Source organism: Chaetodon auriga, chromosome 7, assembly GCF_051107435.1.
Source record: "Chaetodon auriga isolate fChaAug3 chromosome 7, fChaAug3.hap1, whole genome shotgun sequence".
NCBI classification, from domain to species: Eukaryota; Metazoa; Chordata; class Actinopteri; order Chaetodontiformes; family Chaetodontidae; genus Chaetodon; species Chaetodon auriga.
Window position 1 is genome coordinate 3,057,507 of NC_135080.1, and position 124,073 is coordinate 3,181,579.

General features: G+C 44.5%; 4 protein-coding genes across 9 annotated transcripts; 2 read left to right on the plus strand and 2 right to left on the minus strand.

Moving 5' to 3' along the window:
* Positions 1-5,125: 5,125 nt before the first annotated feature.
* eml2 (EMAP like 2) lies at positions 5,126-27,067 on the minus strand. Of its 3 annotated transcripts, none has more exons than XM_076734849.1 (22): positions 26,775-27,067; positions 20,687-20,917; positions 20,013-20,130; positions 19,585-19,686; positions 12,811-12,839; positions 12,175-12,304; positions 11,793-11,942; positions 10,793-10,862; positions 10,441-10,551; positions 10,262-10,357; positions 10,034-10,168; positions 9,832-9,931; positions 9,487-9,641; positions 9,193-9,318; positions 8,892-9,023; positions 8,659-8,726; positions 8,420-8,508; positions 8,230-8,327; positions 8,031-8,118; positions 7,775-7,870; positions 7,219-7,349; positions 5,126-6,710 (listed from the first exon to the last, which is right to left on the minus strand). In XM_076734849.1, exons 1-22 carry the CDS (start codon positions 26,974-26,976, stop codon positions 6,585-6,587), a joined length of 2,583 nt encoding a protein of 860 aa, XP_076590964.1. In that variant the 5' UTR covers positions 26,977-27,067; the 3' UTR covers positions 5,126-6,584. The 3 variants fall into 3 exon arrangements, with proteins under 3 accessions (XP_076590964.1, XP_076590965.1, XP_076590967.1); XM_076734850.1 differs by lacking the exon at positions 26,775-27,067 and adding an exon at positions 23,371-23,504; XM_076734852.1 differs by lacking the exons at positions 19,585-19,686; positions 20,013-20,130; positions 20,687-20,917; positions 26,775-27,067 and adding an exon at positions 18,296-18,401.
* A 2,677-nt stretch (positions 27,068-29,744) lies between these two features.
* rhbdd1 (rhomboid domain containing 1) lies at positions 29,745-34,247 on the plus strand. Of its 2 annotated transcripts, XM_076734348.1 has the most exons (9): positions 29,745-30,037; positions 30,399-30,477; positions 30,581-30,734; positions 30,832-31,111; positions 31,319-31,451; positions 31,653-31,741; positions 32,042-32,107; positions 32,256-32,399; positions 32,491-34,247. In XM_076734348.1, the coding sequence occupies exons 3-9, from the start codon at positions 30,582-30,584 to the stop codon at positions 32,595-32,597; spliced, it is 972 nt and encodes a 323-aa protein (XP_076590463.1). In that variant the 5' UTR covers positions 29,745-30,037; positions 30,399-30,477; position 30,581; the 3' UTR covers positions 32,598-34,247. The 2 variants fall into 2 exon arrangements, with proteins under 2 accessions (XP_076590463.1, XP_076590464.1); XM_076734349.1 differs by lacking the exons at positions 29,745-30,037; positions 30,399-30,477 and having other exon boundaries at positions 30,485-30,734; positions 32,491-33,473.
* A 3,123-nt stretch (positions 34,248-37,370) lies between these two features.
* galnt17 (polypeptide N-acetylgalactosaminyltransferase 17) lies at positions 37,371-53,150 on the plus strand. Of its 2 annotated transcripts, XM_076735294.1 has the most exons (12): positions 37,371-38,093; positions 38,208-38,565; positions 39,533-39,716; positions 42,256-42,422; positions 46,488-46,662; positions 47,458-47,655; positions 48,276-48,393; positions 48,890-49,075; positions 49,369-49,506; positions 49,907-50,002; positions 51,012-51,173; positions 51,818-53,150. In XM_076735294.1, the coding sequence occupies exons 2-12, from the start codon at positions 38,325-38,327 to the stop codon at positions 51,950-51,952; spliced, it is 1,800 nt and encodes a 599-aa protein (XP_076591409.1). In that variant the 5' UTR covers positions 37,371-38,093; positions 38,208-38,324; the 3' UTR covers positions 51,953-53,150. The 2 variants fall into 2 exon arrangements, with proteins under 2 accessions (XP_076591409.1, XP_076591410.1); XM_076735295.1 differs by lacking the exons at positions 37,371-38,093; positions 38,208-38,565; positions 39,533-39,716; positions 42,256-42,422 and adding an exon at positions 46,261-46,397 and having other exon boundaries at positions 46,462-46,662.
* Positions 53,151-54,760: 1,610 nt separating this feature from the next.
* Positions 54,761-104,894, minus strand: caln1 (calneuron 1). Of its 2 annotated transcripts, none has more exons than XM_076735038.1 (6): positions 104,165-104,894; positions 94,838-94,959; positions 86,668-86,811; positions 82,910-83,022; positions 63,294-63,450; positions 54,761-58,238 (listed from the first exon to the last, which is right to left on the minus strand). In XM_076735038.1, exons 2-6 carry the CDS (start codon positions 94,950-94,952, stop codon positions 58,111-58,113), a joined length of 657 nt encoding a protein of 218 aa, XP_076591153.1. In that variant the 5' UTR covers positions 94,953-94,959; positions 104,165-104,894; the 3' UTR covers positions 54,761-58,110. The 2 variants fall into 2 exon arrangements, with proteins under 2 accessions (XP_076591153.1, XP_076591152.1); XM_076735037.1 differs by lacking the exon at positions 104,165-104,894 and adding an exon at positions 102,472-103,282.
* Positions 104,895-124,073: the final 19,179 nt, after the last annotated feature.

The following is a 124,073-nucleotide window of genomic DNA, read 5'->3' on the forward strand; positions in this document are numbered from 1 at the left end:
AGCTGCGAACAGTTGAACTAGTTTGCCAACACGACAGCTTCTACGCTACAGCCTGACTTCACGTTTTCCCATGCATCCCCAGTGTTCAAGCTCGTACTTTAAGCAGTACAAACAATTATTTGAATTCTGTTTTATTCAGTTTACTTATGCACACCAAGTCCAGGAGAGAAAATGCTCCCTCCACCTGTCTGCAGACCTTGTCTTCCTTTCTCCCCCCATTACTGTGGCTGCTCGAGGCCCGTGTCACTTGAAAATGTCATTTTGGGGCGTTTGCTGAAACAGCTCATTCTTCTTAGGTCTCCATGAAATATATTTATACTATATGGAGGTGAAATTTAAATGATTTTGTTGACAACTTAAGTATCTAAAATGTCCATAAAAAGGTTTGTTTTGATACATTAAAGCACATCTTTTCACACAGTGATGGAGTGTTTTTATGCCTCACAGCTTTAAGAAAGCTCGCCTGCACTTTGATGCATTGTAGTGCAGTTTTTTAAAACTTTTTTAAACTCAGGCTTTCGTTTAATCGCTCTTTGACTCCTCTCTCGCTCATTCTGTGCCTCACGTTGTTATGAAACTGTGTCCGGAATATTAATTGGTGTTTGCATTATTCCAAACACAACATCTTGGCAGATGCTGTGGTGTATTAACGAAACCGCAACACATGCACGGATGATGAACTGTTGTGTGATGCCGAGGTTCAGCGTGTGAGGTGCTAATACACCTCCTTCAAAACACCATGAGAGATTTGGTGCTTGTGATGAAAATTCAACTTACATAGATTTTCCTTAATTCCCTGTATTATAAACACCTGGTAATTTAAATGAAAGCGACAAATAATTTGTGTATCCGCCCAGTGATTGAGACGCCCTCCGACACTGAATGGGTTCTTCCTCTGCACATGTTTTTTTTCAGTGTGTCACAGGGAGATTAGTCCTGAAGTGAAACCTGTAGTTACCATCACAGCATGCGTCCTTTCATTGTTTCAGTCTCAGAGTAAAAAAGTGTGTGTGTGTGTGTGTGTGTGTGTGTGTGTGTGTGTGTGTGTGTGTGCGCCTGCGTGTGTGTGGCAGCCTCAGGGTTGTACATTGTGTGGTTGGGACCCCTGACTGTCAGAATATTCCATACTGTGTTTTTTGATGAAGTGTCTCTGAGAACATCTCGAGCTGTTCTCTGTTCTCACGGCTCATCCCTCCTCAGGAAAAACACAAATCCGCGGCGCTCACATTCAGACATTTGTACATTTTCCCCTGCAGACGAGATGAGGGTGAATAATGCGAGAGCCTCATTGACGCGGTATAAATTCCAAACAGCCTTTTTGGTTGAACAACTGATCATTTTAAAGTGGCAAGAGTGACATTTATTCATCTCACATTTGTGCGGATCAATACTTTTGAAAAGATTGAGATCTTCGGTGTCTGCTGCTTGGTCCACCCATCAGTCCTCTCTCGTCCACAGAGCTGATTTATGCCAAATATACTGTTACTTCACCGGTCCCAGCAGAGAGAAGCTGACAGCAGACTGCATTACTCTCCTCTAACACGTCGCCCTCTCCATCAGCTTGTTGTCTCAGTGAGGAAAACGCCAACCAGAGCAGACTGCTCTATTTCAGAGCAAATCAATAAATTACAGCCCACGTCTTGACTTATTTCCATTAAATCCATTTCACTGTCGAGTCCCCTTCTTCCGTGTTTGCCAGGAAATGGAGCTTCTTCTTTCTCTGGTGCTACAGTAAGCTGCAACCACACAGCCTCCAGCCCTCAGCTACCAACAGCTGCTCCGTGAAAACTCGTGCTGGAGCGATTTGTCAGATAACTGACTTAACTTAACTGACTCTGGTAGTTCACACGGTGGAGCGAGGACCATGTATGAAGGCTGGATCCTTATTGCAGCAGGCTGAGTTTGCATTTAATCATCAAGATGTATTTACTTCAACACCTGATAAAACAAATGTGCTAAAAAGTCTTACCAGTGAACAGTGCAGGTATTAATCTGCTATATTTTATGATCAAAACCAAAATTATATGGCATTACCTTTTTCTTGGTGACGGACATGCAGAGCGTCAGTAGACGCCACTAATTCAGTTTTTCTGAGTCGTCTTCTGGGAAAAAGAGATTGTCAATGTCATGAATTCTGACAAGCTCTCGTCTTTATGTCTTGTCTTTACCCTCAAACAGCGACGTACTCAGTGTTGTATGTGAGCGTCGTGACTGGACGCGATCTTGGAAACAGTTTTAGATGATGTGTTTGTATCCGTGTGTAGCTGTTTGGTATCTGAGGGGAATGTGGACAAACGTTTGTTTGCAATAAATCTCCCATAGACGATATTGTGTATGAAAGCTCAGGACGCTGTGGAATGTGCTGCCGTTGCCACCGCTGAGTTAACTGGTTGTGCTCTAGAAGAAACAAAGATAGTGGAAGTGAAACCGTTAAACTCCTGCGGGGACACAAACCAAACCATAGCGACCTTCTGCACAGATGAATGAACCCTGCCTCCGTGGAAATGCACGCTAGCTTCAGGCACAGAAAGGAGATCTAAGTGTTGATTTGTAATTAATGGTGCCGTTTTAACTGACTATGTGCTTGCTGCTCGCCTGTTGTTTGATGTTTTTCACATCTAAGTGAGCATCTCGGGTACAGTGCTGCTTTGGTTTGAGTCCTTCCTCAAAGCGACCTGCTTGTAAAGGCTTTTTGCAGCCAGCTAAGAGTCTTTCCGTTCTTGTTTGCAGGATTTTCGCCCATTTTTTCCTTTCAAAAGGCTTCTAGTTCTATGAGATTCTTGAGCCATCTTGCTCTTTTGAATTCTATCCACATATTTTAGATGATGCTTCGGTCGGGGGACTGTGAGGGCCACTGCAAAACCTTCAGCGTGTGCCTAATGAGGTGGTCCATTGTGGATTTTTAGGTGTATTTGGTATCATCATCCTGTTGTAGAAGCCTTCGTATTTCAGTCCTTTTTACTGTGATGCTTGATTGCATAATTTGCCGCTCTGCCAGTGAAATGTTTCCAGTGCCACTGGCTCCAACACAAGCCCACAGACTGATGGACCCACCCCCGTGCTTGACAGTTGGAAAGGTGACCGTCACTGTGCACCCTTTCTCCTCCAAACATACCTTCAGTCATTGTGTATTTTAACCTCATCAGTCAACAGAACTTGTTTCCAAAATGCATCAGGCTTGTTTAGATGATCCTTTGCAAACATCTGATGAATTTTGTGGTCCGGACGCAGGAAGGTTTTCTTCTGATGACTCATATTTGTGTAGGTGTGGCTGCACAGCAGAGCTGCACACCACCACTTCAGGGTCTGCTCAATCGTCCTTCTCTCAGGACGCTTCTTGGGCTCCCAGACTTCAGCTTGCTTTGCTATCTCTTTTTTTAGCCTTCTCCTGCTTTGTGGGCATCATTTTATTTTATTTTCAGAGTGTTAGCAGCTGTTTAGAGGAGTCCATGGCGGCTGATTGTTGAGACAAGGTTTGAGGAGACACAGTATTTATGAAGCGGATAAATGGCCACTTGGCCTTTCATATCAATGACTGTGAACAAACCATAGCACTGTCAAGCTAATAATGGTCAGAGACCTTGGTTAAAGTTATCTGAGAGTTCATTTGTATGTTGGTCCTTTCCTTTTTCCTCCCTAAATTTGTTCATAACAAACATAATGCACTGAATAGGGTGTTTAATCTTGAACTTCATGCCTTTTGGAGATCAGTAAACGACCTGGAAATAGTGCTTCAGAGCACTCCTTGAGTAAATATAGGCCTTCTTACTGTCCTTTTCTTTTTGCTATAATTAAATGATAATAATTCATTTAAACAGACAGACAGAGGAGGAAGACCAACAAGATGAGAAGATCCATGCACTGTGCATGACCCATGCCCTTTAAGAGAGAAAACAGAGAAAAACAAGCTACAGCTGACCTCCAAGTGCCAAAACACTAATGATATAGTTATCCTCCATCTCTGAAAAGTTAGTGTCCTTGTCAGAAGCCGCGTCTTTGTCCCCTGTCTCACCCTCGTCCTAAAGGTCAGTGTTTATTGTCTTTAAGTTTAGGGTATCATATGTCTTGGGCTCTGCCTTTGCGCTGTATGGAAAGTCCTTTTGTTTTTGTACTGTTCGTGTTGTCAGTACATCCCATAAAGCTCACAAAAGCTGCTCGGACATATTTGTATTTACTGCAAGTAAAGCTGCTGAATTCTGACTCAAAATACAGAAAGAAATGGAAAAAGTGGAAGTTTGAAATGGACAATATCAGGGAACTAGGATAACCTGAACCCTAACCTAACCTGGAGTTTGTTTTATTACAGCAGATTTTACTGGTTTACCTGTTTTACGTGTCATTTCATACTGTTTTTCTTCCCATCGAGCTGCTGATAATGCGACATGACTCTTGAAATGCACCCAAAAGGTGACACGTTTAAGATCGTGTGCAGGCTGTAGTGGATCAGTCATTCTACAAACCTCCTGACCACCTTTGGCATTCATGTTTCAGTTTATTGTGAGGAGCCCTGGGGTCTCCGGCCCCTCATCCTGACCTGTTGACAGTCAACAGGTCATCGCGACCTAACCTTGCTCACTGCCTGTTGAACATTGGATAAACACTGGAAACTTCCTCTTTGCCTTTGACCTCAATCTCCTCATCTCCTTCTCCCCCCAAAGACAAAATCCTCCTTTTGGACAGCGTAACTACAGTTTGAATATAGAGATTGATAAAGCGAGTTAGTTTGAATTACAGCTCCAAGTGTAACATACATGATATAAAACATGATATAATACAACAGATTATGTTCATCTTTTGATTTATGAGCACTTTTGTTGATTTGTGCAAACCAGAAGCTTTGCTTATTTACGGAAACAGAGAGGAGGCGTCACAGGTGGGGTCTTCACACCAGCCTCCTGCTGCAGGTCACTGAGCAAACCCCACCTGTTTACCATGCACCCACCCAGACTACCCTGAGCGACCTGGGTATTTCAACCAGCAACCTTTGGCCACAAACTGACCATCGCACACGTATTGACTGTCAATAGATCACAGAACTGTCACCACAACATCCTCCCCTCACGCCATCATAAACTGTACCTGTTTTTTTTTGTACCTGCTGTAAAAGAAGAAAAGGAGCCTCCACTGAGTGGTACCTGGGTAAAAACTTTATTAACAAAACAGAAGGCAAAGCACAGCTCAAGCTCACTTCCACAGCACAGCAGCCTACGGTACCCTCTGTCATCGCTAAAAGTGCCACAAGAATAATATCACATCCATCGTTACAGTTAATTCTTAAATAACACAGCCACTCGGATATACTGCATAATACATATATTTACTTTATAGACCTTTGCGACATACACAGCATCTACAGGAGGAGGGCAGCCTCGATCATGCTCATTCTCTTGCACTGTAATGCCATCTAGTGCCCTCTCAGCAGAGTTACAGTAGTAGTAGTAGTACAATCAGGAGCCCAGAAGGGAGGGGGCGAAATGAGAGGCCAAACAGCCACTTTGTACCGTTTAGAGTCTCCAGCGTCAATCTGAACACTTAAAAACAATCCGCACTTTAAGAGCTTGGAAATCAGGAAAAGTGGAAGCTAACAAGGCAATGGGGTTAGAGTCGAGGGGAACACCACCCATTTTAGGGATTGTGACAGTCCTCCTCTGAACGTCTGTTCACTCATCAGTCTTTCTTAAAGCCTGAAGCTGATGGAGGAACACTGACTCAACATCGCATCTTGACGAGGTTACATTCTGTTTTTCTACATCCCTGCTCGACTTTGAGGGTTTATCTGTGACTTCTGGCTTCGGGAATCGGGGCCGCAGAGTTACATTTTACCTGATATTTCTAATAATGTACACTTTACCTCAGCTCAGCATTTTGCCGCTGGTTTAAAGAAACTTAAGTGTATTTTTTCTTCATTTTCAAGAATCCATTGGTTTCCATGCATTCAGTATAATATGAAAATATTTCAGTTACACTGTCACACTTTATTGAAATGAAGGGACGCCAATAGCTGCTTGAGATGGGAGGAAGAAGTCCAACGTTAAACCCTAAAATATAAATCTAACCTTCACTGTAACTACATGCACTCAAAACTGTAACATATGCAGCACAGATTTGTATTTAAGGAAACTTTCAGACACATTTGTCCTTTAAAATAGGTGGAATTCCCGTTAAAGGGGGTTAGATAAATACAGTTTAGGCACAGTTAGTACTAATGCTAAAACCACAGGTTTACTGTGTGGTCACCACCAGCAGCTTCCAGCTGGGTTAGTGTTGCAGTAGTTGGATTTTTTGGGAACGGTTAGGATTCACTTCCTGCATGGCAACAAGTCATTTTCTCTACATTCTATTACAAACAGCAGGACACTAAATAATATGTCATTTATTACAAGGATACTCATCATCTCATCTGACATCGGAGCGTCGGTCAAGTTGTGTTTATGTGTGTGTGGTTTTTTAATTTATTTCCAGTAGGCACGGAGGAGATGCTGCCCCCTGGTGGCAGGAGGATAAAACAGTGAAAAGGTGACGGGGGTCAGAGAGGATGACGGTCCCTGACTGTGGGGATTAGAGAGGAGGATGGCATGCGTTGCCTAGGCGACCACCCACTGCAGGATGCTGGTGTCTTTCCCGCCGGTGGAGATCAGGTGACCGTCATCGTGCAGGAAGGCAACATTGGTCACGTGACTGCTGTGGCCACCGTACTCGTGGCTCGGAGCCTGTAAATGTGAGCAGGGCAGAGGGAGGAAGTGAAACGCAGTAATTATAAGGCATTATCAACTGTAACTTGCTCTTGAGTCACAGAATGTGTGTAAAATGAGTTTCATTCTGAGAGAATTTAAAAACTATCCACAGCTTCGGCGCTAACGGCAGCCAGCTTGTCTCAACGGACAATTAAGTTTACAGCTCCAGTTTAAATGGCTTTGGCTGAAAACTTGAACCTGTAAACCTAAAGCTAAGTGTGTCTGTGAGCACAAAATAAACACCTGGTAAAAACTGTGGACATCATAGGTCTGGTGGTGATCCCACAACGAAAGCCATGTGACTCTTTTCTTTTTCTGCTGAGCTTTCATTATGTTTCAGCGTTCATTAACACTTAATGACAGCGTGAGTGGCTGCTGCGCTCTGAAAGCGTAAACATCTATGCAGAGCAGGGCAAAGTTCAAAAAGCAGACAAGCGGTGAACTGTTGGACAGACACCGATGAGCTGTGTGCAACATGACTGACCCTTGGTTGAGAGCAGGGGAAGGAGAACAAGTGCACTTTGCCAAAGTCATCAGCAGAGGCCAGCAGGGACCCGTCATGTGACCTGCACACAGCGTTGATGTCTGTGCCGTCTGCTCCATCTGGCCAAATTCCTGAGAGACACACACACACACACACACACACACACACACACACACACACACACACACATACAGAACAACAGCGAGAGAGTCAGTCAAAGGTTGAGAGAGCAGTCAAACATTCAGATTCACTTCATGTTCTGTCAGGATGCATCAGCATGAAACGCTGCGCGGTGGTTTGATCAAAGGTCAATCTGGACGTTTCTCCACCAACAGAACTGAAAAGTCAGAATGCAGAAGAGGAGACAAAAAACTGATTTCCAAGCGGCTGTGGGTGGATGCTCTATGCACAGAAAGACGGAGGCGTCTGGTGTGAAATGGTAGAGATGATGCAAACGTCACTGCAGGTCTCCTCAGAATGGGAAAAACCTCCGTTTACACAACTCAAGCAGTAGGAGGCTTTTCTAAAAAACGTGACGTGACTTTCATCAACATACCGAAGGTGTTGAAGCCCAGAGTGCAGGTGGAAGTGGCCCACTCCAGGTTGCGCACTGTGTCCATGTTGGTCACATGTTTACCACTGGATGCCTCCCCTGCAGGAACAAAAACTGGCATCAAGCTCTGTGATGTGTGCAACAAGTCAAACTGTCCCATTTTGTCTTGAAACAGTGAGCCGAGTTTAAATATTTGAGCAGGAATTCATATTTGACTAAATTAAAGAGCATGTGGACAGAGGCGAGAGGGAGGACCTACAGAAGAGGATCTCGTAGTCTCCTGAGTTGGTGACGAGGTACTGGCTGTCTGCTGACCAGTCCAGATGGGTGACGAAGCTGGAGTGGCCCTGGGGAAAAGGGAGAGCATGACAGCTTCATTCCAGATGCTCCATCGAGCTTTCAGACAGCAGAGACATGAACTGTGAAGGAAGGCGGTTGTGTGAGGAATGCATACTCACAGTACATTTCCCCACTCGGCTGTACTTTCGCCCATTCTCCGTCACAGCATAGATGTAAACAAAGTTGTCATGGGAAGCAACAGCCAGGAAGTTACCGTCTGAAGGCACAAGGAGCCCGGAGTCAATACAGTAAGGAAACATTATTCCAGCTGCAGCTGCACTCTGTCAGTGAGGGACAGGTGACGTTTACCTGGAGAGTACTTGACGTTGGAAATGATCTCATTGCCGTCAGTGTGCATAGAAACAAGATCCCGCGTGTCGGTGTCCAGCACCAACCACCTGCAGCACACGCACGTCAGAAATCCATGACAAATGCTTGACACAAGTTCACCGAAGTCAAGATTATGTCTCTTAAATTGATCAGAAACAACAAAACAAGTCAAAGACCGTCTGCATGTTTTCAGCCTATAAATCTAAAGAGAGACCAACCTTCCAGTCATGGTCCCCACAGCCAGAACGGCCCCGCTGGGATGGAAACCGGCAGACCTCCCGGGATCCTGGAGCGCAGGATGGAGCAGAGAAGAAGACGGATTACTTTATTTAATTTATGACTCGCATTATTAACGACTCAATTGCAAAATCTTCTTTGCTAAATCCTAGTCCTGCCTGGCCGGCGCTTCACATCCTGATGTTAAACACTGTTAACGTTCAAGACCAGTCACCTCGATGGTCTTGCTCCAGAGGGGCTGATGGGAGTTGGTGTCCCACAGGTGAACCTGTCTGTCCTGGGAGCAGGTGACGAACTGCTCCATGGAGGGATGGATGTCCAGACCCCACAGCTCATCCGTGTGACCCTGAAACACGTCTTATTTAATACACCTGAGGCTGATGCACGCACGAGGTACAAGGATTATTAGCAACAAAACGATGTGCTCGTCTTAAACCAGAAACATGCATGTATGTGTGTGTGTGTGTGTGTGTGTGTGTGTGTGTGTGTGTGTGTGTGCGTGTGTGTGTGTATACCTGTACAATAGGAGTTAACGTGTTGGGGAAGGCAGCTCTGATGATGGCGTTCTTGGTGGTTCCTATGAAGAGCTCTCCAGGTTTACCTTCAGCCAGAGCCCGAACTGGACCGAAGGACTCGCCCACCTGAACACACACACACACACACACACACACACACACACACACACACACACACACACGCAGCACAGACTGAGAGAAAGCTTGTGTGTTCGTGTTAAAGCATCGCACACACTCCCTAACCCTCCAGGGACTGACGGGATAGAAAGGAACAGGACGCTCCACTTCTCTCACCTCCATCTCGGCCTGTTTTCTGTAGTCGTGGCCCCACAGCACCACCTTGCGGTCCTTCCCTCCTCCAGACACCATGGTGCCATCCTTCAGAACACAAACGGAGAAAATCCCGCCCTCGTGGGCCCCCGACACCTGCTGAGTGATGCGATTACCACCTGTCAATCAGAGCACACAGGAAATCAGACACAAACAGAGGGCAGCCTGTCTCTGATGGATCAAATGAAAACTGTACATTAATGTTGATAATTAAAAATCCTGCAGCATTAACATGTCCACACTTCAGTGAAGCAGTCTCTCAGTGTTTATTTACAGATTTAGGTTTAGATTCACTCCTTTATATTCTACCTTTGGCCCAGACGTAGACGTTTCCACTGGAGTCTCCTGTGATGGCGTCTCCATTCTCAGCAAACGCCACACACAACACGTACTTTGGCTTCTCGTGTTTCTAGAAAGAGAGAGCGATTGTAGGATTTCTGAAATGGCATGCATGCGTGTTTTCTCTGGAGGGTAGTGTGGTGCGTGTTTGAAGCAGTTATCACGGCTGCACCTCAAACAGGCCCTGCTTCTTGGTGAGCGTGTTGCCCTCCATGGTCCAGAAGTTGATGTGAGATTTTCCACAAGTGACGATCAGGTTGGGATCCATGGGATGAAACACAGCAGCCAGCACAGAGTCATTGGAGCACTGCAGAGACAGGAGACACGTGTCTCTACCTGATTCATTCATATACGCCTGTACGAGCAGGACCAGCGGCAGAGGGTCATGGGGTCAGGGTACCTTGACGTCAGCCAGCTGCTTCTCCTTCTGCCAGTTCCAGACCGACAGGATGTGATCGTTGGCATCGTCCACAGCGCAGAGGAAGGTGCCGCCGTTCTGACAGAAGAGCAAAGAGTTCGATCTCCATCAAGCGAAAAGACAAAATCTATCAACTGACCGAAGTCTGAAACTCAGCTTACCGACTTGGAGAAAGCCACGCAGGTGACCGCTCTGTCGAACACTCCCATCCCGATCACATGGAGCGTGTTGAGGCTCACGGAGTCCCAAACGCGAACGTGAGGAGACAGCAGCTGAAGAGACAGGCGACACAAAGAAGCAGTGCGTCCAACAAACTCGCTTCATACGCAGCAGCAAAAATGTGGGATGAGGTAAAAAGAAGAACTGATGGAAGAGTTTAACTGTTGTTTTCTTCCTATTTACAGCCATTAAAACGCAAATGTTGTGCTGTTAGCCTTTTTATACCTGCTTTAAAGTAAGTGTGCAGCAGTCAGTAAAACAGAGAAACTGATGTCAGTGTGGTTTCCACAGTACCTTTCCATCTTTAGAGTTTCCAGCCACTTGGCCCGTCGCAATGGTAACCATGTCCGGATGCACACTCAGGCTAAGAGGAGGAAATATAAATGATGACTTGAGTGAGTCAGACAGCTGATTCAGATCCAAACACAGTGAGAGACACTGAATACCATCTTCAGGATTTGCTCTTAACACAGGTGAAGAAACATTTTACTTAAATCAGACTTTTTGTCATCTTTACATGTACTTCAGTGAATCAAGTAGTCCTGGAGTACCACGTTAGCACAACTTTTACAAAAGTGCTGTGACTTAAAGAATTGAATTTGTAATACTCTGAAGTAATTCTACTTTCTGACCTGGGAATGTCGTTTCTATGATACACACTGTTTTATTGTTGGCCTCTGACAGGAAGTGTTAAATGCGATTTGAGAAACACATTACTGACACGTGGCATCATCGAATAATAGAAAACATAAACTGCTAAATTATGTGATTATTTACTGTGAAACCTAATTACAGTACTTATTGCGATACAAATCATTGTCTTTATTACACTAATTTTGCGTTTCTAAAATAAAAAAAGACATAAAAACCACAGTAATTAACACAGGATGGCAAGAAGCAGACGAGAGCTCAACATAACACTGTGGGAGAGGTGAACATGAATGTCTCCCTGTAGAGATGAGTAGCTTTCCCAGCATGCCTTGGGGGGATTCAGTTTGTTTACATCCCAGTGGCCCCAGTCAAAGAGCTCATTCAGGATGTCAACTACTGCTCATTAAGTAAACAAAAAATCACAGTCAGTCTGAGTCTGAGCAGTTTGACGCTTTGGTCTCCCTCCTCTTTGTCCTGGTGACAATATTTGAGTTTGACTGAATAACAGAAGCTTTGTGCACAAAATCATTTCAGTAGATGTGCACAGTGTGTTTGTGTATTATTCTACATGTGTACTGCAAACAGTACTACAGTCTGATCACAGAGGATACATGCACTAAAGAAAAACCAGCTGCTTTCTCACCATTTGACATCGTCGTTGTGGCCCAGGTAGTGTCTCTGCTGCTGCTCCTCCGTGTTGTACAGCACCACCACCGAGGCGTTGAAGTAGACGATCTCTCCCGTGGGCAGCAGGTAGAGGTTGGAGCGGCAGTCACGCCCGCGGTAGCCGTACCTGGTCAACGCTTAAGTTAAAGGGAACAAGACGAGTGAAGCTGGACAGGACCAGAACTTTTCTTTACTTTAGACGTCCAGAATACAGACACCATGTCTCTGTGTTATGACTCAGTGTCACGTCATGCAGCGTCTTTGTCTCATGTCTTCCCCTCTGGAGGCTTCAGGGGAGATGAAGAGGAGGTGCCTCATGACCGATCATAATTCACTCTTCCACTCACTCTGAAGGATACACCCACTGCAGTTTGAGCTTGCGGTCAGGCAGCGCCGCCTTGTGGTCGAGGTTGTAGCTCTCCCTCTGCTGATCAGGGACGTGCATGGTGACGGGACGACCTCGGAGGAACATCCTCACGTAGCCGTCCTCTGGCGGGAAAGAAAGAAACACAAGTCAAGATGCAATCCTGACAATCTGCAAGACAGTGCACACACACACACACACACACACACACACACACACACACACACACAGAGCAAAGCTAGTCCATCAGAAACCTGCATTCTGTAGAAAAATACAAACGTAACCTGGTGGTTTTTCAGTTCTTTCTTCTGAAAACTTTGCAGCAACGACAAATAATTTCTTTTATGACAGATTCAGATGATTCAGTACTATTAAGCTCTTTACTAATTCTATTAGATGTTCAATATTTCTAAGGAGAAATGTTTAACAGCTCAGAGTGACTAACAAAAATGATTCAAGAGGACTTCAAGGACTCCTGAAAGCTAATTGAGTTTCACACATCAGAGGCTGCTCATCCTCTTTACAGCAAATTAAAGTGTGGCAGTAATGTGAGGGTGAGACATAATAACTAAGCCAGTCTAAGAGCAGACACGGAGATAAAGCATCCGTGGGGAGACAAGACTCCTCTTACCTGCATTGAGGGTACATTCTTTGGATTTGCTGAAACAGAAAAAAAGAAAAATTAATGAAAAGTCTCCTGTGAAGACTGATGCAACATTTGCTCTGATGATTCAGCCTTCAGTCAAATACATGCTCGTGTGTGTGTTCTCCTGAGACTTTGTCCCATAACATCAGGCGTTCCTGAAAGACTCTGAATAAATGATTCTTTTCTCTATAAGGCTGCAACCCTCACTGCTCAATTTCACATGACTGGACAACAGGGATGTCTGTGGAGCAGCTGCAGAGACCCGAGTCAGCAAAAACACACAGGGCATGCATCGCTTAACGAAGACATGGAGGACAGCGCCGTCCTCCTGCAATTCTTCTTTGAGGTGACGGACTCTGGAGGCAGCATTGAAGTCCGTGCTGCTTGGAAATATGTTTTGATTTCAGCTCAGTTACATTAGGCCATGAGTGTTGAGGCCCTTTCCTGCGTTAACATAAAATCTGTAGCCTTTATTTATTCTAGAAAATAGAAAGTTGTGTGTAGTGTGATGTGGGCGCTGTACAGTATGTGATTCATACATAATGAACAGATAGTGGGAAGACGGGGGGGGGGTCAACAGCAAAGTCTCTGACAGCACATTAATGCCTGGGACACCTTCATCACCATGAACAACAACGTTAAGGACACAGCTCTGTTTGCCTTTGATGAACAGAGAAAATGAATAAAAGCCTTCAATATGACTGTGCACAGGCTTAAAAAGAGAAAAGTGTCTTTGATCAAGTCAGCAGACACAAAGTAAACAGGGACCTCTGTGATCTATGCGATCACTCGTTGATGATTATCCGTTAAACACACAGCGAACGCTCAGTCAAACAGCGTGAAAGAGGAAGATCAGAGCGGAGATGAGAGAGATGAAGACGCGCCGTTGTTAGCAAATGTCACAAAGAAAAGCTGAATGATTACTTTAAATTCAGAGTGACGAGTCAGTCACTCTGCCAGAACCCATGAACAGACCTGTCAATCAAAACCTGTCCCCGCCTCGTCAGTGCGCAGCAGCCGAGCTTCTCCTGAATCAGCTGTGTGTCACCAGAAACGCCTGCTGAGCTTTTCGGTGCCTGCTGACCACCCATCCTGACCTATCAGCACGCTGTCAACCAATCAGATGATCAGGATGCTGAAGCACTGCCTCAGGTGACAGGTGGCTATCACCCTGGCAGCAGCAGTAAAAGTGAGGCTTGATTAGATAAGGGGAATTGAGAGCTCGTGTCTTCCTGCTCGGCAACAGTGTTTGACTTTCCTGCACGTCTGCTTCCATTCAGGAAACAGTGAAGCGTTTGGGCTCTTTACATGATGAAAACACAAACTGTGAGATGCAAATTCACACAGCAAACTGTGAAATGTTCAGTGTATACACCCTGGTTCCTGCTTTCTCTGCATCAGGCAAAGACGTGAAGCGAGCGAAGAAGACGGCTGCTGCACAAATGGATGGAAACAAATCACCATTTAAAATATTCAAATAAATCAGCTTTACAAATGTTTTACGAGGAAGGACACACTCGACAGATTTGTTCCATCTCAAATGACACAATGAACACTGAATGGAAGCACAACTTTTCCTATGCCAACAAGGAAACTCAACAGGACACCGTCAGGACCAGGATGAACCACGCGTCTACTTTCCCTGACATTTGTTTAACATGGAGTCACCTGACAAAACGTCTCAGTGTCTCTCTGACGCGTGTAGTTATGAAGGTTTTTTCTTCCACAAATCAACACAGGACACAGAAAGAAAAGAGCATAAAGATCACGACTAACAAAGCATGTGCAGAAGATCAAAAGACGGACTGTAACCAGGCGATTGTCCTGACTGGCGTCTGTTGTGTCTCTGGGCAGCTGGAGGCGACCAAGCAGGCTGTGGGCTCTTTAAAACAACCACATAAAGGCCCATTTGTCTCTTCAGCTGTCCGATTGTGTGTGTGCATGGTCTGCCAGGAAGATGAGGCGTGGTCCGGGTCGAGCCAATGAGAGAACGGGATCGATTCAGAGCCAGTAATTAGTGCAGGGCATGCTGGGTAACTCCTGGCAGCCGGAGAGGGCAAATAAGTGGATCTAAAAGCCGTGCAGAGGCAGTCCCAGGCACCAGGTTTCCAGGGAGAGCGAACAAACACGGCTCTCATCAACATGCAGCACTGAGTGTATTGTTGACCTTTTCTGGCTGCCTGCACTCTGAAAACACAATGAGGTTTTGTAAGAACTAGAGGGGACTAATGAGCATCAGAGACCCTTCAGGGTCCCTCTGGAGAGCTAGCTTAAAACCTTTTTAAGCCTTTTAAGCTCCTCAAAAAGTTTCTAACCTGTTGCATCCTGGCGAGAAAACATCTCTCAGTGTGATCTGGAAAGGCTCAACAGCCATTTGCTGCACTAATGGGCACAGAGATAACTTGGCAGGTGATTAGACAGCCGTCAACCAACAGGCAGAGACAGTAATCAGTGTGCTCTGTTTCTCTGAACATGCTAACATGAACCCGTCCTGCTTCAGGTGTTCAAACCAGAAGAACAAGCAGATGTCACCAAAATTATTCAGCAAAGCAAACTTCTGAGTAAATCTGAGGTAAGAAAGAGGCCAGACAAACAAAAAGGCTGAAAAATGCGTGTTTTAAGTGTTTCCAAGTTTTAGATTTCACGTGTGTTGAATCTACATTAAAAAAATCCAGTGTTACAATAAAAGTTTCTCCAAGATCTTTTCAAGTTTCGACTGTCAGCTTGCGATCATGAGGATTAAAGACCACATTGTAAGTAAGTTACGAAGCTTTTCTGTAATCTTGTGTTAGCTTGTCTGTTTAGCTTGTTGAAACATGATGGTTTCAGTGCTTTATGCTTGTTCTTCCGCCTTATTGCGACAACTGAAAACATTATCTTTTATTAATGTTTGACTTGCTCATCCCTGTTTTATAAGTAGGATGAGGGTGCTTCATGATGATCCATCATGATTCGTGATGGATGTTGTGGGAGATAAGTTTTCATAGTAGCGATGCAGGCAGGGAGAAAATGGACGCTGCGGTCTGATGATGGGTTGCAGCCCCTGAACTGTGGGAGCGGTCAACTGTGAGTCCATTTCCTGGTCCATTATGACTAAAGTACTGCAGCGGTTCAGTTAATGGACACAAACACATCCCATCATCTTCATATCTTAACTCAACTCACAGAGAAAACACGCTGAGAGGCTGAACTTTGTTATATATTCACATCAGTAAGAGAGAGATAATGAACGAAAGAGAGCGAGTGAGGAGAAGGAAGAGATGATTTATTACTGCAGATTTCATCTTTTCCTTTATCAGTATTTGCATGGCTTCAGTCCGACTGAGGGGATCTTGTTTATTCTAGTTGTTTATTTACTGTAGTCAATTATAAACACATAAGCACTCATTCAAATAGAAAATTGAAAGCAACCACATAAGATTTCCATCTGGATCAAAGCTCTCTGCTCCATGAACAGATGGACAGACAGAGTCAGCACGATAGAAATCTTTTCCTTATTCCTCGTGTTTGCATAGATCCACATGTTTGCATACATCCAGATGTTTGCATAGATCCAGTCACCCTTAATGTAACTTTAAATTGACTCAACACTGGATGAAAAGGACGTCGCAGCGATGTTAAACTGCTTTATTGTGGCCAAACCTGGTTTTAGAGGTGCAAAGTGCTTCGATGGTCAGTGTGTGTGCTGCATGTTCGGATCTCTCTTTGACTATGGGGGCGATAACACAAGCAACAACCTGCGTGCTGTTACACAGGAGGGCCAATCAATGTTGTCAGCGGTATTGCATGCTGGGCAGAATCGGGAATCGTAACATCAGTCCCACAGCTGCGTCAGCCTCCTGTCTGTGGTCACAAATCTGCATCTTATAGGCCGCTCTAAAGGTTTAAGACAAGGTAAAACTACAGCATATTGACATATTGAACATACACAGATATCAATATCGGCCCCACCCAGCACCACTTTACAGCAACACGGCAACAATGTCTGATGAGCAGGTAGGTGGAGGAGACGCAACGTCAGCAGTTTAGAGATCTTTGAGGATCTTCTGCTTAGAGGAGAGGTGAAAAGGAGCTCCTCCTTCAACGAGCAATTTGATCAAATGTCTAAAGAATCAACAGGGCGCAGAGTTTGTTAATGTTAGCAGCAGGCGGTAACACATGAGAAGCTCTCACTCACTCACAGCAGTTTTCAGTTGTGGGTAATTTTGTCATCTTCTGAGTGCATTGGAGCCGAGGTATGAGCTTCCCAGCCATCACATCACAGAAACCACAATGGCCTCATGAGCTCCATGACAACCTCACCGCTCACCGCTAGGCACTTGTGGAAAAGACTTGTTTGAGGAGTAAACCTGAACTCCTGCTGCGACGGCGCGTCGCAGACTTTTGACCAAAGAAACAAACAAGGCCATCGAGAGATGCGTCACTGACACAGAACAAAAAACAACCACTGCAATGCAACTGTGCTCGATCCGAGGTAAAGTCTGCGTGCGTGTGTGTGTGTGTGTGTGTGTGTGTGTGTGTGTGAGCAGGTCTGAACTGTAATGGCAGTAGTATGTCGTATTAATGAGGAGCTGCGTCTGCTGTCAGAATCAATCAGAGTTCACTGACAGAATCTGCTGAGCACAGTTCGACTGGTCTGCTGTCTCTTCACATTCACTCATCCCAGATGTGTGTGTGTGTGTGTGTGTGTGTGTGTGTGTGTGTGTGTTTCATAACTGGACAGAAATCTGACACACTTGTTTGTTTCCACCATTATGAGAAGCCTGAAGACAAAAGATCAACTAATGAGACTTAATGGCGCAAAGATTCAGTCGGCATGTGTGACGTCATGAGAGCCGTTAAGTAAGAAATGAACATGCAAAAAGGGAACTTTTCCATTCCTTTGGTCTCCAAGTAACATGACTGAGTGTCTGTTGTGTTTTCATCAGACCGTCCTCTTGCCATTTGATCCACTGACTGGCTCCTGTTACGGATGTATTCACGTTTCTACGCTGCAGCCCCTCCCCGTAGACACCCACAGCCTGCAGAAGGGGAAACTTACTGCAGTAAAAAGTTCGCGTGACAACAAACCTCAAACACAGCCCCTTCAGGATGTTGTGCAGCCAGAACCAATCAACAGACTTTTTTTTTTACTCAAAATAACCAAAAACTGAAGCTGCATTTTTTCAAACCACAGCGTTTCATTGTGCAACCTATAATCCATTTAAGCATTATGCAAACAACAGGAGGGACTAGCTGGGCGTGACACAAACAGCACTTCTTGAATTCATCCAGTTGACTTTAAACTCATCTTTAAAACTGCTGTTCTTCATGAAGTCATGCAAAGACTAAAGCTGCACATTTTCCCTCACAGCATGCACACGCTTCCTTCATTTCTGTGCTGTGAACCAGTAATCCATGAGCTTTATCAGGATATCCTCTCCGCTCGCTCTGCTAATCGCCGACTGTTGACTGTAAAGCAGCTCTTTACCTGGATGATCTCTTCATGGCTGCAGGCTTTCCGTTAGAGTAACAGTGGTGAGCAGTCAGAGCGGTTCCTGTCCTGTCCAACAGCTACAGCGACACACACACTTCCTCCTTCACGCAGCAAACTTTTAGCTCAGCCTGTCATCCAATCAGAGGGCACTTCCTGACTGTGCAGACCCACCCCCTCTGCCCGGTAAACACACCCCCTTTTAACAAGAACTGTTGGAAATATGATCCATCAGCAGAAAGACAGGAGAGAGAGACAAGGAAAGGAAAGGGAAGGAAAGGAAAGGGAAGGAAAGGAAAGGAAAGGAAAGGAAAGGAAAGGAAAGAAGTTTAACTGTTCATGACAGAGAAGAACAAAGCACAAGAACAGAAAAAAAACAGTAGTACTGAGGATGAAAAATGAAGAAAAACTGAAACTAATACTTCAAATAAGGAAATCAACAGATGGATGAAAAGAAAAAAGAACAATGGAAAACGTGTGTGAGACAAACTTCCTCCAGTTTGATTACTGGTGACCCACATGCTGTGACACGTGGACACTTCACCGTCTGCAGGCTCCCAGCTGCAGCGTCGCAAAGCCCGACAGCTCGTTAACGGCAAAACGTAACTCGTGGTGACATCCAGGACTTCCTACAGGCGGACAGGAAGTGCTGACTGTGGAAGTGCCACAGCCACAGACGATGATGAGGCACATCAGATGACACTAACGATGATGATGATGTGCAGAATTCATCCGTCAAACTCTGGATAATTAACATCCTGAATGTGTTTTAAAAACTTCAGAAACTCTCGACCATCAGCAGTGACCACAGCGATGGCTGTAAGTGGCAGTTGTTCCTCCTGTCTTCTCCTGTGCATACTTTCACTCAACATGAAGTATAAAGATGCACAAGTGCAAACTTAAGTGAAGGAAGTACCTGCATATATAAACAAATAAGATGCAAATAGAAGAGATGATCTCATTTATAATGATCTCGCATGAAGTGATAAAAGAAGAAACAAACAGAAGTGAGACATATAGCACTTATGACGAAATTATATTTTGACATCAGAGATATTTTCCAGAAGCTTTAAGCAGCTGGTGGGTTGAGGTTACTTTGGCTTTGACACTAAGGACACCGCAGGCGATGGTGAGGCGAGGGGCGACCTCACCACCAGATGCCTTTAAATCCTACACGCCGGACCTTTAAAGTGGTTTTACTGTCAACAAGCAGCCTCTTCACTGCACACAGTGTGTTCAGACTGACCGCGGTCGGACTCTGTGTCTCAGTCTATAAGGAGGAGTACCTTTTGCCTCCGGAGGAGCTGCTGGAGGAGGTGGTTCGACTCCGACTTTCTGCTCCCATCTCCCTCCTCACCAGGGTGAGACGCTCTGTGGACATACTCTTCCTAAAGGAGAGCAGAGGAAAAACTGAGCTCAGTGCTCTGATGTGTGAAACTTATCTTTTAGTTCAGTCCTGGTTCATTCCCCTGGACGGACGAGGGTCTTATAAATCAAACTAGGGGGACAAATAAGACAAAATTAAGTGTGAAGGAATGTGGGAGGTTGAACAATCTCTATAAAACAGAGACATTATTGCAAATAAATTCATTAAAGTCAGGACATCACGTTGTGTTTCCAAAGATTTTTTCTTCTGTTTTTGTAGCATTTTAAAAAACTGCATCACTCTTTCATCACGTTCACTCTCATTTCTCTTCTTTCATGTTTCGTGTACCTCTTAATAGACTGCAGCACCTCCTTCTTCGGAGAGGAAGGGGAGGAGAGGAGGCGTTTCTGTTGAACGTAGCCGTTACTCAGAGGTCTGGAGGGAAGAGCCTGCAGGAGCTGACGCACTGAAAGGTAATGAATGATCACCAGGCTGAGCAAAAGAGGAAGTGACAAGGTTTCAGAGCCGCTTATCTAAACTAAATCTGACACGGTCTCTTTGGACTGCGTGTGAGGTGATGTTCTCCTCGTACTCTGTGACAGAATGTGCAGTAAAACTTTGATTCCCAGGTGTCTGCCTCACAACATGCAGCACACTAAAAAGGACGCCTCCAACTTTGACTGCATCCGTTCAGGTGATTGTTTCTGAAGCAGCGGAGGGTCATTTCCACTGGTGACAGTGGGGATAAAGTGCAGTGTTGACAGGACAGCAGCTGCAGTTGCACAGTGACTAATTCCCCATTTTGACAAAGATCAAACAACAGTTACTTTGTGAGCTTTCAACAGCCACAGCTCCTATTTGACAGCACGCCAGTGACTAAGACTCACGGGACATGCTGCTCTTGCACGGTCGGAAAATGTTTCAGCTTTGCAGAAATACCAATAATCTGTGAGGACACACCTCGCTAAGGGTGCAGGACCTTCGTTCTCTTGGTTCTCTTTGTCTCGGGCGATCTTTCTTACCTTTGGTAGGTGGTGCTGAAGCTGTGGTGGCCAGAGGTCTCCTCCCGGCAGCGTGGCCACCTCCTGGTTGCGTGCCCAGGCTCTGCTCCTCGCAGTAGCCCAGCCGGCGCAGGGCGTCCGCCAGAGCGGATTTCAGCAGCTGGATCTCATCTTCCTGCAGCTGCAGCCTCTGCTCCAGGTGGGAAACCCGGTCCTCCATGTCCATGTTACTGCTGGCTGACACTGTGTCATCTGGACATGAGGAGAGAGGGTTTAGATTGTAGTTAGCTGGTCCTAAAGCTCACGCTTTAAAGCTTAGCATCAGTGTACGATCCAGCACAACACACAGGCACTCTGACGCCCTCTGAGGTTAAACTCCAGCAGGAGTCCAGAACAACACTGATAAGAGTTCATTAGTTCTTTACTCAAAAAAAAAAAAATATCACATGCTACTTTCAATACTGCCATGAGAAAATACAAAGAGACATCGTGCGTCAGCTGTCAGCGAATTAAAGGAAAGAAAACATAAGAAATGAGTAACTGCTGTCTGGATATATTTCCATTTATTTGGATGTAAACACAAACAGCTGCTTTCGGAGAGTGTCATGGATACTCCTGCTGCTGCTCTGTGAATCAATAGTTTAGAGTTTCTCTTTGTGCGTGCAGGAAACTTGACTGGTTTTAATAATTCAGACCGTGTGTGAGTCAGAGCGTGTGAAGGAAAACAAAAAAAGAGAAAAAAAGAGAGAAAGAGGGACCAACGGAGAAACAAAAGCTTTGTCATCGACCGCTTTGTTTGCATCACCAGTCCTGCAGGGGGCAGTAAAGCAAAGCGAGAAGAAGAATCTGATCTGAGCATGAACGTTTGTTGGGCCGTGAGGATGCACGCAGCATGTTTGGGTGAAAAACACTGTAAACAGGAAAAGTGCAGATTAAATGTCAAATGTCCTTCAGTTCATGCAGATCTGCCCAGAGGATGAATCCCACCCACTTTCCTCTTTCCTCTCATCTTGAACTCTTTCCAGCCTAATCATCCACCATCCTCTCACCCGCCACTGCAACATCAGCGCATGACGATCACGGAAGGCAAACTGCCCAGTGCGGATTATTAATCTGCAGCCCACATGAACAGATTACAACCTGATAGAGTCAAAAACGTTTCTGCTTGGACAGAACATCTCGATTCTTTGTGCATCCTAAAGTCAAAGCTCTGTAAATTAGCATCATTAGCATCACCATCATCATCATCATCTGACTTTGGTGTTTGTCCAATGAGCCATACACAGAAAAAAAAAACAAGAGAAAACAGCCCCAAAATACTGAAATATCACAATGTTAAATGATAACATCTAAAGTCGACTGAGGCTTGAAAGATAAAACATAAATTAGCTCAATCTGACCGAACACTGACTTAAAGAGCAGTAACTCAGCAGACCTGAACCTCCTCGTCCTCATTATCTTTAAAGCAAAGGTCACAATCATCATGTGCGCACAGATCAGACAATTCCTTCATCTAAAGAGGGATTTTACAGGTCAGCTGGAGCCAATACAGCACTCCCAGCATGCATCAGTCCAGGGCTGTAAGCTGAGCCGGGGGACACAGGCAGCACTGTTACCGTTACTGTATCACATCTCGCAGTCAAACGAGACAGGAAGAGGCCGCGGGGAAAGCGAGCTCCACATTTACATACACAGGTCGAGCTCGGGAGACATTTGCATGACGGACAAGCGGCGGATCACCTCAAGCGTGCATTATTGTTTCTCTTCTTACATTTAGCCAACTGTCTGCTAATTTGCGTGATGTAGACGATGTCCACCACCATAAATAAAGGCTGTGCTCTGACCACGGCCTCCGCCTGACTGAAAAATGAGAAAAACACTGATTTGATTGTTCATCGTTTCTGCTTAAACTTGGATTTGGATGCCAGAGTTTGCGTTACTTTAACGGTGGGTGTCCCTTTTTAAAGTAGCTGCCAGCTTCTCGTGCTTTTCATTTGTCTTCACTGGGGTCTAAATGACAGCGTAAATCAATGAAGGAAACATACGATGCATGAAACAGAGTAAGAAGACCTGAGATGTACACCTGTGCTAACGTTCAGCACGTCAGCGATGGAGAGACCAGCAGAGTTCACCTTCATCTCCTCCGCTGTCAGGACACCTGTTTAAAGCACCGCAGAGCCGGCTACTTTTCAGTCTGCCCTTGAATTATCAGACACACACACACACACACACACACACACACACACACACACACACACCATAGCAACGGCTACACCTCAGCAGTATTCCCCTCATATATTCAGCAGACGGCACACACACATTTTTCTTTACAGGCTCACTTCCCTCTCCATCCCAGCGCAGACGGACGAGACGTTAAAGTGTGAAAAAGCAGCTGATGCAGACACATGGCTGCTGACAGGAAGAGGAAATACGACCCCAGAGAGGAAGGAGGGAGGTGGACAAAAGAGAGGGATGGACGGAGAGGAGGAGGAGGAGGAGGAGGAGGAAGCCAATGAGGAGTTGGAGGGAAGACAGATGGAGAGATATGAATGATGAAATGTAGAGGGGGTGGGCTCTGTGTGTGTGTGATGCTGCCGGAGAGATGGACAATGGGAGGTCGGCGGAGGGCAGCAAGAAAACCGAAGGCTGCTGAAATATTCATGGTGCGGTGAAGCGATGGTGAAGGTGGAGCTTGACTCGCCTACCTGCCATCGTGCCACGCTGGGTGCCTGCTCACTCCTCCTGTCAATCAACCAGTGTGTCAGTCCACAGAGGAAACACTCGGGCAGGTTGTCCACTTGCTCACACTCTTCCTCCCCTGGAGGCTTTCTGGACTCCGACTCCCTCCCCTCCCCGCCTGCGACCAGTGCTCGATCTCCCTCTCTCTCTCTCTCTCTCCCTCTCTCTCTCTCTCTCTCATGCACACACACTTTCTCACAAACTCTCGCCGCCCGTCCTACCCTGCTGAACCACTCCCTCCTCCACCTCCGTTTCCTCCTCTCTCCCTCACTTCCTGGACCACTCCCTCCTATCATCCTCTGCGTTCTCCCTTTCTCCCCTCCTCCTCATTCCTCTTCTTCTCCTCCTTCATTTCCATCCCTCCTCCTCCTCCTGTCTCGTTTGCTATAGGCAGAGAGGACAGAGACAGAAGGGGCGGAGCATGGCTCAGGGCCACACACACACACACACACACACACACACACACACACACACACACACAATGCACCAGCATCAGCATCTGTACAGCCAGGCACCACCAGGAAGAGATGCTGCAGAGCCGGACTCCAGGATGAATTACACACACAATCACACACACACACACACACACACACACACACACACAGGTGATGCAGCACATGTGACCGACATGCTCTTAATATACAACTACAGACAAGTGAAACTCAAAATGCACAAACAGGCCAAAAAAGGACCAAAAACAAAACCTCATTAAACCCAATGGGAAACTATTTCAGTACTCTAAAGTTCTGTAACATATAAAAACTCGTCAACATCCTCTTTAAAAGATAAAAAATGTTCCTCATGTTGGAGATACAAGATTTTCCCCAGATGTAGGCCGAGCACTCGAGCACCGTCAGCCATCAGCTGAGTGACGTGTTTCCCTGTGAGTCCAGTAAATCACGGGTCTGTGCAGCGGGACAATGCGCTGTGATTGACAGCTCCTGTTGTGGTAACACACTCCCTCAGCCATCAGTCATTTCACTCAGTCTGCAGCTGAAGAACGCGCTGCACTCAGAACACATCTCCTCACACTGTAAACCTGATGCACACTCCACAGCTGCGCTATATGTTCAAAGACGGGAAACAAGCTGAATCACAGAATCAGGTTTCAACCCTCTTTGTCCAAATTAAATTCTGGTTGTGAGCACTGGTGAGACGTTTCTCCTCGCCCTGCTGGAGACTAAATTTAATCTGCACAGAGAAAACAGCAGCTGAGGCTGTCAGAGCTCCTGCAGACAGTGAGGAGAGCAGCTCACTGTGGTTTCATGTGGGGTGAAACCTGCAGTTACCCCTGACTGCCACCTGGGGGCGCTGGTGTGTGTTTGTACAGAGCAGATTCAAGGACCTGTACTTCATACTGTTGAACCTCTTTTCCTCACATGTCTCAGTGCTGATGTTATGGGTAATGGTGACTTTTGATGCAGGCTACCTGTTGGGGAAAGGTTTGTTTTACTCTGCCTGGATGTCCCAGATGGGTGGAGTTTACCTCAGCAGGATAAAGCCATGACAGTGCATGACACAGAATATCTGCACTCTACAAACCATAAAGGCAGAAAGTGTTTGGCTGAAGATGAGACCAGCTGGCCGAGGAGGAGGCAGATCGGGTGAACAGAGGACCGCTGGCTGCCACCGGAGGACAGATGGCCGAGGAGGAACGACGGACCGACGCGACAAAAAGAAGTTGGGTGGCTGAGGCTCACTCGGCAGATGCTGCACTGCTCAGCAGATCAACATGGCGGATGAGACCGCTGCTCCGCTCTACCTGCCTCTCACCTGCTGCCACATCACGTTTCCTTCGCGCCGTTCTCAGGTTTGGATCACACGGCTCTATTTTCAGCATCAGCCTCAGCGCCTCTCGTGGAAAACGGGTTTGTATCATAATTAAGGAGGTTTGTTTGTCTGCAGGATCAGAGAAAAACTGGCCAAAAGAGCGAACTGCTGGCCTTCACAGAGGTCTGTGCTCCCGGATTTAAAGCTGCTCAGCTGTCACGCTTTTAGGTCTCTTAGCAATAGCAGCAATTCTCATTCCAAAATGGCTAAACTAACCCTAACCCCTGCATAAATGCCGTCATAGTGGTTCATTATGAACACGGGCTGCATGAGAAGCCTTCAGCGTTGGGGGGGACGGTGGTCATTTGGAGCAGGAAGAGCGAGAGAGAGTTTGACCTCTGACCTCTGAGTGGAGGAAGAACCTTTTTCCTTCCCCTTAGGGCATCAATAAATATCTGGAAATGTCAGCAAACACGAACAGGCTCATTTTCCCAAACATGTGACGACCTTTGCTGAGAGGTTCAGTCCAAAGCTGAGCCTAAACTCAACCCGTACAGATCTGAGAGTCATCATTCATGTTTTTATTTCGCCCTTTCGATCTGCTGTGATTTAACTGAAACCTTCATCTCCTGGACCACAGCACCCAGCAGATGGTACGAATGACACCTGCTATGTACATCTTGAACATCGCAGCTCTGATCGGACTCCCATGACCCCTTGCTGTCTCTGCACCTGCCACTCAATATGGCTGTCTGTCAAGTTTAACGGGGACTCTCCTCTCGGACAACAACATCAGCTAACGTGCATCTAACACCGAAAAACCTCCGCATGAACACATCAGACACAACCTGCAGCGTCTCCTCACGCATGAGGAGGCCTTGCAGCAGCAGCAGCAGCAGCAGCAGCAGCAGCAGGATATTTGCATGATATTTGTAAAGCAGGATGTGACAGACACAGAGAAGCAACGCTACTGAACCAAATGATCATTGGAGATAATCGTGTATTCAAATCCAGAAAAAGGATCGTGTTCAACAAAAAGTGGCTCTCATTGGTGGTGACAACTCAGCGTTTGAGGCCACGAGGCCACTGTGTTTTCTGGCTGTGGACTGAGGGGAAGGTGACGCTGGTGGGTGTCTCTGTCAGCTTTATATGTTTGACTCTGAACCTAAACTATGAGCAGAAACACTGAGGGAGAGCTTCACAACTTATTTCTGCAATAACACCAATGAAAGAGGTGGAAAACAGTGTGAATGCAGAAGGTGGATTTCTGTCGCCTTTTCACATGAAAAGCATGAAAAATGTGAAAATAAAGCACAAAAACAAGTAAATAAATGAAGGCAGACAAAATGAAACGAGCACAGCAGGAATATCTGAGACGGTAAAATGAAAGTAATGATGCTCATGAAGCGTCTAATCAGGCTAATTAGTGCTCTCACTGGACGTTTTTCACGCGGATAAACAGCTGGATGGTGTTTTTCTCCAGTCTGTGCCATTGTCAACACGTTTTGGGTTAATTTGTGCATTTTCAGCGACGCGTTTCAGTTTCAGTCTGACTGAAGATGAGTTTGCTGTTGATGAGCTGGATGAAGAGGAGGCTCACCGTTGTTGCAGTACTGTAGCAGCAGGTTGGTGCTGTCATACAGGCTCCCACACGAAGCGATCCTCTCCGACATCCTTCCCTCTTCTCTCAGTCCTTCTTCCCTTCCAGCTCTTCCTCCTCTCAGTCGGGTCCTTTGTCCTCCTTTCACCCCTCTCCGTCTCTTCTTCACGCCGTCACCCCTTCCTGTCTCCCCCACATTCATAGACAGACAAACACACACACACCTGTACCTGCTCTGCTCCCCCTCTGCTCTCCCGCTCCTGCCTCACCGCCAGCGTCAAGCCGCACAGTGCGTGGCGAACTTCCTTTCCGCTGTCTGCTTTCAAAATAAGAGTCACATCGAATTTTCATTAAAGTATCTGTATGACACGTTTTGCTATTACATTGAGAACTAACGCTTCACACTACAGAAGATAGAAACCGCGCTTACATTTTAAAGGCGACCGTTTGTTTCTGCTTTCAGCTCAGTTCTTTCCACTGGGCTGATTTTAAGGATGTCAAAGTAACAGCCTCACACTCTGCTGTAGCCCTCATTAAGTTCATCTCTCTCCATCACTCGTAGTTTTTGACTCTGTTAAATTTCAAATCTTTCTGAACTGTCCAGGATTTCAGATTTCAGATATTTAACTTGTTACTGACGTGACAGACCTACGCTTTTATTTTGAAGAGAGAATCATCCGTTTTCCGGTAAGAATCTCTTTGACTGTCGTCGAGCTGACAAAACATCCTCGCCTACCGCTGTTGCTATAGGAACAGCCTCTCCACCAGCGCCGGCTCATGATCATTGGAGGCGGGAGAGACGGAGAAGAGCATAAATGTCCAAACTGCAGCTTTCATGTTTGTAAAGCTGGAACTTCTGGAGTCGACTGGTTCACGTCGGACTGGAGCTCAAGTTTCTGAAGAGAGAAAGGTGATCCCGGTGTCAGGTGTGTTCCTCAATAATTCATTGGGAAACGGTGTGCTACACCTGGCGCACGTGTTCAGAATTGATGCCAAAGACTGTTTAGGTTTAAGTCCGCCAGGTGAAGAAAGCAAAAACATAAATGAGTTCTTCACCTTCTGTTGAACGTCAACCTTTAAATTCAAAGGCGGAGAGGGGTCACAGGTACGTAGATCAATTTATAATCTTCTTTAAAAAATTAATTTCTCATTGTTACTGCCACTTAGATTTATTTTTAAGTTTTGACAGGAAGTTGTAGCATGTTGTCATGTCCGACTTGACATTTAACCTTCATGTAGTTCCTGAATGAAACACGAAAACATCTCTGGACAATTAAACTGATATCAAAACAACACTTAATTAAAATGACTTTTACTGAAGTTAAATTTACTGTTTTTACTCGTAATAATCACACTGATATGACTTTTTTTTCCCACTGGTATGACTTCTGCATATTGACAAAAATAAGCTTTGTACTGACAAGGCTGTGTGGATTAATCCAGTGCTGCAAGTCCTCACTGTGACCACTGGAGGGCAGCAGAGTCACGTTCCTGAATGAAAACAATTCATACGGTCAAGATTGTTTCATCATGGTGACTTTGGTTTATTTAAAACGTGGTTTCTGGAAGTATTACCATTATTCTATCATGTCTAACTTGACTTGATTTTATGTGCGTCCTCACTGTGACCGCTGGGGGGCAGTAAACATCTAAACAGCATCAAAATACACAGTAAAGACTGATCTCTCCACAAGAAAGCTGCCACCAAAACAACCCTTCATTAAATTCAGATTTTAACATATTAGACTAAGAATACTAATAATGAAAACGACAACGACGATTAATTCTATTATTATACAACGACACTATGATTTATTAAATATTATATTGTCATTTATTATATGATTTTAATGTGGAGAATGTGGCGCTGGTGTCCACTAGATAACAATTCCAGTGGTAATTTATAATTACAGCTTCGATTAATTCTTCTAAGATTGTTTCAACATGATAACTTATTTTTATTTAGAAAGTTGTTGCCGGAAGTATTACTATTATTTCGTCGTGTCTAACTTGGCGGCTCTTGAGTTTATGTACTTCCTCACTGTGGCCACTGGAGGGCAGTAAATATTAAACATTCACAAACTCTACAGCGTCAAAACGTACGAGAGAATGATTTCTAGACAAAAAGGCTTCTGTTAAAGCAACTCTTCATTAAAACGGCTTCTACTAAGTATGAGCTACTGTCACTATTTTAAGAATTACACTGATATGACTACAATATATCGATTTGAATACGCATTACTGCATTAATGCTGTTGATTCCTATAGTACTGCAACTCCCCACTGTGGCCACTGGAGGGCAGCAAAGAGTCAAGTACACAAGAGTACACAACTTAACCATCGGTTCATACACAATACTTCACTAATACTAACATATGAGTTGATGACGACGAGAAAACAATTTAAATTGTAATTTCATGATGGTTGTTAATAAATGTAAGATTGTTTCAACATGGTAACATCGATTTATTTATTCAGGTCTACCCTGACACATCACAATAAACATAATTATACGAGCACTTCCGGTTAAAAAAAAAAACAACTTTCAAAATAAAACAGGTTTATTATATATTTTTCATAGTGTGTGCACGTAGTGTATGTATGTGTGTGAGTTGGTGAAATGCTATATTTGCTTGTTTTCTTCTTCTGTATTTGGGTTGAAAATAATAAAAATCAAAAATTCATTAAAAGAGACAGGCTTTTATGTATGGAAATGGGAAAAACCTCACAAAAGTAGCATTCATAACAAGGTAAAGCGGGATCAATATTGTGTGATAATAGTACTAAAACTCTTAACTCTGGTACTGCAGTAGGACAGAGTATAATTCACACTGTAGGGAATCATCCAACCGGTCTTTGCGAACAGTGTCTGAGTCAAAGTAGACAAACTGGGCACTGTGGGGGGGTGCTAGTCCCGAAGATGATAAAGCTTACGAAGAAGAAGATCCACAATGCGCATGCGCCCCCTACGTAGTTTGTTATCATCACGTGATAGCTGACTCGACGCTACCAGCGGACGCCAAGTAGTCACTAGAAAATGCGAGAAGTGATGAAACATCCAGAAATACAGGTGTACGTGTGTGTACAAGTAGAAGTACATGTTCGATTGGACTGTGAGCGTTAAGTGATTTGAAGCGGAGTCGATGAACAAACCGCTTGAAACTCTCTGCTAACGTGCATGTTAGCATTAGCATTAGCCGAAGCGTCACCGAACGAGGAAGTGGGCTGAAACGTTAAACTTCTGGCAACCGACTGAACTGAACGTGAGTTTAATTAAAATTTGGTCGTGTTTTACAGATCAACGTCAATATCTGAACAACAGAAACACAGACTGATGTGAGCTAAAGAAATTGTGATTTTACTTATTTGTACGCACGCGGACTAAACCAAAGGATTTGGCTCTACTTGTTGCTTCATTTTACATCCCTGAAAACTCGTTTCAGTGCTGTTGCGGCTTGAAATTAACACTGAAATACGGCCAAGCTCACACACGTTTTCCTTTCATATGAAGTCTTTAGAAAGAACCCAAAACTTCAATAGTTTTCATTGATATTTATGGTGTATGATGGATGTGTTTTTCCTTTTTAAATGGACTCACGCTTTGATTTGTTTCCTCCATCACAGTTAGTTTTCAACCTCGACCTGTGAGCGCTCAGAGATCTGTGAGGCTTCTCCCATCGCGCAGAGGACACATCAGCTGCAGGTCTCATTTCACCGCCTTCCCTCGTTCCTTCCACTGCTAGTTCAGTGAAGCCGAAAAGACTGAAAAATAATCTTCCGGTTGTCTCTACTCGGCCTGTTTTCAGCATGCGGACCCGGCAGAGGGGATCCCATCTGGGCTTGCTGCTCCTGGCCTCCCAGCTGTTCCAGGTGGGTCTGGACAATGTCCCCCCTGTCACGCTGGCTGTCCTGGGACTCAACGTGTACCTTTACCTGTTTCCAATCGCTCCACTGATGCAGGTAATGCATGAACACAGTGCTGATAAAAGGGTCAGAGTTTAATATTTGGTCATATTGTTAGTGTTAACATGAATACTCCCATCTGTCCAACCCTCAGGCCTGTGTGAGTGTCCAGCAGGCGTACGGGTATAAAGACTGGCGCCGCCTTCTGCTGTCTCCAGTGCACCATGTGGATGATTGGCACCTCTACTTCAACATGGCGTCCTTCCTCTGGAAAGGCATCAGGCTGGAGAGCCGTCTGGGTGGAGCCTGGTTCCTCTACCTGCTGTCAGTCTTCTCTGTGCTCACCGGATTGGTGTATCTGGTGCTGGAGGCGGGGTTAACGGAGCTCACCCAGGACCAGTCCTACAGCATGTCCTGCGCTGTCGGCTTCTCAGGTACAGACTGATGTAGGAAACTCCCAAAGCCTGTGCAGTATGACTGGGGCCAAGACTTTTTATGTAATTCTACCAGGACAGCGTTAAAAATCGCAGTATATCAACTCATAGTTCTCCTCATACCTCATGACCTCTGGTAATTTTAACTCTAACCCCACCGCGGTGACGTTTCCTAACCCACCTGTTCATTAATCTTTGTCGTCACAGGTGTCCTGTTCGCTCTGAAGGTGCTCAATAACCATTACCACCCTGGAGGTGTGACCTATGTGATGGGCTTACCTGTGTCTAATCGCTATGCTAGCTGGGCAGAGCTAGTGCTAATCCACATAACGTCACCTGGGTGAGATACCAACCAGAAATCTGAATAACAAATTCACCAGGCAGACTCATGTGATGTTTTATGGATAGAACTGATGAGCCTGGTGCTGAGCACACGCTTCAACATGGCTGACAGTAACATGTCCTGTTACCACATGCTGTCTGATGCTTTGAATCAAAGTGTTTCATTAGTTAGGACTTAACCTGTTCTCTGCCTCTTCAGGACCTCTTTCGTTGGTCACCTGTCAGGTATCCTGGTGGGTCTGCTCTACACTGCTGGACCACTGAAGGACATTATGAAGCAATGTGCAGGTCTGAATTTATCTGCATGTGTGTTGCTTTTGTGACATGATAAATGTTCATTGTATGGTTTTAAAAAGTCTAAAGATAAATGTTTCCCTGATGAAATATTTTCCCTGAAGCCTAAAAAAGTCACATTTGCATCTAGTTGTGGTTTAGATGTGATTCAGCTCATGCACTGGCCTCATGGCAGCAGCAAAGACACAGGTGTGCTAAGTGACGTGACGTAAATCAACTACAACTCCAACTCTGAAGTTCTCCTTCTATAAATCAAAGTGCACATAAACAACACTCTGTACATACCTTCTCCAGGGCTTGTGACCTCAAACGGATATCACTCCCGGCCCGGTGCTTATTTCAACTCCTCGGGCTTTTCAGGTACCAGAGTTTTCCACAGTTTTTTCATATTCAGCATTTCCAGAACGTTCACAGGATTCATTGACAATAAGCAGAACATTGAATACACCGACCTTAAGCTGTGACTGTCTCTTAAATTTAAATACTTATACTGTGTGTGTGTCTGCAGGCTACAGTGGCACGCATGGACAATACCCAGGATATCATCAGCAAGCACCACATTACACAGCAAATCCTACAGCAGCCTACACAGGTGGACTGACAGAGGAAGAGCAGATCCAGGCAGCCATTCGAAACAGCCTGAATGATCGAGGTAACGAGGATCCTAAACAATTAACAGTCACTCTCCATAAGAGTCTGCTGAAGTTTAACGTGGGAAAGTGTAATAATGTTCTGTTTTATAGGACAAAGCAACCAGAGAGGAGCCCCTCCTCCGTATGGTTTCCACTTCTCTGAGGAAGCGAGGGCTGAGGACGTCAGGCAGAGGAGGCTGAGGAGGTTTGACAACTGAACTCCGACAAAGAAGAAGAAGAAGATTTAGGTGAAAAGACAGACGAGGGATTCCCTCCCGAAGCCTCGACCAGCTCTGCTTCCACAGGCTGAGGACGAGCGCTGTGAAGGACGAGGTCTAAGCACACAGTCTGACACGTTCAACAGCTCTTTCACTGTGAGCTCCTTCACGCCAGCGGCACGTTAAGTGGAACGCCGCTTCAACGTTACCTACATGCTGAAGTTGTCTTCAGATTTGCAGCTTCCTGTTGGAGAGTTAAGAGGAAGGCTGAGAGGTATCTGTAATTTCTCTCTGATAGCTTTCTGCTGTTACACCCTTTAAAGTTGTGAACAGGTTTTAGAGGTCATATTAGCTTTAAAGCTGTTTAAAACCTAATTATATATTTCAGAAACTTGACGTGTCTACTCTGATGCAGTGTCGGTACATACAGTTGCTTTGATCCACTCTGTATCTTATGTGGTCTGGATGGAGAAACAGCTGTGAGATCAGCCTTTTTTCTCTTCTCCCAAATAGAATAAAGACCTTTTCACATTTTAAATTGGTTTTTAAACTAAAAGCTAAGCTAATGAAGTGGTCATGACTTACTGCTGTTAGCACACTTCAAAAGGCTTCAGGCAGAAACGAAGCTGGAAGTTACATTTTGAATTTTGATTCATCAATCCATGAAGTATTTTCAAAGTGGGTTCAGCCAACGATGCAGCTGTTATCATGTGACCAGAGCACAAAACTCTGCAGTCCCAAATACTCATATATAACCAAAAGGCCTCTGCCACAGGTGATGAATGTTACATGAAAACGTCGCACATCTGGTTTCAGGAAGGCTCAGTTTGCTCATACACCTGTAATAAAAGCTCTTTGGAGCACAGAGTCTCGTTCATGTGCCTGTTTTTGAGTCGGTACCATCCAGTGGTCGACACATTGAGCAGCGAACACGTGGCTGAATTTCATCACGTATTGTTAATGACATTAATTACAACCAAACATGTAACGAGGAGTTTTACTTTCCTCGTCAGGAAAAGCTTTAAGTTGTTCGTAACCTCCTGTTTTATCAACCTTAACGTCAGAAACTTTCCAAAAAGTCCCCACGCAACGGTGACACGGACTGAAACGTCAAAGAAGGACGTCGCTGCCTGTGATTCCCCTAAAGCCCCGCGGCATGATGGGAAGTAGGACATCTTAAATTAGAGCCGAGAAACCCGCCGAGCCGTCACCCCACGCGGCTCTGAAACCATGCTGCGGTGGATTCGTCCCCGTCCCTGTCGGGCCTTCTCACGCGGGACGGCGGGGTGGAAAGGCTGAGCGTTAACGATCCAGACGCGGAGTCACAGCAGGTGGACGCAGGACTGCGCTGACGTCGGATGGATGTGACGGTTTGCGTGGTTTGATTGTGCATTCTGCCGAGGGGAGCGTGGGAGCTGAGCGGAGCGCAGGACGCTGGCAGAACATGAGTGGGGGAGGATGAGGAGTGATGGAGGAGATGACAGGATGAGGACAGGACCGACACACACCGGACAGCAGATGCTGCTGTTGCGGTTTGTGTGTGTGTGTGTGTGTGTGGCATGAGTGCGCAGCTTGGGCGTTTCTTGGCATGATGGTGTTTTCGTGTCTCTCTCTGTCTTCACTTGTCAGTAAAGTTTTTATCTGAGTTTGTCATCTGGCATTGCGTCTCGTCTGTAAACCGATCCGACTGATTGGCTCTGTGAGGAGTCCCACCTGCTGCGGCGCTGTCACTGAGCGTTACACACAGAGCTGAGAGAAACTCTGCTGCACGCGTCGGGAGCTGAGTTCGTTTGACCGCGTACGGTGGCGAGGAGGCTTCGCGATAAGTCACTCCTCAGCCAGAAGATTCTGGTTCAAGCCTCAGACAGGCCTCAGATCTGCTCATGTGCTCTTGAGCAAGTCTTCATAGTGTATCCAAAGCTGCTGTCTTCTCTTCTGTACAGTCATCTCTCATCGTGTTTGTTAACACATGACTAACTAAACAGTTTGCCTCTTGATAAAACATGTAGTCTGTGATTGATTACTGGTGGTTACAAAAATATGTCGCCATGGCAGAAAAAGACAGCTGGAGGTCTACAGAGCGCTGCTCAGTGAGCCACAGTGTGTTAGAGTCAGAGATGTTCATGTCACGACGTTTGACCTTGAAGCCTCTGGTAACCAAACACACTGTCTATTTCAGACGGGGACATCCGGTAAAGGTGCGCTGAAAGCGTGGTGACTGACCTAAAGTGCCCCTTGGCTCTCAGGCCGAGCTTAGCAGAGGCACGCCACCCCGCCGCCATGTGCTGCATACCCACTCTGATCCCCCGGAAAAAACCAGCCTCCGCTCAATCCCACATGAAGGTCAATTTGTCTTTGCATCTGCCAAAGCCAGCTGAGATCACAATAGACTCCCACAGGAACAATAAGTGTACCATTGCATAAATGAAGCGAGCTTTTGGAAAAGACGGAGCCAGAGTTTGGATCACATCTTCTCCCCACAGTGCACTGATTAACTTAGTCAGACTCAAATCCCGCTCAGCAACTCATAAAGTCTCGTGGAGAATGGCATTAACTTGTGCAGAGGTGCTAAGCCCAGGGCTAATTTTTAGAACAGTTTATCGCTGCTGTGCCAGAGTTACATCCTGCCCATGATGACTAAAGAAACTTGCCACACTATTTATAGGATAATCTCATGAAATCCCCCCATCACTCCCAACCAACCCTCACCCTCCCATTTACACAGTAATTATCCTGCTGACTTTGTTCTCCCCTGCCCCATAGTGGAACTTAATGGGACTTCCTGTCTCGCTGTCAAAGGCCTCGCGAACCCACGTGGACGTCTTCAGCTTCTCCTTGATTGCAGCTCGGCTCTAATCAGAGCGACCAAACTCACTTCAACAGTGATGAAGGAGTAAGCCGCCCCGTCTCGAGGGGGTCAACAGGAAAACGAGGGAGACGTCGGCTGAACGCGCAGCTTTGAGACGAGGTCTAATGAGAAATTAGCTGTTTCAAAATGCTGCGAGCAGTTCAACCTGCCTGCTTCGCTCGTGAACTGCCCGCCACTTCAGCAGCTGCTCCACAGCCACTGGAGGGGTCGGCCGAGCGCTCGAGACTCTCACGTTCGCCCCGTCGACAGATATCAAGTCAAATCTGCTCTCACACGTCTTTTTTTACCCGCCTGTCTTCTGTGCTGCTGTCATGCAATCTCTCCCTCTTACATTTCCCCCCTTTTGTTCTCTCCTGCGTCTCAGCGTGTCTCTCGCTACTGCTTGAGGAATTTTCCTTCCTTTGAATTCTGATTCCTCCCCAGCGTCTGCGCTCTCCTCCCGCCTTCTCCAAAACTCTCTTTTCCCCTTTTCTCTCGGTGTCTCTGCCTCCTTTTGTGCGCCTCACTGATGCTCTCCTCCTCTCCCTTGATGTTTCTTTCGGTTTCTTGATTCGTCTCACACAATCGAGCGCTGGTTTTGATCTTACTATACCTCTTCCCCTCAGTCTTTCTCTTGCACACACACTCTCAGACTGTCTCTTTCCTCCTGGGTTGCCTGCAGATCAGAGTTGGCATGTCTCTCTGTAAGCTGCAGAGTTATTGAGCTCCTTGATTCATTCCAGCTATCTGGGTGACCCATTTCTGCACAAACTCACACATTTTAATACAGTGAAATAAAGCACTGGTTCAACAGTATACCTATACTACCAACATGTGACTCTTTCCCGGCTGTAGATCTTTAAATGTCGCCTTTATACTTTAAAGAGGCCCACTATGGAGGAGTAGGTCTCCATATTGAAAACACACATTGAACCAAATAAAGCTTCACTAAATATGTGCTGACACACACGCACAGCCACCTGAACCACCGCCCCCAAAATATAAAGTATAGGTTAGTATCTGCTGATGAAATGGTCTTAGAGGGCCGTGGAGTTGTTGTACACGCAGGCTGTGAATGAAAAAGCTGCTGTTTATGGGCGCTTTGCTTCACAGTGATGACATGCTTCTTTGAAAGTCTTCAGATGTAACAGGGAGTTTTTTCTTCTAACTGGGTCACAGTTTAAATTCACAGAACAGAGGACGCAGCAGTGGAAAATCCCAAGCTCATGCACTCAATTAATACACAGAAGCCCAGTTTGAAGGCATACTGACCATTGTTTGCAGCTTCAGGGTGAGAGTCTGAACTTTTAGTCATCTGATATCCTAGTTTGGTGTGTTTCTGCATGAAAAACGTTTAATGAGCTCATAAACGTTGTTCCTCGCGTTAAGTGAAAGCAGCCAGCCGTACACAGTACAGCATTAGTCGAGCACCACCTGCAGTTACGACATTAAAACGCTGCTTACACCTTAATGCATCAATTATTTAACGCTTCACTTCTTCACAATGTCTGCTTTTACTTTGATACTCAAGTGCAGTTTGCTGTTAATGGGACTATTTGCGTGCTGTGCGAAAATATAATTAAGCAGTGGGTACTTTTACTTGTTCGAGAGTATTTTTAGGACAAAGACAAAACACAGGTTGTCGTACTCGATGAGGTTTGTCCTCGTGAGGAGGAGCACAACTGACACGGTGTAACATGCTGCAGAGTTAGGGTAGGATACAGACTAAACTTTATCCCTCTGTGCTCGTGGTGACTGAAATAACACTGAAATCAACTAGAAGAAAAAATTTCGCCTGAAAGGGACAAAAAAAATCCACCCTGAAGACCCCTCGTGGACCCAAGAACCCCCCTGTGGGAACCCCTGAGAAATATTTGAATATTCTCCTAATTGCAGCTAATTGGGTGGCAGCGAACAGACACCCCACCCACCACCTCTGACCCGCTGCGAAGCAGAGCGTCACCGGATCCACTCCACGTTTTTCCCTGCGCCCTTATTAAGCGCTGTGTATGTTATAAGGAGAATTAGAGGAAATAACAAGGCACAACAAACAAGAAGGGCGTGTATACTAACAGGAAGACGTCGGTATGTGCGGGCTGGATGAGGGAAATGTGACAGAAAACGAGAAATCAGGACGCATTTCTTTGCTGCTGCTGCTGCTGCGTTCCCGGATCATCTGTGCCTTCAGCGGAGGATGCTGCGGCTCTTGAACCGCCGCTGTCGGCTCACCGTCCGCGCAGTCTCCTCTGTGGCATCTCACTGAGAATATTAGGCCTGAAACGGGTGGAAGACGATGCGCGAACAGGCTTTCTGGGAGCGGAAAGGCTGACTGAACAGCTGGAAGGTTTTCCCTGAGTTGTCTCCTGCACGGATTTTCCTGCGCGCAGCCCTCTCAGTCGCATCGCTGCCGACTTCTGTTAGACGCAAAGGAGGAAAAAAAAACGGACCTGATCATCTCCTCACTGTTAAATTATTTAGGAGTATTTGTTCCTCAAGATCAACATATGCCGGTGTCTTTGTCTAACATCCTCCGTGCATGATCTCTAAGCCGGGCTGAAGTGGCGGTGACACGGATGAAAGCCGATGGCCAGGCGCCCCAAATTTCCTCAGAAGGGGGATGCAACCTAAAATAACCCCGGTGTCAAATGGTAAGAACAGATTTCTGAGCAGAAATCAGTGCAATGGCTAAAACTGCAGCAACGTTTCTGTTGGTCTTTGCCGATTTAACCTGAATTCTCATCACTGCTGAATTATCCCTGCAGCTTTCCGCACATCGCGAGCCGAGGGAGCCCTGAATCTGTGACACCTACGGCTTCTCCGGAGACTGTCCCCCCTCCTGTCCCCCCACCATTCGGAGCGCGGACACGGGCGACTTTTTAATGGCTTTTGTGTTCAGAAGATGGAGGGTTTTACTGGTGCTGAACGTGCTGGCTGTTGCTGGGTTCATGACTTTCTGGGCCAAGTGCAACACGCGCAGCGTCCAAGCCGCCGGCCCGGAGGCTCCGGCTGACGGGAAGAGGCCCCGGGGCAACGGGACGGCGCAGGGGCCCAGCATCAGCCACGAGGTGCTGCTGAAGAGGCTGAGCTCGCTGGAGGACGTGGTGTACAGGCAGCTAAACGGTGAGGAGCAGTGTGACACTGAAACTGAAATAACACGTCAACCTGATTTCCCTCAAGGAATCTGCAGAGGAGGGACAAGTCTGACTTCATCCTGGAGCCCTGACTTGAAAATGTGACAGCTCTGAGTGTGAGGTGTCTTAATATTATCTAAAGTCTGCAGTGCGAACCACACAGAGCTCATTTCCGGGCCCCTCAAACACCTCAATCAGCTAAAAACAACGTGTGATAACTTCTAAATCCACCTCACAGACCTGTGAGGAAATATCACCAACTGTTACATAAATTTAACAGTTTCTGCAGCTTGGCACCAAAGATCAATGAAATGCTAATTAATTTGCAGTAAAATGTTGAATCAGTGTAAAATCTGGCTTTAAATGGATGAAGTTATCCTACATTAATGAGAAAAGAGCATTAGAGCTTGAACTCTTCCAGTTCACTAAAGTTATCTTTAAGTTGAAAGTCGTGATGCTCAGGCTTGTTTTCTCATCATGCATTGTGCTTCATTAAACCCTGAGGGGGTGATGTCTTTCAGGGAGGTCAGAGGAGGGAGGTTCAGCAGCATGTTTACCCACACAGAGGCTTGAACACAGCTTATCACTGTGAGGGACAGTCACTCTAATCACTGTGCCACCCACAAATACACAGTCACAGCGAGGAGACTCTTATTCTGTCCCTAATTTGAACCGTGAAAGCCTTGAAGTTTGCAGCGTGGAAATCGAAATGTTTTTGACTTTTAGCACTAAACACAGTGTTTCATGCTTTTCCAGAGGAACTGCTGACCTCAGCGGGAATCCTTGGAACAGGCCTACCCTTCAGCACTTGTCATAATGTGAATTCAGCTCAGATGTTCGCCTGTTTTCACTGTCTGCTGCCACCAGAGTAACCACAGAGTCACTGAGAGGAGAGCGACTCGGCCGGACTGAAGGGTCCTGACATGTAGTCTTGTGATCTTGTTTGCCCCACGCAGGTCTGTCCAAATCTCTGGGTCTGATTGAGGGCTTCGGGGGTCGGGGTAAAGGCGGCCTCCCCGCCACGCTGTCGCCAGCGGAGGAGAGCGACGCTAAATACCTGAGGGAGAAATACGGCTACAATGCCTACCTCAGCGACAGGATCTCTCTGGATCGGACCATACCGGACCACCGGCCCGGCAAGTGAGTGGATGAACTTAAAATTTCACTTTCGAGTTTGGTTCACAACAATTACACATAACTAATTTCTCATGAACCTCGAGTGGTTTCTAACATGTTTTGGTTTTGGGATGAGATCTGTCTGAGATCTCTGCCTCCAGCCAGCAGAATGGAGATGAACAGAATGTTGTTTGTAGTCCTGTAAAATCACATTCACAGTCCTCTTATCGTGACACGGCGTTCCCGGCTCCGTGGTTAACGCGCTGAACACGCCGTGAACACTATCCACTGGAACTACTTTCTACCAAAAAAAAGTAGTCCTAATGAAAACCGTTCAGTGTGTTCTGTAAAACTGGGCTGCTGGTTATGGAAAGACATGTTGCTGGTGAATTATTTAAATGGAGGGTAGCCATAGTTCAGGCAGAGCGCTGAAGTCCCACTTGCATTAGCTGATTGGCGTCGGCTGGTCCATTCATGCTTCACAGTAACTGGATCATTCACAGCTATGTGGCAATCAGTGGACGAGTCACATCCAATCGCATTTAGGCAGGTGTACAACACGGCCAACTTGACACTTCCCGCTGTGCAAAGGCAGCCCCCCCCACCACCACCACCTCAACCCCTCCTTATGTGCCATCTTTTAGGTATTGCTGTCACTTTTCCCAGCACACATGCGTTTGTTTGGAGGATCTTCATCTGTGCCTCTCGCTCATATTTGAGGATGTTGCAATGGCTGGCTAGTGTTCTGCAGGCGTGGACACCCAGTTCCAACTGCACACACACACACACACACACACACACACACACACACACACACACACACAGAGGCAGCCCTTGGATGCACACTTTGAATTGTGCGTCATATGATTGATATGCAGATCCTTGTGTACGTCCATGAGTGTGTGTGTGTGCATATCACCTTGTCCTCCTCCACATAGCTCTGTGCAGGGTGTTGTATCTGCACGCCCGGTGCAGGTTTTCTCTATAAACGCTCCTTTAAATAGCGTCTCTGGCCCACATTGCTGGTTAAGTGAGTAACTCTCCTTCCATTTGAAAGTCAGGGATGATGAGAAAGCTCTCGACCCTTCATGGCCACCAGCTGCATACGTGTGTGCGTTGGGGTGGTGGAGCGGAGGCATCAGAATCCAGTGCTCTCATTTGTCACACGGGGGGTCTTTTATGTTGCCGGGATCAAAGTGGCATGTGAAGCGTGTTGGGGTGTGATATCTTCAGGCTTAGCAGCAGCATGTGAGCTGGAGTCTGAGGACTCTCCTGTGTTTGGCTGAAGGTCTCTTCACACAGCAGAGCCGGAGGTGGTGGTGAAAGGAGAGAGAGGGATGGAGAGAAACAAAGATCAAATACAGTACAAAGAAGAAATGTTGTTTTTTTTGGATGTATTTTAGAATCTGCTCACCGTCTTTTCAGGGATATTACATTTATTTGTCCAAACCTGCTTTTCCCAACATGTTACATGTGTAGCAGTCACGGCCGGCTGATACATACAGACAACAGATTTTAGCTTATCACAGATATATCAGTATGGGCGTATATACCGGCTGGTAAGTAACAAGAAATTACAGCACAGAAATGCCAGAAGAGGAGCTGTGAGCTGACTCTTACAGTCACATTCAGATTAGTCAATGGAGCTGTACTTGTAATGTGACACGTTCACACTCTCACACTTGTAATCGCTCATGCTGCTGTCTTCTATCTGCTACATGCTGCTTTTACTGGTTTCGCTGATTTGCACCATCCCTGCCTCCTCCTGTTCTTACCTCTTATTACCATAATTGGCATGGCATCCCCTGCCTGGTGCATTATGCACATATATTCTCTGTATCAGTGTGATATGTATCAGCTGCTTTCTTCTCTGCAGAGCCCGGGGGCCCGCATACAGCGCCTTCTCTGAAACTGTATGTTCTTTTGTTCAAAAAGAAATGGTGTCTCTGAATTAAATATATTCCTGACATTCATATATTCCATCATCACATAATATTAACAATTAAAGCCTTTTTCTTGTGAAACGTTCATTGTTAATTCACCAACAACCATGCTGGCATCTGTTTTTTTAGGGTTTCCTGCCAAAAATGCTAAAAAGAAAACCAACCAACTGTCATCTGACCGCATGAATTTTCATGAAAACTCTGGATTTATTGTAGAGTTTTTTGTAATCTGAAGTGTAATTTAGGTAGGAAGTAATAGAAGACATGTCAAGCAGGCGTTTCCTGTCCCGCTCTCACTGAGCTCGGAGCCTCGCCCGGCCTCTTTCCTCCTCATTAGAACTCTTAAAACAAAACAGCAGTGGAAAACAAAAACAGGCCTCCTATCTGCAGCAGACACACTGTGAAAGGCCAGTCTGGTTGGTTGAACAGGAAGTGGCACGTCATTTGCCTTTCAGCCTCATCGAACAAGATGTCAGCAGCTCCATGGAGGCAGTTTGGTCTTTTACAGCCATAATGGAGGACGAGCGGAGCGTGCAGCGCGCAGAGTGCGGGCCTCACAGGCAGCCGTGGAAAGGTTTCGTTTTACAGATGGTGTGGTGTGTTTGCATGTCTCTGTGCAGATGCAGAAAGGTCAGCTACCCGAGAGACCTCCCCCAGATCTCCCTCATCTTCATCTTCGTCAACGAGGCTCTGTCAGTGATCCTGCGCTCGGTCCACTCCGCTGTCAATCACACCCCGGCGCACTTGCTCAAAGAAATCATCCTGGTGGATGACAACAGCGATGACGGTCAGTAGAAATGGAAGATTTCCTTTCCCAAATCCCACATGAGGAAAGTGGCAATGCCTTCTACTTGTTCGGACTTGTATCTCTCGTATCTTAAGTGAAATACAATATTTGCCTGTAGAGGCTGAACAAGCAGAGGGTGAAAGAAAGCTCCCAGCAGGCCTCTCACTTTGATTCACGGCCTGCTCTCTCCTCCCAATAATGGGAGGAGACCCAAAAGTCAAGTAATGATTCAGTATCCTTGTAATTAGTGGTAATTTGTGCCATCAAATACTCAGAAAGGGACTAGACTTAGAGAAATAAAGCGTTTTGATTAGCTGATAGACTGCATCCCAGGCAGGTTTTCATCACTTCTGCCAGGGATGTTGCGTTTTTGATCCTGTTTTTTGTCATTTGATTCAGGCGATTTTGTGGAGGAGATGCTGTGTGTAAATTGAAGTTATGAGTAAACTGAATGATATTGCAGCATTTCAGGAAAAGATTTGTTTTGACTTCGGTGTGACAACTTTGTGGCTGCTAATCTCCCGAGGCTGATTCACTGGGATGAAAGGGCTGGAAGCGGCACACAGATTGCACCAATTCTTACGCCGATTGTCTCATTTCTCTACAAGGCTGTCAGAATAACGTGAGAGACGCTATAATTACATAAAAAATCTATATGCCCTCAAAGGGGGAGATGGAAGAGTTTGCAGAGATTCTGCTCTCCTGTCAAAATGAAGGTTGGAAACAGCGAGTCGGCTCCGTCCTGTGGTAACAAAATGCATCTACTAACACCTCCGAATCTCATTTGTTGTCTTGTTTGTGTAACGTGTGCAAAAACCCAAGCGTAAAAGCAACAATTTGCCGTTTTAGAGGGTTTCTGTGCAGGTCGTTGCTTGGCCCTGAGCAGTTTCGGGCACAGATATGAGCTGATGATGGGATGGGATGGTTATGGTTCCCAGCTGTACTGCAGGAAAGGATCTAAACATTATCAGCACCACAGGAAACCTTTGCATGTATGTTACTCATCAGCATGCTGATACGTGGCTCTCTGAAGTGCTGTTATGTGGGATAAAGGCATCAAACTTGTAGCACGGCTTTGCTGGCCTGACAAGGTGACGAGCATCTCCTTCACAAAAGCCGTCGTCATTGCTTTTGAGGAGCAGCATTTCCTGAGGTGACTGATGGTGTCGAATTTTTGCGGGGCAGACAAGCAGATAGAGGCGGAGCGCCACAATTGGATGTCACGGGAGAGATGTCCCCGTCTTATTTATTGGGCAGCGCTGCCAAGCTGGGTTTTGTGAGATGAAGGGACAGAAAGAAAGACGAGGGGAGGAGATGGAGATGAAACCAGGCAGAGCGAAAATGAGAGGGGAGGTGCGGGAAGGAGAAAGAGCGAGGGGTGTTAGAGAGAAATTAGCGAAGACGGGATGAAACTAAAAGAAGGAGAGAAAAGGTTGAGGAGTGAAGAGGGATGAAGGGTTAGGCATGAGAGAAAAAGAGGGAGAAGGAAGAAGAGAGACACGGCAATGAAGAGGCATCAGAGAATGAAAGGAGAGGCTGAAAGAGCAACCAGGCTATTAGAGAAAGTGGCAGGAAGAGAGACGGGGAGAGAAAGAGAGATATAGAGGCTCTAAGATAAACGAGGTCGGAGAGAGAGGGAGAGAGAGAGAGAGAGAGAGAGAGAGAGAGAGAGAGAGAGAGAGGGAGAGAGGGGGGGGGGAGAGAGAGAGAGAGAGGAGAGAGAGGGAGAGAGAGAGAGAGAGAGAGGAGAGAGAGCAATCAGACAGAACGGAAAACAAAGACAAATAACGAGGAAACGAGAGAGAGATGAGATAGTCGAGGCGTCAGAGGATGAGGCTGGTGTCATTCCATTTCTCTCATTTTCAGCAAATCTCATGAAAAGACCAAAACCAACAGTCGACACAGTCTGACTCCCCGCCTCGTGTTTCACTCCGAGCCCACCGGTCTCTGCCGGAGACACAGACCTTTATTACATACACGTGTCACAAATGTATGTTTAGAAAAAAGAAAAAGTGAAATCATTTCCTGTAAGAGCCTTTTCTGCTAATTGTATTTGACTAATTTCAGCCGTGGTTAAGCGTTCAGGTTCCTTACGACTGTTATTCCTGCTGGTAAAACCTATAAGATGTTATACCCACTGTGTTATTTGCTGAGCTCTGGCAACTTAGCAAAAAAAAAAAAAGATGTGATATGGAAAGAAAGGAGCGCTCAGACGAGCAGACAGATATTTTTATTGGAAGAGAAAACAGAGTCGAACAGTAAAAGCATTCCCCTGCTGTAAACATCCATCACGCTGCCGGCGTGGTTCTGCTCGTCCTGTGCAATGAGCGATTATTAACAACATTACAGGTGCGCTTGCTCCAAGTTTTACCTTTGAATCAAGTTCTTTGATTTATCTGCTTTAACAACCTGAGCGCAGTTCTATCAACGAGACCTCGCTGGAACGAACCAGAATTTGCCTTTAAAACACATTTGGTGTTGTAGTGATTGTTTGTGACTGCAGGATGGTGACTGACTCAAACTGTTCATTGTAATAAAGGATCACACGGAGGAACGACGACTACGGCTCACAGCGAGACGCACAAAGAAAATACTTGATGCAGGATCAATTCTCTGTTGGTCTTTTCACGGGATTTGACAATAATAAGAAAAATATCGCCAGGCTCATCCTTCAGAAGAGTGTTTGAGGAGCGTGGTGGAGGGGAGGGGTGGAACAAAAGGGGGGAGAGACAGTTGAACCCCATCACCGCCCGTCACTCCCCTCCCACCTGGAACTGTTGGTTATCCACCGCAGAGGGGACGACATGGCAGACAAACGCCACTCACCACTGTCACTGCCTGCACGAGTCACCCGGCCTCACGGTGTACACACCCGAGGGTGTATGAGTGGTGTGTGTGTGTGTGTGTGTGTGCGTGTGTGTGTGTGTGTGTGTGCGTGTGTGTGTGTGTGTGTGTGTGTGAGAGAGAGAGAGAAAACACAGCATGGGAAATGAGTTTGTGATCAAGAGTGTGTGTTATTGAGACAGAAATAAAAAGAGGCAGAGAAAGAGATGGAAAACAGAGAGCATGAGAAATGTGGTTTTGTTAAGGGAATTTTTAAGTGTGTGTGTGTGTGTGTGTGTGTGTGTATGTGTATGAGTATGAGTGAGTGTGATGCAGAGGAAGAAGGGTTTCGAGTGTTTGGGTCTGGCGGGGGTGGGGGGGGGCTCACGAGTTGATTGAGAGATGAAAGGTGGAGCAGTGGGTGACGCTCGGGAAGCCGCAGCCTGTGTTTGGTGTGTGTGGCGTCTGTCGGGGCCCCGCAGGGACCCGAGAGAACAGATTTATGTCATCTCTGTGTTTCTGCGTGCGCCTCATTTGTGTGTTTTTCTTCCCATAAGAGCTGATCAATGCGTACTGCGGTGGAGCTTCTCGTCTGGTTGTTGGTTGTTCGTCCGTGTCAGGCCTGGCCGATGTGGCGTCACACAGCTGATCTGTGTCAGGCCCGGACGAGCGCTCTGCATCTCTGAGCTGATGCAACGGTTTACTGTGCAGCAACGATGATCAAAATGTGTTCGCAGCTTCTGAACGGGAGCTTAAGGATGGTCCTCTCTGGACTCTCTGCTGTTACACTACTGGTTAAATGCAGCTGACTAGAAATGAATGTGCCACTTTTCTTCATTGATTAAGTTTATTAAATGATGCGCTGAAAAAACATTTTATGAAGTATTTTCCCTTTATTAACTCATTCCTTTATTAGTAATTTTAAAACTTTATTGCCATGGTTTTATAATACCATGATTTAGATGTAAATTTAACCACTTTGTGGAGCTGTAGTTGACTTGTGCAGCCTCGTGCATCCTGCATCCATTTGGAGCATCGATTGTGTGCGTCCTCAGAAATCAATATACATGTATGTTTTGCATTTTTGCTCTTGTTTACATCGTGGTCTGAGTTGTCTGCCGTGGCCTCCAGTGGTCTCCTCCAGTCACACGTGTAGTTCATAAACAAACGTGTGAACACGCCGGTTGTCCACCTGAATGCTCAGTTAAAAAGCGAGTTTCTCTGCGGCCTTTCTGACTGCAGAGCAGCTGAAAGGACCGCTGGAGGAGTACGTGAACAAGCGCTACCCCGGCCTGGTGAAGATCGTCAGGAACCAGAAGAGAGAGGGGCTGATCCGAGCCAGGATCGAGGGCTGGAAGGTGGCCACCGCCGAGGTGACGGGGTTCTTTGACGCCCACGTGGAGTTCACCCCATCCTGGTGAGTAAATCTGGCATCTGTATGGAAAAACTGTACTCCAGAGGTTGAGTAGATGTCAGTGATGTCTGGAATGAAAAATCCTTTTACGATCTCCTTTTGTCTTTTCAGGGAGAATGAACTTCACATTTATGATTATTGGAACTCAGTATTCCAAACCAAGGACCCATTGAATTAGGACGACGGCTGTGACAATAACAGACTTTGTGTATCACTTTTAGAACCGAGTGTTTTACAGAAAAGGAGAGGACAAAGTACAGGTGGAGCAGAGGCACTATAAAAGGAACTCACACAAAGCAATTTCACACCTGAGAAGTTTTAAGATGAAGAGAGGAGAAGGGTCGAGCCTGTAAAATCAGGATTAAAAGATACCGCAGGACAACCAGCTCGTCAAATAACAAACAAGACATAAAGCAAGCAATGAAACAGGACATTGCTCAGAAGCCTGTTCATGGAAGTGCATTTCAAGTAATCATTTAAAAGGTGAAACTGATTTGGCCGAGACGTAAACACTCGACTCTGACACCTTTTTGTAGGTCCCCTATTCGTTTTCCAGCTCGGTGTGTACTTTAGAGTATGTACACAACCCAGTTCACTCAGCATAAATAGACGCATGGCCTCCAGAGCTGCACTGAGCAGAATCAAATAGAATTCGTAATAAAGATGGTACAACTTGAGGGACTTTATAACTGACTGAAGTGGGTGAGAGTGGAGATCTTAAGAGAAGCTCTGCGCCGCCTGTCTTTTGGTTCGTGTCTGGAAAGCGTGTTCACGTCTGTGTGTTTTCTCTCCTGTCAGGGCCGAGCCGGTTCTGGCCAGAATAAAAGAGGACCACAAGAGGATTATTCTGCCCTCCATCGATAACATCAAGCACGACACGTTCGAGGTGGAGCGTTACGAGAACTCGGGCCACGGCTACAACTGGGAGCTGTGGTGCATGTACATCAACCCGCCCAAACAGTGGTGGGACGAGGGCGACATATCTGCTCCCATCAGGTGAGCCAACTTCACCTGAACACACACTTAGATGAAGCCACGCACAAACAGCAAAATGCAACATCGGCTGTTTGCTAAAAAGGACAAACGAGGATCTCACAGTTCCAAGGATGCAGATTCATTTGTGCATTCGCACATTTGAATTCAGGCTTTATCCGTTTGCATGTTTGTGTTCTCACATATAATTATTAAGGAGATCCTCTTGGGATGAGTGAGGAAGAAACGATGAGAAGACAACAAATAAGCTGCTGATCGAGTGCCAGACGTCCTCAAAGTCATTAAAAAGAAGCGCAGTGTGAAGAAATGTGCTGCAAATTAGATTTTTCTAATCTGATTTTCATCCATTTTTTTGAAATTCAAAATAAATGCTGATAAATTACTTTTGAGATTTTTAAAAATAGAAAAAGAATGAAATTGTGCAGATTCTCATATTGATTATATATTTCCATATTATCTGCGTGCACACAGACAGACAGACAGACAGACAGACAGACAGACAGACAGACAGACAGACAGACAGACAGAGGGTCTGACTTACATCTACAAAGCCACAGACGCCACATGCGCATGTGCAAGTGTTCAGTGTCACTTGATGTCATGTTGTGCGTTCCTCCTTGCAGGACTCCCGCTATGATTGGCTGCTCCTTCGTGGCCAACCGCGACTACTTCGGCGAACTCGGCCTGCTCGACTCAGGCATGGATGTCTACGGAGGAGAGAACATCGAACTGGGCATCAGGGTTTGTGTGTCACCCAGTTCCCTTTCATTCCCGCTCCCTCTTTACCCCTGTAGGTTTAAGTGGAGCAGTGGCCACCGTAGCGTGGCGCTGCTGATAAATGAGGCCCCATTAGGAGTCCTGGAGGACCAGTCCTGTGTGTGCAGCTCGCAGCAGGGCAATGGAGATAAATAGGTCACATGGAGCGGGAAGGTTAGGCAGTGTGTCGCTGTATGTCTTGAGAGATTGGAGTCAGTTGTTGTTCTGCAGGGTTATTCCAGGTTTTTGACTGAAAAGCAAAAGAAAAATATCGACATTTTCCAAACCTCTCTGTGTCGATACATGATGAGCCTTTTAAAACACTTCTTACTGTCGGATTAGTGACTTTCAGCCGGATTTAATCAATTATTTGATATGAACAGTGACTCTGATGACTCTGTAATGTGAAAGAAATCACCTGTAGTGTCCATTATCAGCTTATATCCAGTATATCTGGTTCTTTAACACCGCCTCCCTGCAGGTGTGGCTATGTGGAGGCAGCATGGAGGTGCTGCCTTGTTCCAGGGTGGCTCACATCGCACGGATGAAGAAACCCTACCACAGTAACATCGCTTTCCACACACGGCGTAACGCTCTGCGTGTGGCTGAGGTCTGGATGGATGAGTACAAGTCCAACGTCTACCTGGCCTGGAACATCCCCATGGAGGTGAGGCGGGCTTCCTGTCGGGGGGACGTTGCTGGTCTTGTTTTATAGAATAGCCTTTGACATGCTAACTGCTGCGCTCTTATTTTGCTTATTGCACATGAATGTTTGGTGCTGTTGATGGAGATACTGTATAAAGAGCAAACCTTTATTAACTGAAAACAAGTTGAATCATTGTTGTGCTAGTAAAACAGACAATGCACCAAAATGTCCTTTTGACATTTCGACTATTAACGCAGAAAAAAATGCTTCTGTAAAGCAAAGACTTCCCATAATGTCTCCTCGTGCTCTTGCAGAACCACGGTATTGATTACGGAGACGTCTCTCAGAGGGTTGCGCTGAGGAAGAGTCTGCAGTGTAAAAGCTTTGAGTGGTACCTCGACAATGTTTACCCAGAGATGAGGAGGTACAACAACACGCTGTTCTACGGCGAGGTGAGTCAGCAGTCAAACTGACATTAAGGAGAAAGAGACCGGAGAGAGAAGCTCGCACGTCTAAGGTCTGCTGCACTTGCACAAAGGGATAAACCCCTGAAAACAGATGGAGTGAGAGATAGGAAAGAAAATAAATCCTGAGGGGTTTGAAAAGATATCTAAAGCCCAAACAAAAAGACAGCTACAAAGAACCCGCAGAGCACGAAGCTACACGCTGTCGGAGCTGTGCTATGGAAAACACTGTGTAGTAAATGTCAAATCTGCGTTCGGATGCAGGTCTTTATCTCACACACACTGACGCGTGCTGTGAGAGGTTTTGAGAATACTTAAATACTGTTTGGGAATATTTGGACTTTGTGTGAAATTGTGTGTAATTTTCAAAAATGCTTTTTGATTTCAGATTCGTAATTCCAAAGTGAGCCACCTGTGCATGGATCAGGGCATGAAGGAGAACCACACAGCCACCCTGCACCCCTGCCACGGGTGGGGTCCTCAGGTACCCAGAATGCATCTCTCTCACACCCAAAACTCATTAGTGTCTTTCACCAGTGACGTGATGTACAGATGTGTTTCTCGCTCAGGCTCAGCTGAAATCCTCTTCGGAGAGAGTTCTGCTGTCAGGATAAAATGTTTCTGTGCTGCACTTTTTGCACCGAGTCAGCCGGTGTCAGTTCTTCAGCCCTTCAGCACTCAGGGCGTCTCTTTTTAGCTCACAGTGGTAAACAGGTGCTTCAGGGAACACAGGTCTTGGTTCCAGTAATAAAATGTTAAAAGCTAGCAGAGCTAAAAATAACTTCAGTTCTGGTAGCGAGTGCAACTCGATGTCTCTCTTCAAAGAATCATCCGTCTGAGGAAACGGTTCAGTTTTATTAGTGCAGCAGTTTCTCCCTTTATGCAGGTAACGTGTTAAGAAGCAGCACTGACCTCTAGGGACTGCAAGTGGGATTTTTAGGATTTTTAAGCTCAAAATATACCTACAACACCTGGCTTACGCATTGCACACACGGCACACTTTCAAGTCCTCTGCACGTGCTTTAACATGTCTGTGAGAGTGCAGCAGCAGAGCCCTCAGGGGGGGCCGTGCAGAGAGAGACTCATCAAACTGGGCTGCCTTGACATTTGAAGACTGGACTGAAGCCTCATTAGAGCTGGAGAATGAGCTGTTTAACGCTAACAAGATAATTGCTGTTTTAGCTTAGTTCAGATTCAGAGATCCAGTACAAAAGCAGACACTCAGATGTCAGAAAAAGAAACAGTTTGAGGGGCTGAAATCTGATTATTTACAAGCAAGCTTTCACTTTCTGCGCAAGGAGAATTCTCACCAGTTTCCAGACGACACAACAGTTTGATGTGAGCAAACTAACCTCCTGAACCTCAGGGGGTTTGGACCTTGTTGAAGCAGTGCTGTGACTGACACTTTCAGCCTCTCACACTGGGAAACTTGGACACGATGCGGCACGTTTCTGATCCTGTTGCACGTGTGCCGGCTGTGCGTCTTCCCTCAGTTGGGACGTTACACCAAAGAGGGGCAGCTGTTCCTGGGCCCTCTGGGCAGCACCGGGGAGGACACTCGCTGCGTGGTGGATGATCAGATCAGCAGCTTTCCTCAGCTCCTCAACTGTGACAAGGTGACCAACGTGAGGCAGAAGACGTGGCACTTCTCTCAGGTTAGAAGTGAAAGAAAACTCCTTCAGTTAAGTCATTCATTTTGTGTTTGTTCATAAGAACAAATTTCACTGTTTTTTAGTGCTAAGTAACGTAAGCCTGATGTGAACATTGTAGAAAAGCAGAGGTGAGAATGAGTGTGTTACTGGTGGTTTGAGATATGATTAAATCTTTACATTGTGAGGCTGTTTTAAGTGAATTTGGAAAAAATGCCCCCAAAATATGCTTGAGAAAATAGCTCAGGGTCGTCTGTATCTGGCACTGTTAAACACTAATTTGTCATCTGTTTGTGGTGTAATTACCCTGAACTAATGAGCCTGTTTTTGAGGAGACACTCTCCGCTTGTCTGGCATTTATTTTCTCAATCTTTAAGTTTTTTTTTTTTTTAATTTTAAAAGCTAAAGAGTCAAACCTTTTAAAACTGGAAGGAGAGAGCTCACACAGAGAACACGTGGATCCTGTGTCAGCAGGAAAAGCAGTGGATAGCATTTTATTTTCCTTCGGGGTTCCTGAATTCGTTTTTCCAAATTGAAACACTAATTGATACCTGAGAGGATGAAATGAGAAACATCTGTCCACATCGGGCCCGGCTCTTTCTGCATCCTGTCACAGTCACGTGGACGCTGTCTCTCCTCCTGCCCCGCAGAATGAGTCCATCATAAATCGAGCCACGGGACGCTGTCTAGAGGTCGTGCCGGCTAACGTTTACTTCGGCCACCTGCTGGTCCTGCAGCCCTGCTCCGGGCAGAGGTGGGCCATCAAGAACACCATGAAGCAGTAGTCGACGGGCCAATTTCACCGGGACCAATGACACCAGAGGCCATTTTTCAAGAGCTCTCATCGGACCTCGGCGTGGCCGAGGGCGACCGATGAGGCGGAGGCTCCTCGTCTTCTCAAGAAAAGACCGAGATGGTTTGAAAGAGCGAACATCTCAGTGATACAAGTTTTTTTTACAAACTGGACATTTAAAATGATGCAAGTTTAGCATGAAGACTGTTTTTTTTCTCCATCTGAGTTTGACAAACTTTCGATGTAACGTTGCCATAAATCTTGTATGTGCCACTTCTCTATGGTGTGTTTAGGTGTGAGGGTGGAGATTCAATCAGCCAAAACTGTGTTCTGTCTTATGTGGGGAAAAATACGGTTTCAATCTTCATCCTCAAAAGTTTCTGCATTACTTAATTCTATACCATGTTAGGTCTTTTAAGATGAGCAAAAGAGTAAAATACCTGGAATAACATTTTCAGTAATTTGCACTGATCAGAATACGTTGGTAGTTTGTAACAGGCTTCATCAGAGGTTCGACATTTTATCTGAAGACCTGAAAATGAAGGCGTGCCAACCTTAACAGGCAGAAAGTGAAGTAAACATTAATGCGCAAAAGTGAGTTTTATTTTCCTCTCAGAAGCCTGAACCCTGTAAATATTAATCATTTGAAGAAAAAGGCATTAACAATAAATATTACTTGGTGTATTGGAGCCTATTTTTTTTGCAGTTATTGTAAATCATCTCAAAAATCTCATTGTCGAGGGCTGCTGGGCTAAATCATGGTTCTACATGTTGTGGATGCATTTGTCTTTTTTACTGTTATTTTTACTCAGAGCATTCGGTAGCACCAAATGCAGTAGCCTACATCTTGTAGCATGATTGTAAGTACTGTATGCACACGGGGACGAAGTTTAGTTGAGCTGAGCCGATATATTCTGTCACCTGCTGAGTGCCATGACCACCGCAGACGGCCAAAACGAACAGGCTGCGGCCTGAAGCACTTTTCTGGACGCAGAGACGGAAGTGCAGTCTCTGAGAGGAAGATTGAATCAGTAATGGGAAAGTGTACAAGTGCGTCAGTTGTGGAGATGCTGGAGGCCTTCAGGGCTGGTATTGTTAATGTACTGTATATGATGTCATATATTCAATTAATTCAATGTTATCAGTTCTTGCTCCCAAGATCGTCTTCCAATAAACAACTGGTTTCCTGATTTTTGTATGGTTGCTGTTTCTGAGGAGAGAATTTCACTTTTCAATCATTTGAGTTTTATGCACTTTATTCAATCAAATTGTCCTCATGCTGTTATTTTGCTCCAAATGTTTTCTCGTACTGTGAGACTTGCCCTTTAAATCATCTCTAAAAATAGTCTACTTCAAAAGAGATTTCACCCTCCGCTCCCAGCTGCACGTCGTCTGCTGCAACTGTGAACACCAGCTTGGCTTATGAGTAGTTTAATCACACATCCTTTAAAAAAAAGTGGTACACCAAAATATTACACATCATCTGAGGCAGCGAGGTGACCCGACATTTAATGCCCTGTCCTATAAATGAGGAGTTATGGATTCAGTCCTGAAGCGGCCGTGTGTCCTCTGAAAGGTGTCCTTGAACCAGACGCTGAGGTCCACTGCTCACTCTCACTAAGCCGCTGTGGATGAAGCATCAGCTCAACGCTTAAGATGTAAATGAAACAGGAGGAGTCTGCTGGGAGCACAAGGGCCTGTTTCTAGCAGAGAGCCGGAGAGGAGTGGTGTGGCTCTGGAGGACAGAGCCTGCATGATAACACAACACTGAATGCTGATCAGACTTTTAAACAACAGGCCTGCTGCTCTCCTAGCATTGAGATTAATATATGTTGGTTAAAATCCGTCTAAATGTCAGTCAGCAGTTACTGGAAATAACACCAAGGCCAGTCAGATGAGCTCAACGCAGTCTCGTTATATTACTCAGGTACTGTCTGAGCTGAATCCTGACGGGGCAGAAATGGTCTACTTTGTGGATTTTAAAGTGGAAAAAGGGATAAAACTGCCAATTAAAATAATTTGATAACTTCTCTCAACCTCAGTTTTGTTATATAAACGTCACTGTGAGTGAAATCATTTCAATGGACAGTCAGCTGTAGTGTATAGTGCATAGTTTTGAATATACAGAAAACCTCTGGTCTTGTCTAGAAGCATGTCTGAATCTGGTTTAATCACAGGACAATTACGTGCTATCACGTCATCATCTGTACCGTACGGCGCTGTGTTTGGGCACCTGAGCGTCCCTGCAGCAGACCGCTCAGCCTGCATGTGTGTGCACGAGGAGTGCAGTCATCTGTGCAAAACACGGACATCATCATTAGACAGAAGCTTCACAACACAAAGTATATTAATAAAAAACACGTGACAGCTCACCTTAACTAACAGACAGCTGGACTGTCTGACGTCATATTATGATAAAACTTTGGTTTCAAAGTGAAACGTCCGCCTTCAGGAAGGTGATCGGTAAACAGTTTGTTTTTAAAAGAGTCTGTTTTTATGTATGTTTTACAGCGCTGAGGTTTGTTTATAGCTTATGTCTGATTCAGAGGTTCACTGTATCAGCAGCTCCATCATCTCAGTGCTGAGGCCCTCTTGTGGTCAATGTGTTTATTACTGAGGTCATTGGTAGTGATGGTGTTGTGCTGGACTACATTATACTGAGAGTTAACTTTCACCTCAATAATAAACGTATTTATACATTTTTGTCACCAAAAACTGCTCCAGTAATAAAATGAGAATAATAAGTGGCTTTATGTTCGTGCCTTGATAATGAGTGCAGTGTACAATAAAACATAGAGCAGCGTTTAAAAAACACAGTTTTATTGCCTCAATGCTTAATTCTTTAACTTTTGTACAGATTTCCGTATTTACAATTCCATAATTATTATGCCTCTAATAAATAGTACAACTGAAAGTCTTTCTCTAGTCTACATGTTTAAATATTGCACATGCAAAGTATGTATAGTGTGTGCTTGTCTAATAGGTACGCTGTCTGATTAGCCATGTACAAAGTTACAGAACAGAAACACGTGGGATCTGACCACCATGCTACCGAGAGACACGACGCGGGTCCCCTCTAAAATAAGACTCTACTTCAGCAACCGAGACATGCAGCTTCTCGGCAGGGACGGAGACGGTTTGATTACAGCCAGACGGCACCGACAGCAGCTGTAGCTCAGATCCAATCCCCGCCCTCGCCCCCAAAAATAAAGGAATTAAAAAAAAAAAAATCAAATTTAAAAGACAAAGTTCTTCTCAAAGAACGAATAAATGATAAAACACTTTTCCAGCTAACCACTACATGGCAGCAGTGACTCGCTGTCAGTTTGGTGGGACGTTTCCACCAATACTGCAAGACGGACAGATTAAGAAAAAAAAAAATAATAATAATAATAATCACTGTGACTTTTTCCCGATTAAAAAAAAAAAACTCCACCAGTGACCTACAAGGTTTTGTAGACTGCTTTTACACAAAGTCCTCCAAAATGAACATTGGTGAATCATCTGTGAGTGAAACCTTTCACTGGTTCAAAACTTTTTCTGCCACAGGCGAGAAATCTATTCCTAAAAATACACTGCGTTTAAATATGTTCATATACAAGTGCTGCTCTACCTGCAGTGTCGGTAGACCAAAGTCAACCTATACATTGTACACAAAAATCCTCATTTTTTAACGTGTGAGATCAACAGTTGGCAGACATGGTGAACATGATGCTCTGAGAGTCCCGCCTGGCATCACGTTCCCGCGGTGAAAAAGACACGAACACACCGCGATGGGGGAACAGCGTGGACGACGTGATCTCGCTTCACCTCTAGATGGTGTTCTTGTACATAACTACAGCCCATCTCGTCCTTGTAGTGGAATGGATGACAGGTACGGAGCAAAAACAAGAACAGGAACAAAACAAACCCTACACGATCGACACATTTCTGCCAAACACGGCCAGTTTGATCTGTTTCCACGAGGGAGGAGGGGAAAGCAAGCTTCTACACCGTGTGGTCTGGTTGACTTCTGCAGAGTTCTATGGCTTTGGCAGGAAGGTCGAGAGGAAGCAGAAAAGGCCTTCACCGCCTGCGTCTGACCAGTTCGTGATCCGCTGATCCCTGCGCCTCCGTGCCCGAGAGAGCAGAGTGCACCGACAGCCATGCGCACACAGAGACACTGCACACCTTCGACAGACGCGTGAGACACCAGACGTGGGATACAGTATTTACAGAAGACACTGATTTGATCGCATGCACTTGATAATATGGGTGTTTCTGACCCCCCCGCTGGGTCCGCGTGTGGAGATGAGAGTCGGTGCAGGAGTTCAGAGCTGTCAGGACATGTTTTTAGATGAGTCAGAGCTGAGAGAAGGCCTACATCCCCAGGTTTTCACAGCATTGTTCAAAATGACCTAAAATGATTTGATTTCTCTGTCTGTGGTTTGTTCGTCTACCACACGAAAGGATGCGTTTCAAAATTAAAATAATAAGCATGTCAGTCACGCACCCACTGGCTTCTTGACATTTTTGCAAAAGCGACTTCAGGAATAAAGTCACTTAATAATTTAAGCTCGACAACCAAAAAACAGAAAACCTAATAAAAGATTTTGGCGCCATCTTAAAACTGTGAGAGTCAAACATGGAAGGATGAAAATCCACTTTCACAATTAAACATTAAACAAATTCAGAACTAATCAAAACTCATATATTAACGTCATGTAAAAGGAAGCAAATCCGAGACAGAGATCACAAACAAAAACTTGAATTTTAGAACTTTTTGAGCGCAACAGCTTAAAAACTTAAAGGGATTCAAATTTTCACAGCACTAATTTATTTGTTAACTTAATTCGTGGTGACTTAAAGGACCTAAACTAGGCGGAGCAGAGGTTACATACCCTCTGCTCACAGGCCGAGTCTCTTCATGAGGGAGTGGCCAAAACCAGATGACGTGCTGTCATGCGTATTTCCAACTAGCGCTGAGTTTGAGAGCAAAAATGTTCAAGTATTTAAAACATCACTGTAAGATGTCAGAGTCAGTCCCTCAGGTTTAAAGAGCAAAAGCTTCGTTTAGCAGCGGCACCGACAGACACGCAGGTAGAAATCAGCCAGGACGAACTCGAGCTTTGTCAGCTGGAAAACCTCCATTTGGCGCTCTCCTCCTCCACATTAACGCACGGCTGGATGTGACGCGATTGTTCAAACTCTTTTGGGAAATGTACGAAAACGTACCAACTGAAGCAGAAGTAGACGAGTCAGACTGAGAGGAAAGCGGGCGGTGGGATTAAATCACCTCACAGAATCACTCCTGGAACAGATGATAGTCGTTGAAAGGGTGGATTGTTTCCCTTTAACAGGACACAGAAACCTCCTGTTTGCACTCTGAACACTGCTCAACCAGCAGCGTCCAAAAGCAAACGTTCAGAGCTTCTGCATTCACCCATTAATACGACAAGGCCAGAACACAAGCCTGGAGTTACCATTGAACATCTGACTCACTTGACTGCTCGGTGTTGTAGGGCTGATGAACTGATGCCAGCACCTCATACCAGCCTACAGATGCAGCAGTTAAAAATAGAGAGTTGGAGAGCTGAAGTATCGTAGCACCATGAGAGCTCCAGGAGCTGAGGCCTGACACGTACAGATCCTTCTGCTTGAGTGGTGACGAGTTCTGCCACCATCCTACCAGGAACTATATATAAGAGGGCAACTGTTCCCCTTCCTCTCCTTCCCTCTCGGGCCCAGACTGCAGCCCTGGTAGCTCATCAGACTCCTGGTTGGTGACAGATCTGCAGACACGCACGTCACATCTCGCCTGCTGGAGAAGCGAGCAGCTCTGAACTCGTGCACTCGATGTGGTTTTTTTTCACATTTTTTTTTTTTTTATTGCATCAGGGAAACAGACACAGCAGAGTTTTATGTGTAATGTCAGCCCTTGAGTGTCCCTGTCAGAGTAAAGGGGGAGGAGTCCTGCATGACTCCTCATGCTGGCTTCACGGTTTCGTTGGACGTCGGGCGGAGAGGCGCCACTCCTTCGATTAAGATTAATTTCAAAAATGGATCTCGTTGATGTTTGTTTTCAGTGTTCTCTTCCTGTCAGTATGATATGACCTCACCCACTGGCATGCACATGCAGGCTGGCTTGTTCCCCGCTCACAGTGGGCGCCGCTACTCCATGCCATTCCTCAACATCTGATTGGCCGCGATGAGCATGACGCTGATGATGAATGCCATAGCGAAGGCGCAGATGAGGCTCTTCCTCACGCACGTCTGGCGGTTCTTCTTTGAAGGGTGAACTGAGGAGACAAACATAAAGAAGAAAAACTTCTTCAAGGGCCAGTTTTAAAGACGATAACACTCCTGTGCCTGACGTGTCTTTGAATTTATCACTTTCCGCACCCAGAGGAGGAATATATCGAAGACAAACAGAGAGCGCACTCAACACAAACACATCTGGAGTGTTTTTTACACCGTTTACTCCTGTAGGTCACAGTCAACTGCTCTCCCCAGGGGAGAATAATGCCTTTCAAGCTTAAATTGCACAAAATAACTGCAGTGAGATGCCTAAAATGCAAGTCTTGCTCTTCTGTCACAAGATCTGCTTTGTGTTTGTTTGGAGAATGAATTTAACTTAAACCAAGAGCAGAAAAGCAGTTTGAGTCATTAGAAGATAGCAAAATAAACTGAGGACCTAGATCTGGTCCTTCGTCTGGACCGAAGCTCATTCTCATCTAGTCTTCAGACATATTAAAAGCAGAGAAAGGAAAATTCAGCAGTGCTCATCACATACAGCTAAAGTTACACAGTCTGGAATCCAAATCTTTAAACCCGACAAGACGAAAAGCTGCCAAACCATCGCACAGTAAACAAGTTCACAATTGTCCGTCCAGGCCTGACTGGGCCATGAACTGCACAAACGCACTGAAAAGTGAAATTTTCCACCGTGGTCGGGACTAAAGGAAATAAACTTGAGGTGTGATCTCACGTTGGTGTTTCCAGGCAGAATTAACAGCTCTGTCCTGGATCCCAGCTGAACGCAGCAGAGAGGGACACTGAGGTGAGCGCCCGACTTTACAGCAACAGCCCAACCTCAGAATGAAAGGCCCAGCTGGAGTACGGGCATGTTTTAACTATGAAATAAATCACACATCAGCACAGATTTAGATTTTTGAATCTACTCGAATGCTAACGTGAGGAGTTTTACTCTCAACCTGTGAAAACAGCTGTATGTCTGTCGTCTGGAGGCGGGAGCTTTAAAGGAAATGGATCTAATTAAAGACACCAATTAGCTCCATTACAGGAAATATAGGCTTGAACCTGTTTGAAGCTTGAATGATATTAGCGTAGATAAAGAGTAGCATGTAGCTAAAACTAAAACTGCAGCCTAATACAACTTCCCTGTAAAAACAGGTAAGTTTTAATGTTCAGTTTGTGCTGATGTAGAACTGCATTGTGTTTATCAATGAGGTTAGACTTCATGTTAGAAAAGTGTCACTGAATAAAAATGGTTCCTGCACGACACAATTCTTCACTATACCTCGTTTAAAGACAACAGATATGAGAGCACAAGCAAACGACAGCATGCAGAACTCCAGGACTTTATATAGAAATCCAAGCTGACGTACACATTCACACAACAGCAGTCTAGCCTCTCTGTGAGATCATTTTCTGGTTCAATCAACCTCCGGCGCCAACCGGTAACTCAGCAGCTCTTCCTCCCTGCAGCGGCTCGACGGACTGCGAGTTGCTGAGATGATTTTACCGAGCCACGGTAATTAGGGGAGCAGGGCCAATGACCCACAGCCACATGGCTCACGCACTCACTGGCTCTATTTTTAACTCTCAATTCAAGAAGGACTGAAGTCATCAAAAATGCTTCTCGACTGCTGTTCCAAAGAAAATGCAATGTGGAAAGTAGGACAGAGATGGCTGCATCTTTCTCCGCTTAGGCGTCATTAGTCGGCGATCTCCACGTGAAAAGTACTATCCCACACTCTCACATCATATAAAACATGACGTGAAGTGATTGTTAACCAAACAGATTATCTAAGAATGACATTTCAGCCAATTACCCAATGTTACATAACTCAATACTGAATGAACGTTGAGCTTTGGACACAAGCCACAGCCGACAAAGATTTTTTTAAAAACCTGAATTTAACAGGAAATTTAAGCAGCAAAAATCTGTTTTTCAGAAACGCTCACACTCACAGTTGCAGTCCACAGTCTCACCTGCTGAAACAGCAAAGGAGATGAAGACGCAGGTAAAAAGGTTTCACTTTCAGGCCACAGAAATCTCCCCGAACTGTAATTCAAACTGCTGCAAAGTGTCTTACTCTCTTCACAGACACCAACAATCATCTGTCGAAATCCTATGAGACAAACTGTTAGAAAATATCTTTCAAGTGTCTTGAATGAAGAAAAAACAGGCCTTGAAGGCTGAATGTGAGGACTGAGCCGCTAAACTTTTTTTTTTTTTTTTTCAAGCATCTATCTATAGTTGAATAAGTCAGGGTGAGTCGAGGGTGTCGATGGAAAGACCATGTGTTCAGCTGCTGGCAGACTGTGACGATGGGAGTCGAGCTGCGGTCTAGACATTAGTTCTCAGTTCAGTTGCCTGATCTTGCTGTCAGCCTCATAAAACACCTCCTCAGCCGCCCAAAGCAACTACACCACTGCCAAATATCCACAAAGGGTTTTCTTCAGTGGACCACTGTGGTCATGAAGGTAATGAAGTGAACGCTGGTTTCCAGGCTGCTGAATTATGGCTGTCCACATTCACTCTGCGAAATTATACCAAAACCCTAAGTAGGATGTCTGGTGTAAAGGTGCAGGGTTCATTTGTTGATCATTCTACGGCACGGTCCCTTTTCATGCTGCTCAAAATACAAAAAGATTGTTGATTTTTTTCCACCTGCAAAATCGGGAATTTTGAGTTTCAAATTATCCAGCGCTCTCCAGTTGAAACTGGAAATGCTAAATGTGTGCTAGCACTCCAGATGATTTAGCTATGATAGGAACAACAACGGCTATATTCTATTTTATATTTAGGTATCTCAAACATGCACAACATGAAGGCATTGCTAAGATGGGGGCCCTCACACCTGTACGGCAGCTGTGACATTCATGGATCAAAGTTGATTTCCACGCCTGCGTCTGGCTGCCAGGCGCTCCCCCGACAGCTGCTCCTCCAACATGTTTCTCTGCGCTTTACGCCATCGGTGCATTTGTTCAGCAATGAATCAGCGCCTGGTGAACGTCCGTGGATCGGCGGTTACATTCTTTATTCTGTTGTTTTTCAGCTTCACATCATATTGATTCCAGAGTGAGGTGAAGCCAGAGGGAAATCAAGAGCCTTTTATGCTACCTCATATATCAGCAAGCTGAAGCAATAAGTACCGGGGTAGCATGATGAATTGCACTCAGCACGAATCGCACTGTGGCACAGTGTATTGATTTATCCATGACAGAGCACATTTTGGTGTCCCCGTGTGGCAGGTGGTGCTCATGGACCTTGGGGCTCGTAGGTATGATTGCTCCGTGTGATCCAGTGGTGGTCGGTCTTCATCATAAACCCAGAAGGCGCATCATGTTGCCATTACTCCACAGCAGTTTCAGGACCCCGATAAAGAGCTGGTGCAGTGTGTGTCCATCCTCACTGACACCGGGCTCAGCCAAGTAAATTCTGCCGAGGACAGGTCAGATTCACAGACAGGTGGCGTCTGGTAAAGAGGCGCATGAAGGGATATTTGGCTTGTGACCATCAATGTAGCCCACTGAGGAAGTTTACACAACCTTGACTGAAGAAAGCACGAAAATGAAAAAAGTCATTCATACAGCGTTGTAAATGTTGAAAGCACTTCTGGTGAGGACAGTCTCATTGCATGACAAGGCAGGCTGCTCCACCATGCTGCCTTCAGGATATGAGGGAACTGGAAACTTTCAGACTCCCACATCCCAGATTCACGTGATTGGCACGGGGACAAAACAGACATCAGTGCATTTTTTATGATAATGTGTGCTTTCAAAAAAACACATTTCATCAGTCGAGGTACGCCCATAAAATCAATAACGGCACATAAAAAAACATCAGTTTGACATTTCTACTGACACATTAGCATTAGTCAGCTCTCAAAATGTCACAAAATGGCCAGAAGGTAAAACTTCAAACGTAAATCTCAATACTGATCTGATTTGACTTTGGATTGCAAAGACACTGAAGATTTCCAATCATGGCAGGAAAATACAGCTGGAAGCAGCAGAAGGAGCTCAATGGGTCAAAATTACAGATTCATGATGGCTGGACAAACAAGCTGTGGTCATTTTCCTGCTAAGCCCCATCCCTTGTGAAATGATCTGATCGATGGCGGCCAGTCATATAAAAACAAAAAAAGAAAAATAGTGGAAAATCTATCATTGTGCACTTTTATGGTCCTGGAGGTTTTTTTCATAGGACACATTGAGCTGGACTTGTGTGTCGACTGTCGTCAATTGTACTGTGGGTCACAGTCTTTCCAACAGGGCCACCGTTTGGCCAACTGGGCTCAAATTTCTTGGGAAGCACTTGCAGATCATTTTCAGTTACTGGACCAAGTTCTGTGTTTCCAGCTCACAGAAGGAAAGGTTGTGCCCCTTCAGGGCTTTGAACCCTACCAAGGTTAAGACTGACCAGTGGGATGAGCATGGATGTGTTAGGAAGATGCATTAAAGTGATAATGTTAACTTGAATGCAGATTCTTGGTGCTGAACAGCCAAACAGATGCCTGTTAGCACAGTGTCCTGCACATATGTTGGTACACAGAACTGCATTTTGAGTACTGTGGCACGCTATACGTTACATTTTCTGTTCTCCTGTAAATGTTTTATCTAAGTCCAACAGCTTTCAGTCTTGTTCTCTGATCAGAACTTCTTGCTATCAAGCCCCCAAAAAGGCTGACTCACTGAGTCTGAATCCAAAGCAGGTGTATGAAAATAAACATGCTTTAAAAAGGATGAAATAGAGTTTGTTTGAAAGAAACGATTACATTTCCATTTTTATAGCAAGACAGTGACAAAGTCCTAGAATAGCCTCTGCTGCTCTCCATAAATCTTGGATGGCTAGTTTTGCAGAGCGAGGTCATGCATATTTTATCCTCGCCACTTCTGAACTGGTGACCAGCTGACGCTGGTCCTCACCACCAGTCCCAAATCAATAAATCAGCAGGTGTGCTGTGACTCTGCTGGCTGTACATCTCAAACTCTTCCTGACAGCATGGATCACTTTCTCTCTCACTACACACCCAACACAGACTGCATGTCTAACACACAGACACACGCCTGTGCATGAAGTTAGCTCAAGGACTTTTGCTCACCTCCCTCAAACTCTGTCTGGCAGTTCCCAGAGTTTTCCTTCAGGCTCTCCTCTTCGTTGGTGATGATGTTCTCGATGTCCTTCATGGTCAGGTGGTCGCGGAAGGCGTAGAACAGGATGTGTTTCAGCTCCTCCAGGGTGATCCTCTGCATGTCGAACTGCAGGAGGAGAGAGATGAGAAGATATTTTCAAAAACACACCGTTTTCCTTTCACATGAATAAACTATTGTGCGGTATTCCTGGCAGGACACCGTATCAACTGAACAGGTACTAACTCATGTGCACTCGGGACACAACTCCTCTACAAGCTTCAATAAAACATATATAAAAACTCCATCGCACAGTCACACTAAGCTATGCAGCACAACAATCTCTGAGTTTTCACTGCCAACAACCCATAATAAATAATTTACATTGTAAACACAGACAAAGGCTCAACTGCATAAATCATCATGCATGTTCTGGTAAGTCTTCATCTCCACACACATCCCAGCAGCTCTTACACATGTCGCTCTCAAGCATTCACTTTAATCAGAGTGGCATTGATGCCTTGATTAAATTGAATGCACTGAAGTCATAACATGAAAGTGATTGATTTCATGTTCAGTATGAGCATTTACACAATTCACGTCTCTCTCACATGCACACACACACACACACATGCACACAGACACACAAACTGCTTTTGTTTCAGATGTTCAGAGAAGATGAGGACCCCGCAGGCCACTTATACCCCCTGTCTGAAAACACCGCCTCACCTAACGCTTGAGAGCCGTAATGAAAACAGTGATTTCATTTTCTCTGTATTAGCCTGCTTAAAAGCAGCAACACACTTAGTCAAACAGGAAAAAAAGGTGTCAGTGGCAGGAAATGAGTGAACGTCGCCGACTGAAAATGTATTAAATACCATCACAAAGTCCAGAAGCAGTTAAAAGGACTGAGCTCCTCTGAATCACTCCGAATGTTGGCATCAACATGCCCCGTCATATTTACTGACTCAATGAACAACTCATCTCATCAGGCTATTGGCAAAACACTGTTTGCTGTGCACACCTGATGATTAGCTTATTATTTTCCTTCCATAATGTTTTATAGTGATAAAAAAAAAGAATTGGCAAATGGGGAAATGTTCCTCTCTCCCTTTTTTTAAAGCTGCTGGCATGACAGAAGCCTTTTATTTATTTATTTATTTTTGGCAGACTGAGTGTGAGGGAAATGTGGACCAACAGGGCATCGTCTCAGGTGTCTGCCTCCTGATTGGCTTGATATGCTTTGGAGACACATGAACAGGTAATTTGAGGTGTTCCAATCTATCCCTGAACTACCCTCATTAAAGCAGCAGAGTGGCTGCACTCTCCTGTGCTCCCACAGTCTTAAGTACCTGTTTCAGTCCTCGCCTTCCACTCAGTGCATGCTGGGATGGACACTACCCCCCGCAAGCCTGAACAGGGTATAGTGTGCAGAGGATGGATGTGCACGTTGACGTCTCACAGCCCTCGTGAAATGTACAAATACAGCTATATGAAAATGGGAGCATGCTGACCCTAAATCTCAAATTTCAATCACTCTAATGGCCTGATACCAATTTAAGGACTGCAGCCTGGTGTCACAGACAAGCAATCCTGTTACAAATAAAGTGGAAGGGGTTTTTCTTCCTTCCTCGACCTTGTGTTTTCCAGCCTGGACTGAACCGCAGGATAAAGTCTCTTCCACATTTTGCAGTAATGTTAGTCAATCTAATCTGTGAGATCAAATCAATCGTTCAATGCTGCTTTAGAAAAAAATGACAGGCCAAACTCAGAGAACTCTAACTTTTGAAATATGTTTTTTTTTTTCTCTCCAGGGTTTAAAAGCAGAAATACTTCCGCTCAGATCCAATAAAGCAGCCCCAGAGTGAATTTACACAGACTGAAATGAATTTGAGAGACAAGTTGCTGATAGTCTGACTCACAGGAAGCAGGCTGGTGGAATAAGCCTGCAACTGGCCGGCTATTTCAGTCAGCGCTCTCCTCCCCTTCTCCTCTCTGTGTGTTACTATTATGCAAGGGCACCATTGCTGCATCCTGGGCTTAGTGCCGCCTAAGATGATTGTGAACAAGCCAGAGCATTTTTTCCCTAAAACCTGAATTTTAATGGGTTCAGCCAGACCTTTCTCCAGCAGTGGCACAGCACAAAAACAGCGTGGAGATAGTTCGTGCTATGCAAGACTAAACCGGTGATTACAACCCCGATTACAAAGGTAATAAAAACAGTGACAATTTGACATATAATCAATTGAAAAACAGTACAAAGACAATACATTTAATGTATGGAGCGACTTCGTGAAAACACGATTGTTTAAAGGATGTAAGGAAATCATTTTTGCCTATGAAAAACTTACAGAAAAACACATCTTTCAATCCATTCTGATCTCGATTTGCAAATACCAGAGTATATTTGCAGCAGTCAGCAATATTTTGATGATTGATGCTCATCAAAAGAGAGGGAGGGATAACGTTTTCTGGACTTCCTGGCAAGCCTACTGCGCAGATAATCACATAAATCTCTGCATAAATCACACTTGGACATACAGTAAATCACACTTAGCATCAGTGCCATTTGTTATCTCTACACCTCAGAGTGAGCTAACGAACACTCACACCAATCAGACTTCAGATGTTAATCAGCTTCCATAAAGATTCATTATCAAAGCTAATTAAAAGTTGGGGGTCAACATTTCAAACTGTGTGTGTTGGCTCATTAATCACAGGACAAAGTAAATGTAAATGTTGGCAGGACGAAAGTATAATAAAAGCTACATATTAATAGAGTAATAAATCACATATGCTTTAGCGAAATGTAAATTAAGAGACGAAGAAATGATTATTTCATTCATCATGTTGGCTGCATGAATGTGCGTATATGGAAACATTCAATGGGAAGTCGCAAAGTGCATCAGATTGGATTGAGTGTTTGGCTTTGGCTAGAAAAAATGCTTCTGCTGTAGGTTAGAGGAAGGAAAAGTCAAATAACATATGAATCATAACTCAATTCTGAAATACTAACACTGCAAGAAGTACTTCTACTGCTGCTTCGCTTCAACCTACAAATAGCGCCACTGTTGCTCATTAATCTATTCACAGTGAATTAAATTACACAAATGTATTTTCTTTCTTTGGTAAACATGTGAAACTAAATGCTCCAACTGATACAAAACAACCAAATATATGTAGCTTTTTCAGAATATTACTACAGTAAGGGAAAAATGTGCAGTGCTGTATCAAGGTCGAGGTTTCAAACAGCTGTAATATAAATTAATCAGCCATAACATTGGTCGTGCATGACCGACTCCACTAATGCACACAAGTCTTAAATAATTCAGCAACTGTGATGAATGTTGATCGATGGTTGAACATTGTAGATCAGTTTATGCAAACCTTTTTGAAAACACTGCAAGTTTATATCACAAGATGTCTAATAGCCACAGACTCAGTATTCAAGCGAATGAGTTGATGCTAACGAGCTGTGGCACACTCCTTCCAATCATACTCTCTAACGTCTGTGTGAGTATAATTGTCCATATCTATCTTATATCATCCACCACGTGCAGAAACATGAAACAGATGTTTTCTTTTTTTTGCTTCCCGAACAGATGAGACGTCCCACAGACGAGGAGCCTGTTCATTCTTCCTCCCGTCTCTCTGTGGGGAGCAGAGACAGAATGAAACGCTACCTCGTCCTGAACAGACAGACCCACCTGGAACATTCCTGCAACATCTGCCACTGAAGTTACACCCGATTCCTGTGTCACTTCTCCCCGAGAGAGACGGGTCGGCGGCCTAATTGTGTTTACTCGACCTTCGTGCAACCTTGCTGATCCTAATGACGCCATCGCTGGCGGACATCAAGAGAGTGGCGGCGCTTCATTTGCCAGGGAAAAGAGAGACGAGCCGCAGGATAGATTCATTCACTCTGCACTCCAGCGGCAGATAAGAAAAAGCCATTTTATTTTCTCTTTCCACATCCCATGACTTGCTGAGACGACATTCAAATTCAAGCATGAAGTGACCTTTATCAGAGAGTATGAGGGAAGAAAGGGGGTCTGTGGACCTGAAGTGACTCCTACAGAAAAAGATGTTCAGTGGGACGCCCGGTGCTTCGTGACCTACAGTTTTATGTGGCATCCCATGCACAGAGAGGAAACCTTCAGTTCTCCGCATCACGATCTTCACAGAAGTTCATTCTGAAGTGTAATCACATGCCTCGGGCACAGGACTTTTAATGGAGGCTCTGAAAATAGTTGGAAATATCACACACTGTTCAGACCTGCTGTGGCTGAAGCTCATAAGCAGCCCTGCAGTGAAACGACAGATTCAGTGATGGAGATCTGTGCAGTTACTGAAGTCTCTCCTCTCTGAAGTGACTGAAAATAATCTGTGTTAATAAAGTTTCCACAACATCAATAAGACACGTAAGACTCCAACTCTAATCTGTGATATCTGAGACGCCACTGGTCTGCTTGTTCAATGGATGCTGGGACTGAATTCTAAAGAGCTGCCATTTGTTTCTTGCAGTCAGTGAATCGGTAAACAAACACGATGGGCTGGATCCTGTACATATCTATCTTAATATGAGTGGTCGGCATCATCAGCGTGGGACAGAAGTGGGTCGTTTTTTAGACTGTTAAGTATTTCTTCTGATTAACAGGAAAAATACCTGTGAAAACAAATCTCTACAAACGGATCTGGGTGGTAACTGCTGCGTTGTTATACTGCATTCAGTGCTTTGTTGGGCTCTGTGTCTGCAGATTGTGGGAGCCTTTGATACAGGATAAATTTCCATGAGACCAGATTATAGAAGTATTATCTTACGTTATCAGCTAAAATAATCTCTTCATATGGGTATCAGCAGAATTCAATAAAATCCTAATTACCATAAGCATAATCAGCCTGAGTCCAAGGAGGTGCACTGAGGATGATTTTCTCGCCCTGGCGGGTAAACTGTCCTTGGATGAAACCATGAACCTCTGCGATTTTGCTCAATCGATTGCACGCCTATTCTTCACACCGCAAAGTGGATTTGGGGATGAGGAAGGGGAGTCACCCTAAAGACAACTGTTCCTCTCTACCCTCGTAAATGAGGTGTGTTCAGCTGCTCTCACACACAGGCGGTGAGAAGGTGCCAAGAGCCAGCATCCATCCATCTGCTGAGTTCAGCCCTCTGCAGTACGGCCAAATTATACAGCCACAGATAACGCTCGGCACACACTGTAGAATCCAATTACATGCGTTTGCTAATCTAAATTTTAACACAATGAGCTGGCAAGTGTTTTGGTTTTAAATGGCAGATATGTTAATGCATTTGAAACATGCTGCAGCTGCTCCCCCAAATTCATCTGAATGCACAAACAGCTGCAGATTTTCATGACCTCTGCTCTTTTCAACAAGCCCTTAATACTATCTTTGTTGAATATGTTGCTCTTTAAATCTGTCACTTCTCCCACTGTCACTGTCACTTCTGGAAAAGTGTGAAGTGGTGTTTAGCAGGAATCTGACTGCACCTCACTTTCTATCACTGTTTGTCTTTTCTTATTTTTTTGTGAGGCGTCCTGACAGCAACTCAAACTGATAATATAATCTGTAGATATTGTTGCTGTGTAAGAAAACACAGCCCTGAAGCAGAAGTGTGACACAGACAGAAATCTGACATTCAGAAGTAAATAAAGGTTTGCAAATTAACAGCACAAACTTACAATGACCAAAGACTCCCGGCAAGACCTCTGAAGCTGCTCAAATTCTGTGAGATAAGTTGGTTTTCTACCATAAAAACCTGTTAAGTGTCCACAAGGCTGCACAGTGTTTTGACAAAAAAATCACCCTGACAATACAGAGATGAGATTTAGATGTAAACCATACACCTGTATACACAGATATGCCTTTACAATGCATACGAATGCAATTACATCGCCAGACCGCCAACAAAATGCATGACAGGAAGAAAAGTTTGAAAAAAAAAACAAAAAAATACAAGCAAGCTGATTTGTCACCCTGGAGAGGATGACAGTTTTCTTCCCGCCAAACAAAATTGCATCCTCTTGCACTTCCAGAAGTTGCAGCTGTCAATTTAATGATTTCAACATTTGCTTTTTTGTGCAGAGCTTGCTTGCATCACCACGCAGTCAGAAGTGGGGGGGGGGGGGGGAGTTCAATCCACCTACTGAATGTTTGTACATGAACTCAGATGGGACGTCCTACTCATCTTCACTGACGGGGACAATGAAAGTTAACAAGTGGAGGTTTTGACAGCGATGAGCCTTTAAGCGCTGACCCCATCGCCTGCTGTATGTCAGACCACTAACAAGCTCTGAGCCATCACTTCTCAGGACTCGCTAACCTTTCTATTGCACACGGCTGGTGATATTTATTGCTGGGACATTTATTATTTACAAAGCAGTTTATACACGCTCCTGCATTATTCACAACACAGTGTCTGAATGTGCTCCAGAGTTTTCCCATGACAACACTTCTCAGGCTGAAGAATATACGTGTTCTCCAACTCTTACATTCGCAGCTCAGCTTTTTGCCTGGTCAACACTTCTCACACTTAAATCTTATTTTCACATAATGGCTTCCTGAGCGCCTTCTTTTTGCAGCCTTAATGTATTCCACGCAGCTGAAAGCAGAGACTTTTGTCGACACAGTGTAAAGATTTGTTCCTCCTCGTCTGTGATGACAGTGTATCAGCAACAGGATTTCACAGTGAACGTCATTAGGTTGTTAATATTAATCTGCATCAATGTCAACAAATTCCAGCGCATTTATTGTTCTTTTTAAAGGATTAATTATTTCATAACTGACAATTATATGAGTGCAGATCACACTGTAAATGTACAGAGTAATGCATTCAAACAGGCTTTTCACAGGACATGCCACAGGTAATGAGGCCAGACTTAGTATATTCATTATCTCCTCCCCTATTCTTGCTTAATGCCTGAATCCAACACGCACACAGTCCTTTCCTTGTTAAAATGAATGCTCAGCATCTTTATTAATCTCTGCCTATCCACCCCTCTGAAAGGCCCAGAGCCTTCAGGAGAAATGTATGTCTCCATTAGCACTACGGTACCCAGCCGTCAAAGAGCAGAAGATTAATTGAGAAAAAGAAAACATAATATGGGCCATGAGAGTCAAAACAGGTGGAAAAATGAAATGGGGCTCATATGTCAAACCAGTCACCAGCGTTGGAAGTGACAGAAACATGGGCCTCATGGAGCACTGATGAAAATGGACTTGCACTTTGATTCTTATGGACGACACGTTTACACATTCGGGCCCTGAGGACATTAGCCAGACCTGTGTTGGGGTCGGGCCCAGTGAACACTTTAACGTAGCTGAAGCCCTGTGATCAACAAATGCCAGACGCAAACAACTTATCATGCAGTCACACACAACTTCATCTGAAGCACTTTTATAGCTTCAGCAGACAACAGAACACTCTGATCAAAGAGGCTCAGATGAATGCTCACATCAGGTATTTAACAGTCTGTGAATCCCTCATGGAAATCTATTTGAATCTCAGCACAGAGGGTATTAGTCTCTCTTGAAGATGTTCACTCACTTAGCATTCACTTTTCATTTGCTGCAAGCACAATGACACAATGTCAGCGCTGGCAGCAAATGAAAACAACAGCAGACTTTAAACAAAGAAGGGGAACTGCCTAAGACCAGTGAGCAAGCTATCAATAGCCAATTACTGCTGATATGATTAATCAAGGAGAAATTACTCCCATTAACCTCTGGAGAAGAGCAGGCTGGAGGAGCTGCCTGAGGGTCACGGCCCTCATTAGTGGGATCCAGTATATCTATATGCCCTGCTTCATGTAATTCACTGCCTCTGCTGAAGAAGAAGGAGGAACAGAAGAGGCAGAAGGAAAGAAAGATAACGAATAGAAGAATGAGCCGAAGACAGAACAAACACAGTGGGTTCAAGAGGTGGAGGGAAAAACATGGGAGACCAATTTAATTCCAAGTACAATTTTTCTTAGGGGTTTAACATTCGATTGCAGCCTGATCCAAACCTGAAAATATTCAGCACACGGTTTAATTAAGCCCAAAGGGTAGCAGCAGCACTTGACAACAGGACCCACACTCAAGCCTGGAACTGATTATGTAGCATATTTCTTATCTTAAAGCGGTCGAAAGAGCACCAGTGGGCTCGCAGAGCAGGATCGAGGCGTTCAACACCAGGCTCGAAAAGTAAGCTTATTCACCCTCATTTATCCCTGTGTCCTCTTACACATCACCGGAGAGATGAGACCAAGCAAAGGCCTGAAAAACAGCACCCAGCACGAGACGCTCACCTGCTCACTCACGTATCTGAAATTAAAATCATTTTCACAGAAACGTCACAGCTCTGTTTTAGTGTGTGGAGGACTGTATCACTGAGGATTCAAAGCCAGAGCTCAGCTTGTTAAAAAAACAAACAAACCTGAACTCCCACCATCTCAGGAAACAAACTTAAAATCATGAGCAAAAGGCCAAAATCTTTTGAGGCCATACATCCATATTCACCCTGTATCCTTCCTGTCAGCAGCCCTGATGAGACTTTCGGGTACAGCATAGAGAAAAAAAAGGTTCAGCACACCAAACTACGCTGTGAAATGATGAACACGGAGAAACGGACCTGTCCTTTCAGTTGCATTAAGCTGACAAATGATTGTCTCCATTCGTCTAAATGGGATTCTACACTGTGATTAGTTAGCGGATAAAAATGAAGAAGCACCCCGCTCGGAAAGAGACATTTATTTTGATTGACAGATGCATCATTAAAATTCTGGGCACTCCGGTGCACAAATGAACATGCAAGTATGTGGATTTTAAGCTAAGCGACTATGCAGAAAATGCAGTAATGTGTTGGTGACACTTCTCGGTGCTGCGGTCTGCATGAGAACGAGCTGTAATGAAGTGAATCACTGAGGTAGCCAAGCTGACTCACATGTAATTAAAGTTACATGGGACATAAGGAGGAGGGGTCGGGACGCAAACGCCACAAACCATATGCGGGAAAAGGCTCTTCGAAATCACGCAGAGAGGCTTCATACGATGCAGAGAGCAGCAGAAAGGAAGACGCAAAGTCAGATGTGCTTTTGCTTCTGAGGAGGTCTGAGATGTGTGCTTCAAACAGCACCATTCATGTCCTCTCAGCGCTGGGAGGAGGAGAGCTAGCAGCCTGACTCCAGTCGCTCCAGACTCACTGCATTTACATCCGCTCGCAAACGCTTGAGGTTTTAATCTGTATAAGCCTCTTAGTGAGCACAGAATATAATCTGCTTTATTTACCTGCAATAACCTGTCTGCTTTGCATTGTTTGCAATCAACGTGAAGTGATATGTCCTGGGAATAGTATCGGGGTGTCTAGGAGCTATAAAAATACAATGCACACATTAGCATACTATGCTAACAAACAGTAACGTCCCTCTCTCATTGTCGTATGGTGACAGGAGCTGCAGCGGTGTGTTATCAATGAATATAAAGATAGAAATTACTGCTTCTAGTACTGCTTCTAGTACTAGTTGTATTTAAGAAAACAAAAAACTGGACAAACAAGCTAAGAAAACCTAAACTGGAAGTTAAATATTCGATCTTAAACTAGTTAAAAATGCCAATGAAGATATTCAAAACCACTGCATATACACCAAAGTTAGTGCTGTAAAACTCATCTGGAGGTCATCATAAAAGCTCTGTTCTGTCTCACGGTGAGAGTGAAGACCTCCGAGGAGAAGACTCTGGCCAGGGATCAAAATGATGCTCTTTTCTGGCATAATAGCGCCGTAACGCCTGGCACGATTGAGACAAATGGAGTCATTTTCACTTTGATAATCCTCCATAATTCACCTCCCAACCTCTGAGCTGGAATCTGAGGATGGCCACATTAGAGGGATGATACTCAAAGTGGAGCTGACTGCTTGAAGGAGGGTGATTAGGTACATGCAGGGGACGGGAGGATGTGTGCATGTGTGGGAGTTGATTAACTGTAACGTCATGTCTCTCTGCCACCTTCATTGCTATTCAAGGCCATGCCTGACAAGGGGAATATGATTTTTCTCCCCTCTGTTCCTTCCCAGCAGACATGTGAACGCCTTTACAGTGTGTTTACATCCTGCATGGCGGCCTGGAATCCATCATACACCCAGCAACCGCTTGTCGGAGAAGTCCTGGCTCCCCTCACACACACCTGGGGCAGGACTGCTGACAGTCAGCAGGTCTGCAGTTTCATTTGAGCTTCACAATTTAGTGTTTCGGTTTGAGAAACCTGAATCACGCCTACATCGCTGCGACCACTGGGGTTGAAAAAAGATAATTATTGCAGACATTTAATCTAAAAGTATCATTGGGTATCAAATAGGCGTATCCAAACTTCTGTCATTTCTTTCACTCGGCCAAGGAGAGAGAGACGTTTAGTGTAACCTTGCTGTGATGCGAAGATGGAAATGATCTGAATCTGAATGGCTGCAGGGAGTAATGGAGCTAAATCACGCCATTCATCGACGTTATTATGCATTACAACGACAGAATAATAGACACATACAACATTTATTATATTATTTGGAGAACAGCAGCACCTTAATTGTCTCCTGAGTGACACTGTTGCTGGTTTCCTTGGCAGGGAATAAATAACAGCAAGCAGATCTTAATGGAGAACAGTCTGATCTTAAAAAGTGACCCTCTGAAACACATCTTAAATTTCATTTCCAACATATTAAAAGTATATGCAGAGTATACAGTAAGAGTCTGACATGGACATTCCTGGACATTACATTATGTTCTGGGAAGGAGGACTTTAAAGGATATTGCGTGTATTTGATCTGTATTCTCGACAGAGAGCTGAAACCATTACAGACTTACCCTCATTTTCCACTAAGTATCAGGCTAACTCTGGACGGCCCAACACAAATATTAGCCTACTCTCACTTCTCTCCACAAAAATCATTGTGCCCTATGTATTATTAATCATACATGAGATGTTTCAAAGTCATTATATATCCAAAAATTGTGTCCTGGCACAAAAGACAGAAAAAAGGAAGATTAATGAACCTGATGACGACGATGAAAGTCTACATTTCTAAAGTCTGAAGGAGGCAGAGGCTTAAATTCATACTGTCAGGAGGTGGGATCAAAAGGACCTCAAAGAGTAAAACCAGATCCTTTACTGTCTCTAACTAATGATCAGTAACACGCTAGCTGCTAGCAGCAAACTGATGCTGCTAGATTGCTAAAAGCTGCTGGAACAGTTTGTTCAGTTCATCGGATCCAGAAATCAGAACCTGGATCGACACTGACTTTCTGTTCACGAGTGGACGCATTTCAGCAGTCAAACATGCTGCCTAAAACAAAGAAAACCCTTTAATTAAAGGAGTCTTTGTGAGCTGAAGGTAATAATAATGTGAGCATTAGACAGGGTTCCTCACATCCTTCCTCCTCCTGACGTCTGCTCTCCGAAACACACTCCACCTCTGAGAAACCAAACTCTGCCCCGTTTTTCCTCATTAGCTTGATAAAAACCTTTTTTTTCCAGAGGAAGATTTACTGACATTTTTGCAGTAGGAATTATTCTGATTACACTTGTTTAACACAACCACAGATTTTGTGACACATCCTGGTAAAAACTGCCCAGCTGGCCTCCAAAATCTTGAGTATTTAACAAACATAATTATTTCAGAAGGTATAAGCTGCATGATACCGAACTCACTGGTCTGTACAATGAACAAAGGAACGAACACACACGTCAAAAATGAAAATCCCTTCTGATAGGCAGGCATGTAGGGAGATCGTACTGTATACTCTCTAAAAAGCACATTGAAGCCTGCTGAGTATTAATGCGTCAGTGAAAAAAGCTGCATAAAGCCTTTTGAGCTGCCTTGCGTGAGACTTGTGGAGCTGGAACGAAGTGAGCTTATCAGGCTCCTGTAGCCTGCTCCTCATCTCTCAAAAGGCTAGCGGCTCCATGCGGCTGATACAAAAGCTGCTTCTCGTATAAAACACCCTCTCCGACCTCTCGAGAGCCAAGTTACATTGTGAGTGCTATGTTTTGACAAGGAAGAAGAAAGCATGAAATAAAAAAGACAATATCTCTGTTCCTGCTGCATCGTCAGTCTGACAATTTTATAGGAGTGCGATGATGAATTGGTAGAGAACTCTTTTAAGTACATGTCTCCGAGCAGAGTAATCAGGAAACCCAATTTGATATCCACTTACACGGAGCAATGATAGGATGTAAAAGAAAATTCTGAACAAGTCTCAGTGAAAAAGCTTACAGCTACAAGAAATTTCTGCCAGCCCCCGTCAGTGTTGCCCATCCTCTGGCTGCCAGGAACGCTGATTTTAGAGATGATTTTCATGCATTTATTGCTCGATATGAGGAGATTAGTTTGTGAATATATGAGGAAAACCAACACTACAGCCTGGGCTGTGCCAGAGAGCGTCGGGCTGCTGAGACACAGGGAAACAGGTATTCACCATATGGCTGGTAAATTGTCACTGTCAAGAAAAATCTAGAATAAGAACAATGTCTTTTTTGAAGCCACATTCATTCTGCACCATAAACCAAAGAGAACACTTTGCACATTAAAATTGAGAAATGGGTCGTACTGTGTGTGAACCCTACTAGTCAAAAAGCAAATTATGTTAGACTGAAGTTACGATCAGTTGAGAGTCTGCCACCTCGAGTGTAAAAATGACGGGTTTAGAAAGCAGCACTTTGGTCCTCACGAGCCGAAACCAAAACATAACGATCGTTATCATTGACAGAAACTCTCTCATCTCATCACGTATGTTAATTTTTGGAGTTTTGGGAAAACAAGGCTGGCACGCTCCACTTCTGCAGCTGCATGTGTAGACGAACGTCCTCGTACATTTTTTATTCCTGCGTGCGGAGCGCAGTCCTTGAGGTGATGACAACCCTTTTCAACCCTCCTCCCTCGAGTGCTTTGTCTTCCTCATCAGCACGGACATAAACTGATAATCCAAGTTTTCAAACCACCGGGCAATAATAAACAAGACAGTGCTGGGAGGGCGTCAGCTACTCCAGTGAGCCTCACACTCCTGCACACGGAGAAACACAGGTCTCCACAGAACGATGCACATTTGAAAGGCCATTTTTCAAAGCATTAGGCTGCAAACCCAGCCCGTCCTCACAAGAGGAACGGCCGTATAAGTCATCTGTGCAAGGGAATATTATGACCCATATTTACAGTGAAGTGTACATTAATTAAGAGGCGACAACCTCTAGTGGTCATAGTAATTATCACAGGAGCAAAGGGGGAAGTCAAGCCACGTAGTAAGAAAGTCCCAGTTTGTTCGTACTGAAGTTACATAATGAAAGCAACATTTACATTTTCAACCATGATCTTTTCCTAAGAAACAGACACTATGGCTGGTACTCTGCAAAGGTCATGTAGATGTCGTTCTGGGAGTCATTGGCAATCGACCTAATCAGCCGTTTAGCTATGAGGACAAGATGCACAAAGCAGACCTGCAGCGCTCAAACAAAATCAGCCGTGATCAGTGTTTAAGGATTTGCCAACATTTGATTAACTTTAACTTCACCTTTAAGTTATGAGCATAAATTTGCATGTGAGGAGCAAAGTGTGAGTCTGTGTTCGAGATATTATTCTTTAAACTGCTGACAGCGAAGATTAATACTGCATGGAATGACTGACTTGAGACTGAGAGGTACCACACAGATAACGTAAAAAAATGGACACTGGATAAGCTGAATCAGCAGAAAGGATGTAGTTGATCATGAATTATACAGTAGCATAAAAGCAGGTTTCACTTATTTTTTGACAGTAATAAAGCAGATGCACATTCAAGTATTAAATACTGATGTATACGCATTAGGTGGTCACATGACCATAACACACTCAGTGAATTTCAGCTGTGTGGACTGTGGTAATAATTAGAGTCCTGTGATTTCCATGATGCAGAAAAGAGGAATTTGACCATAAAAACAGATTCAAGTGTAAAATGTGGAATTAAAACGTGCTACATGAAATCCATTGATTTGAAGATTTTCTTATGGAGTTGTTGAAATTTTATTCATCCATCTCATGATTAGGCACCTTTCTGATGACAAAATAATCTTAAATCGTACAACACAGAATCTGGACATTAAAACGGATTTCAGAGGGCACCACATACCGAGTCAGTCTCAGTCTTTGTTTTCTTTGATATTGTCTTTATGTCTTCTGATATGAGTGCCTGCCTTGCTAAATGAGGCTGAATTCTGTGCTGAGACAAACCGTCTTACAGTGATTAACAGATGTCTGACTCAGACCTTTTGTCTTATTGTGAGGAGAGCCCAGCCAGTCACACTTTAACTATCACAGGAAATAACCTCAGCCACTCTCCCTTTTGGTCCTCCATCATGACAACAGCAATCTCAACACTAAAGTGCAACCTGATTAATGCAGGGTTACGTAATGAGCAATGACTGAGTCGTTACTAGTTTGCTTCAGAGTTAATCAGGGATGACCCGTGAGGACGGCGGTCATCAGTCAGATGCACAGATATTTATGAACTAATCTTTACCTCATGGTTCATCAACATACCATCTCCCATTCTGCTCTCGAGTCACTCATCCTTTATTCCTTGAGTTGGATTTATTCAGGAGCTACTAATGAATGATTCATCACGTTGCTGATTCGACCACCCACATTTTTTGTTGGGTATTATAAAGTGATGCCAAATTTCATGATGATATTCCTCTGCTTGCACGGCTAATAACAGATCAGGAAGCTTGAGCTTCAGGTGTAGACCGGCGCTCTGCTACATGGTGCACTGCACTGAATGAGCTTCCAGTATTGATTTTGGAACAATGTGTTGGCCACAATCCCTGCCATGCAAATGATGTTCAACTCTGAAGAAGAGCCAAAAAAACAGAGGAAACAAAACAATGATATAACGATACTGTATTTTAGTATCTGAAAGAAGCAAGATCATATAGAACAACACAAATACCAACTTCACCGTCAAACTAGCTCAGCTCGCTCTGTTCTCCACAAAGGAGATCAAATCAAATCATGTGATAAATGTCAAGCAGACAGAGACGGCACACGCTGTGTTTGACAAGTTATGACTTATGACTTCTGACAAGTACTGGCTTATGAGTTTTCACAACTTATGAATTATGGCCAGGAATCAGAAACATTGAAGCCGGGTTTCATCAATCTTGTGGATAAACTAAAATAATACTGCATCACGTGTGGGACAACTTCACATCTGGCTTCATGACATTCCCTTTGTTTTCAGCCATGACCTTCTTCATCCAAACATGAACTGACTCTTCAGTGCAGCAAAGGCATCACCTCCTGACTGACTGTGGTGATATCAAAAGCTCATTAACACTTTCCCTCAGTGTATTATCATGGAACTCCACACTTAGTGAAACCTAAGAGATGCCAGATGACATATAGACATAAAGACCCACCACTCTGACTCCAACTTACACTTTAAAGATGGCCTCACTAAAGATTAGATCATCAGCTATAAAAACATGATGTGATAAGATAAGGTCTTATGAATTGGACTGAATCCAGCTAAAAAAAACTTGGCTTGATCATCTGGGTGTAAGGAACTTTTTGCTTTCGGCTGAAATGAAATGAAAAAGTTTCTTTGTGTCAATTCACAAGATTAAATCACAAAAGCTCCACATTCTCTCTGGAGTACCACAAGGGTCAATCCTTGGCCCACTACTTTTTAATCTGTGCATGATCACACTTTCATTAAGAATCATAACGTATCCCATCATTCACATTCTTCCAATGACCTTAACCCAACTGCCAACCTGATGCAATGCATTACACATATAGATTATTGGATGGCAAAACACTTCTTACAGCTGAACTTGAATAAAACTGAAATTCCTATTATTGGCCCCAGAAAACAGAGGCCAGAGGCAACTTCATACTTTTTATCATGCAGCCTGAAAGCCAGGGAGCAGGTCAGAAACCTGGGTGTCGTCCTGGGTGCTGCCCGAAAACCACATTTCAAGATTCATATCAGACTCTGAGAGACTGGTTCATGCATTGTGTTCATTTTGAACAGGTTAGATTACTGCAATGTTTGTTTCAGTGGACTCTCAAGACATTAAAAAATGACTTCAGCTCAAATGAAATTAGAGATGTAAACAAATCTGTATAATCAGTGTTTACTCCAGAGATGAAATATAGTAAGAAGTCATATACGTGCCCTGCTGATGATTAACAAAACAGAGGAAAATAAAATGTTTGCAGTTGTTCAATTACAAGCTCATAATTATCCAGACGGGATAATTAGATACATTAACAAACTGTTCAAGAGCAGATACGAGTGAGTAGGAAGGTGAGTGTGTGACAGCAGATGAATCATTATCCCATCACTCCAGCTGGTGAGGATGTGACACTTTTCCTGACATTAGTGGAATGAGAAAAATCTCTCAGCAGACAAGAACTGAACTGCTGTCATGGTTCAAGAAGACCGAACCAGAACACAATATCTGGTTCACGCGAGTCAGCCGGCCTGCTTGTATCACACTCCTGCTGAGTGAATCCCGCTCGGCTCTGATGGAGACGAACTCTGACAACCTCGGCTGGGGAAAAATAAATACTTAATGGTAAAATCCTACAAAATGCCAGACGGAGGAAAATGTAATCCGTGAAACACTGTCAAATGCTTTGATAACTGTGGGTTTTAATAAGGGTTACATGAAACCCCTCCAGCTAAATGCTTGCAGCGTTGCGTCGTTGTTGTGTGCTTGTCATGATTCATGTTTTATGGAAAAGGTTGGTTATTCAGACTGACTCAGATTTTGCTTTAACAAGGGCTGATCAGTCATGAGGCTGCATAGGTTTGAGGATTTATTAAAGCTTTTTGTTCTTACTCCTTAGTGGCTGCTTGGCTCTCTGTGATGAACATAAAGGCTACCGCAGCTCCAAAATGGAAGAAAAACAACAATTACTTGCTTTGAATCTTCTAATAAGTCGACAATGCGCCGTGACCGACCGACTCATTCTTCAAGATGAGTTCATTGGATTCTTATTCTTCAAAGGCAGATTATTAAAACTAGATGTGCTCAATGACTGTGCTGCAGAAAAGCTCAAGAAAGATTTACAGAGGATGTTAAGATGATATTGACTCTTCCTTTATAAAAAAAAAAATAATAATTCTGAATCATTTCTGGAAAGTTTTGGAAAAGAAATACTTCAACAAAATGAATTAAGTTCACTCATTTAACCACTGTGTGTTTCTCTAAGTCAGCGGTCGGTGGAGGTTTCCTTCCCTGTCCAAAGAACAATGTCCCCTGTCCACATTTTGGCCACTAGGGAACAACAGAACTCCAAAACGAGACGACAAACCCACCTGACATATTATCATCTGGCTGTCATGGCTGACATGCTGGCAAACAAACAACTATTTGCACATCTAGCAGACGCAGAGCAATGTTAGCAGAACTGTGTCGTCTGGTGATCTTACATGTCCACTCTGTCAGCTCCTGTTTGTGTTGTGTGGAATTGGGTGATAATTACTTTGGGTTCATCTCTACAGCCTTGATCTCATTACACACTGGCATTAAATTACATGTTAATAAGAATGAACAGTGCAGGTTTAAAGGATAAAACCCACCACTGTTTATTCTACCACATATTATGCCGACACAAAGGAAAAGTTGTTTTTAAGAGCATGCAAGATTTGTTAATCAGGAGTCCACTGTAGTTTCTGAATTCTGATGAGTGGGACATAATGAGCCAGCATCAACAGTTGTCGTGGTCGATGGTTTATTCAGTGTTTCCTGAACTGCTGGGTGGGCTTTAGAGCAGATCCTGTTATTTTTCCTCATGTATATTTGCATTGCTAAGATCATTTCCATTCTTCTATTGTTGCACAAAAAGGGACACCACATGTTCTGTCTCGCTGAGCAAAGGCAATGTTTCATAAGAAAGACAGAAAGAAAGACATTTACTTCACAGCAGATATTCAAGCAGGGTGACAGAGCACAATGGATTCATGGAAAGAGGCTGAGTCACAGCCCATTAACAAACTTAACCAAACTCTAATACCTGAAGCAGCTGGAGAAATAATCACGATAGGTGCTGATTCCTGCTTCTAGGCATGAATTCATCAGTCAAGAAATGTGGGTTTGTAAGAGCAGAAGTAACACACCCCAACCCACAACCACCAGCCTCACTTGGAGCAGTAAAAAAAAAGAGCCAAGCCAACCGCTGTCCTGCACAAGCCAAGGTTATTGCAGTGGCCAAATGGGGCTGGCAGCACATTGGCCCAGCCTGCACTCATACCTCCAAAGACTTGTGTCTCATGGTGTAAAACCACGAGCCCCTGCCCCAGGGAAGAAGGCCGGGTCAAGCCGATGATTACATCAAGAGACGGGGTTGCCAAGTGTTACTACCAATGCCAAATGTCCCGCTCTTTCCCTCACACCTGCTCAATTTGTCATCATTCCCATTCATGCTCTCTCGCTCTTTCTACTGTCTGCACATTCATCATCCTCTGTCCCGCTCACTCAAAGTCAGCCTTTTTCACTCCTGTGCAGACGTTTTCTCTCATGTTTGTTTCATTCACCGCTGATTCCTTTGTCACTCTGAGTCTCTTCAGATTCTCCGAACCCTCCTGACAGTCCAGCGGCACAGCTGTCAGGGTCACACATTACCATCATCAGTCACAACACCACTCAGAGGATGGAGATGATGTATATCAAGCATTTATGTTGCCCTTCAAAAGAGCACAGAAACAGTCCGAGTAATGGAAACCGAGTTAACTGAAGTAGTTCTTCTTCTAATGTGATTTACAGACTGCATCACGACGGAGAGGTAAAGAAAACTCTCTGGGTTTTGTCGCTGAATACTTCAGGCTGACAGTTTCTTCTTCTGAGCACAAATATTCTTTTCCAGCAACATGAAACCTTTTAAATAAGAACGTGGAGGATATGAGTCCAAATGCGTTTAGATTAGTTCACCATTTGTGATTCCTGAGTTCCAGAGCGACGTCACTTTCACACATGCTAATGTTACGAATACAAGGAGCATTTCTCAGTATCTGAATGAACTCTCTGCAGCGTTGGTGTTATCACTGCTACTCGCTGCTGGATTTTACTGGTTTACAGCAAGTTGCCTTATTTCTAAATACTGAAAATGTCCATAATTAAATTACCATGGATGACATGACCCCTCTGCACGTGCAGCCATGTTTGTCTGTACACAGGAAATCCTTCTATCATCTATACTCCAGTCTTTAAGGAGACAGTCTTTCTCATTCAAACATCACTTTTCAGGCCATGATAATTTGTACCATTCATAATTATGCAAAACTTCATATGTGCATCTAAATGACCACAGTGTACAGCAGACCAGGAACTGCTTCTCTGAACCACACGGGGACATAACGACAGTTTCATTTGACAAAAGCTTCCAGTATTTTGGGCCTTTGTTTGCTGCAAACAACTGAAAACCTGAAGCGTGAAAATACTTCTGCTTCCTGCTCGGCTTTGCAGTGATTGATCTTTCAACCGAGACATACAGCGTCCATTCATCTGCTTCAATTCATAACACAGCAAAAGTTAACAGAGCAGATGAGAACAGAGTCTTACCTGCCAGAAGATGGTGTCTATTGTGCTGCCCAGGAAGCCTTCTCTTGTTTCAGACGAGAGGAGTTTTGGTCCGAGGATCGTCATGAACTCGTTGAAATCGACCTGTCCATCACCTGGCGTAATGAAAAAGGACTGGTTGAGAACGACACATGCCCGATGGTGATGTCAAAGCAAACAAAACTCATGCCAGCTCAGTCCTTATCCATCTGATGATCTGATGAATGGTTCTTCTGTGAACGGCAGAGCACCATCCAGGCTGCGACAGAGCGGCAACTTCTCTTGTTTTTGGGACTGAATCTGGACGTGAGTGATGTAATGACATTGCAAAAGGTTTCTACATTTTACATTACACCCTTTGTTTGGGTTTAAAGGGAAACATGGATGCTGTTTGTGTCTGTTGTTATAATCTAGGGCCAGCACGCTTCAAATCACACAGTTCTGAGACAAGAGAATCAAAAAGCAGAGCTCTGACTGGCTCTGTAACGCTGGGTATGGAGCAGATCAAAGATTACAGCGTCTGTACCACCGACAACAAGGAGCTCCTGCTGTGCACATTGATCTAAACTGTCATCACTGCACTGCATTTTATCCCAATTTTGCCATAATTAGCATATGAATCCTTGAGTTAAATGTGTTTTGTGAGGTCACAGTGACCTTTGAACACCAGAATCTAATCAGTTCATTGCTGAGTGTTTACTTGAGCCACATTTGAAGAAATTCGCTCCTGTGCTCTTGGTGTATCTGCAGTGGAAAGTTACCACAGCACCGACGGCGCCTCTGCTCCTGCTCTGACTGTGGCAGCCGCTCTGGGGCCTGCTGGCACTGTAACGTTTAATGCTATTGACTGCATTTTACTCACGCATATTCAGCAGGGCAAATGCAGGGCTACGGGCCAGATGAAGCAGTGCTGAGGTCTGAGGACGTCAGGATGAGAGGATGGATGGATGACAGTGGAGATAAAGGTGGACTAGGTTCAAGGTAAGACAGGGTGAAGTACAGTACTTATGTGTATACTATTAACAGGCTACAAGAAACAGGTGAATTGTGTTAAAGCTCCATATGTGAGAACTTGCTAAAACAGCAAACAGCTCCTCTCAAGAGCTCATTGTTACTCCATGTCGTGTGGTCCAAACTGAAAAACAAATGAGGTAACACTGTGGAACATTTCAGCCTCACCTGAAAAGCCCTGTTTGCTTTTCCTAACACAGCATGCTCGCTCGCATGCCGACTCTCATTTTGATGTATCTGCAGTTTGTGACAGCTCAACGTAATGCACAAAGTCACCGAGTCACTTTCTGTGTCTGTCATATACAAGCCACCTGCTTTTGATCAGCCTCTTCCTGTGCTATGTCACAGCCAAGCATCCTGTTTCAGCTCGAAATGGAGCAATGAATTATTGAAGAAAGATGCAAAATCCTGCTCCCTTTAGTTAAAGTCAATCAAGTCAGATTAAAAAGAAATATGGGATGAAAACGAAATATTGGTTGCTGTTGGTTTGGAGTTCATGCATGCCTACACAGATCCAAAGTTAGTTATTAGAGTCAAAGTTAGAGAGACGTGGCAGCAAGGTCATTAACACCAGAAGGAAAAGGTCACGCGTGATCACTGCTGAAAGACAAAGGCTGGTGCAATGCTGTGATCTGGAACAAAGAAGAGTAGTCATACCTTTCCATGAAGGGCACACAGAGCTCAATTACAATCACATGGATCGGCTCGACGGCAGAGATTAGCAGAGCAGATAACCTATCAGCATCTTCAGCATCAGGTGGGCTCGGCCGCCGAGCTCAGAATCGATGGCTGCGACCGAGGACCCGACGCTCACAGCTGCCCACTTGGCCGAGATACAATCACTATCAAGCCTTCTCATTCATCTGCTAATGCCTCTCCTCCATGCCGCCGTGTCCCTTTGATCGCTGGCTCTTTGTCATTGTGTCAACACACATGCATATGAGAGGCTCATTTCACACAGCGCTCTGTAAATTATCAAAAAAAGAAAAGAAAAGGAAAGCAGGGCAGATTTTTCACACGTCATGTTTGGCAGATTAACAGTATATTGTGACGACCTGTTCTCACATTGTTCTCTAACAAATTCCTTCCAATCAGTGTGTGCTGAGCTGCTTACAGCCCCACGTGATGCCCTGTGGATGTAAGTGAGGACATGAATGAATGAATGAATGAATGAGTAAGTGAATGAATGAGGCTTGTAATGTAATGGTAACAATGTACTTCTTGATTAAATAAATACTGAAAAGGATCATAAAGGTTACTTTAGGGCACCGTGTTACTTTGTGTAAGTAAAGCATTTCTACCATTTTTATTTAATTACTGCATCTTTCAGGATTTTCTGTGAGGGGTTACAGCGTGTATCACTGGTTTTGAAGTTTCAAAGACTGTACACACACAGTCTTTAAGGATTCTGCCTTGAAGGACTCTACAATAAGCTTTAGCCCTGCAATAACAAAAGCCTGTGTGTGAGATTTTCAGTATTTTGCCTCGTACTGGCAAAAGTTTGCTGACACACACCATGTTAGTTCTGTCACACTCGTTCAAGTCAAGGCCTTTCTCTTCAGCTGTTTATCCTAACCTGTTGGATCATATCTGAGTGAGCTGTCTGTATTGAACAGACAGGCTTTTCAGTCCTGAGATCGAACAATGCCCAAAAAAAGAAAACCCTCAGCATTTTGTTAATGACATAAATCATACAAAAAACTTGACTTGAGGCCATTGGATGGGAAAGAGGCTTTCCAAACAACAACTGAAAAAAAGTGTTGATTCAGTACAGAAGCAGGAAGAACAATGAGCACTGAGCGGATAAATAAATAAACAGCGTTACGCTTCACAAACTTCCTGAGACAAAAGCTGCTGTGACCTTCATCAGCTCCGAAAGCAGCCTCGCCTGCTCCTTCAACTCGCAGCAGACGATGCAACAAGACCCGGCCCCGAGGCACAAAGGCAGCTACAGTCTCTTGAGATTCTGAAGCAGATGAGTCAGAAGAGGAATAAAGACGCTCCAACTTCTTAAACTTTAATATCCAGCCTTGAACATCTATAGTATTTCCCTATTCACTGTGAAACTGAAAAGCACTTATCAAAGGCTTTGATAGCAGCATGAAGAACTTTCCCAGTGATCTGACATTTGCATATTGCATTTTCCCATCCCCGCCTTATACAATTTTAAGAGTCTATCCTTAATAAAATGTCAATCACGATGCAGACAGCTTTTTCTGAACCCCGGCTTTGCACAGATGCTGTCTGCAAGAAGGTGTTTTCTTGCCACTGAGGGTTCTCTCCGAGGACAGGACCATCCTCTCCTGCAGCACCAGGTAAGGACGGTGCTGCAGGAACGAAATCATTCAGATCTTATTGTTTTGACAGCAGGAGCCATAAGCTCTCTGAATGTATTGTCATGACACAGTGTGAGATGCATTTTAGCACAGATTCAGCTGCTGCAGCGAGCGATTCATGCAGTCTGGTTGGACAACCTTTATGAAAACAAGGTGTCCAGTATAGATTGACATGAGCACACACTCAGCATGCGTGAATTATTGTATGTATTTCTGTATAAAAACACTTGCTTACTGCGAATCTTTGCAGTTGCCTGTTGAAACCATGCACCTTATGGTATTTACATTTTTACAATGGACAAAATGTGCAGCGTTTTTTTTATGGCCAAGCATGATGTAACACATGGGGGGATCTGCATTGCACAGGACATTTTCACACCTGTGCATGTGTGCTTGTGTGTGTACGTGACTCACCATCCATGTCTAGTCTCTGCATGATGATGGCCAGTTCCACCTCACTGGGCATGTAACCCAGAGAGCGCATGGCCATACCCAGCTCCTGTTTGGAAATGAACCCGTTTCCGTCACGATCCAACACCTTAAACGCCTCCCGGATCTCTGCCAAGATAAACAGGAAATCGACTTAGCATCTAGAGTCAATGCCCAGCCCTCCTGCTCCCACAAACACAAACACTTATTCATGGTCATGTACTGCACTGTGTGTATCAGTCTGCTGGACATTCTTGATACTATTCCTTAAAACTGTATTTTTTGGTATTCCTTTCTTTGGCAGTGACTCACTTCTCACAACTTTGAATTCATCTTGCACTGAATGAAGTCAGCTGGCATTTCACCCTTCCCCCTCGTTCATCATCATCCGCACACCTCTCTCTACCTCCCTCCCTCTCTCTTCCCGTCTGACCCAGCTTTGGATTGTGCGTTATGCAATTGGTCTCGCACCACTGCCTCAAGTTAACAGGATCAATTCCACCCATCGGCTCATTTTCTCCACCTGCTGTCACAGCCTCTGTCATCTCTCCTCGTTTTCGTAACCTTTCCGTGTGCTCCTTTATTTTTTTCGTACCGTGTTTCTTCCTTCATATTTTACAGTATATTTTTAGCCTTAAATTAACAGTATTTCATCATCCAAAGTGACATTCAAATAGTTGGCAAGTTAAACCGGTGGGGTTTGCGTAGGGGCACTTTGCCAGGGTGAAGCCTATGACCTTCAGGATAATGGAACTGTGAATGAAAGGTATTGTAGAATATGGCTCCTACTGGTGTCGCTCTTTGTATAAGAAATCTTCTCACTTCTCATTGGCGTTGCGTCACGTCTGTACACACGGTGTGGTCCTCACGGAGAAAAGTTACGATAATGCTGAATTTATCACCACAGGCTCTGTCGAAGGTTTGTTACGAGTGCGGGATAACTCATCTTATAAGACACGTGTTTTATCTACAAGACGTGGTGACAGGCTCCGCTCAAAGTTATTGTTGTACTTTCACCATCCTAAGAGGCCAGAGATCATAATATCTACTATATCCCTTGAAAAGAAGGTGTCAGGTCAGGTTTTATTTATGGAGCCCAAAGTCATAAATTCCCCTCAGAGAGATGCATCAAAGCGAGGATTGGAAAAAAGTCAGAAACACCCTTTTGAAACAGAGACATATTTTGTCAGCGTTCCCATCCAGTTAATCATCTTGTGAGCCCTCAGATTTATATTGTGACCCCCGAGGGTCTGATCTGGACTGCGGTTATAACTTAACTTGATGAAATTACTTTGTCTTTGGCTGCAGTGTGCAGCAAAAAAAGACCTCTGTGGTTAACCATATTTTCACTTTTCTACTGACCGACACTGGTGAGAAATACTGCAACTGCATGAAAGCTAAAGTGCAGGAATGAACATAATAAAAGACCTTGTAGCCCAACATCAAATTAGAGTTGGGACCGATCCGAAATATCAATACTGACTGGTGCATCTCTGCAGAAAATACCTATTTGGTGAAGCTCATACATAATGTACAGTTTCTGCTAAGAGTCAGTGTAATGTTGGTTCTGCTCAGTGGTATTTACGAAAATTTAGTTTGTAGTGTTATTGTCAATAAAGACTAAAACAAAGACTCGCAGGATTACTTTTGTGAGCACTGTACCTTATTGCCACTTGTGTTTGAAGTATGTCAAAATGATTTTGGAGCCTACGTCCTGCTCACATTACACCAGCGATTCAGGATCAGGACATTACCTCAAAGGTTCCTGTGGAGGTTCCTGGTGATCTACACGTCGTGGGTTTGTTGTCTTAACAGCGGTGCGTATGTGTGTAGCTGCTGAAGCTGCATTTTACTAACCTGACTCACTCTAAAAAATGCTTCACTTGTACACAGTTGAGTCAGCAGCTGGTTCGCTGGCTTCCCAACGTGTGACCAAGTCATCAGTGGACGGAGTCAGCCGGCTTCAATGTGCTTTAATAAATGCATATTTCATAAGTGTGCCTACAGACAGCAGAGGGTGTATGGCAAGAAAAGACAGAGTGACTGACAGGCATCTGGTGTTTTTAAATAGAGGTGGAATGTCACTTCTCTGAAGAACACTATGACTGCATGACATGCATGAGCACACTGTTGAGCAGTGAATAATTTGAGGCTGGATAGACGGTTTAACTCCATCCTTCCCAGGAACAAGACAGGCAGAGTTTTAGTCTCTCAGGGGACGTATAGAGGACATGTCCTGCATATCTCTGCAAGTGTTTGCTCCAGCTCCAACAAAAACTGGCAAATTCACAGCCAAGATTCAAACTCCAATACTCAAAGACCAGGAAAAGCCAGGATTTTATTGCATTATATTATTGTAGTGTAAGTAGACAAAAACAATGCAGCAAAAGACCAGAAAATATCACAGAATTTAAGCACAAAGGAAAAAAAATAATCAATTTTAGCTGAGTGGGAAATGTATTGTTGGGTGTTTCAATATCTTTTCAAGGAACAAACACTTTTTTCTGACTCCCTGACCCAAGAAATTACCAACTGAACCAAAAACCGGTCATTAAGAAACGAGCCCATCAATCACCTTATTATCCTGCTGCACTGCTGTCACTCTGAAGCAGTCTGCTGGCAAATCGCTTGAAACAACAAACCATAAATGGAGCGTAAATTATGAATCGCCTCATAAAATCGAGAGCGGTGTTCTGACTGTGTCGAGTACGTACAGTAGATAATGAGAGGTCACAGTCTCCGACCTGCATCAGCGCAGCATGTTACTGCATCCACAGACAGCTGGTCCACAGCAAATAAGGCACCATCATCATTTGGAACAATGCAAAGTGTTGTTTCACAGATACTATTTTCCAGGACGTGCACACGCAAATGCTGACAAACACACATCAAAGGCACACACACTCTTTTCCCTGTATCATTCATGAGCATCTCATGAATAAACCTATTGATGAGTCAGGCCTTTGTTCAATCCTTTCCCGTGTCTGGAGCGTATTGGAACAGAACGGCATGGAGACTAGGTTTATACATTCAAATGACTCAGTCCATTTCATGCACAAATGCTCCTATCCATCAAAACTCATGGCACACGGGGAAGGCTGAGCTGCTTTCCAACTCAGAATCTGACATCTGGCACACCAATATTTCGACCGAAACGACAGAAGTAACGACAGGCGTCGCAGTAAAACTCCACTTAGAAGGAACAGAATCCTAAAGTGGCAGAGTTTGTTAATTTTGTATGTAAATTACGTCTTGCGGTGTTAAAATGTTTATGAGGGCCTGTGCTTATTGTGAGTATGTCCCTGACTGTGCATGCTTGAATAACTGGCGTCTGTTCACTTGCATTACTCGCAATCTGTATTCATATTCAGCTTTAAAGACGTGTGCACGTTCTGTCACCAGAACTCGAAAGACCACATGATCACATCCAGCAATCTTAGGCGTATGCAAATCGACTTTTCTATGAATGTCAGACAACCTGGAATCACAAGACTCACATATCCTTTAAGACAGCCATCAGCTGTGTATATGTACTTAAATGTACCTTCCATCATGATGCGTCAAATCTTTTGAGCCAGTGTGACTGCAAGCATTCATCTTTTTAGCATGCAAAGAAAGGCAGATGGTTAGACAGTGACACAGTGAAGAGACTCACCACGCCACATTTGACGCCTCACATTTCTTCTTCGACTGAAGAACGTCTTCAGTAACACCATGTCAGCGCAGCGTCCAGGCTTTGAAACCAGCCAGAGACCTTGATTTCTGTTGTATATATCTAATAAGGCAGCGTTTCATTCATCTTTTTTTTTAAAAAAAGTGAGAATTATTTTCAATATTGATTAATCTGACAGTTATTTTACAATGAATAGACGAATCATTTTGCTGATAAAAGTTCAGATAATAGTAAAAAGCCAATCAGTGTTTTTCTTTTTTTGGATTTGGATCTCAGGATCTTCAGATCTGAAAACAGATTTGTTCCATCTTTGGCTTCTGGCACCAGTATCATCAATGATTCTAGGTCCCAGTGGGATTGAGGAGAGGGAGCACACAGTCAGCACCCTGGACAGCTCCCCAAACTCCCACTAAGACTGGTTCTGCCTGCGTGCTGCAGGCAGTCAGCACACACAGTATACCTGGATCCACTGCCACAACCAGTAACTTCAGTCCTGGTACCAGTCCTGTAGGTCTCTCAGCTCAAACACAACCTCTGATTATGTGCCCATGGAGGTGGAAACAAGCTGACTAATGCCGCTGCCCATCAGCCTCCCTGTTCTTTCTCCCTCTCTCCTTCAAGGAAAGTTCAGCACTGGTGGGCTGAGCAGACGCGAGCCTCCCTGCAGGCTTACTGCTGTCTGGTGCAGCTCAGCATACTTAGTGAAAGAGGAGCCTGAGAGCTGAGGAGGATTGCCCTTCCCCTAAACCTTTAATAAAATAACCTATTTTAGCTTTTGGTGTAAAGCCTGTCTCCAGGACTTCTTCATTGCCTGAGATTTACCCTCAACTATCGCTGTGGATACAGATTCAGCTCAACATGTGGAGAAGTGCCTTGATGCTACTAGACTCTGCTGAATATTACGCTGACAGCAGCAGTCTGCAGTTAGAGCCAAACTGGAGCTCACGCTATTCCAATATATAAACATTCCAACTACGCCAGCATACTGTAGACAGTGTAAACAATACACCCTGTGGAAATTACTCTGAGCGAAACTCCAGCTGTACAACATATTTGATGAAAAGTGTGGAGCGCTTTGTTCCCAGTCACAAAGCTCCCTAAAATGCATTCATGTTCTGCTGTTCCCAATGCTGAAGACTTTTAAGTAGAGATTATGTTCAGTTCAGTAAAACCTGACGTGCCTCAGTGTAATTTAACATTTCATTAAGTATTTGCACAAGCAGCTCAGTTTGTCATTTCAGGACACAACACATGCAAGTCTGGCATTTGATTTCTCTGCAAGAATGTAACAACAGTCAAGCAGCAGTATAAAGGTGATTCCTGAAACCTGCACTTTGTCCTTGCCTGCACCATACTGTAACCCAATTTGCATAAATTTGCCCATGAGTGAGACAAAAATTGACTGCTCTTAAATTAACAGCTGAGCTGCAATATGACATACAAATTGCTCTTAGAGGGCACAAAGGATGCACTCCTGTCATGAAGCAAGGGCAGCGCATCTCCGGGACAAAGGCGCCGCAACACACGGCATCAACTGCGCTTCACATTTAGATGAATAAACGACAGCTGAGATGATGAAGAGCCGTTACGTTCAGAAGGAATATGGGATGCTGTTGCTGAGTGTTAAGGAAGAACCACTAGATGAACTCTAACTGGCACTTGGATGTAAACGCTCAAACTTAATCTTCAAAGCCAGTCTTGAGTTGAGTGACAGCTGTGGCGTGTGTTCATATTCACACACTGAAATTTCTATGATCAATGGAACATCTTATGAAGCCTGCTTCAAAGAATTCAATACCAGCCCCACGAGCTACACGTGACGTTTGAAGACCTTGTGCTGGTTTAAAGACCGTACAGCACATTTAGCTCTCTTTGTGCAGTGATGACAAACTCAACTCTAACGACACAACATGAGGTGAAACAGTCACTAAAGAACTGTTACCTCAGCGGCTCAACTGGTATTCATGCAAAGGAATCATCATTGTTGTTTCCTTGACTATAATTTCACAAAAAGAGCAAAATGAGGGCCACAATTTTGTAACTGACATTACAAAGGTGGAGAATACTTCTACCTGCTGCACATCAGTAGTAAGATTCAGCTTCCTCTGAATGACTGATTTATGCAGCTTCTTCTGAGAGATGAAACATTTACAAACTCCAGCTGACTGATTCCACAGCGCGAGCTGTGTGACAGCTTGGCCCACTGCTACCAGCTTTTTAATGGCCCAGGACAAATACAGTAAATTGCTTCTTTAAATACTGTGAGGCAGAAGTGTTGAATGTGCACACTGAGGAGGCTGCGTAAGCTGCACCGGGAAGAAGGAGTCGGCGGGACACATAAAAGATGATGATGATGCAGGTAAGGCTGTTTCTGTTGGACCCAGATGAAAACCTTGTACGTCCAGATTGTCTGCTTCAAATAAATAATTGAGCGTCAAAACTGCCATTTCTGTCACACTACTGACCATAATCACCTGCATCTGCTGGCAAGGCTGTTCTCTTCCCTACATTACATGTGTTTAAGTTAGGCTACAATGTTGTAAGACAGTCCTTGTAGAATAATAATAATAATTATATTCATGATCCAATCACAATCTAATATATAATATAAAAACTATGCTGACAGAGCAGACTGCGCCATAGTGCAGTCAAAAAACATATTATGTAAAATGCGGATTTTCCCTGCAACATGGAGGGAAGTTAAACATTGTACGAAACGTTTTCCCTTCAATTTACCATTAAAATGCTTTGTGGATCAAACAGGAAGTATAATGAGTAATGAGTCCCTTTCTTTGGCCCACATACGTTAAAGCTACATTTAGCATCAGTCGCTACAGCAATTTCTGTTTGCACTGCAACTGATTAACATTTGATTACTATAAGGCAAAATATTTAAGTCAACACTGAGGATCTCTTTAAGTTGATTCATGAGCATTTATCCTCAAGGGACATCACTGCCGAGAGAAATCTGCCACGATCCCAGCAGACTGTGGATGTGTGACATCTGTGTACTCTGGTTTGACTGATTTATGACACTGAGAAAATGGGTGAGATGTTTCATGGGTAAGTGTCTTGGTGACAAACACTTCTTAACTGTTAAGGTATGAATGACTAATTTCTCCCACTCAGATCTCAGATAACTAGAGAGTCAAAACATCTACACCCTCTAGCTGCTGTGATACCACCACTCAACCAACATGTAGTTTATAGTAAATACTGCTCCGGTAATTATACAGTTGACAGGCTACAGTTTCATAGTGTTTACTTGACCTCACGAGGACCCTCTGAACGCAAGCTGCCTCTTATTCACCAAACATCATGAACCCATCGAAACAGAAATGAGAAATTCAGATGCTGCAAATATCTCCATGCATATTAAAACTCCACCCTGACAGAGTATCTGGCTATTACCGTGCGCTGTGCAGCCAATTTTCCAGGCGGCAGCTTAATGTTGCATCAATGGATTAATATTTCGGAGGTCTGGGGGAGTGGAGGTTGTTTGCTGCCTGTGAGGCTGCCACTGCTGACTCCGGCAGACTGTAATTGATCAGGTTTGTGTTCTACAGGCCCAGGTGATTACTCTCAGACAGGTTCCAAAACAAAGGGTTCATAAACACAGCCACAGCACAGACGCGAAGCCAGACAGAGAAGCCAGCAGATGTGAATGCTCCTGGTGTGATAAGCCACCGGGAGAATAATGCATTACTATGCTTTGTTGGTTCAGCTGAGGAGGAGGATGCTGGTTTTGTAGCACTGCATTATCTTTCAAAGCATTACAGACTGAAAACCTGACTTTGATCAGCACCTGTCCTTTAAAACAGTCTACTGTCTGCCCTCCCCGTTGTGGATCTGTTGAGTAACTGGAAATGTTTTCTGAAAAATGAACTTCCATGTGGGTTTGGGATTCCGCAGTGAGTACAGGCTTATTGCCCGAAAACGTTCCTTTTTTTTACGCAGTGGCTCCCACTGTGTGACCGTCTGATCCGCCTTAAAAATCACATGACTGACTGTCGTTCTCCTCTTGTCCTCTGGTTCATTACCTTTGCACACATTTGATTTGATACTGTACAGTCAAAGATCTTCGACATCTCTGTCACTCTTCTAGTGCAGCGAATATCTGCTTCCCTTAGTTTTGGTTCTGCATCCCCCTCAAGCTGGCATGACTAAACACAAAGCTGCAGTGAGTTTTTCATAACACACATGCAGCACTATGTTCCAGGTGCAGCTACTAACTGAGTTGCCTTTGTTGTGCTACCTCTTGAGAATAAAATGTGCTTAGATTAAACAAAATAAATGCATTACCTTAAAACAAATTCATCAAGTTTGTTACACAAAATATAATCTGCTCATCTTCATTTGTAGTAAAATGCTGCCAATGATTACGGGGGTAGAAATGGAGGCAGCAGCAGCAGCCAAATCACTTTAAATAGACATTAAGAAGAAGGCAGGACAGCAGCCAGGCGCTTCACGGAGAAGCCTTACCGTCAAGCTCCTCCACAGAGATGCTGGCCAGCACGTCGCTGTCGCTGTCCGACAGCGAGCGGCTCAGGTAGTTCCCTTTGTAGAGCAGGCCTGCCGTCACATGGTGGAACGGCATCTTCTCCCTGAGAGAAGACAGAAGGAAACATTTAGACAGCAGCGGAGAGACGAGGGGAGCTGAGGAGATTTATCCCTCTGTGGGGTTTTTTTTTGAAGATTAATTCTTAACACAAACACCAATTAAAAGCTCCACACATGAGGGTGATTTTACATCATCATCTGTTATCAGGCATTATAATGAGCCACTTATCAAGGATAAAGCTATGAGAACTGACCTGTGAGGTGCATAAATCCTCTTTTCAAACAAACTTGAAGCATAGAAAAGCATCAAATGTGAACCCATAACCAGCAACAGGGAGCTGGTTGGCCCATTTGTGATATTGGTGAAGCTCAAACACATTAACGTCCAAGGGGCACAGCATAAACGAGATCCATAAATGAAGCAGAACTCATTCGCTAAATGGGAAGTGACACAGTGGGGGAACTCATAACTAGAGGTAAATGTAGTAAATGTGTGTGTGTGTGTGTGTGTGTGTGTGTGTGTGCCAGAGTGAGAGCATGCACGTGTGTACTGTTCTGGATGTGCAAATATGACTGAGGCAATTAATTATTCAATAAATCGAAGCCTAAGGGCACAGGAGGAAAATAAGAGCACGCGGAGCAGAAAGATTTGGGTGCCTACTTCCTTCTCTCTAATTGGATTTCGTCTCGATGAGCACTTGGAGGAGATGCTCCTGCGACAGAACGAGGAGCTGAAGATGGGCTGAGACATTACAGAGAGGGAGCAGTGCAGAACGCTGGACTGCTCCGAAGCATTTATAAAAAAAAAAAAAACCTCAGGCTAGCTCTTCAGTTCATCCTGCAGGATGGAAGCATGCATGCTGCTAGATAAAAGTAAGAGATAAATACAAACATGTCGATGGACAGTCGAGCCACCTCTCCAGACCTGAGGCTTTGTAGAAATACACCCTTTATGGTAGACTTAGCCTTTATTTAGTTATGAATGTTTTGTTGTTAATGTTAATGTAAGTCATTAGAATTGGTATTTTCCACTACTTAATACAGAGCAACACAAAAAGTCAGAGAACATATAAACAGACAAACTTTTTGGTTTTGGCAAAATGAATCGGCAGATATGAAAACTGTAGGCGGGACTGAATTAGCATAAAAAGACTGTCATGTGTTGCATCACATCTGAGTCGAATCAATCAAGTTGGACGTGAAAGAACCAGTTCAGTGTTCAAGTTGAACAGATGCAAAGTGAATGTCTCTCAGAAGTCAAAGGAAATTATGAGGGAATATCTGCTCAAAAACTGATAAAACAGATCTTTAATTGTAGTTTTTGCTACCATAGGCTCCTTCTGGAGGCTTGTCCAGCACCTATCAATGCTCATGTTTCAGCGGCTCGAGCTGTCAGCCACCTGTTACCTCACAAATTGAAAACTGCTGCCTGCATATTTCTTGTTTGTCAGTTTAATAAGAACGCATATCAAGACGTCTGCAACTGTGCCTAAAGCCTTCATGTGACCAGCTTTCCCTGCACGTAATGTCAGGATTTTTCATTCTCTAATTCATCAATTATTCAGCCATCTCTCAGCTGTCATTATGAATATTACAATCATCGCTCTTGTCCGTTCTCTCCATATTGTTACGAGCCGACCCGTATAGCTGCTTCACGCAGGCGTGTGTGCGATCTGAGGTTTAGTGATCAGAAAGATTTACCATGCAGGGACAGAATTTACATACATTTCATTACAGTAAACTCCTCAGGCCCAGACTGTGCACTCAGTGTTACATAACTCAGTGGCTTATTTTGGGAACATGAATTATTTTGAAAAGTTGAGAGTGGAGGGAAAAAAATCGAAGACAGCAACGTTATGTGGCTGAAACCTTCGCCCTGCGGCTTCGCATTGGCAAAAGTCACCTATGTGTGTGTGCTTGATGTGTTCTGTGTGTGTACTCAGCGTTTCTGTCGCTTCGGCTCTGAATTCTTAACTAATCTGCTTATACGGCTAAAAGCTCACACCAACCGGCGCTGAACAGAGGACGGACATGGGTTTTAGCAACAAGGACCTGAATGAGGAAAGTCGAAGCAAACGAACTCCGAGACCTGATGAACAGCTGCTCTGTTCTCGATGGACGCTGTGGTGACAGTTTTCTCAACTGATTCAGGGTTTCCTGCTTTGTCCTGTTTGAGAACATTTTGATTTGAATATCTTTGACTTCTGGACTGTCAGTCAGACAAATTACAAAATGTAATTTGTTAAATTAAGCGTAGCGTCAGGATGATCGTTGAAGTCACGCTGATTGGCATCACCTGCTTCATGTAAGCTTCACTCTCAGCGGCTCATCAACAGCTGTGAGGCTCGCGACATCCAATCATATTCATGCAGGTGTGCACCATGGACATTTGCTTGGACGACACCTCAACCTCCCCTTCATGAGGTGTTTGTTGATACTATCTCTCAAGATTTTCATCTAAATAAATGACAAGTCACTATCGCCAAATGAGTTAACACAGCGTCAGAGCCTGTGGTCTAAGTATTGCAATATTTAGATTTTTGCAGTATTAAGAGTGTTCATGCAGTATTGCAGCGTTCAGGTATGAAGCTGTCAGTCTTGACATTGCTGGAAAACTGCTGTGTTAAGTTACTGCTAATGCAAACTCCCATCAGATTTACTTGCTGTTACCACCAGTAACTACAGGCGAGAGCGAATCAACCAGGACTGAAATCTCACACCTTGACAGCCGCACACGACTTTGCAAAGATGATTTCTTAGAGAGCACGACACAGAAACACCTTTTGTGTCACTCAACATCACCAATTACATGTACCGACATACAATAACTAAAAAAGTGAGTCTGCAAGCTGACAACAAAGGTGCAGTCGTGCCAAAGAGCACAGAGAGAACGTGGCACATTAACAGGAGACGTTACTGCAATATTTCAATATAATATCTCACAAGGATATAATGTTTATTAATGCAGCAGATGAGCTGAGCTGTGAGATAATGTGCTGAAGCAGTAAAATAACTGATCTCCAGCCCCTTAGGAAGACAGCGTTGAACATAGCTGTTCACATCCTTAAGCATCATTACACTTGATTAAATTGATCAAGGTCTCAGATGAACAAGCTAATTTGCCCTTCAGGAGCAGAGCAACATACAGTAATCACTTAATTCAGGAAGTTATCACCATAGCCTCAACCAAGACCACATCTAATCTTTTTTCCTCATCAAATCGCTATTCCCTGCACACTGTGATATATCAGTTCAATAGAAAAGGAGGCGAGGATTCTGGGATTTAATAGCCAGATTGACTGGATGATAAAAATGAGCCATAGAAATGACTTAGAGGTGGTACCTCAGTGCATTAGTGAGCACGCTGCTTTGATGAATTCCTCATTCCCAACTCTTTGAGCAAATGATTGAGGTACTTTTTCTTTCCTGCAGGGATGCAATGAACAATTAGTTTCACTGCTGATTCGTTATTTGAGTGATCAATTCATTGTTTATTCTTTAAAATACCATAAAATTGTGACAAAACGCTCATTACAGTTTCCCAGATTCCAAAGAATCTCTGAACAGTGTTTGATTTACAACCATATAAAACTGAGAAAAGCTGATCCATTAATCAACTAATTGTTTCAGGCTTTGGTCGTTAGCTTTAAGTAGACTGTAAAGAAGCCGCTTTGTGTGAAAGTACGGAGGCCTGAAAAGGATAAACAGTTAAAGTGGAGCTGTTGCATCCGGGCTGGCAAGAACATTGAATGAATGTGTAAAACCACACATGAACGTGACACTAAAAGCAGAATAAATCTGCCCCAGTTTTATGGGATAGTCACTCAAATTTTACATCGCTTTGAGCCCATTAGCTAATGCTGTTACTCACCCACTGAAAGTTACTTCGGGTAAGTCGGAACACGCGTTTGTTGATGGCTGCACTAGCTGTGATTGGGCTTGTGGAATTGAATCACAGGGACACACTCCACCACTTAGGCCTGAATATGTTTCCGGACTGCCATGAACCTGTTATTCATTTCTTAGAGCCAACCAGCCGAGACAAAGTGAGGATCTCAAACGTCAAAGAGGGGCTGCTCCGGTCGCATGGACGTGGTTTAGACGTGAAAAGACTGACACAGACCACAAAAATCGAAATGATTGAATTACCTGATTAAGTCTCAACGTGTTCAATGCTCCTGATCAAAAAGGTCCAAGTTCAGCAGACAGCACAAAGAAATTAATATGTAGATGAGGTGATGCAGGGAGGATGGCTGCAGTCAGAACAGAGAAAACATCCATCGGACTGACTGCGGTGTGAACGGACGGCACAGATTTCTCTGCAAAGTCTCCTGTTTTTAAAGACAATTTCTGCTGAAAATGGTGAACTTGAGAAAATAAAAACTATTCAGCACTTATGTAATCTTGTTTTCTTTTTAAAGTGTATTTCCACTCACCCGCGGTAAAACCATTTCAAGGTAGCCCGACAGTAGACAAACAATTACTGCGTCATTAAAGCTCTTTTAAGTCTTTCCACCGTTGTTAAGACTGGGTCATGGCAAAACTGAACCCAATTACAGCAGAGACATAAATAAAACCACCTCCACGGAAGTTGTGAGCATGCCTTTCAGGGGAAGCACTGCTCGTACTGACACTTCAAGGATAAGACAAAGATGACATGACTAATAAAAACACTTTGACCCTGAAGGAAGAAGCACTAAGCCGCAATTACGCTGCTGCCATTAAAATGCTGCATGTCCTCAAAGAACCCGCGAGAAGGTGTGATGAACTCGTTCCTCTTCTTGTGTCCTACAGCTCGATTAGTGTCACACCATAACATACCTTAACAGAGATCCGTGCCGGGACACTGAGAAACAGAAAGGCATCAGATAAATTAATATTTTTCTTTTGTAAAAATGCTAAAAAATGCAAATCAAAAGCTCTGAGAATAAAAAATGCATCACATCACACCCAAAGCAATTAAATTTACAATGATACAAAACAGAAAAATTCTCAGATTTGAGAACCCAGAAGGAGCAAATGTTCACTGTGTTTGCTCGATAAATCACTGAAACAATGAATTGATTATCAAAACTGTTGTCACTAAATTTTCTGTCAGTTAAATAACTGATAAATTGTCAAAGCATATGATTGAAATATATTGCACTTGAGCAGCAAACAGACTATTTATACATGCTGTTCTTCTCCTCTGTATGAAGTTTTACAGGTCACTGAGACCTGGAAGTGTCAAACCTCTCTTTCTGTAAGACATGAATAATCAAACCCACAACCACTCCAGAGCACCAAGCCAGTCCTCGGTTCTGAGTCTTGACTACTGGAGAGACTGCGACCTGATGAAAAGAGCACAGCTTCGCTCAAAGCTTTCTGCATGACAAGGAGGCCAGATGGCAATTTCTCACATCAGGCCCTGCAGCACAACAGCCAATAGCAATGGGCCGATACTGAAGGGGACACTGTGGGAACACTGTGTACCTACAGCAGACCCTCCAGCCATAAAATCAACGGTGAAAAGAGGACGGTGACATCTGGTGAGTTTGTCTAAAAATGTGCGTGAGAAAAGACCCCAGTCCTGATTTAAATACACCAAACCATCAGCACGATGTCGTTCCTCTTTCAAGGAACAAAAAAGACTAAATTTCCATAACACTGACGAATTGGCATTCCATCCCCTCACTGAGAAACTGCTGAACTATAATACCAAAAGAAAGGTGAGCTTCGCTCTAAGTGCAAATCCACAATGAATTATACACAGCACTTAGCACCTTCTGCGCTGCTCTCTGCCACTGCAAATTCCTTTTGGATCACATTATCAGAGATGTGACAGCAACCAAGAAAAACACCTGCCAAGACATCACAGATTGAGGTGTGGCCACGTTAGCAGAACACTTAAAGACCCCCTCCAATGAAAATCGAGTTTGTGACCCTATCAACATGCCCATAGGTTTTGTTTTGTTTTTTTATGCTACAAGACGTATCATCAGCGGAATAAACGGCCAAAGCCATGGCTGAGTATTATCGCCTTGAGCTGCAGTGGACCAATGACAGTCTGACAAACACAGATTCAAACAGCCAGAGTTTTGTTCATAACACATCTAAGCAACCAATCAGGTCAACTTCCAGGGTGGGGCGATGAAGAGAGGAGGGGACTCAGAGGAGAAGCCAGGTGTAGCTACGTATCGGTAATTAGCAAGTTACGCATCACTATTTTCAAACCGATGGCAGAGACGTACGCTGCTCCATCCATTTTTCATCTGTCCTGGGGACACAGTGAGTACCAGGACCAAGTTTTATCTGCTGACTGTCTCCAAACACATCTGAGGTGTGCTAGTTAATGTTAGCCAATGTTAGCCCGCCAGGTTACATGATGATTCAGGTTGAACGCTGACAGGATGTTCTATGTGGCTTGAGGGGGGGGGGGGATGAAGAAAGCTACAGCAAACTTCACTCCAGGTTGTCAGATAGCTGCTGATGACGGTGTTTGATCAGCAGAGTGGAAGCTGCAGGCGGGCGGCGGAGGGGTGGGCGGACACGGAGGCGGGACTGCTTAGATCCGTGCATATGAAGGCAAAGGTGTAGAGCTACATCTGAGCCAATGTAAGGCATGAAGGGATGTTTTCTTCACGGAGAAAAATCCTAAACATGTAATATTGATGAAGGGGGGTGAGTTTTTCGGAGTTCAATCAACGCCCGCAGAGGAAGTTTACTTTTTTTTTTCTACCCATAGAGGCAAGTGGAGCAGCAAGTTTTGAGTGTGGTTTTACCACTTTTGCCATTTTTTCTCACTGCTGCAAAAAAATAAAAAAAATACAGCACAAACAGCAACTGTTCATAAAAAATAACCAGTTCGGAAAATTACAGCACCTTTAAAACCCAGCCAAGATGATGATTTCTGTGGAATATAAAAACTTTCAATCAGGTCACAAGCGAGGTATTCTGGTCACACTTCAGCTTTATTGACAGTCCTGGTGGTGTTTCCATGTAGGGAGGCAGCACGGTGCCATCTGATGACTCTGTCCACTGATGGATCGGTGTAAACACAGCGAGCCTTAGACAACACGAACACTGCTGCAGCAAACACAGGACGGAGAAGCTAAAATCATGGATGTAAAAACCAGTTCCATCTAGACAATCGCAATTAAGACGGATTAATTAGCAACAGCTTTTGATCACCAAACCATAAGGCATGTAAGACTGATACCAAGTTATCCAGCACACACAGCAAAACAAGTGCGTTTACCAAAATCTGTGCCTGTATGTAAATAATGTTCTCACAATGCATTCGTAACACACGCCTGAACCTTCTGTAAGAGCAATTTTTGGCTGAATGGCTTTCCAGCTATGGACTGTAGAGACACACAAGGTGCCTCAAAATGCAGCCAACTGGGCGCAAAGACAATTCATCAAAGCATCACTGCAAACAGGAGTCAACCGCTCAAACTGAGAGAAGAGAAGGGAGCGTCCCACAGAAGTGCCACCTCTCTGCACACATTACCGGCTGCTTCCTGCAGCAACAGACTGTTTCTCCTTCTCTCCGTCTCTCCCATGCTGACTCTTACCCATACTGGTGGCTTTGACTGTACTCGGCGGGATCCTGCAGCACAACAGGCTCCCTCGCCGGACTCTCCATCACGTCCACCTCCCCGTCCCTCAGGTACGGGTTGCCCGGCAAGTCTCCATTCACCTCATAATGTGTCCCCGGTGGCGGCATGCCGGCGGGCTCCACTGTCTGAGGATCGGGCTCTGTGACCTCCTCCTCCATCAGACTCTTAGATGCAGCAGTGCCTCCAGCAGCAGCGGGAGACTGCCTGTCCACAAAGCACTGAGCCCGGGCTGCCTCCACAGTTTGGGCTTGTCCCAGAGCAGCGGCATCGGTTCCCAGAAACCCGTTGTTAATATTTGAGCAGTGAGAGCAGCAGGTACGACAGCTCCTCTCATACTCCTCTCCTTGGCTCCTGACTTACACCCTCCCACCCTCCCTCTCTGTGACTCCCTCTCTCCCCCTTTGCTCTCTCACTCACTCTCCAGAGCAAACATTCCTCCACATGGGGAGACAGAGTGGAGGGCTCATTAGTGAGTCCCAATGACAGACTCAGCCCTGCCTGCCTGCCTGCCTGCCTGCCTGCCTGCGGCTGTGCTCACAAAACACACAGGGAGAGGCTAAGGAGAGGGAGAACCATAGAGGTAAGAAGAGAGAGAGAGAGGCAGAGACTCAGACAAGAACAGAGAGACAGAGGAAAGGCAGACAGTCAAATGAGGAATGACAGACAAGTGGGAGCTGACAAAAAAAGAAAAAGACAAAGGATTGACAGATAAGGTGTAAGAACAAAAGACTGTTTGTGAGTGCGTGTGCAGGGAGAATGCGAGCGCGCACACACACACCGCCGTTATATCCCGGTGGATTGTGCTTACAGTGCGCTCTGCAGGTCAACACTGGGATGCTGTGAAGGCACATCACACAGAGAGCGACACATCTCCGGGAGAGCGCGCCGTGCGTAACAGCGTACGCCACCGTGTGCAGCAAGAAGAGCGCGCGCTGGACGCTGCGCAACGGGAGGATGGTGATGGTGATGGTGATGGTGGGTGGGTGGGTGGGAGCCGGCCGGAGGGGGGTCTACAGCGAGAGCACTGCTGAGCCCCTTCTCAGCTCCGGTGCATCACATCGACCTCCAACGCGTACACATACTTCCTGTGAGCTGCTCGTCATCAGTGTGACAGCCACTATCACCGCCAACAGGCGTTACTGTCGGTGTTCCCATAAAGACGTTTTACTCATTATGTTGTCTTTCGGTAGAGTGAAAGAATCATGATGCTGCCTCAAAAGATTCACACAAGCTTATATCTGTCCCTGAAAGCAGCCCGTCGTGTTGAAAACGCGGGATGTCTCCATTTTAAGCAGGTCAATGATCAATAATCAATTAAAAAAACTTTATGACACACGAATCAGAACATTTTGTCGCCGCAGTCTCTGACAAACCTCATTACACAAAAAAAGTACAGCAGGGCTATTCTTTGACTTATTTTCTCGCCTGTGTCTCACACGTTGTCCACAGCATTCATCACCTGCTGAGACGTTTGAAGGAATGAAAACTGGAGCAGACATTAAGACAGGCTCTTCTGATTGGACACCCTCAGGTCCTGACCGATCCGAGCAGGTGTGGGCCTGCACGAGCATCGATATGCTGGAATAATCAGCTACAGCCTATTCATTTCCCACTCAGGTTAATTTATTGTCTAATTTCTCCAATTTACCTTTGAGGGTGTTGAGTGTCTGAGGTGATCAGTCAAATCCGTTAATCGATGGCCGCAGTACAGGATCCAGTTTACAGACTTGTGGTGGACTCCTCAGTCAGCCTCGTTGATCGATCCGGGCTGCTTGTTGCGTTAGCAGAGAATTAATCCTTTATTTCGGGAATGCAGTGCAATCATTTCCTTCCCATCGCAGGCAGATGAAGAGTCGCTCCGGATGGTTTGTGTGTGTTTCTTCTGACACAAAGTCCAGCAGCAGTATCAGCGCGCCGCGCGCTCGATCGAGTTGCACTTTTCGCCAAACTCTCATCAATTTTTCATTTCTGCTCTCTTTCCACGTCGGACGCGGTTAAATTCACGCGTGGTGAAGTCTGGTCAGAGGAGAGCCTTTAAATGCAAAGGTCCGTTCATTTAAAGTAAGATCCCATGAACTGAAGATCCACACACACACACACACAGGTGCGGAGCGTCGGTAAGATTGATGAGAGCAGCCCGGCGGCTAAAGGAGACGCTCCAACCCAAATCAATACGCAATCGAACAGGAGAGCAGCGATTGGCTGTTTTTACTCTTGTTTGTCTCTGTAGGTTTATTGTGTCATTTTCAGCCGGTCAAACTCTTCTCGCTCCGTTTAGAAACAGTTAACCGGCCACATTTCTTCAACACTATTCCGCCTCTTCCTCAGCTCTAAATTTTAAAAGTGAACCTGTGTCAAACAAAACAAAACAAGAGAGTATTTTCCGGTGATATCTTTCAAAATAATGCCGTCTGTCGGCTTCAAAAACACAATATTTCACCACTGCTGAACGAAATTAATGCTTCTCTTCATAACTGATCTAAAAGGTAATTTTTCTTCTATTTGTTTGCTCTTAATTTTCCCACAATTTGGTTTTACGGTTTAATTTCCAGAGTTAAATCGCTCAGTTTCCGGTAATCTCGTTTTTTCTGCTGAACATGACAGAACTTACAAGTACTTTTTCAAATGGCACCGCTTGATATTTAGTTTTTTCTTGTAGCTGTTGTTGAATCAGAAATGGATATAAGTTGGTGAAAATCATACGTTTTCACTTTTTCATTGTGGTCGGTGTTTGCCTCCGTAATTTACGCACATTTTCGTTTACAGACAAGCTCCAACTGCAAAAAGCGCTTATTTAATTGGCTCTAATCTGGTTTGGATAGAAACAAGTGGATCAACTGTAGAAACATTTAGCTCATTTTCCTCAAAGGGACGATAAATCTTAAAAACATATTTTCTTCACTGACCACTGTGTTGACTTAAATGTGAACATTAGTCTATTTCAGCTTATTCCAACGACACCTGCCCCAGTTCAGACTACTGTACACTGACTGATGTCTACCAGAGCCAGAAACAAGAGGGATGAGTGTGACTCTGAAAGGCTGAATAAATCACACTGCAGGTTAGTCTTTCTCTTGTGATGAAAGGGCCTGTTCGAAACTGGCAGCACTGCTGAAGGTGATGAGTCATGTTCAACATAAAGATGAGTCAAAAATGACACCGTGCTGCACTTTGAGGAAAGTACCTGTTCGGGAAGAGGTGGGCAACCCCCGGCCTCTGGGCCACACACGGCCCGCAAGACCATTTGGTCTGGCCCACAAGGCAATTCAATGCAATTCAAATGCAAAAAAAAAAAAAAAAAAAACAAGCAATTACATTTCTCTTCTGAGTGGTCCTTAAATGCAACACACAGACAGTGGTTGACATCACATCAGTACATCGTGGCGCCTGCCAACAAAATGTAAGTAGACGTGGCGTGTCGTCTTCTCCAAGACAAACAGAAAAAAGCCAATCAGTGTGTGTAAGCTGATTTTGGGGGACACTCGCAGTGATGAAAAGACTAATCTCCAGAGTCACTGCAGCTACAAACATGCTAAACTGGACGAGCGCTTCAGGTGTTTAGTGAGAGCTTTCAGGAGCTGAAAAGCAACAACCTGCGACTGAGATCTCTTTTCACAACTGACGTTTGCAAAGACTCAGCTCTGCTCAAGGCTGGCTGCCCCTGGCCAAGACCACCCTGACAAAGGTGGTTGAAGAGTGAGCGTAACTCTTGTCACAGCAGCATTTCAGTGTGTCTGTTTCAATGTACAGTGAGGCTTCAGTTAAATGCTGTTTAAATAATAACTAGATGCAGGCTAGATGTCTAAAAAAACTTTTCACCCAGACATCTTTGTTTTTTCTGTTTTACACAGCGTCCCAGCTTTTTTGGAATCAGGGCTGTAAAATACAGTAAAATCAGTGGAACTGATCAAATGTTAAATGCCCAATTTCTCCTGAAGGCTACACGGCTGATGGCGGAGCACTTTCTGCACACCTACTCTCTTCCTTTATTCCTCTTCCCATCAGTTTAATCAAATGAATGCCCATGTCTGTCAGGGCATTGTGAGTGTAACGGTGGTAATCTAGATTCAGGGTAATGTGCCCACTAGGAATGCCAGAGGACAAAAAAGGCCATGCCAAAAATGCCACCCACATTTTTCACTGTTAAGGTTACAATAATTATTTTTCACATTTTAAGGCATTCAGAAGGTTTTCAGCCAGTGTGAGTCAGCACGTAGGAGTCAGACGTCTCGGCCGTGGACACATACACGGTTGTGACCTTTCTGTTATTGTATAGTCTCAGACACGCTGGACATACTGCATCTCCAGCACCTGTAGTTTTCTCCAATAAACACAAAAGACCTTTTATTGAGCCAACAAAAAAAAGCCAAGAGCGTTGCAAAGCAGCGCTGCACTGTGGGAGGTTATTTTCCTACAAGCTTCTCTTTACCAATAATGTCTCTTCAGGTCAGTGCGTTCATGTACCTCTTTTTCAATAACACGCCGGTCAAAAGCACCACACTGACAGAACACAGAGAACAGCGAATAAAATGACAGACTGTGGATTTGCACAGAAAAGTACATGAACGGTTTGTAAAGGAAGTAGAACCGCAGCTAAAACAGTTTCTGTCAGTGATGATGCAAGAGATGGAAAAGCAGAGGGAAATAAACGCTTCAGCTCCACATCGTTCTGATGCTTCTGTCACTGGTGCGCTGTAAACCGATGATCCTTCACAGGGCACTGCACAAGGTAATCAGAGCTGCAGCAGGGAAAATCTCTGAGTCCTCTGATTGCAGGTTCCAATCAGTCAGGCCTATTATTTACATGCAGGTTGATTTGGTCATGTGACCCTCATCCTATTGTGAGTGCGTATGTACAGATGTTTGGTCGGAACAACCTGTGACTTTGTAGTTTGGTTTCTATTCAACAAATACACAGTCTGCAGGTTAAATGCACTGTGATAGCAGCATTAGAGAGTTACTCACCCAGCGGTGGTTTGGTATGTTCATTCATCAGAGCCTGACGGACGGAGTGATGCAGCGTCTGTGGATGTTTGAACAAACTGTAAGTAAAACACAACGACTGCTGTTACGGCCATGACCAAGATAATGATTAGAGATAAATAACGATGTAGGTAACCACAGTTAATTAAGAGACATCGCTGCAGAGAAACGCTGCAAAAAGTAAAAGTGAACTTGATAAATCATTAAGTTAAATCAAGTAATTTAGAGAAAGGACTTTGAAACAAACTGCAGTCTTTGCAGTTTTATCAGGATTATACTGCATGTGCCTCACGCAGGGAACACTGAGCTATTCTGATCTTTCCCTTTCATACAGACTTCTACACACACACACACACACACACACACACACACACACACACATATCCAATCTGTGCTCAGTTCCTTCACCAGTTCAGCCTTGGAAAGCTCATCACCATGAGGAGTGTGCATGCACATGTGTGACTGTGACTGCATGTCTGAGCAGTGTGCGTGTGTGTGTGCGTGTGCGTGTGTGTGTGTGTGTGTGTGTGTCTGTGTGCGTGTTCCTGATGGAATGAGTCACACTGTCACTGTTTCTGCTGTGTCTTCATCTAACTTTTTCAAAAGGGAATCCAATGAGTCAATACGTCTGTTCTGGATTTGCTGTAATGAAACTGAAGTCCCGGCTAATACGTCTGACAGCTGCTGAGGACCACAAAGCTTCTGGCTGCTGACTGTCTTTGTGAGGGACAAATAGAGGGATCTTCCTTTCATAGCTGAGCCAACACCGCTGTGGCAGATACACACACTGAACATTCAATGATTATTGTCCAAGTTGTGAGTCTGGCTGCACCATACATTAGAATATCATTCTGAGATGAAATGAGCCCTTACAGACAAAGTCAGGCTTGATGCTATTTTATAATAAAGTTACATGTTAATGATAACATTTAACTATAAAGACATGGTGTTTATACAGAAAAAAGTCTGAGAAAATCTGAGAAATGCAGCGTCCTTGTCTGCAAATTAATGTTTAACTGGTCAAACTGACTGAATCCAAAGCAGAATGAGCCCAAAGTAAAAACCAAGTGCACGTTATGATCGATGTCGGGTCCTAAACACCTTGAACAAGCCGCTGATCTGCACGCAGACAGTCTGACACATTCACGCTAAGATCCTCACCAATGGGCCGTTTGGAGTGTTCGGTGTCAGACTCCTCCCACAGCTCAAAGACAGCCTCCACTATCATTATCTGACAGCGTTAAACTGTCCGCTTTGTGATTCTTGTTGTACAGATGTCAAGGAATGAAATGTAAATATGAAAAGTAAAGACAAAGCACAAGTTTCAAGAAATCTTTGTTTAAAAAAACAAAGGTTTCAACATATCCTTGGTTCACAGAAACACACAACGCCATCATTTATTCTGCCGGCTGGGTTGGTGACGGCCAGCCAGCTCATATCCTGCAGCGACCGAGTCACTGACAGAAGGACTTGGGACCAAAACAAAGTTGCCAGACTCACATGGACCAGGTGGCAGACGAGGCCGGACACCAGGGCCAGCATGTGGCAGCTGCCTGCTGGAGCACAGGCAGGTACATCTGAATACTTCCAAATAGTTTCTTAATATTCTTGTTGGATGGCACTAATGTTTTTGACACCGCTGCCAAGAATAAACACAGTGGTTTCATTTAGTTTGTTGATCATCCAAATTGCAATTAACAGGTAGTTTCCAGGTCAGAGCAGCCTGTGTGTAAATGAGACAAAAAATCGCTGTTGAGTCATTAATGAAGGAGAATTACCATGTGTTTGAAGCAGAGAAAATGCAGTGTTTTAATATATATTGTCTTTAAATATGTGTTATATAATAAAAAGGTCAGATTGTCCAAAGCAAACACTTTGATGTTCTGGATGTTGTACATTACATCTGAGGTCTGGGTCTATTTTCATCTTTGCAGGGTTGCAGGAACATTTTGTTGTTCATGTGTGATTTTTCTTCATTAATTTCAGGATTCCCTAAAAAACAAAAACAAAAAACACCAGTATTGTAATTCCAGAAGAAATCAGTGTAATACGTTTAGCGTTGCAACCGTGCAGCAGCTTCAGAGAAGGAAAGGTCTCCTCGTTCTAGCTGCTCCTGCTGGGTCGATGCCCACGGCAGTCACATTTAAAGAAAGTTCTTCTCAACTTCAGTCCAAAGCATTGCAGTTTTTCTGGTGCAGTATTTTGCTCTTTTACGGTGTTTTGTGTTCTTTCAGCTGATTGGAGAACGGTAAAAGTACCAAAAACCTTTTTTCATGCACATGTATTTTCTGTCATTATGACAATATTCTTTTTTTAAGCGCAGCTGGACAAACCCCAGGTCTCAGGTGTGCAGACGGAGAGGTACAGGTGTGTTCTGACCTAAATGACACAAATAAGGTGCGAACATGAAATGACGCATCCTGGTTTGCAGCATTCTGAGCAGACACACCGTTGGATTTTTCCTGTTATCTGAACTGGACTCACACCTCTGATGAACTCTGAATTTCTATTACTTCAGCTCTCTTTTCTCAACCTGTATCACTCACTTCTACAATCAGCTGAACAGCAAATACAGAACTCTGCATGTTTTAGACGAGTTCGGGGACATGTTAGCAAACAGAGTGGTCCCATGTGCAGCCTTCTCACACCAGCTTTCCATACAAGCGTGTACTGTATAGCAGAGAAGTATACGTCATGTCATATTGTGTATATTGCACGACAGTTGTACTAATGCTAATTTTTGTGTGCAGTGGTCCAAGTGCTCGAAGAGATTTTGGGCTGAGTCAGCAGTGAGCGTCAAACCCACACTGTGTCACACAGTACCATCCACCTGCAGGTACCCCATCTTCATCCAGTTACAAACACTGCAACCATTGTGCGTCACTACAAAACCAAAACATCCTCACACTTGAGTCTGCACTGAGACACACACACATGTGCACACACACACACACACACACAAATACACAAACAGCTGGAATAAATTCAGTGCTTACTCCTGCAACCAAGGCTGTGCTTTTTCTTCTGCACGATGGCTTTCATCCTATGTTGAGTTGTGCTGCCGACTGAAGTGTTGTTTTTTCCAGATTGACTGCAGCCTTTCTACGTGTTGAAGGAGTTCAGAATATGTTTGGCAGAAAATGTCAGCAACTTCATCTGTATGCTGCAACAATCGTGATCCAAGCTGAAACGTTTCAGTGGATACTGGGATGAGATCTAAAACAGCTTTCCCTGCTGTCGCCATCAGGAGCTCTTACTACGCTGACATTTCCTTTACTTTCATCACACCTGGTGAATCCCATCCATAATCACACAATCCTTCTGCTCCTATATCGGGTGATTTCTGCAAAGCCGGCTGCTCACAGACGTAGTGCGTACAGCATGCACAGTTTCTCTGGAAAACAACCAAACATGAGGCATCTGTGCTCAGCGACTGCTCACGTGTTTAACAGTGTGTTAAATGCAGACCTACTGACGCCTATCTATGAACTCTACACACACTAAAGCTCTCATCATCACTCTGGATATCCATTTTTATTTCAGTACAATAATAAACTACAGCATCTAAAATGCCGTGTTTCTAAATCTACTGTTGCAGAGTCAGTGGCTCAGATTTAGGTACAAGAAGATGACATGCACCTTATTGCTGCACCTCACCAAACAAAGAAAAGGATGCAGGTAAATGTGCAGTAGAGCAAACTGAATATTAAAGAGCTTCATTATGCAAACACTTTGCTCCTACTAGACTGAAATAAATGTCCTTGTGCTGACTAATGTCTTTACAGATTAACAAATGCATTCTGTTGACAGATTTGCACGGTGGTGAGAGCTTATTTACATATAATACACGCAGCCTCATCGCTGGCTGTGTACATTGTGAAGGAGTGCAAACTTGGTGATCAAAGTGAAGGTGGAGCGGTCGGACCATACATACAGTTAGCTTCCTTAGTGATGACATTAATGTATACAGTGGAGGAAATACAGAGCTCAGCGTGTTTCAGACAGATTCAGGAGAAGTCAGCAAGAGCGCAGGTAAATCCCACGTGAACCCATCAGCTTTCCATCCATACCATAATATGCACAAACATGTGTGACGCAGTAACTGTCATGTGTTGCATAACAGTTGTATTTCTAATGCAATTAGACATAACACCACAAATCGCAACGTGACACAGTCGACTCGATGCACATTTTCATCTTTATGGCATCAGCGGTCGCCAAATGGTGCAAATTAAGCAAAGTTGTCAATCACACATTCAGTCATCGCCTCGTCCACTGTGACACTGAATACGTCTCCATTGACTTTTTCTATGGAACTGATCAGCAGAGTGTGATTCAGCTCAAAGGCCGAGCTTTTAGCTTGGCAACCTGCCTGATACACACATATTCAATCATGTAGAGCAGACTGAGTGCCAAACCCCAGGCAGCAGGGAAAATACGCTTCAGCCCAAATCTTCATGACTTTTTACAGCCGGAGATCAAACTATTGTGGGCATGGACAACGGGGAGGAGACCCCAGAGCATACACACGACCCACTGCAGGGACTACAAATCCCATCTGGCCTGGATGGGATCCCGAGGAGGAGCTGGAGGACGAGGCTGCTGCCGTCTCTACCAAGAACCGAAAAATGAATGAATGGGTGTCTTTGTCAATGCTCACGAAGGCTAAAATGACACAGCTGTGCTATAATGACAACAGCAGCAGCAAAAAGAATAATCCAGGATCAGGTTACATCTGGGTAGCTGCTGCTGGATACAGATGTGTACGAGCATTTTCCTCAAATCAACCTCAGTTTTTGGCTCCTTGGGGTGAAAAAACTTTGCAAAATGCCAACAGACACAAAGGCCTGATCACCTTTTGCTTGGTTTTGGTGAGCATGTTAGGAAGCAGTCACCAATACGCACGTTCAGAGGACACATTAGCATTCATTTGATGTCGTGTTCGTGTCCAACTAATGAATTTAAGTCCAATATTGACTCTTTAATCTCTGGTTTGGTCTCCAATTCCAGAGAAGAACAGCTGTAACTGCTAATTGAAAAATGTGATCGATTAGTGGAGGTTTAAACTAATCATTTGACACTTTCCTACTGTGACGCTGGAACCAGATCAGCTCGGATCCCGAGTGCCTAAAAATGTGAAGTTTAGGTGCGTTTCATTTTATTTCCGTGTTGCTGACCAGGAAACAGCTTTGATCACTGATGTGTGGCTAAAAATGTGCAGAACAAACAGTTCCTACTGCAGCAGCCTCCCATCGGCGGCATATGGGGACACACATGCACACTAACTCTTTAACACTGTGTTAAATGCTGTACTTTACTGTTGTGATGTGAGGTGCAGAGGACAAAAAAAACCATCATGCAGGCAGGGAGTTATGCTGAAAATTTTAAGCAGACTTTTATTGTCAGTCTCTAACAAAAAAACAAAGAAAACTTAACAATACCGTTTAGCGTCCATTACTCAGCTTAGAACGTGCTGCTGCTGGTGCTGCTCTTCTTAAACCAGTCCACCCTCTCTCCCAGTGCTCTCACATATATAGCACAGGAGCCCGCCTTGCCCGTTCAAACTGACCTATCAGGTCAGCACTGCAGGAAAGAGGGTTGACAGGCTTAACCACAAATACCCAATATCTTTCTTAGCCTGCTTATACAACAAGCCTCATTTCGTTCTCCAACGTGTTATCCTAAATACCATGCCTTCAAAATAAGCAAATCATTTAAAGATCACACAGTACGTGACTTAATTACCAGTCATTTGATCACTCATCCCTTTGACCAATCAGACCTGAGGATCCGCCTACTCCTACAGCATATAAAAGGGCTATTGTTCAGGCGTGCTTCCTCTTTGAACACCAGCACAAGATGGCCTCCACAAGGACCCACACCAAGAAAGCAGGTTAAACCAATAGTGAGGGAGTTGAGGCTTCCTCACATTTCACACCTCCTCCCCCTCTGGCTTACACAGGTCAGGCAAGCGGGACAGATAGTCAGCAATGAGGTTCTTCTTCCCAGGACAATGCTGTATAGTGAACTGGTATGGCTGGAGGGCTAGGCACCAACGCAGAATCCTTGCATTCTGATGCTGCTTTGAGTGCATCCATTTCAAAGGCCTGTGGTCAGTCTGCAACACAAACTGTCTTCCCAAGAGGTAATACTTCAATGAATCAACAGCCCACTTTATAGCCAGTCCCTCTTTTTCCACAGTAGAGTACTTTCTTTCCCGGTCAAACAGTTTCCGACTCAGGAACAGGACAGGCTTCTCCTCACCCGGCTCTCCCTGGGCTAGCACAGCTCCTAGTCCGACACCAGAAGCATCAACCTGGACCAGGAAAGGTTTTGTGAAGTCAGGGCTCTGCAACACAGGGGCTTCACAAATCTGCCTCTTTAACATCTGGAAAGCATGCTCACATTCATCATTCCATTTCACTTTAGTGACTGATTTTTTTGTTAGCTCGGTGAGTGGAGCAGCCAGCGTAGCAAAATGGGGGACAAACCTTCTGTACCAGCCCACCAATCCTAGAAAAGATCTCACTTGTTTTTTGGTCAGGGGTCTGGTAATCATCTGTATGGCCTTTATCTTTTCTATTTGTGGCTTTATTTGTCCACGGCCAACCAGGTACCCAAGGTATTTCACCTCCTCCTGAGCCCAAGAACACTTGTTTACATTCAGGGTCAGTCCAGCATCCTGTATCTTGCCCAGGACAACTTTGAGATGCTGCAAGTGTTCATCCCAGGACTCACTGTAGATTACGACATCGTCAAGATAGGCAGCTGCAAACCTAGAGCAATCATTAAGAACAACATCCATTAATCTTTGGAAGGTTGCAGGAGCTCCATGTAGTCCAAAAGGTAACACGGTGTAATGGAACAAACCCATTCCTGGAATCTGGAAAGCTGTGTATTCTCTGCAAGCTGGGTCAAGGGGGACCTGCCAGTAACCTTTACAAAGATCTAGAGTTGTAATATACTTGGCTTTCCCCAATCTCTCCAACAGCTCGTCAATGCGTGGCATGGGATAAGAGTCAAAACATGAAATGCTATTCAGTTTCCTCATGTCAGAACAGAACCGAGGTTGAGTGGAATTTTTCTTGGGAACAAGCACTATAGGATTTGACCACTCGCTTTTGGACTGTTCAATGACACCCATATCTAACATCATCTGAACCTCCTTCCTCAGGGGTTCCACCATTCGTTCTGGAATCCTGTAAGGCTTCAGACGAACAGGGGTAGCATTTTTCAGAACAATTTTATGTTCTATCACATTAGTGCGGCCGGGTTTCTCAGAGAACAAAGATGGGAAAGATTGTTTCAGCTCACCCAATTGATGCCACCGGTCCTCACTCAGGTGCTCTGGAGGGGTCTGGGGTTTACACTTCTCCCTGAAGGGTACCATGTCAGGTTCCTCAGCCTCCACCGCATCATCTTCAGGCTGGACATCCTGGACCATCAACACACGCTCCCCTCCTGTCTCCTGGCTGTTTCTTTCATGATACTCCTTTAACAGGTTTACATGGAGTACTTGTTGGTGTTTATGTTTGTCAGGACAGAAAATTTCATATGTCACTGGGCCCACCTTCCTGGTCACAGTATAGGGGCCTTGCCACTTGGCTAGTAACTTACTTGGCCCCGTAGGAAGTAGTACCAACACTTTCTGGCCAGCTTTCAGTTCTCTTTCGCGGGCACGTTTGTCGTACCATACCTTTTGTTTTTGTTGAGCTTCTTGCATGTGTTCCTTGGCTTTCTCTCTGTAACTTTCCAGTTTGTCTCTCATCTGCAGAATGTAGGAGATGATGTTGGTTGTTGTTGATGTTGCCTCACCAGCCACCCAGTTCTCCTTCAGCATGTCCAAAGGGCCCCTGACCTGCCTGCCGTACAACAACTCACAAGGGGAGAAACCAGTTGAAGCCTGGGGTACTTCTCTGTATGCAAATAAAAGAAAAGGCAACCATTTATCCCAGTCTTTACCTGTATCCTCAACAAACTTTCTCAACATGTGTTTCAGAGTACTGTTAAATCGCTCCACTAGACCATCAGTTTCAGGGTGGTATGGTGTTGTTCTTATACCTTTCACACCAAGTTGGGAGTACAGTGACTTCATCAAATGTGACATAAAGTTTGTACCTTGATCTGTCAAGATCTCTTTGGGGATGCCAACTCTAGAGAATAACTCCACTAAACATCGAATGATATGTTTGACCTGAATGGAGCGTAGTGGATAGACGTCAGGGTATCTAGTGGCATAGTCACATATGACCAGGGCAAATTTGTGTCCATTACTACTTTTGGGCAAGGGACCAATGATATCCATAGCTATTCTCTCATAAGGCACACTCATGATAGGCAATGGTTGTAACTGGCCACGGTCTGAAACTTTAGTGGGAGCTACAACCTGGCATTCATGACAACTTTTGCAATATTCCAGTACCTCTTTATATAACCCTGGCCAATAGAAGCGTTGAGCAATGCGGTTATATGTCTTAGTCTGTCCCAGATGCCCAGCCCATGGAACCGTATGACCCAAATGTAGGATTACTTGACGATACTCTTTTGGAACAACAAGCCTAGGTTTCTCAATGTCTGCCAAATACAAAAGGTTGTCCTTTATGATGAAAGGATCCCCAATTACACTTTTCAGCCCCCCTGTGCCTGCTTCATGGACCCCATTAACTTCACATGCTTTTGCAAAGAGAGGTTTTAGAGATGAGTCATTCTCCTGACTCTCTCTGAAATTGTCAGGGACTTGCCATTGGGGGTCAATGTGGGAAGACACAGGGAGAGCAGGTTCAGGGCTTTTAGCTTTGTCGTGATTCCTGTTTTTCTCCTGATGGCGTTGACGTTTTGTTTTCTTTACCTTATTTCCCCTTTCAAACAAACTATCATGTATATCAGGTAGGGGTTCTAACCCCTTGGCCACTGAGCGGGTAACTACAGCACAAGAGTATACTACTGAGTTTTGCTGCACTAAGTTGTCAAGGATAGGCAAATCTTCTCCAAGGATTACATCATAAGCTAGTTTATCTAGCACTCCAACAGTTAACATAAAGGCTTGCCCTTCAACCTCAATGATAACATCTGCAGTAGGATAATCTTTCTTACATCCATGTACACATGTGATATTTACATTTCGATCAAAATTAGTTAGTGCATTACTGAGTAGGCTAGACTTCACCAAGGTTTGTGAACTACCCGTGTCAGCTAGCGCCTTTGCCACATGACCATTAACTGTAATACCCACCACATGTTTGTGTGGAATCAATCCGTTATCATTTACCTCATCCAGGTCATCACTTTCTGCACGGGGCACTGAACACAACTCAACTGACTTCGATTTTCTTAAAGGACACATTGAAGCTTTATGGCCAGGCTGCTGACAGTAGTAACACACAAAGTTTGGTTTTAAATTTGACTGAGCAGGTTTCTTACTAACCCCAGTGTCCGTACTGTCCACGGCAGGCAAGCTGTAAGGTTTGCCATCCCCAAACCTTGACTTCCCCGCAGTCACCTTTTTCTTTAAAGGGTCCCGGTGTGCGGCTGTGTAGCGTTCTGCCAAGTCCGCTGCTTCCTCTCCTGTCTGGGGATTGTGCTCCTTTAACCAGATGCGCATGTCTGGAGGGAGCACACGAAGGTATTGTTCCAAGATGATGGTCTCGCCGATCTGCTCCTTAGTGCGGCTGTCGGGTCGCATCCATCGTTTGTACAGTCCCTTTATCCGGTTGTAGGTTTCTCGCACAGTCTCTCCCACTGGCACAGTAGTGCTGCGGAAGCGCTGTCTGTAAGTCTCTTCTGTAACATTAAACTTCATCAACACAGCCGCTTTAATAGCCTCATAGGATTCTGACTGTTCCTCATCCATTCCAGCGTAAGCCTCTAGAGCTTTTCCTGTCAACAAGGTGACCACTCTTGCTGCCCACTCAGATGGCTGCCATCCCCATGTTCTGGCTATCCGTTCAAATCGAACAAAAAAACTCTCTGGATCTTCTCCTTCTTTGAAATCAGGTATTCTGGGTTCCCCAATACGCGGGCCTGCCGCCTGGGTTGGTGGAGCAGCCTGTTGTTGATTTTGAGCTTGCAGCTGAGGAGAAGAGGAGACAGGCTGTTCAAAAGGCTCAAAAGGTTCTTCAGACGTCCAATCCCGCCTTAATTTTGGTCCCATCTCCCTTCTGATTTGTTTAATCTGCTCGAAAAGTGCAGCTTCAGTTTGTTTAGACCGGCGCATAAAGTCTCTCATTTCTTCAAACAAATCTGGTGCAGAGAATTCTGGGAGTGGACTTGCAGCATGGACTGTAACTACTTTTGGCCGTACCACTGGCTCTTCTTCACCTTCAGCAGCCATAGCTCCATCTGGTATTGGCTCATACTCCCCTGTCCTTTCAGCATCTCCCTCCTTCATTTCTGCCAAGGTGGTTTTCCCCGGCAAACGAGGCTGCCTTCCACGTCCTCTCATTTAGTCAGTATTGCGACACCAACTCTTCACAGGCGTAAAAAAGAATCCCACTTCTGACACCAATTGTTGTGATGTGAGGTGCAGAGGACAAAAAAAACCATCATGCAGGCAGGGAGTTATGCTGAAAATTTTAAGCAGACTTTTATTGTCAGTCTCTAACAAAAAAACAAAGAAAACTTAACAATACCGTTTAGCGTCCATTACTCAGCTTAGAACGTGCTGCTGCTGGTGCTGCTCTTCTTAAACCAGTCCACCCTCTCTCCCAGTGCTCTCACATATATAGCACAGGAGCCCGCCTTGCCCGTTCAAACTGACCTATCAGGTCAGCACTGCAGGAAAGAGGGTTGACAGGCTTAACCACAAATACCCAATATCTTTCTTAGCCTGCTTATACAACAAGCCTCATTTCGTTCTCCAACGTGTTATCCTAAATACCATGCCTTCAAAATAAGCAAATCATTTAAAGATCACACAGTACGTGACTTAATTACCAGTCATTTGATCACTCATCCCTTTGACCAATCAGACCTGAGGATCCGCCTACTCCTACAGCATATAAAAGGGCTATTGTTCAGGCGTGCTTCCTCTTTGAACACCAGCACAAGATGGCCTCCACAAGGACCCACACCAAGAAAGCAGGTTAAACCAATAGTGAGGGAGTTGAGGCTTCCTCACATTTACACAAGAGGTTAAGTGCAGGAAACATCACACACCTGTGTGTTACACAACCAGTGTAATACACAAGCGGCATAAACAGCTTTTCAGTGTCAAGGTAAAAAAAAAAAAAAAAGAAAAATCTCACACAGAGCTGATTCCAGCGTCACAGGTCTGTATTTCAGTCCGTCTGCGTGATGGTAATAATCAGCTCGGTGTGATTCAGCTCACAGGCTGACCTGGCTCCTCGCCCGCTAACCCGCCCGCGGTTCATTCATCAATCAGACGCTCAACAGCGCGCAGCCGACCACAGGACACAAAGGTTAGAGGAAGAAATGCTTCACCTGATCCCCACCAGTGATCCCTCTCATACATGAGCACACATGCACTCCCTCTGCGGGACGGTAACATCCTCACGTTTAAGACGTGAGGGGACAGAATGGTTTCATTTGCAGTCTTCGTTTATTTGGGTTGTCATTCACCTCTAGAAAAAGAAAATCCTATAACCATTTTCAAACGTGGGCATCAGTGCGCAGGGGTTACTTCTTTATTGATAACCAACAACTAACTTCCATTTTCATTTTAATAGTGATTATTGCCAAGCTTACTTGTTAGCATAGCCTACCAAAGCTAACTCGCTAACCCCGCAGTAGCTTATCAAAACAATGGACAGATGATAGTGAAGGCCTTAACTTTTAAAGCGACCTTTTAAATACGTTTGATGGTGTAAAAGCTTTGCATGAACTGTTCCCCTTTTCTGGATGAGTTGAGGAACAGAACATATGACAGACGAGCCTGAGGAAGAAAGGCAATTTGCACATATCGCTCCGCACACAGTGCACATTTCAACACTCATAATTGAGACAGATTTTCTGTGATTCATCACGTTGCTGTGTGATTTACCACCAGTCAGTTGTCAGGAGAGAATTCATTACGCCATTAGAACGTAAATCCTCCTTCAAAAATAAAGCATCAGTATGCGAGGCGATGCCTTCGTTAGACGGTCATTTGGTTAATTGAGTCACTTTGTTTAAAGAGGGGATTAGCATGTGAGCTAATCAAGGTCGTTCCCCGCAGCACCTGTCTCACACAGAGGCGAGCGTGCAGGCACAAAACGATGCCACAGCGCGACAATCCTGGGGCTGAATGTCAGTTTTGAGCCAGTTGTGCTACAAAACCAGCTGATAGATGACGGAGGTGAGCGAGCACAATTAATGAAATTAATTAATAGTGAACTCCCACAACACAGGAGGTCAGGTGTGTTTGTCTGTTGACAGAACATTTGTGTTGCCGGCTTGTAATCACAGCTGAGCTCCAGCGACGCTTCGAGCGGCGTGAAAAATGATTTATGGTCCAGGAGGAAAGAGGCATCAATACAGCTGGAGCAGAAAAAGTACAGATCGCAAACACTCAGCATGGGAACTGTTTTCTGCTACAGTACCCCAGAGATCGCTTTTATTCCACTGCATCAGTTATTTACCACGTTACTGTACAGGAAAACATCATTAGGATTGAAGAAAAATCGAATTAAACTGGGATGATTAATGGTTCAGCAGTAATCTAAGTATCAATAACATGATGTAACAGCGCTGTGGTACGAGTATTTTTCAGGTGCTCGTTGAGAAGATGGAATATAAATCTATAACACGGTGAAACACCTACTGCATCCACATCTCAGTGAACAAGGACCAATAAACTCTGCCTCTGCCTGTCTCTGCAGCGGGCCACTGGACAAGGGCGTCCATTGTATTCTAATTTGTTTTGGGCTGTAGATGTCATTTTCAGCAATTTCCTCTTTGGCAGAGGGCAGCTGAGCATTTGGTTCCTGCTCCCCTCAAATCTGTCGGTTTGACAGAGTGCCGACGAGCACGTCTGCATGCGCTCACGTACAGAGAGAGGCCGAGCGCCATCTGACCGCAGAGGCACGGACGTAAACACACGTGGGTGCGGCGGCTCGAGTTTCTAGGTCACCGTTTTCAGATATTTTACACAAAAGATAGAAATTCACACGGACGTCTGAGCAGATGGATTCACACGGGTGCCAATCAAACTGCATGGACACACACACACACACACACACACACACACACACACACACACACACACACACACACACACACTGCAGACTTGAAAAACAAGGCAAAAAAAAAAAGCATACTGTATTTAAGAGGCCTCAGTTCTCATGAAGTCCCTTTCAGCAGTGACTGGTGCTGATGTGGGATGTTTGAAATCATTCACAGTACTAATAAGATTAGTCCCACGATAGTGATACATGATAAATAATAAGGTAAATGTAAAAACTTATAAGAGATCAATCAAAATCACAGTCCAGCTGATGTTCATTGTGATCAGCCGTGTCCCTCTGTCGCGTTTTAAATAAGAAAACAGGTTAGACGAGAATCATTCTGCGTGTTTTCAAATCAAATTTTGCTCATAATCAGCTGAATTTGGGAAAATGTGACGTCATGTAATACTGAAGGATTACAGTGATCCAGTCAAAGGTTTGACTCACCACATCCAGGCGCAGGCTGTGGAGACAACACACGTCAGTCCGGAGGGGTGCCGGGTTACAGTATCTGACCCAAACTGGACACACATACAGATGCACACGCACAGGTGTACATAGTTAAAAACAGCACATGCACATACACACAAACAGAAGCTGAGCTGGTTTGAGCTGATGGCGGTGCAGCACAGACTTTTTTTTTTCCCCCACATCTCTCTCTGACAAACATGAAATCACACAGATAATACATCCTCTAACACATTTATCAGCCATCTGTAAGAACCATTAGCACTCACATACCCTTGAGTTTTGGGCACATTATCATTAGGCACGCATACGGAAGACATCACCTTTCTAAATATACAGATCATCCCCACGTCGGAGCGCCGAGTGCAGCTGACAGGCAGCGTGACACATGGACTTGCGCACAAACTGTTTACGATCTTGCCGTCACAGGCTGACTCTGATCTTGTACACGCCACCAGCAGCTTACAAATGGATGAGAGAGCCTCTGGGAGAAGAGCAGGGAAAAACACCACCACCTACTGCTGCTTTTCAATGGTCTCTACAGAGCCGGCGAGCGACTGTGAGCTCGGTGGACACCCTGCTGCTGTAATGACAGACGACCGAGTTGACCTCTGCTCAGCAGACATGTTACCCTGAGAGCATGAGGGTTATACTCTGTGAGCACATGAACATTTAATGGATATCCTGTCAATGTCCCGCATTATTCTGTAGGCCTCCAGGGAGGTGTCTCTGACTCCAAACCTAACTGGAAATATTCTTCAAAATGAGAACACAGATGCCAGAAAACGTCTGCTTTGTTGTGGGTCCTTGCTTTCAAATGGCAGTTTACGGTGCACCGAACTCAGCGAAGGAGCCACAGCACAAAGCGTTTGGATGAACTGAGGCCATTTGAGTTCATCTTCTCCATCTGTCATGGTTTGGGCACAGCCAAGCGTGTGTGTGTGTGTGTGTGTGTGTGTGTGTGAGTGTGTGTGTTTAAGCTTCACATATGTTTTAGCTAAATGCTCATTAAGTGGCTTTGGGGCTTGGCATCCAGTTGTTGAGATACAGGATTTTAAATCGTGTGAAGGATACTTGTGTTAACAGAATGACTAAAATTTGTGGAAGACAACAAAATTGGATGCCCCCCCCACCCCCCACCCCCCCTCCGAGCCCTCCTACAAAGCATGCACACTCTGTCTGCTAAAAACAATCACTCTAATCTTTTCCGTTTCAGCTGGTCTCTGTTATTAATTATTTGTCTCTCTGGTGTTAAGGGAGGATTGCTGGAGGACGATAAAAACAAATTTCTCATTCAAACATTATCACTGCATGCATTCACACCATGAAAAATTCATCTTAAGCTTCTGGGGACTGAAGTTGCACAGAAAAATATTTGGATGATAAAGCCGTGCTCTGTGACAGTGTGGTGTAAAGAGTGACGCCAAGGACATGTGATGCCATGATACACTTTTCTGGCATTTAGCTCGTCTTTGTCCCTTTTCCTCTGTGTTTCACTGGTTTCTTGTCCTATTACATTTTCATTGCTGTGTGTAGTTCAAAGGCCCCCCGTCTTTCTTCGTCAAGGTTAAACATGTTTCGTGAAATATGAGCTGATCAGTACATTAAAATTCACTACTGAATCCATTCATTCCTTATATATTTCAGTCATTTAGCACTGAGTGCGCTGCTCAGTGTCAGAGTCAGAGGACAGGTGTCCGCCGGTCTAACGTCCATTCCTTGTCTTTCTGGGCTCTTCTTGGACTGATGAACTTCTCCTCTGCAGCAGAGGTAACTCTTGGTCTTCCTTTCCTGGGGGGTCCTCCTGAGAGCCAGTTTCATCAGAGCGTTTGATGGTTTTTGTGCTTGAAGATGTTTTCAAAGTTCTCGAAATTTTCCAGATCGACAGACTTGAATGACGGCTTCATTTGTAAATACATGATCATTTTGAAATGGTGGTTAGGACAGGAGCAAACATATAAATATAAATATAAATATAAATATAAATATAAATATAAATATAAATATAAATATAAATATAAATATGGTTGCAGGATCATCGTCATCTCCAGCCTTGTTTACACACTGAGGAGCGCGTTCTGTGATCTCACACTAAAAAACTCAATGCTGATGTTTTCCAGATCACTCCTTCTGTTTAACAGCCGTTTGTTACCTTTGTGCCGCAGCAGTATTTCCTATAATGCAGCCATTGCTTCTTGTTGCATCGAGGGTGGGAGTACTTTTTGATTTTTACTACTGTTTATTTTTTAAAGAGGGAAAAGAATAAGAGCCATTGAGAGGAAATACCTATTAGGACTGAAATAAGCATTTTGCATTATGGAGCAGGGAGTGGAAGGTTTTGTTTGTGGCAAAACAAAACACATTTCCCATTTTGTGCAGCACAGCCATCCATCAACTCTCCCATGGAGGAGGCCAATCAGACGAGGCAATCACACTGATGGGAGTGAAGCTCGAGTCGCACAACTTTCGGCTCCCCCAAACGTTTCCACCAGCACGACCTTCATCAGAGTGGAACAGGAAGTCGGGATATAACCAGCCTGTGTGTCTGCCTATTATCACTTCAAATTAAATAATCAAAAACATCAACGCAAAACGAGAAAACAGCACATTTGAGTGAAGCGATCAACCCATCACTGGGACACATGACGCATACCGAAGAAAAATCCAAAGTCCCATCAACCAGTTGCTATAATAATTACCCAATTATATCTGAAAGTGGAAGAAACCCTTACGGATGCCTCACCCTGTTATGATGCTGTTTCTGAATTACAGACATTTTCTTGAATTGTATCACATTAGATTTGCTTCAATCACTGATGCCGTTAACTTCCTGCGGTTTTATGTTTCTAAACGTAACAACAAATTGCATGTGAATAAACTTAAGAGAAAACTCCCGTTCTGTTGGATCACTTTTGAACTTCTCTGCCTCCGTCCTCGTCCAATTAG

Bases quoted from the DNA above. Each gene is read 5' to 3' on its own strand.
- galnt17 (XM_076735294.1), top strand. From the start codon at position 38,325: ATGGCTTTTGTGTTCAGAAGATGGAGGGTTTTACTGGTGCTGAACGTG. The intron at 46,663-47,457 runs GTGAGTAAATCT...CTCTCCTGTCAG, and splicing joins GTGGAGTTCACCCCATCCTG to GGCCGAGCCGGTTCTGGCCA. The intron at 50,003-51,011 runs GTACCCAGAATG...GTCTTCCCTCAG, and splicing joins GCCACGGGTGGGGTCCTCAG to TTGGGACGTTACACCAAAGA.
- rhbdd1 (XM_076734348.1), top strand. From the start codon at position 30,582: ATGCGGACCCGGCAGAGGGGATCCCATCTGGGCTTGCTGCTCCTGGCC. The intron at 30,735-30,831 runs GTAATGCATGAA...TCCAACCCTCAG, and splicing joins CAATCGCTCCACTGATGCAG to GCCTGTGTGAGTGTCCAGCA. The intron at 31,742-32,041 runs GTCTGAATTTAT...TACCTTCTCCAG, and splicing joins CATTATGAAGCAATGTGCAG to GGCTTGTGACCTCAAACGGA.
- caln1 (XM_076735037.1), bottom strand. From the start codon at position 102,674: ATGGAGGAGGAGGTCACAGAGCCCGATCCTCAGACAGTGGAGCCCGCC. The intron at 63,451-82,909 runs GTAAGACTCTGT...CTCCTCCTGCAG, and splicing joins TAGACACCATCTTCTGGCAG to TTCGACATGCAGAGGATCAC. The intron at 58,239-63,293 runs GTGAGCAAAAGT...TTGTCTCCTCAG, and splicing joins CCAGACAGAGTTTGAGGGAG to TTCACCCTTCAAAGAAGAAC.
- eml2 (XM_076734849.1), bottom strand. From the start codon at position 26,976: ATGAATGTGGGGGAGACAGGAAGGGGTGACGGCGTGAAGAAGAGACGG. The intron at 12,840-19,584 runs GTACTCCTCCTT...TTTCTGTTTCAG, and splicing joins AGCTCCTCCGGAGGCAAAAG to CAAATCCAAAGAATGTACCC. The intron at 11,943-12,174 runs GTATCCTTCAGA...AGCGTTGACCAG, and splicing joins AAGCTCAAACTGCAGTGGGT to GTACGGCTACCGCGGGCGTG.